Source organism: Labrus bergylta, chromosome 9, assembly GCF_963930695.1.
Source record: "Labrus bergylta chromosome 9, fLabBer1.1, whole genome shotgun sequence".
NCBI lineage: Eukaryota > Metazoa > Chordata > Actinopteri > Labriformes > Labridae > Labrus > Labrus bergylta.
In genome coordinates, this window is record NC_089203.1 from 15,356,210 (window position 1) to 15,470,114 (window position 113,905).

A 113,905-nucleotide genomic window follows, 5' to 3' on the forward strand; every position below is an offset into this window, starting at 1 on the left:
GCTTTGAAAAGTGTTTAACATCAGTCCTTTATGTGAATCAAAATGCTAATTTAACCGAAGCTGAGCTGCTATTTCAAATTCAAAATGAGGAGTGTGATAAAAAGTTCTACAAAGCAGATATCACTTTCAGTGGGTCATTCTTCAGATAACAATAAGCCTCACTTTTGGGTCAGACAACATAACCAATGAGTGTGTTCAATCTGTGGACACCAAACGTAGAGATGTTTCCAAGCAGTCCTGATAATAAAGCCTCTTTCAATGGATGTTGCAGCCGTGGAGTCATTAAAAAAGCCATGAGAGTATTTTTCTTTTATTAAAAATGAGCCATTTATTTATTGAAGCCTGAAAACATGACATTTCAAAACATAAGCCGTTAAGTTCAACTTTTAAATGCTCTGCACACGAGGAACAAAATTGTTTAGCATGTGCTCCTTTCTTCCTTTCCACATTCATTCATCAGATAACTCCTACACTTCTCAGTGCTAAGAAAAACTACAAAAACCCTCCCCATGGGTAAAATAATCAAACCCTTCAAGAATTTTGGGCAAAGCATTCCTCCGTTTCACAGATTTTTTCCACGGGAATTAACAAACATCAAATACTAAATGAAGCTTGAACAGTCAATAGCTGTATTTGAACTTATAAAAGACACGGAGAAGAAAACAAATACAACTCGTCTGTTGGTGGGTCTGCCAGTCCGTTTGTGTGAATCAACACAGATTGTATGAATGCTTGGTCCTTGGTGTTTGTGTGTACATGTGTAGCAGTGTGTGTTTAGTCTGACTCTTCCTCTGAGCTGGCAGGTGTGGATGCAGCCTCCTCCTCCTCATCATCAGATTCCTTCTAAAAAATGAAAAAACAAGAGGGTAAAAAGGGTGTTTGAATGTTAACAAAGACACAATTTTCTGTTTCACGAGGCTGTACTTAGATCCTCAGTGTTAAAACAACAACAGTTAAGATAAGATTGTCTATTGTCATTTCATTTGATATAAAGTCCTTTGGTCAACTCTGTTGTTTTTAAATGTGCTCTATAAATAAAGTTGGATTGCCTCTTCCACTAATACCTATTCTGCGCTTGCAGTCATCCTGCTTTCTGTCCAAACTCTCCGTGACATAAACCAGTATAATACGCAAAAACCTAACTTAAATACTACGGCCTCCACAAGGTTTGCACCTGTTGTCAGTCAAGCTAATTTTCTGCAAAACGCCCATCAACCAAACGTGCAATTATTTGGAGTGAACACGCAATTTATTACTCTTTAATAGGGATCTTTGTAAATCAGACCCTTAATGTACTAACATGTTTCTCTCTCTCTTTCTCTCTCTCTCTCGATGATCGACGATGTGCCAAAGCAGAGGTATCGTAGAACCGGGCTTATGTGTTTATTCTATCATGCTGCAGTTTCCCCCGCAGCGGAGAAAACGAAAACGAAACTCAAGTCCGCAAAAACAACTCCATCCAGGTTATATGCAACTGTTGTGATATTTTTCCAAACCGACACGGCATGAGCAACAGTTAACTTATCTGCATAGTTTGCACAGTTACTTTTACATCAATCTGGTGTAGAAACCAGCACAGATATGGGTGTAGAAATCATTGCAGTACAGGGTCCACGTGGGACCTATGAAATGTGCGTATTTGGCTGATCTCAGCGTACGCATGACTGGGTGTTGATGAGTGTGGCGGCTGGAAACGATGGTCATTTAAATACCTCACCCCTATTTATTCACGGCTCAGCTGTCCTCACCCCCAGAGTTTACGGCATGGAGACATGAGTGACACCATAAGAGATAAAAGTAAAGAGGAATAACACTGTGTTGTCTGGCAGCCTGAAATGTAGGATTAAAGTGCGTCAGAAGAAATATGCCTGCATGAAATCTCAACAGCGATGGTGTGGATAACCGAACCAATAATTAATTTAAACATCTGTGATATGTAACGTACATAATCTAGGCTATAATGTAATCAAATTTTTATAATTTCTTATAATTTTTTGACCAAACGCTGTGTAATGTTCACTTCTCATCCGATTAGCTTTCTTTCCAAACATAAAAATTTAACACAAGAAGGTCCTGACTCCGTCTTACAGCCCCGGGATTTCTTTATTTGTTATTATGTCACATGAAGTCTGTCCTATGTGTGCATGTGGCACGTCAGTGTATTTATTATTTAAAAATCTCCGGACATACCGATTAGTTGTGATCTAATGTTGATGTTCTGTATTCTTAAATATTTAATATTTCAGAGGTTAAAAGTTGTATTTAGTATCCTCTGGAAGTTATTCTGTCATTTTAAATTAACTGTTTTTAGTTTTTCTGTTTTAATTTGTCTCAGTATTTTCTGCAGCGATATTCCTGTGCGCTGAACGTTTAGCACGTAATTACCAAAAGCAGCCTCTCTAATCTTTAATCTGTAAAGTAAATTGATCGTTTGAGGTGGAGCGTAATATAAAATAAATTTTAGATGCCATGTCTTATCTAACAGTAAATCTGTGAACCTCTATCCTTCTTAACAAGCACTTTTATAGAATGATTTAATTATTCTCCAACACAGACAGATTCGCTGCAATGCAAGTGAGGGCCATTGTGTGCAGCAGGCAGGTGAGAGTGAGTAACCATGGTGACTGTCTGTCTGTCAATCAACCACAATCATTCTGTATTATGTTTGATTATATATAAACCAAACTGAAGTTAGTCCAATGATGTCATAAAAAAACAAAGCCTATGAACACTGGCTGCAGGTACATGAAGCTACAGCTGTAGGAATTCTGCAGAGCTAAAATAGAACAGAAACACAAGAACTTGAAGTCTTCATGTTTTTAAATGAATGCATGTCTGCGTAAAAACGTTCCTGATGAACACAAAAAGAGGATACTATCAACTTCAGCTCAGATAAAACTGTTTCACAAGTCCTCTCTTGGAGTGCCTTGGTAAGCAAAGAGCATGCAGCAGAGCCACAATGCTGCAAATTCCATTTAGGACGGCGACCTTTGTTGCACATCATATTCTCCTCTCTCCCCTCCATTTCCTGTCTGCCTCTTGACTGCTCAAATGTACAATTAAGGCAATTTAGACATCCAGATGCATTTAGATATAACACAGTTTGGTATAAAAACCCTGGACCATGAGCAGCTTTTAATCTGTTTGTTTTAAATCACACAAATACGTTTGGTTCTTTTTCTAGCAAAAATTGACAGTTGATTATTCTAGAGAGAATAAATTAGAACTGCCAACACAGCTGCATCACACTCTGTGTGTGTTTGGTCTAATTGTCCAGTACCAGAGGACTACTCCATGTTAACCATATCACTAAGAGTGGTTATACTTTAATGCATATATGATGCTATTAAATTGATACACATCTATCAAAGTGGCTGACTGAAGCGAGTGATGTCTGAATGTTGTGGTGCAACAAAGGACAAGTACATGAGGATCAATCTCATAATAGTTCTTTGTGCAGGAACCATTATCTGTCTGATATCATTACTGGCTTTACCTTCTTCCTCTTGGACTTGCTCTTGCGGTCAGAGTCTGATGAACTCTCGCTGGTCTCGATAAACTCTTTACTCTTGAAGCTGTCGTTGCCTCCTCCTCCTCCTCCGCCTCCTCCTCCTCCTCCTCCCCGCTCCTTGTCCTTGTCCTTATCTCCCCCAGAAGATTTCCTCTTCTTCTCCTCCTTCTTCTTGCCTCCAGACTTTCTACTCTCCCTAAAGGGTGAGAAGAAGAAAAAAAGGTTTTTGACTTGTTGTGACAAGAATCCAAACATCAGTTTCAGTTTTTGACATCTTACTTCTTTGAAGAGGGGGTTGCTCCACTGCCGCCGCCGCCGCTCTCTAAATACTCTTTCTTTGCTTTGTCGTACTGCCTCTTGGCCTCTCCAGCCTTGCCTTCCCACTCCTAAAGAGAGAACACGGATGATTAAACAAAGCATCATGGATAAAGACACATTCTTCACACTACTTTAGATGAAGCTTAAGCTCATTTCTTGTTCATGTTCATGGCTCATGTTTAACATCTTTCAAAAGAGATGGGGGTTGGAGAAAAAAACTCAATCAAAAAACAAATGCATTTTCCAGTCTTTTTTCTGACTTTAAAAGTTTAAATTCCAGGTACTCAATGTTTCCAACAATGACCAAAATACTCCAGATATATTCTTAAAATGTGAACACAGGAAAAAAGAACAAGCGCACAGGTCTGACAGTAACAGCTCGTTTATAGGATTCAATCTTTTAATGAATGCAGACACGTTCATTTTGGGAGCATGCCATAGAAAAATTATACGAATAAAGCTTTGCATACAACTTAAGATAACTGGACTTATTTAAGAAATATCATAATTAATCAAGGTGACCAAAACGGAAAGCTCTTAAAATTTTCTGAAGTAGAGTTTGAATTTGAAATGTTAACTTCAGTCTTAATGCATCTTCAATAGATTTACATTTTCACATTATGATTATGTGAACAGCACTGACTCTTGCTGCTTTTAAATCATTAGTCATTAAACACAAAGTTCCCAATATGTCAGAGTCTCAGTCTCATAGAAAACCTAAATGTAAAATGCAAACTTTCAAAGTGAAATATCTAGTGTTGTGAGAGCAAAGGTCAATAACTAAAGTAAATTCATTAATAAAGACATATTTAATATCTCACCTCCTTATCTTCTTTGCCAATTTGTCTCCACATTTCTCCGGCCTTCTTGGAAATCTCAGTGATGGAGATTCCCGGGTTCTCAGACTTGATTCTCTCACGACTGGAGTTGAGCCACAGCATGTAGGCACTCATCGGTCTTTTAGGGCCACCGGTTTCTTTCTTCTTCTTCTACGCTCAGTGAACAGAGGACGGAAATAGTCAGATACATTTGATCAATGTCTCAAATATTTCTCTCATGTTTCCCCCATCCCCAACTGTTCTCTACCTCTCTGCGTGGTTTCCTCTCTTTTTTCTCCTTCACAACCTTGACTTTTTTGACCTTCTTCTTTGCGCCATCTTCCTCACTGTCGTCCCCTTCATCACTGCTGTCACTTGCGGAAGCGTTGCTGTCGTACCTGATGGAGACACAGATAAGGAAACAAGACGAGTTTTGTAAGCTTAAAGAAAGAGGCAAAGATGAAAGGAAGAAAAGCTGATGAAACTAACATTCTGTTCTTGGAGTAATTAATATTGAAATTAAAGGGAAAAGTCACTCACTCTTCTGCAATGTCATCATCTTCTTCTCCGGGGTTAAACGACTCATCTATAGAGAAAAAAGGGACAGAGAAGCACCAGATCAAATCATTATATATCTTAAACTCAACATGTTTGATCTACCTCTGTGTAACGGGGACTCTTACTCACCGCTTTCACCCTCTGAATCATTGCTGTCATTGCCCTCCTCTCTGATCTTGCCCTCAGCCTTCATCCTCTCCAGGTAGGCGTCATGCTGGTCTTCGTCTGAGTCACTGTACTCGTCAATTTTACCCTTCATGCCCTGAAAGTAAATTGCTCTGTCAAAATACAGCACTGACATATGGATCTATTCCATCACCTGCAATCAACCATTACTTTAATAATGATTAATCATTAGACATCACAATGTAAGAAAAAGTTATTTTAAAAAATGCTCTTCAGGATCAAAACGTTGCTCTGTCTAAGTAAAATTGCCATTGGGAGCTGAACAGTGTTCAGACCTGTCTTTTTTCTGCAGCAATTAAATTAAATAAACACAATGCTTTGTATTTTAAGTACTGCTCTTGAAGCCAGTTTTAGATCAACCTTTCACTTATTGTCCAAAAGTTTAACTAGAACTATGATTTGTAAATAGCTACGTGATGAAAGGGGTCTGATGTTCCCATGAAGGTGTCGTTATGTGAGCTTTGATAAATAGAATAATGCAGCAACAAAAAGATTACTTAAAGCTACCAGCTCCCCAAAGTAAAAAATAAAAGTGTCACTTCAGAACAAGTTGGTTGTCACAAGTCGTTCTTGGATGAGGCTTGAGGTCTTTGTCTTCACTTGTTTCCCGTTCAGCGCAACATCCTGGACCTGTTTAGGCTGGTTGTATTGTATTGTAGTGTGAAATCAAGTCTTTTCTTATTAAATCCCACCTCTATTTCCAATCTCCATGCATCAGTACCTGTGTATGCCACAGGATATACAGTACGACCAATCATTAAAGCTTTCCAACACAAACAGAAAATGGAGAGCAGGCCCATTCATTTTGATTGACCTACTCTGCTGAACATATCACCATGGCAACAGATGGCCAATTTACCAGTAAAGACTGATTTGGTTGCTCAGACATTGTTGTCACACAGACCAGGAAGTTGTACGTGTCAACAGACAGCATAGAGAGTAATCAGCACTGACTGAGTTCAGGCAGTGGTCATGATGACAGCTGTGTCAAGTGTTAAAGCACACCAAAAGCCCCAAGGCCACACATTAGCCAGCACGATGCAAACAAACCCCACACACGCCTAAACACTCAGTTATTACAGTCCCACACTCTTTCAACACCATGATTAGGCATAAATCACCCAGATTTGATCAGATTCAAAACCATCTGTATCGGTAACATCCAACATCCAGTCCTGAGTTACACACACACACACCCACACACGCACGCAGCAGCATACCATGCAAGCAGAGATCACTTCACACAAATAAAAGAGCCTTGTCCACACATGACGCCCGTTACCATACCCACCTTCTTCTACAGGGTACACGGACAGACACACAGAAGAAGGGCAACAAGCATCAATATCTCTGATGGAAGTTTTACAGAACTCGTATCATGAATCTTCTTCTACTCACTGGAGGGGGTTTTAATGACAAAACACTTACCTCTTTGAATCCTCTGTTCTTGATGTTGAGCTTCTTGGCGTTAACAAAGTCAAACAGTTTGCCGTACTCTTCCCTAAGAGGAAAGCAGAATGCCAGGGTTATAAAGTAAAGGATAGATAGTACAGAGAGATGAGAAAGATGAGCCATCTCATTTATGTTTCACTATGAACATTTCAATTCATATCTTTGCCTACACTTAAAACTGTTAGAAGTTTAATAACAGATCAATCTGCAGGTACCTGCACGGGGCTTTGGCCTGACAACGATGGTTATTGTTCTTATTCTCAGTTACATTGGGTGACACATTTACTGTTTGTCTGCTTTCAAGTTTGGCTCAGCTGTGCCGAGTAAAGTCTGCAAAATGAATGCAGCTATGCATATAAGAATAACACAATTCTTTGGATTTTTGTTATAGTTAAAACCAAATGTTGAAATCCAAACGTGGGGGCGGGACTCATTCTTACTTTTGACACTGCTGTTTGTTTTATGTTCCGTTTGTGCCTTTCTCCCCTCTCTGTTGTGTCTTCCCAGGATCTACAGATTTACAGATTTGTCAATCAGGAGCTCTGTGCTAACTTCTGAAAGGAGAGGCTTTGGGAGGGGGACTGTTGTGGTATGTTGGGTCAGTTTGTGGGGTAGTTGTTCGCCCCATGGTTCCGCCTTAGGATAGGTCGCAATGACATACACTTCAAGTCAAAATGTTTTAGCCAGCGAAATTATTCACACTAAGGATTTTAATGCCTTAAAAAGTTTTGGCCATTTGGACCCAAAAAAAACTATTTGAGTGTACAGACATTTCTGGTATATTAAAGAAGGATACTGAGTCTGATTAATGTCTGCCATGTGGTCAGGTTCTATTTAGTTTTCCACAGGTCACATTTTTTTAAATTTTCAAATTAAAATAATGTTTAAAAAGGATTAATAGATTAATGTGAATGAGAGTATGAATAAACGTGTTTCTATTTAATAAATACCGATATATTTAATCACCTTGATAGAATACGGGATGTCCGTGTGCTTAAAACAGAGTTTGTCTCCTCACCTCTCAATGCTGCTGAAAGTGTACTGATTTCCTTGCTTTGTCTCGATCTCAAAGTCAAAGGATCGCGTTGTTGTGGTGCCTCGAGCAAAGTTGACGCAGGAGATCTCCTCGAAGCGCAGGTGGACCGGGGGCTTGTGGACATAGATGAAGCCCCTCTCCAGGGGGTAGAGGAGGCCTGAGGACGCCTTGTAGGAGCAGGTGATGCACTGAGCCCCAGAATGACTGAAGAAATGTGGCATTTTTAGCAAGATATGATATAGATATATAAATAACATACAGAGAAAATGTGTTTTCAATGCTTCTACTGGATGATTACCCCTGGAAGTTTCCGGGCACAGTGATCTTTCGGTTGACGAGAGCCTTCATCACTCTGCTAACCATTTCATACAGAGATCCAGACATGTTTTTACTCAGTTTGCCCTCATAGCGGCGCTCCACGTCCTCTCTGATGGACACACATAGGACAGGACAGGTTCATTATCTTAAAGAGTCACACCTTGAGCGCTTTCTGGGGTTTATAAGAAGCAATAGAAAGTAGAGAAGAGGCTCCACTCTCAAACGATAACACAGAGACATAACACCTTCAGGCCTCTGGCTCTCTCTAGTGGACTCACGCTTCACAACACCAGAAAGAGCATCTTCAATACATAAAGTTTTTCCTAACATAAAGATGGTTTACCAGATGGTTTACCACAACTATAGCTCTACTTGCAGCCCATAAAATCCTGCTGTCTTTCACTCTCAAAAACTCACTCGCTCATGTTGAGGGTGAGGCTGAGGTCCTCTTCCTTGGAGAAGAGCAGGATGAGAAAGTGATAACGCGTTTGACCCTGCTTGATCGGAGGATCCAGGCTGATCTATAAAAACATTACAAAAAGAAAAGAACAGTATAAAAGGGTGTGAGAAGGATCAGGAGAAACAGTAGGGAACATGCTTATCCAGGGTACAAAAAAAAAGTCCACTTACAACAAAGAACATCTGCCTCTGATCCTTGTGTGGTAGCAAGAATAGACGGAGGACGGTGGTGTAGGGAATCTTGTAGTCGAAAGTCTTACCATGGAGGTGAAGGAAAGTCGGATATATACGGATATCATATCTGTGTGAAGAAACAAAGATAGATAAGAGAGTAGCCAAGACAAGTGGCCAATGTGGCTTCTATTGAAACATGCTACAAACATTTCAGGGTTAGTGGAAGCTTGAAAGAATAATATTTAAATGAAAAAATCTGGGAATGACTTTGCTTTGTGTGGATCTTTTACCTTCCTCTGGGTGTGAGACACTGCAGCTCTTTGAAGATACACACAGCATCTCCTGTGGCCTGGATGACATCAGCCTTAGACAACACACTCTGGGCAAATGCCTGCAGCAAACACATACACAAATATCTTCTTTCAAATGACTTAGTAGGCTGTGAAACTGAATTCCCCTTCTGGGATTGATAAAGTTGTCTGAATCTGAATCAAAGGAGATTTAAAAACTGAGAGAAACACTTCTAGAAAAGGATGAAGGCCGTCCTTCTTTACCTCAACAGGGTCTTGCCTTTCATCAGACTGGCTGGGTGGGACGTAGAATCGGACCTCCATAAGGGAGACCTCCGTGTCGTCATTCTGGTGAAACTCCAGAGTGACTTCGTTCTTCCCCGTGGCGCACTGGGATACGTTGGCCAGCGGGATCTCAAATGCTGAATTGTCATTCACGTCAAATGATAACAGCGGCCCTGCAGAGGAAGAAAGAGAGAGAAAAACTGGTGTCAGTGGTAAATCATCCTTTGTTGTTCCTAAAAGAGAATGAAGTCCTGGTGGATAAAAATACATGTTGAATCTTGGAGAAATAACTGATATGACAATGCAGGAGCTTATTTTCACACCGCTCTAAAAATCTTTATGTGAAAGAATAATTATTGATCAAATTGTTGCGTATGCTTTGTTTGTTTTTACCTGAGAACTTTGCTGTTCCCCAGTTCCATCCTTTTACACACATGTCTTTCTCCGTCAGCTCCACCTTGTAGTTAGTCTTGAAAAACTCGGAAATCTTCTCAAAGTCCTGATGGAAAAAAGGTAGCAGCGAGAACCGAGAGTTAGAGGTGTCTGGGGGCACAGGGTAAAGCAGAAAATTAAGTTGACAGGAGAGGAACGGATGAAAAGAAGAAAGAAAAATGAAAAATTTAAAAGAGGAAAGGTTTTAAGTAACTAAGGCAGTATTACACTGTCACTACATGGGTCAAAACCAAGACAAACAGCCTCAAAAAAGGAGTGAGGGGATGGAGGGCTAATTAATCACAAAGCAATTATAGCCGCGCCCGCCGCTGAGGCCACTTGGGAACACTGGAGGTGAATGTAATCCATCCGTCCTGTCTATCCTCTTCCCCTCCACACCGCCACTGACAATCAGCCTGTTTATTTATCCTGCAGGCCTGCTTAAAACTGGAGAGGACACACACTCACACACAGCAACAAACACATGCTTAATCACACACACACACACACACACACACACACACACACACAGGCGGTGTCTTAGTAGAACACACACATACATACACATGTGGAAGTAATTGCAGTGTGTATGTGTGCAGACTAAAGAATGAGATTCTGTGGGAAAGAGTTTAGGCACCTGGATATCTGCCTGTCCATAAGGTTATTACAGCCAATTAGAGCGCAGAGCTAGTGTGTGCAAAAGTGTGCGAGCGTGTGTGTGTGTTTTCAATACAGTTCATTAGGATGTTTGTGAGCCTGGATTAAGATGTGATTTAGATAGGAAAGCATGTGTGACCAGATGTGAGAATTCATAAAAAATATGCTGAAGTGCCTGTTTGTGTTAATTTGTAACAAAACAAAACAGTGTGCGAAAGTCTGAGAGAGTGAATATGTGTGTGTGTGTGTTCATTCCCTGTGTCCTCATCAGGCCTGCTGGTGAGTGTTTCCCACCTCCTCATTACAGCTTTGGCAGATTTTCTGTTTAGCTCATTTAATCATAATAAACACAGGCCCCCCACCATCCCTCCACACACACACGCAGATATACGAGCAAACCAGCTCTCTCAACATCATTCAGTCTGCAGTTTAAAATATGATAATTAGTCACACTTGCTATGTGAGCTATTATAAGGAGTAAGCAGCATGTTACATGTTGTTGACGGGCAGTGGCTGCTGGTATATGGTAGAATTTCCATTTTGAGACGTAACTGTTATTACTCCTTCTATTCTGGCACCTAACAACATAACAAGATGACCTTTTACTCCTACGTCGCATGCTACCCTGTGGTGGCGATTCTCTCTAGTTAAGCTTTGTTTTGCCACAGTGCTTGAGGTGCTTCCACACCTCCAATATAAAAGACGGTGGTGTGTCCCCAATTTCAAAATGTTGCTCTGCCAACCGCCTCTGCTCTACAGCTGCTGACGCTCACGATATTATTGCAATTCTATTTTCAGAGTACCGATGTGAATCTTGACACCTTTGAATCAATCTATCACGATTTTACGGTTAATCTTTACATCCCTAATGAGTTACATTGAAAACCTCGGGCTTAAGGGTGTTAATAATGGCTGTTTGAGTCATTCTAGCATGTGAAAATGTAATGCAGACAATACATTAACAGAATAGATCGGCTGGTGACCAGAATAAGCAAGAAAGAAAATAAAATGTCAGTGACTGTAAAACTATGCATGAAAAGAAGTAACATGAATGCCTCTTCACCCCCTGCTCCTCCAGCTGACAGTTACAGGTCAGCAACAAATCCGACTCTCTGGCAAAGGGTCAACATCTTGCTCAAAGACACTTTATTGGGACAGATGCATCAAAGCTTCTGTACGGCTCGCCAGCAGCTAAACCTTCCGCCAACTTCCGATTACTGACGCTGGCTGTGGGACCATAAACAATGACATCACACCCTACGCTCTGAGAAAAGAGGATCCATCTCTCTCCCCCCCCCCCCTCCAAAAAAAATATGCTGATTAACCCCAGGAGACGCAGCCACTCAGACTCCAGGTTTTACCCGCTCCTCCACCCCAGTTTTTAACTTGTGTGCTGACAATCCCCGTACACTCAGAGTACAGTGAAATACAGTGATAAAAAACAAACACAACCGCAATTTTTTTTCCTTGTCTGTCCTCTGAGCCAAATTGTTTCAGTGGATTGACATAAACACTGACTCACATGAGCCGATGATTACACTGTTTATGGAACACACATGCTAGCGCTGGTTTCCCTCATTAATCCCATTAGGAGCTCTGGAGAGAAGAGCCGACTCATTCACATACTTTTGTTAGCAACACACACACACACACACACACACACACACACACACACACACACACCACACTCAAGTGGTGGCCTTTTCTCAAGATGATAGTGTTTAATTCTGTGTCAATGTTTGATATATGATGGAGGTTGGTCATCTGTGGTGGCCCTGTTTTGTTTCTTCACATTACTTGATATAAACACAGCAGTGTGTGACCGTCTGTAATATTCCACTGTTGCCTTGTTCTCCTCTGAGGAAGGTAACAATCATTTCCCAGAAACAGAAAAATACAACCAGGGGGAAAATTTGGAATCTATTGACATTTGACAACATGAAAATGAGAACAACATGAGTGAGAATTAGAGCCTGCTCAGTTATGAACCTTAAAAAAAACTGTAAAAACACTGCTTGATTGCAAAACGAACAAAAATTAACAAGCAGACACTGCAGGCACTGTATGTCAAAAACATAAAAGCTACACTTACTGTGTCCCTGAAGCCGTCATATTTGTAAACATGTCCCGTGCTGGTGCTCAGCTTGATGCCGTGACCTAAACACACTCGTCTCCACTGGGCATGGTTGAGCTCACCAGCTGGGATGCTGTCCACCTTCCCCGTCTTGCTGCTCTTATAAACCACATTTTGTTTGCTGAAACGCAGCCGTCCATCATTCTGGAAAGACAAAGCAGGTACAGGGCTTGTGTTAAAACAAAGGTTCTTGAATTGCCTTTAAAGATTGTTTAAAGGAAAGCTGAGAACAGGCACAGTAATCAATTATGACAACATTTTTACAACTCCTTTACAACATTTAACAACCGAGTCATTTTTGAGGTGAAACTGTCTCTTGTTCCAGTATTTTCCAAGTCAACATTTACTGGTTTTCTGAGTCATGACACTAAGCTAATGTTTGGGTTTCAGACATAACAAACAATTTAAAGCAGAGAACTTAGACCGGTGTAATTTTCCTCAACCTTACATTTCACAGACTAGAAGACTACATAACAGCACGTTAGGCAGATGAAAAGAAAATATTAATAATAACTGTAAGTTTATGTCCTGAATAATAGTTGAACTCTAAATCTGATAATCAAAAACCTCTGTCTGTATCAACCTTTCTGTAGAACTCAACCACTTCTGGGTAATTAATTCAATACTGCTATAAATGTGAACCTTCACCATCATATTGGACAGCCTCAGTTAATACCAATACGGTTAATCCCAGCAAATTCATGTCTAGTTTAAACAGAAATGTTCGGATTCATTTTTTTTCTTCCAGATGTTAATTCTGTTATGTAGTCTTGAGTATTGGCTGATACTGAGTACTTCTCTCTGATACCAGCAGGAAAAAAAGATTATAGGTGGAATAAAGTTAATACTAATATACAGTATTGCTGGCTTTAACAGACATGACACTTTCTGATAGCACTCAGTGTCCCTGCTCTGTTGTTTTTTACTTTTTCTTATCTAAAATCAGTATTTCCCCCCTCTTGGAAACCATTAGCTCCAAGTGGCATAATATATATATTTTCTGTGTATGCCCCTACTTTAGTGAAGAAGAAACAAATCCATTTTAGGGTGTGCTAATGAATTATGATATTGGGTTGCAGTAACTGCTGTCTCGCCAATCCCAAATTCTGCATTTTAGGAGTTAGAGTACACACTATTTCTAGAATTAGATCAACTCTCATACGTCATTTGTTTTTGCTTAAACTTCACAACATGACATTTCAATATTTTACAGCTAGAACTTTTACACCTTTATCTTAATACCAAGACTGTTATAAAACATTTATTCTCGTAATAATACCACAGTACTGAACTGGTATCATGGCTTTAAAGAGTTTACAATAAAGTGCAGCCTGTTTATAATACAGTGTTTCCCCTAGGTTTAAAGTGTTGGGGGGGGGGGGGGGGGGCACGGCAACACAAACACTTGGTGTTCATGCGTTACTGTTAATGACAGCTGTCCTTTTCTATCGGAAAGGTGTCCTTAAATGACTTCTTCCCCTGATTTCCGACTCTATCCACTATCCTATCCCTACAATAAAGGCACAAAAAGCCCAAAAATCAATCTTAAAATTCAAATAATAATAATAATAACCTGACCTTCAGGGGGGGCGGGGGCCGGGCCGCCCCCCTAATATAATGGTAGGGGAAACACTGTAGTATACCAACTTATTTCCAGCATTAATTATCTCTACCACGCTTACAAGGCAGTGGAGTTTGAATAATCCAGATTGTATTTTCCTCTACTCTCTTGCTTAACAGACATATTGACATTATTTGACATTTTAAATAAACAGTTGCCCTCGAACAAACTAGCAATTAAATACTATTAACATACAGTGTGATGCACAACTATAAAACACCAGAACATATACACCTAGGCTTCGGCTTAACTTTCCCCCATAAGAGGCATTAATTGGGGACACTGACCCAGGAGCCTTTGACTTCCTGATAAATCTCGTTGAACTCCAGTGTGTCTCCCATCTCAGCTTCTGAAGTCTCTGAAGAAACAGAAGAAAAGTGCATTTAAGTTACATAGACACATTCAGAGACCTTATGGCAAGCATGAAATGTATCCCTATCCCTAGAATGGGATTCTATTAATCTACAAAACTATCTTTTTCATTGATTTCGCAGCTTATTTCAGCAACTAGTCAGTTCTGTGGCGACCTTTGTAGAAAACACTCACACTGAGTCAGACTGATGAATGAAAGGGAGACATGGACCTTTTGTTCTGTCATGATGCGAGAAGCAAAAACCATCTGTGCTGGCGCAGATCAGAATAAAAGTGTTTTTTTGTTTTTTCCCCCAATTGAACCACTGTTATTTATGTTATTTATCACTGTAATTTAAAGCATTTCTGAGCAGAAATCTCCCCCCACTTGGAAGCACCGCGCAGGGCTCACAGCTAACAAAAGATAGCACACAGTTCATGTCGTCGACCGTTTAAAAGTCATTTTCTGCACTACATGTCGACTGTTATTCCTTCAGGTGTTCAGCTGTTGTTAAAGGTTAAGAAACATAGTTATATCTCACTATTATACAACATTAAAGTCATTTTGTTTCCGCGCTGCACCGTTCACAATAGCTAGGCTACACTGAGCGGCGCTTCTTTTACTGACCGACGACGCCCGGACTTCTATATCGAACACGCGCAACCGGCACCGCCCCGATAGAACGCACGGTGTACCTCAAATCGAGCGCTCCAGCAGAGGTAGGCCGGTGTAGAAGAAATTATGTGATGTTCAGAGTACATTTTGTACGCGTAATAGCAACACATACACGCACAGGTAGACTATAATCCCATGCAAGAAACCTTAGTGAGGAGAAAAATGTGCCGTAACAAGCTAAAGTATCGAATTAGAAAAACTTCGTGGCTTACTGTCAATGTGCAGCTTCGCCTGTTTCCCGCGTGTAGCATCGAGAGCTAGCACTACGTCACAGGAAGAAACTGAGATGTGTTTATTTACTTCCGGTTTTGGTGAAAGATTTATTTTAAGGACTGTGAACACGTAAAAACACAAACGCTCCTGGCTGTTTTTGGATATAGACGTATATGCGCAAGTACAGGAGCTCCCTAGACGTTCAACTTCTGTCAGAAAACAGAGACTTTTATTTATTTATTTATTTTAAACACACACTTGTTCATGAGTCCACGCGGACGGGCAAGGCTGCAGTGGCAACTTGTCACCACTGGGTGGCGCACAACACATCTGATAAAATAAAACCAGGTGTTTTTTCTGTTCTAGTCTTTTTCACTGATACGTTTTCTAACTTTCTTGTCTTGTCTTTTTTTTTATCCTTGTTTTTTTAATCTCCCCTTTCATGGCCAACACTGTGTGTCCAGTAGCCCACCATCTACAGAACTGGGAGCTGACCAGTGGTGGCTCACATCATAATGTAGTCTAAGAAACGGATTAATTAAAACAGTTATTTAGTTTTGTTATTTGATAAAGAGAAGACTCGACGTGACTGTGGGAAGAGAAATCTACCCGGAGACTCATGAACAAAGTATCTTGCCTTGGGGCCTTGTTGCACAATTATTAGGTTTTACCCATAGACTGTAAATATTACCACCTGAAACCCCTTGATAGCCCTTGCCCTAGTTTTTACAAATATAAAGTCCGACAGTGTAGCAAAGTTAAATCATAAAATTAAAATGATGAACTAGTTTATCCTAAGACAGGACATCAATTTATTTAATCATTTTCTCATCGGGTAATGTTGCGATATAGCCTATTGGTTAAATACTCTCTACAATATCCTAATTAATTCTGACAAAACCAGTTGGCACACAGTTTAGCCTTGAGGGGCCCCTGCCATCGTCGTTCCTTATAGTTTGGCCCCTTTATTCAATCTGGACGCGATGCAAACAGATCAAGGTTTCTTTGTGAGAGTAGCAAAAGGCCCATACTCCGAAGTCTGCGTAAGATTATTTTTTTAATTTTTTTTAAATTAATTTAGGCCAATGTCCGTAGGCACTACCAGCAGAGATTCTTAAGTGGATCCATTCTGATGCGCATAAACATGCATGGTCGTTATCGTGCACTGCTGTTAGAATAGTCCATTGAGTGACAGCCTGAGGTGAGGAAGATCACCGTAATCCATCTGCCAGTAAAAACTAAATCTGTAGCACTGAGGCCAGAGGAAAACACAGAGAAGCAGACGCACACTTGTCTTCACCCTAAAATGGAAAGAAAAACAGACAGAATATTCCCAAAACAGGGACTACAGGTTTAGGCCAATGTGGTCCATTGATAAAATGTGTTGCAACTTTGAAACAGTTTACGAGAGGCCTCTAATTTATAGACCCTGGTGTCCTTATATTACTGTCGAAAAATATAAACGTCACAGACTGCTCAATAAAATCTCACTTTTACGAAGGTCCTTTGATAGAGCCTGCTTTTCGGCTTTTTTTTTGTCAAATTTTAAAAGTTTTGCATTACATTTCTATTTATAAGATCGCCCCGTGTGTCCGTATAGGCCCGCTGATAATGAGGGGGAAATAATTAGCAATGATACAAATAATTTTCAACTGACTTATTTTATTCAAAGAAGACACTGCATGATAAAATCTCAGTGAAAAAATAAATGCAGATATGTGGCTTTTATAAAACTTTGCTGGAAAGTTGCACAGGCTGAAAGAGAGAGAGAGAGAGAGAGAGAGAGAGAGAGAGAGAGAACTTGTGTAATTCCATGTTTCCTGGAGCATTTGTGGGTCTCAGGGTTGCCGGGTTCCTCGTGGCCTGCAGTGGTCTGATCCAGCCGGACTCGCACCTTATTAAAGGCAAACAGATTAAAGATCAGACGGCTGCAGTCAGATTGCGTTCAGGAGGATGACAAGCGGAGAAAGACAGATATGAGTTGTGACAAGTCCCGTGGTCCTGCGGCTCCGTCAGAGCGGAGCTGCGATGCGTCAATTTCGGTGAATCACCAGCAACTGAGGAGGAGGATGGCGAAAGAAGGAGAGCCCGGGATGGAAAGGAGGGGAGGAAAAGGAGAAACGGGTCGAAAGAGAGGAGGAGGAGGAGGTACAAAAAGGCTCCGCCGTCATTCAGTCTGTCACACGGACCACACGCACCAAGTCAGCGGACCGTCAATATTTAAGCTCCATCCTCTCCAAAATAATATATTTACCGTCAACCAAAAAAAAAATCATCCATTAGTAGGAGTGAAAAGCGTCACCACCTGCGTTGTCTTTCATTATCTCCAGAGTTGTGCTGGGGAAGCAGAGTAGATTTAATTGGACCGCCACAATGGAAAGTTTTCGATTTTTTTAGAGGAGAGAGAGAGAGGGAGAGAGAGAGAGAGAGAGAGAGAGAGGAGACATTACCGGTTTATTTCAGCTGATAAATCGACCGGTGGATAAATTGAGGGAGCGCACTGAACAGAATTAAAGAATTTGGAGAAAATGAAAAGTTGCGGAGGTAAGTGTAGCCTTTTTTGCAGTGAAGTTATATACCCCCCCACCCTCCCCCCCCCATGATGCTCTGATAATGAGGATATTATTATTATTATCAAAATTAATATGCTGTGTTGGGAAGTCTTCAAAGTTGGTCCAAGTATGTTAATGTGAATGCTGTCTGATTTTAAGTAAATATTGTTTTTTTTAAATGTTACTGCTAAATCAAAAAACATTTAGCTAATGAAACACAAAAGCTCATTTCATTCAGTTTGTTTTGTAACATTGTAAAGAATGTATTGGATTTATTTCTGTTTTAAAAAAAATTCAAATTAGTGTAAAAGAATGGTGTTGATAATTTATTATCATCAAATGATGTATGATGGAGCAACACTTGTTGTGGCACATCAGCAGACCTAAGCGTTTTCAAAAGGATCACACATAGGTGACATGTTTTTTTAGAGTTTCTATGAAAATTGCAAGAAGGGCAGCAATTTACACGCCACGAGAAGATAGCGACAAAAAAAGTGAGTGTGTGTGTCTGTGTGTGAAAGAAAGAAAGAAAGAGGGGCGTGTGGGGGGGCTCTTATTCACATAAAAAATGACAGGGGTTTGAGGGGGTCAGAGGCAGCTAAAGCCCCTGTCTAGTTAGCTGTCACTGATATGAGAAAGTACATGATTCACGTTAGTCAGGGTGTGAGTAGACGCACTTACACTCAAGTAGACACACACTACACACACTTTTCCCCCTGGGAAATCCTGTTGCGGCTGCTGCTCTGTGTCCAGGAAAGGAAGGAAAAGGAGGTGAAAGAAATACGGGGGAAAAAAGTCAAACATAGGAGGTCCGTGTGAAGAAATGATATGCCGGGCAAAAGATCACCAAGTTCCTCTCCTCCTGTCAGCCTCCCCACTAGGCTTATTTCATGGTCACTCACATGATGTAGCATGGCTGACCATCAGCAAACTGCTAAAAAAACTTTATGAGGACAATAAAAATATCTGATTGCAGGACAAACTCTCTGATACTCAAATAATTCACTGCTATAAAATATTGACTGTTAAATAGTGTTTGAACATAAACACACAAAGTCATGTTTCCATTATTTTCTTGATGACTTTCCCTTACCTTAACTGTGGAGTTAACCTTATATACCCACATTTTGACATTACTATACCACCATTATGGTCGGTGCCTACACTGTCTGACTGTGAAATTGAGGTCCTCAGGTAGACACAAAATCACGAGCACTCACACACATGCAATCATGCAAACATGTTTCTTCCTACTTTTGCACTTCTCTCTGTGTATCTCTCTGTCTCTCAGTCAGCAAATACACATGCACACAAGGTGGCACAATACACGCACATACCTACACACTTACACGCACACAGACACACACACACACACACACACACACACAGACAAGGCATGTTATTGCTGGGAGGGTTGAATTAGTGTCGGTGTGTTTCAGATAAAAGCGTTAGTGTGTGTTGGACCAGTGAGCTAAAACACACAGGCCAATAGGAAGAAACAAAGGAAGAGTAAAGGACAGAGAGAGGGGGAGTGAGAGAGCAGGGGAAGTGTAAAAGAGAGTAAAAATTGAACCTTTCACATCTTTTGATTTGCTCAGCGCCATCCTCAATTCTTCATGGTACATATATATACGGATGTCAGGAGGATGTGTAGAGGCGGGGGTTGTGTGTGTTGGGGTGAGTGAGCGAGTAAAGAGAGGTAGAGGTAGATAAAAGTAAACAGAGAGCGAGAGAGAAACTGGTGGTAGAGGGGTTAATGCAGTGCAGATTCACGATTGACAGAAGTTAGCAGCACCCAGAGGGAAAGAGAGAGACACAGAGAAAGAGGGAAGGGGGAATGATATAAAATGAGTCGGTCACGCTTTGAACAGTTACACATGCTGTTTACATTTTTCCCAAATTAACATGGCCCCTCGCTTTAGAAAACTCTCCCCTGCTCTCTCCCCTCCACCAACTCCTTTTCCTCTCCCTTCTTCTTTTCAAATCCCCTCTTCCTCCTCCACCTCCTCTATGTCTTGATCCTTCACGACCCTGAAATATCGCTCCTCAATCTCAGATCCAGATTAAGATTCATCACAGTAGTAATACCACATTGCAAAAATGTTTTAACCGTAAAAAGTTCTGCATTCAAAATGTCATTTAAGAAAAAGTATTTTGTACTTATTATGCAGGAATAACTTGCTCTTGTTGCTATTAGATTACATTCATCAGATCCTTTGAAGAAGTACTACCATAACATTCACACACACAGAGAAACACAGAAAAAATCTAATTAAAATTAGAACCTACATTGTGGCAGCAAATAACAATCCATTGATTAGTGAGACTTTGGTCTAGAGAGTCAGAACATGAATAAATATTAGATTTTTTCCAATAAGATTTTTTTAAAACTCAAACTTATGTCTTCATATCACTTATTTGTTCAACTTAATGTCTTTGAAAAAATATTTTAACTATCAAACAAAACCAAAGAGGTTCAGAGAATCCATTTTTTTAGAGAAAAAATGGAACTAGAGTATATATATTTTGTTGGCCTCAACAATTAATCCTTTAAAAAAAGTATTCTCAGAAGGAGGAAAACTCAAAGGTGTCAGAGCTTTACTTCACTACATCCCTACTTTTTCTCTCTTAAAGCAGATCAATTCAGCAGCACGTTATTGCCTCAGTTCAGTTCCTTTTTCTTTCTTCTTCTTTTCTTCATTTGTTTGTTTTGTGTTATTTTTTTCTCTGTTTGTGTTTCTATTTGTTTTCTCTTTTTTCTGTCTCTCCTATTCCTGCCCCCCTTTTTACTACTGTAAAGCATCCTTGGTTTCTTGAAAGGCTCTCTATATATCTAAGCTATTATTATTATTATTATTATTATTATGGTGTTTTTTAAGAGAGAAAATAATGACATTGAAATGGAGGGTGGTGTTGAGAAGAAAATTAAAAGCTTAGGGTCTGAAAAAAATGGGGGCAGGGAATGAAAGATGTTGCGGGGAACCAGTGGAGCCAATTAGTGAAAGGAAGAGAGGGGAGCGGTAATTAGGGAGAAAAAGGAAGGAAACTTTAAAATGGAAGTTTGACATTTCAGGAAGATTTAGGGAGAGAGGGGGGACAGATTAAGAGACAAAGAAATTGAAACCAAACATGGCGATAAAGTCTGGAGCGACTGGAATCCACTGATTTAAAAAAAGACAGGGATGGATTGGCTTTATAAGGTGAAGAGGGGAGACAGACATGAGTGTATGAAGGGGAACTAAACAAAGGATATAGAGTTTACGACTAGCAAGAAATAGCTACACACAAAGTTTCTTTGCATAAACACAGTTTTTATTGGATTTTTTTTGTGTGTGTTTTCTTTTGCCTTTGTTTTTGGGTCATTGATGTTGTTTGGCAACCCGGGTGTGTGTCCAGTGCCAAGAGGATCAATTCTGTACAAACTCCAGAAGAAGGGAATCTCATGGGAGGAGTGATGGGAAAAGTGTGTGTGTGTTTGTGCCTTTGGTTTGTTTATGAGTATTTATTCAGTATAAGGTTTGTGCATACATGGGTCTACGCTCGACTGCACAATCTGGATGTGTGTGCACATGTATGTGTGTTGAGTTAGTGAAGGAATGCACATTTGATTGAGTGCAGATTGCACATAAATCTGGCCTTTAACTGTACACAGACACACAACACTGACCCTGACCCCTTGACTGTCAAACCCCTCACCCTTTCCTCAACCTCACTCACCTCACTGACTGTCCAGCGTGTGTCTCTGTCCACTTCCACTGTTGTAGTAACCATAACATCTGTCTGATGATGTGTGCATGTTTGTGTCCCTGGCATTATGCACAGGTGTGTTTATGTTTAGTGTAGGCGTTATGACAGATGGAAAAACTGTCACCAGATACAGTTCAGGGACAGAACAACAACAACAACAAAAATGTGAACGAAAAAAAAAAAAAAACTCCTCTGAGGTTAACTCTGATAGGTCCTTTTCTGTCATCAAGTCTACCTCAATGAGCCTGAACATCTCCAACACATAAGTGCAATGACAGTAACAGTAACAAGGAAGACAAGTCGGAGGACGGCAGCAAGTCTGAGAGAGTAATGTGACAAGAAGAAAATAATCTGTTAACAAAGTTTACAGTTAATGATAATAAAAATGGTCCCATTGAGTTCCATTCTTGATCTCGGCAACCTACTGTACATATATGTTCCATTTTTTTAACCCCTGGTTTACTTCTGACCTTTTTTGTGAAGCTTTAAAATATACCCAAATATCTTCTTCATCCAACAGAGATATCTGAGGTGACATCAAATGTAACACAAGAAGTGCGGGGGACAAATGTTCAGCAATGTGGCAGAAAAACACAACCTGAATGATGTGACTTGAACCTTGAACTAGATACTTGAATTACTTTTTCTCTTTTTTTATGCATATTAAGCAGATTTGAAATGCACTCATGTTTTGAACTGAGTTATTGCCAAAGTTGCCGCCCCAATCGAAAACTGTGCTTCCAGATTGTATCAGACATCTTTCAAGAAGTCGAGATAAGGAATAAAACACTTCAAAACAAATCATGTAAATTTTAATTAAATTAGATTTATACGTTTTTGCATGCTATTCAAAAGGAATTCCAAAGATGTGTCTATAAAGTCTCATCCAAAGCATGACATTGTTATTTTCTGTTGTCAGTGATAGTCCTCTGGTGTTACAGGGGAGTTCTTCAGAATGTGAGCTCTGGTTCCCGAAAAAGCTCACCACAAATAAACATTTTCCCCTAAAACCAAGCTTAATTAATGCAAAATTATATCAAAGTTTAACAATGAATACAACCAAAAGTATGCAACAAATATACACTTTGGTCATTAAATCAAAGTTGCGCTGGGAAATTACAAACATCTCATTTGGACTGGATTTATAACATCTTCTACATACTGACGTTTCCTTTCTGTTTAAGGTCTTTCAAGTGGTTTGAGCAATGGAGGGCAACCTCTTTTGGCAATGGAGCTAGTTTTTCCTGGACCAGACTGTAGAGAATAACTTGCACATGGATTTCCCACAATACCAAATTCTGTTTTAGTGCTTGTTTAAAACCTCAAATGGTGGTATATGGTGGGAAAGATGAAATATTAGTCCTCTAGGATTGGAAGCGGTACATCGCCCACAGACACTGGGTCACTGGTTTACCAAAACACAGTCAGCAGTGTAAAATGTGAAGCATGAAACAGAACCTAACACCGTTAAATTCAACCCTGAACCCTGACCCTGAGATGGTGTTTTATTCTAAGTTTTGCTCTAAGTGTATCTCAGAGGCTCTGGCGCCTGATCTTTAAGCTCAGTTCTACATTTGCAGATGGCAGCCAGACTCACAGTGCCCCATCTGACTTTACATGAGCGAATAAAGCGTAGATAAAAATATGATCTGCTGTGAATAATGTAGCCCCCCCCCCCCCTCCCCCCCGTGTGTGTGCATGTGTAACCCTAATAGGTATGAGAGCCAAAATGTAAAGAGTTCCACACACATAAGTGCACAGAGGCAGGTCATGGTCGGCCAATGTAGGGAACCCCTGTGTTGCTGTAATGCAATCCTCCCACTGAGAATGTTCTGGTTTCAACCCTGCCCTGAGGAGTGTGCTTCCACTGCCAGGTACACAGACACAGCCACAAGCCTGCAGGGCTCCCCTTGAAGTTTGTCTATATGCCGACTTTAGCATGGTTACTCAATGTATTATTATATAACAACAACTCAGCTCTGGGTATAAGTTATCTCAGTTTACTCGTACTAAAGAGCAGTTGTTTTAAAGCCACAACGCAGGATGCTTTCAGACATGTCAGCGCTCAATCAAAACAACAGGAGACTTTCACGTCTGGCAATCATCTCCGAGCATGTGGCTGCAGACAAAAGGAAACACTCTGAAACAGTTTGGGTTGATTTTTGCCAAAGACGAACTTTCTTTCTCTGACTTTTTTGGGTACCTATTTATTCCTCTTAATGGGATTCTTTTTTTTTGCACACTATTATATGTACACTACACACTTTCCCCTCAAGGCTGTTTACTCTCAGAGTCAACAATGTTGCGTTGATTGCAGGCTGTTTTGATGCTAATGGAGGATGTTTGATGGGAAGGGCCCGTGGCTTGATGAGCTCCAAATGTTCAGGCATCGCTGAAAGATGCTTATTGCTTCTGACAAGTGATGAGGCTTTTGCGGTGGAGGAGATCGGAGTAGGCTTTGCTGACAGGGCTGTCCTAGTTGACTGATTTCAAGGTGTGTGTGGGAGCGTGTGGGAGTTACCGAGCCAAACCACTGTGTTTTAGATAATAGTCTGTGAGGATGCTTTGATTTAGCCGACAACTTAGGTGGAGGAGTTAAAGGTTCTAAAGGAGGTGAATCTGGGGAGCTTTTGTTCGATCTTTGTCCACGTCACTCTTTTTCACATCATCCCTGACGAGCATACTTTAATTTGAAACTGGTAGTTTCCAGATCTGTCATTCAATCTGTCATTAAAAGTAGAGCACAGGTTGTTTTAAGGAAGCTTGAGCTCATTAGGCTGTATTGTAACATTTATTCGTCCTGTCATCGTTCAGATTCAAAATAAAAAAGGGAAACATAACATTGGGATGTATTTTGATGATTTGTTTGATCTTCACATTTCTGGTGAGGGCAAAGTTGAAGAAAAAAAGAAACCGTCACATTTTTCCGCATTTCTCATCTGAAACCATGTTTTCCTCACCTTTTGTAAACACAAAATGTCCTGCTCACCGCAACTATAGCACATTCTTATTTTAAGTTGCAAAGCAGACCTTTCTCTTGTATCTAGTTGTATTTAGTATTTAATGTCATTATGTTGCTACCAAACCCTGTGTGGAATTGTATACAATACGTCAAATGTAAGCAGTTGACTCAAAAAAAGGTGTTGACTGTTTTAAGTCAGAACTTGTTTTCTTTGCACCACTGAAAACATGCAGAAGATAAATATTTAGCAAGTGTTGAAGCGGTTTGCTCAAATTACTTCTCCTGTGGGGCCCGTCGCTGTCAATAGATGAAAGAAAAAGAAAAAAAGGCAATAGAGGCAAAGTAGGAGAGCTAATCGGGGTTAATTGGCTGCTGTTATTTTGACCCGAGGCAGAAAAGAGATAAGAGAGTCGAGCCGAGGGAGGGAGGGAAGAGGAAAGTTTGGTGTGGTGCGACCTGTTAAAGGGGATTTAAATTGTTGAAGCAATTGGAATGCCGGAGGTGAGTCAGGAAAAGACAGAGAAAGAGAGAAAGCTGTCACGGGGATACACATTGTGCAATACATATTCCCCACCTGTTGAACAGCAGTATGTTTTGCCCATATTTACAAGCGTGAATCATTGTTGCCAACTGTGGGTGTCAGAAGGATGATGAAGAGGATCAAAAAAGGATGACGGAGGGCAGATAAGTAAAAAGAAATGTCTAGAGAAGGGTGGAGGAAGTGCTGGGAGAGATTAAAAGCAAAGGAAGAGAGTGTGAAATAGACTGAAAGCATGGGCTGAAGAGAAAAGCATGTACATGACGTTCCTTAATACTGAAAACCATCTTTCAGCTCCAATTTTCTCAGTTTGAAACCAGAAACACAGGCACTAAAAGGGTTGTTAGAACTGCATCCTCTCTCTCTGTCCTTCTCTCACATATACTCCCAAATACACAGTCCCAAAGTCATTGTACACACCACAGGGAAGTGAAATTAATTTACATCTACAAGAACTGTAACAAACATTCTCACAAACACTCACACCGTAACACAAAACACCCACACAAACACTGTGAAACCTAAACAACCAGTCCACATATGACTGATTCAAACGCATTAATGTTTGTGATTGTGCAGAGACACACATGTCTTTGTTTTTAGGGATATCAGTCAGGAATGAACGTGTGTGTGTGTGTGTGTGTGTGTGTGTGTGTGCGCGTGTGTGTGTAAGCAGCTGTTTGCCTGACAAGCCGGTGCATTATTGAACATAGGAGCCATTAGTCTGAGTGTCTGAGGTTATTAAGAAAGGTTTTATTTGATTCCATAGTAAATATATGACAGCAAGAAAACTGCTAAAATTAGATTGGAATTGGGAAAACTTTATCGACAATGTTTGACGGCTGTTGGTTGACAATAAGTAATCAGATATGACCATAACCGTAGAGACAAAGAAATAAACCAGAGTGCTATAAAAATTCCTGTTAACGGTGAACAGTATGTGAATGAGAAAGGAGCAAAGCTTTGAAACTTATGCAGGAGGGTTTTTTTAAGTTCTCAAAATGTCAAATTCTTTCAAAACCAAGCACTTTGTTTAAATAATGACAAAATGTCTGAGAAAATGAGGGCTGAGATAAATTTCACCTCGCTGTTATGATTGTAAATATCTCTGCAGAGAGCTTTCATTATCACCTGGACACCCATGAAGGGCATGTTTTTAGAGTAACATCACACACTGTCTGTCTTACTTTTAACCTTTGTTAATGATTATTTTGTCACCAGTCCATCAACACCAGCTCGTCTTGCTGTTGGCAGCTGCCATGGCAACGGCTCTGGATCCTTCTCACAACCTGGCCAGTGAGAGGAGCTCGATAGAAAGCACGTATGAGCTCACCAAATACCTGGAGTATCAGCTGAAGGAAATCAAGGACATTTATGTGAGTAACTTCGGTTCGTTCAGAAGGATATCTTGTATTTGTCTATTTATTTGCATAAAGTTTAATTAGTACATTTGTCATTCACATAATAAACAAGAACATTTGGTGGAGAAGAGCTCTCTTCTAAAGTAATTTAATCCAAAAACATCCCATCAATTTCCATTAAAGCTGCTGTAACTATTGTCAAAGGCAACTTATCATGACCTGAATTTGCAGCTTCCCTTCTTGGAGTTTTAGGATATCTCTCATCTCCTTTCAGCTGACAGGCACACAACTTTATTGTTTAGGCTTTTATCATTTTCAGCTCTAGCAGTCACCGGGCAGGCTTTGTCAGTGACGAGATCTGACAAATACTATTGTCACGCTGTAACATAACGGCAAATGTACGATAATGTTGCTCTTCAACTGCTGTAGTGGGAACGTAATCAAAAGACTGGAAATAAGCTATATCGCTAGCTTGCCTTTGTGCCCAGAACATCAAAAGTTAAATTTATTCTGATAGGAAATGTCAATATTGTTGTGCTCAACCATCTAGAGGGTTAAGTCTAACCTGTTGATTATTTTAGTATTTAGTTTTGCCATTTTCTAATTTTTACTGATAACATTGTACTCACCATGTTGAGTTCCTGGAGAGTGGTGATATCGAAAAAGGCAAGAAAGATTACAGAACACAATTCAGGAGAGAAAACAAACTAAGTCAAACTACGAAGTCATTGTTTACATGGTCATAGTTCAACTTTGCTTTATTTTAGCCTACTAGATGACACAGAGTTTTCCCATGTATTGTTGGATTCCCTCAGACATGACTGCTGGCTTTCAGTTCAAACACCCAATTAAGTGGTGAAATACTTTACAAAAAATTGATAGTTTACAACCTGTTTGATCGACTGATTCTTGGTTGACAACCTTCATTTAGCTGTGTAAAATGTTACTCAGGGATTGGCTAAATGATGACTGTTCATAATAAACTAGAATTAATCTTTTCATTCTCATTTAACTCCTCCAGCTGACCTACCTCGGCCCGCCATTCAACGAGAAAGACTTCTCTCCTCCACGTCCCAACAGCACAGCTCTGTCCCTGCCAAGTGCAGCGACCCGCCTTGAGCTGTGGCACGGACTTGAAAACCAGGCCCGGCTCGCACAGAACCAGAAGGCCTACTCTGTTCTGCTGGCTGCTGTCAGAGAACTGGCCCGTTCTACCCTCTGCCCCTCCCTCAAGACCTCCCTGCTGCACTTCTGCACAGGCCTGGATGGGCTGCTGGGCTCAATATCTGCACTGATGACCACCCTTGGTTACTCGCTCCCCCCATCATCAGTGAACATCAGAAGTAACGTTGGACAGCTGCAGTACAGTCACAGGGGGATAGGGGGTGTCCCACCAGCTCCACTTATGAGCCAGAGCCTTTACAGTTCCAGAGCAGGGACGAGGACTGAGTCCGGTCAGCGAAACAACAAAAGAAGAAGTGGGAAAAGGGTGGTCAGGGGTGAGAGGGAGGATGGAGTAGACCTGATGGAAAAAAGGAGAGGGAAGGAGGGGAGGAGAGCAACAGCAGGAGGAAGGAATGGCGGATTGAGGGAGAAGGGAAAAGGAGAAAAAGGGAGCAGAGTGAGGAGGGAGGCGCCTGAGAAAGGGAAATGGCCTGAAGAGAGAGTCGGTGAGGAAGAAGAGGAAGACCTGGAGCACGAGGGAGAGGTGGAGAGATCTGGTATGAGAAGAAGGTTGTTGAGTATCAGTGAGGATGACCAGGAGAAGGAAAGGCTGACTGAACAAGGGGAAGAGGTCTTTATTAAAGGTAAAGAGGGCCCCACTTTCCTTCGACAGCCACCCATCCAAACAAACAACAACAATAACAATCAGTACAGCTATAAGTTGAACTCACTCCATCTTGACACAATCAGAGAGGAAGACGGATTTATTGTGGAAAAAAGCAGAGAATTAACAATGGACGAAGAACGGCAAACAGTAATGGAAGCTATCTCCTCCTTGTCATCATTCCATCATCAGCGTCGGCCTCCCCGTTCCCTCCTCTCCCCCACCCTTCATCCTCCACTATCCACCCTATCTCTCCTCTACCAGTTCGGAGCGAGTGAGGAGCACACACTCCTCTCCCAACCCGTCCCTCTATCTCTACAAAGGGGCACCTCCCTCCTTTCGCCTCCTCTGACTCCACTCCTATCTTCCTCCTCCACCTCCTCCTCCTCGTCTTCACTGCTGTCGGTGCGGCCAACAATGAACGACTTTGCTAGAAAGGTGGAAGGATTTTGGATTTTGCGAGAGCTGCAGAGTTGGCTGTGGCGGTCGGCGAAAGACTTTAACCGCCTCAAGAAGAGACTTCGAGGCTGACAGACAACAAACAGACATGTTAAGACAAAATATTGAAAATGTATCAGAAACGCACAATTTACCTTATTCTGAGAGAAACCATCGACTCTGATGCAATGCTCGGGGTCAGGAGCTCAAATATTGTAAAATTGTTAAACTTTTGTGTTTCAGTGTGTAAGTCACATTATGTTAATTGTAATTGACAAATCTTTATTATTAAACAGCTTTTCTATCGAACAGCAAGCAAATCTATGCCAAAGTTTCAGAGCAAAATCTGGTCATATTTAAAGTGAATACAGCAAAACCCATTAGCTATAGTCGGACAACTTTTAAGTTAGCACATAGCCTCTGGGTGCTACTCCATTGTTAGTGTAACTCCATGCAAAGTCAAATACATTTCTAGCTTACCATATGTTGCCTGGAAATGTATTTTCGAGCTTATGTTATATTAGCTAGAAATGTATTTCCTAGCTAACATAATGCTGTAAAGGGATAAGGAATTTATTTCTTAGCTAGCATGTTGCTAGAGTTATAATTCAGACACTTGTTAGTTGGCTATGAAGTGTCTGAATGCTAACTTTAGTTTTTGTCAAACAGTATTTTGTTTTCAATTTTGTGTTTGTTTTGCCTAAAAGTGTTAACTGGTTTCTTTTTTTTTTTTTTTTTTTTTTTTAAAGATTAGTTTTTGGGCTTTTCACGCCTTTATTGTAGAAATAGGACCATGGGTAGAGTTGGAAATCAAGGACAGAAAGAGGTGGGAATGACAAGCAGGAAAGGAGCCAGAGGGGTTCGTAAACTAACCACTTAGTTACCAGTGCCCCCTTTATTTTTGATTTTTCACAATCAATCTTCATTTGCTGATTTAGCGAGAAGTAGTGATGCGATAAGGATTGTCATATAGGCCTATCCTACGTTTCTGGACAACCTGATTTACTGCATTATTACCCTATAACAGCATTTTAACTTCCCACCCTGAGTGTGATGTCACAGGAACAAGGCCGCTGTGAGGGTGCGGTAAAATGAAATAATTGTAGTGTTTTGACTGACAAAAGCACTTGGATGGTTAACACATTCATTCATACTCTACTGGAATACATGAATGAAGGGCTATTTGGCAGGTCACCAGAAGTGTTAATGGAATATAACACACACAATGGGCCACATAGCAGCTCATTCAGCAAGATATTCAGACTGGGCCGAGTTACCGGACTTCACTGCTCATAGATCAACAGAAACACCCCTGTAGATGGTTAGACACACACACACACACACACACACACACACACACAATAGACACACACGTGGTCAGAGAGAATGACAGGCACAGCGACAGACAGTGTAGCTATTGAGTGAAAGCTGATTCCGTGACCCCAGATGTGTGAATCAGCAAACATTCATTTTCTCTAAAGGAAGGACAGACTTTTCTGAATGGTCAAAAGACAAAAGACGTTGAGGAAATAGCTGGAGGGATGAGGTCGAGGAGAGGAGAGGAAAAGGCAGAAAAGGAGCGGAAGATGAGGAGCAGGCGTGAGTCAGGGGATGAGTGCAGGGAATAGCGGGCAGAGGGGTACTGCTGAGTAATCAGAAGTCAACCAGTCAGTTACAGTAACTCAGTAACAACAGGGCTACACATACTGACAGACACACGCCCACACCGTTATTGTGATATTTTGGCGCCTTAACAAACCGTTTACTTCACTGCTCATATTTTCCACTTTTGAACGATTTCATGATTAAATAAGTTCAACATGAGTTCATTTTCTTCTCTCTGACAGCGATAATGCTATTGTACACTAAATGTAAAGATGGAGCCATCAGCAGTGAGATTAGCTTTGCATTAAGTTTGGTAACTCATCAGATATCACAGCCAAAATAATAGTGTTAGCAGTTTCTGTTGAGTCATCTTTTTCATCGAGCTGTCAGAGGGAAAGAAAAGCAGATATCTCACAATTTAAACTTCAGTTCACTTTTTCATACTGTTCATAACATGAAATCAAAGCCTTTTCCCCCTTTTGCAATTCATAGACGGCTTAATTTCTTTTTCAGAAACAAACTATTGTTTTTCTCTGTGTATTGGGCCTTGAATGATAGGGCTAAGGGGGTTTGATCATATTTCTATAATATTTATTGAACAAGATGTTTATTTATTTTTCTCCAGTGTGAAAATACTGTATAGTGACTCATGAGAGAATAAATACTTGCTTTTGTACAGAGCTTGGTGTAACTGGTCATTTGGGAGCCCATTGGGAGGAGAGACAAAAAAGAGATGCATATGGGATTTTTGTCTGTAATGGTTTGAGTTTTATAGGGATGGTTTCGGGTGATTGGCACAAGGGGAGAGGAGTTTGGGGTCGGGGCGTTTTCTGGAAAACAAAGGCCAGCTCACATTCATGACAAAAAATAGAGCGGGACAGAGGCGGGGTATGAGAGAGTTTTTATTTGTCTGTCCGGGTGAAAATTTACGATCTCTTTCTTTCCTTTCATCTTTCTCTCGTCCCTCCTCCCACTTTCTTTTCTTTCTCTTCTCATCACATTATCTCACGAAGCTCCTCTTCCCCCTAAAACATCCCTCTGACCTGTGACAGTGAGGGATTTACATGAGCACAAACAGGCACAGGTACAAACACACCCCTCATAATCCCACCAACCTCCTGGTTTTCTCTTGTTGTGTCTGTGTTTCAATGAAGGCTGCTCTTCCTGTCTCTGTCACCGCCTCGGCCTCGTATGGTTTTTGTGCCACATCCCTTGTCTTCTACAGTTGCTCTTTTATCCCTTCCTCACCTGTATTTTTTCATCCTTTCTTTTCATGTTTGGCTGTAGTGCTCTCTAATGCCCTTTTCCCCACATGTAAGCAGCTCTCTCTCCTCGCCTCAGGCCAGATATTAAAGGATCAGTGAGAATCTCCCTTCCATCACCTCCGAGGTACACACCTGCTAACAACAGCACACACCTGCCTTGAAACACACATGTACACACACACACACACACACACACACACACACACACACACAAACACACACAGTCACACCAAAGTGGACGACATGAGTGCACACTTGAAGCTTAAAAGCAGCATTAGCTGAGCAGGAAGTGACTTATAGGGAGGGTCGATTGTGTCATCGCTTACACATCATCACATACCCGCACACCTTGCTGAGAGGGGAAAGGGTTATCTCTGACAAAGGCCTGACACATATGTATTCTGTACAAGCACACATAAATATATACACACACACACACGCACACACACTCAAGAAGCTGTGAGTTTTGTACATTCACTAGCAGCAACTGAGTGGCTGCCAGGAGTCAACAAAGGCATCCTTGTGCGGCCCATGTCTGTGTGTGTGTGTGTGTGTGTGTGTGTGTGTGTGTGTGTGTGTGTGTGTGTGTGTGTGTGTGTGTGTGTGTGTGTGTTTGTGCGCGCTTATCTGTGTGTGTGTGCATATTGTTTGCCGTGTGTGGGCTTGCGAGTGCAGCACGTGTGTGAATCATTATCTGTATATGTGTCAGAGCTTTGTTGGAATGAGGCTTGTCATGCAAAGCTATCTAACAGCCATCACTCACTGTTTTCGTTCTCGCTCTGTCAGCCAAGCAGAGACAAATTGCTGTAACTAATACGTTACAGAATAACTGAGCCTTGCGCCGTATGACTCAGCTGCCGAGTCCTTCAATGCAAACAGATACTGTGAGTGACAAGACATCGACATTATAGGCTTGTCTGTCTGATTGGAGGGACACGATCTAAGACTTATGACCTACAGAGGAGTTGATGTGCAGGTCAGCTTGTTTTATACATTATGTTAAATAGTATGACATGATGTTATTATGGGCTTCTATATCGTTTTACATCATAGGTTTCACACTTGTCCTTTACAGCAACATCTACATCAATGGTCAATCAATGGTTATTTACCTTTGAACTCTAAATATGTTTTTGTGTTACAACTGCAAATTCAAAATGATTTTATTGGGCTTGTTTAAAAGGAGAAACATTAATTAGTCCATCATTCTGAAGTGGAAAGGGGAAATGCCAAATAGTGGTTGAAATTATTGGTAATATCCTGAGGCAGTGTATGATACAGACAAGCCATCATCTGCAGGACCATAAAAAGACTTACATATCTGGAACATAAAAACACTTTAAGTTGAAGCAAGTTTTAAGATAATTTTTTTAAATTGGATATTAAAAGTCTTACTCTTTCCAATCTGTTCCCAATGCTTTTTTTAAATTTCCCTTTTTTTGTTTAGTTATAAATCAGATTAATAAACAAATTATTAATTAAATAATGAATGGGTTATTTTCTGAAGATATTTCATTCTCAAATGAATATAAAGAATGAATCATACAGAGATTAGCCCTGTGCGTTGAACTTCATGAGTGGATAGACTCTATTGATAAAGATGAGAGCAGTTGTGTGAATAAAGTCCAATTCCAAAGTTAAGTTAGATACATCTATTCATGAGCTGTTTCATTAGTATGCAAAAATGAAAATCTCATGTTGAGCACTCCATTGAATTGATATCAGATACATTTTTTACTTTATTTTGTTACAGCTCTGCAACATTCTTCTGGATGTTCAACCATATTTAAAGGGCTCATCGATACCAAACTGACTCCAATTCTCAGAATGAAATTGGAAATTATTAAATGTTATTATAGATCTTTATTTGTATGGTGAGTATAGAGCATCAAAATGGTTATTTCAGCACATAAAAATGTTTCACATCAAGGAGACAAGCTGAACTTGCTTTCAAATAACTATCTTCAGTCCATTTTTCTGTAATTTAATTTCCAGCTGGTTGTTCACTGTTTTGTTTGATCTTACATTTTATGTTTTGTTACATGTTTTTATTTTCACAACATTTCATTACATATGTTTTAAACGTTACCATTGTCTTTAACTTCTCAGTGTGTAACCTACTCAGAATACAATTTGTTCTACCAATACTTCAAAGTAAATAAACTTACAAGGAAATTATATATTTTTTAAAAAGGACATTTTTAATAAAATTCCAAAAATGCTACATTGTGTATTAAAGGTGGTCTATAACCAGAAAGAAAATGACATGGTTTTCAAAACTGTAACCTTGTGTTTGATATTATTACGACTGACCAATTAGACAATTCCACATTCACACACCTCCTCTCCCTCTCTGTATTTGTCTTTTTCATGTACGCTATTGCTGTCTATTCTTTTGGTCACACTTTTCTGCCTTTTTTTCTGCCTTCCTTCATAATATCTATCTTAACGCCAACCTTTGTGACTGAACGAGTAGCCATTTTGTGTAATTTTGTGTAATTTCTTGCTTTATTTTCACTCCATGTGTCCCCTTTTCCCTGCTACAATCAAACCCTTTTACACTTTCCTAAAATTCCCTTGGCCACCCCCGCGTTTGTTCTCTCCCTCTTTTTTTCCATCTGTCTATCTCCTTTGCTCTTCTTCTCCCTGCCTACTCTTCTCCCTCTCCCTCCCTCTGTTCTGCTCACCTGCAGCACATAAAAATTCCTCTTTTCTTCCTCCAGAGAATTGTTCAGTCGCTTAAGGATTTACTGCATTCCTCTATGTTTTCTCTCCCTCTTTCTCTCCATATCTGTCTCCCCCTTGTTTCTCTCACTTTTGGCAGGACTACACAGTGTTTGCCTCAGCCTATCTCCTCCTTTGTCTTTTTAACGCGTTTATATCCCCTCTGTGTTTTCTTTCTCCATCCCTCCCTGTCGTTATAAAAACACACTAATCCTTTACCTGTCGTTTCCATGACCTAACCCTTTTTTTCTTTCTTTTTTTTAAAACTCCATAGCACCCACTATACCTGCCTCACCTGGCCTCTCCCTCTTGCTGGGTTTCTGCCATGAGTTGGATCCTGCCTCCTCTTTCTTAGCTGGAGGGCGCAGGGTTGGGCCGCAGCTACTATCCGCTGTTGTTGGGTTAATGGGGGGGTGGGGTGGGGGGGGGGGCAGGGCCTGGGGCCTGGGATGAGGTTGATTTATGAGTTAATCAATCGGTCGTCCGTGTGAGTGAGCAGAACCGCAGAGGTGTGTGAGCTCTTTCATGTCACTGTCTGTGCTTGTTGACTTAGTCCCTGAGGAAAACACTGCGAGCTGTCGACCTCTGTGTTGCTCAGCTGCTCGACATGTTTTCAAAAGCAATTAGGGAGAATATGGGTGTTCATTCATCTGATGGTTAAATGTCTTGTATTATATGTCTAGATGTTCAAGTGTAATTGTGTGGGTGTTAAGGTTTTACAGAAAAATAAACTGACCATGAAAATTAAAGACATTTTGGCCTTTATAACGTCCAACAGGAACAAGCCTTCATTTCTGCCAACTTATAATATTTTTTTGTGATGGCTTTCTGGGCGACTAGGGCAATTCTCTCTGCTCTCCAAACCTGGTCATGACCTGATTTTGTTACAAATTTTGGAACTTATCCGGCAATGTATTCTAAGCAGAAGTGATACATTCACACAAACTTCTTGAACGAGTATCACTGCATGGGCTCAGGAACACATCCAAAATCCATTTTCTGTGAACACAGGTAATTGCTGCATTCACAAATCCTAGCTGAAACTCTACCATGCAAAGAGGACAATGTACACAAACAAGAATAAAAAAAATGGACTGTGGTGAAGTGGAAAACTGTACTGACCAGCCAAAATTGGACTTTATGTGTAAAAATACTTGGATGCCCTGTTCTCTGGGCTAAAGGCCTATTGTCTTGATATCAGTAGCCGACATATTTCACAAGCGGTGATGAAAATGGAATGGGTGACCTGAACATTTCTGAAGGCACCATTAATGCTGAACCACAGGTTTGGAGCTCAAATGGTCCTAAATAGAAGACTTCTTTTTTCAGAGAAGGCCTCTTATTTTAGCAAGACAATGTCAAACCACATTTTGGATGTATGACAACAACATGACTCTAGGTGATAAACTGGCCTTTCTGCAGTCCAGACATTTGAGCAATCTTGCCGACTGAGTCTTGTTGTTGTTGTTGTTGTTGAGTCATTGTTAAAAATGTTTCCATACACCAAAAAGAATACAACTGATGTAATCTTTGTGTTGTTTGTGTTGTTTGGAGGAATCCACAGACTTTCATTTTTAAGTAGATATATATGTGTCAATAAAAAAAAACTTTTCTTGTGAAAGTTTGTCATCTTCATGCCCTTGGTAAATTTGATCAGAATATCAAAACCCTTGAAGTGACAGGATGTGCAAAGCTTTTTTTTTTTTTTTTCTCAAGACTGTCTACTCACATATCATTGATAGCCTATATGAAACATGTATACTAATCATGTACTTCAGCACCTATTGTTTCCGGTGGGCTTAAAATAATGATTTGATAGTTATGATGTTTGTAGAAGAGTTGACACGTCATAAAATCCAGTTAAACTGAAGAACTGAGAAGTATCATGTGTTTTTATTCAGGCTTGTCCACTGTGCTGCTACTTTTATTCTCTCTGCTTGTCTCTTTTGTTCTACATGCTTTTTTTGACAGTGTTTGCTTGTAATGTATATTTGCCTGCGTATGTGTTGAGAGAGTGATGAAAGGTGAAAACAAGCAGGAGCTACTTAAAGGAGTGAGAAACACTCCAGTAAATAGACAGAGAGGCAACAGTGGAGAGCAGCTAATAAGTCTGATAACTGACACGCACTCGGGCAAAAGTACAGAAGCATAAATCTAAAACAGAGGGAGACGCAGCAGTTTTGGGGATAGCAAAAAAGGTAAACACTCGCATGCAAACACAGGGTTTATTTATGCACCTTTGTTCTTGGAGCCAAGCTATCCTGAGGTGATTTCAGCAGTAATAGGTGGGGACTTCCCTCTGTGCATTTGTTTTGCTCATTTTATGACAATCATATTTCTACTTATCGCTCGTAACGTTTCATATAAGATTAATGGTTGCATTTCTTTATGAGCAATTTTTTTTTTTTTTCTCTTTTCTTTTCCCTGAGGTATAATGTTAGAGTCAATGAGGCGTTTTATGTGCTGCCGTGTCGCGGTCTACCTTAAATGTTTGACGTGTCACGGTTTGTTAAAGACTAAAGCGCCTGTTTTGGCCCAGCTGTCCACCCACACTAGGAGAACTAACTCCGTCTCTCACTTTTTTTTTTTTCTCTTTATCTGTCTTCCTCTTTAACACAAACACACGGACACACGCACACACATCCATCCCGCTCTGCAACCTGAAGATGGGAGAATGGTGCGAAAGGTAAATACAAAGCTTTTAAACTGTCTGCATGAGACACAAAGGCAGGAGATTATAGAAGAACTACAGATCCCCTTGCACAAACTGACACACACACACACACACACACACACACACACACACACACACACTGCACAGTTGTTATTCTCAGCATTCACTTAAATTCATTCAACTGAGACCTTTCAATGTTAACCCTAACAACTCAATATCATAATCTGAGCTCAACTTAAAAATAAGTCTAGTTTACATGAGCAACATTAGCAAACATTTAACCTCATAACAAGCATTGTGTGGTTAGTCAGCCTTATTTAACTTATTCTTTAAATGCTTAGATCTCTCTTTTTAATGATTGTAAAAACACATCATGTTGCCTTAATTGCATTTTCAAACACAAGGAAAACAACATGGTGAACAGAAAACACAATGAAGCAGTTTCAGAACGTGTATGGAGATCCCATCAGTCGCGTGCATGAAGTCTATGGTCATGTGCAGTCAAAGGATATAAACATGAACGCCCCCTGCCGCTTGCTCGCGCTGAATTTTCCAGAACATTTCCTGATGCATTCTGATATCCGCTCATCCCAACTTTGCACAGAAAATTTACAATGGCAGGCAGGGAATATTCTGGGTAAAGTAGGTGTGAAAAAATCCAGTTGTTTTGCAGTCACACATGCAGCTCACCCTGAACATTTCAGTTTTTTTTTTTGTTTTTTTTAGGAAGTTAGTGTGCTACTAGCATTGACTCTATATAAAGATGGATGGGACATTTCTGGCTCCTCCTGTTGTAAAAAAGAAAAGAGAAAAAAAAGGAAATCCAAAATAAGCCTATGACGAGCGCTCACATACTGCGTTTCTGAAGCCGGGGTCTGTGCAGTAGGGTTTGGCTGAAGGAGCTGTGGTATCAACTCCCCACCCCTTCGGCTAACCAAAACATATTATTTTACTTACTGAAAAAACAGCATAGATCCTTCAGGTTGGAATAAGTCCACAATTGTTAACAGTTATGGAACAATGCAAGGACTCCTGAGAAACTGTTTGTCATGTTTCTTCTTGCTGTTCCTGTTCTGCGAATCTCGTGCACACAGAACTCCAGGAAATGGAGTAAATAGAGCTGTCAATCTTTGCCCTGAACACTTGTTTTTAAGTAAACATAATTAATTGAAATTAAATGTATCTGCTCAGGCAAGTATTTATTATTTTTTAGTTGGACCCATGTTCCATCAGTTAACATGGAGGAGGCAACGCTTATGACTTATAAAGCAGCTAGTCAATATGGGCAACTTCACACAAATATTTAGGCTTCACTTCTGGATAGTCGTCATGTTGTCCATTTTTTTATTGAGTCCATGGCTTTTATGCATTGCAAATAGATGTATGGAAACAACAAAATCTGATAACACATATTCCTCAACCTGGCAGAAGGTTTTTATGCCTGTTTTAGGTTCTTTATGCCTTTGGGGGAAATGGTTGAGGCCCCTAATAAGATAAAGAAATGTCTTTGCATTTTCATAAATTCTGAAAATAAATTAATTTAACTTAGATTACATCAGCTGTCTCCAATTGGGTTCATGCGATCATGTTTTTTGTCTCAGGTCAGCATGAAAACATTACAATACGAGCTCAAACAAACAGACAAACCTCTATCCAATCTACTGTAGATGGCAAAAGGGACTTGTTCCGTTCACGGTCCAAAACCAACATAATTTCAATAAAACTATGCTATGGTCTTAGTTTAGATAATTTACTCCAAACCAGTTGATGGAAATGGTCATAGGCCTAATTCTCACTTCTTTTAGTCACATTTCAAACGTTAGCTAAAAACTTGTTAATATCTGTGTTTTTTCCTCCCAACATAACTCAGACATTTATAGCCTCTTCATTCTCACACCCCAACAGTAGTTTCTTTTACACACCTGCATCCAACAAAAGATTCCTGAGACACACAATGATTTGGAACTGGACCATTTTCTTTTCCTCTCCAACAATGCATTATTTCAAAAGTGTAGGAAAAGCAGAACCAAACAATTTCCCATTCCAGGCCTGGAAAATACACAATGCGTATCTTTTTACTGTCCTCTTAAAAAACCCCACAGTAATGTGATGCTATTCCTTCATTCCGTCACGCTGTCTGCGTTTCTTTTTTTTAAACTCCTTCTTGGGCTTTCATTATTTGAGCACAAATAGACAGGACTGGAGCTAAACAAACTTGATCGAGGCATGCCTGTGTCTGCCTGGAAGTACAAACAGGGATGAGAAAGTGAGTACAGGTTAGAGGTAAAGAGAGAGTCTGGATTTTACTGATTTTGTTTTACAAGACAGATGACTGAATCTGAGTCTTTTTGATTTGCATCCTTTTTGTGATAGCAGTTTGATGTTTGACATCGCCACATGTAGATAGTCAGAGTAAAGATTCCCACACTGTTAAAAATAGCTGAGTCTGTCTATTAGCTGGCAGTTTGCATCCAGAAAGCTTTTACATCTTGAAATTTAAAAGAAAAAAAAAAAAAGAATAATCTCACAGCTGCCATCCAAGTATTTACTGCTCGGAGCAAGAACATTCAAAGTGATCCAGGACAAGTTGTTTTGAATAAGTTTGTGCTTTCATGTTGGCTTTTGCTTGGTACATGGAACAAAGATCAGATGGGCTGGTCAATTTTGCCCTTGGTCCCTTTCGTTCTCTATAACAGAGTTAATCTTTCACCGAAGAGCTCAGTGGGAGCTAAAATAACGAGTGACTAGAATAAGATTTTGGACAACATGCCCTGGCTTGATTGACACATTCTACAATCAAATCAAAGTGCTGACAGCTGGGACTGATTTCCCCCAACTGTTGTGGTTTAGCGACAGAGAAGCAAAAGAATGGCAAAGCAAAATACAGAGGAACAGAGTAAAACAGAGACAGAGCTTGAGGTGGGGACAGAAGAGGATTTCATTTTTTTTCATTGACGTCACTTAATAATTGTGTTTGGATCTTGGGTGCTATTTGTTTTTTATTAGACAGCCTGTTGTCATTTTTGACTCTGAAGTGTGGTTGAAAAGAAGGAAATTGAATGTACCACAGAGATGCTCAGATACTACGTGTAAGTGTCTGCAGTCAGCTGAGCTGACAAGAGGCTCATTTTGCAAACATTCTCCCTAATTTTAGGAAATTGGGAAACTTCTCTTGTTCAGATAATGTCTTTCGGAGGCAGCTGAAAACATACTGACTTATTATCACCTTCTAAATTGTGTCTGGAGACATGTCAGTGAAAGTTTTCTGCCCATCTCCTGCAAACAGAGTTGTTCTGGTCCTGACTCATTCAAGTCAGTATTCGCTGTCCCTTTGTCTTTGTTTTGGTCTCCATCAACTCCTTAAAAAGTTTATGATGATGTCAAAGCTTGACAATGTGCAGCAGCTACTTTCTAATGCTGTGTCTGCTTTTTTTTCCTGGACGGTAGAACACTGAGTTTTTAAAGGTTTTTTTCTAATAATAAGCTTCACTGCTGTAGCCGAAAAGGCCATCACAAGAAGGAAATCATCACGAGAGCGAAGAGAGTGAGTACAAATACATCTAATGAGAAAAGTCATGATGATGTTGATGATGTTGATACCACAGGGCTGGAGTGACCAGTGTGATCTCCATGCACATTAAGAAGTTACTCCATACTCTCTTCTGCTCACCATTATAGTCTTTCCTACTAGTTTTCGTTGATACTGCGAAAATGTCCAATTACAAGTCGCAAAAAGGCAAAAAAAACTTAGTCACTTTAGTGTTGGACTGAGCCATGTTGGATTTCTGCAGCATCTTTTTTTAATGTCATGTTTTGTCGAGGTAAACATGCAGTGACTGACACAAAAGCTGAAAGGAAGATTTTGCTTTTTTTCCTGTGGAATGATTTTAGAGGTGGAGTAATTGGTATCTGTCTGCTGATAAGTGATGTCGTGTGCTGTCAGTATTCCTTTCAGGTGACTTTGTAAGTCCTGATGTTAAAAAATGGGATTTAACTTAACTTTAAGCATTAAGAACAAGAAAATAAAACCTGACAAGCATTTGTTTGGAGCATACTGAAGTCCTCAATTTGACACATATGATTCCAATAAGGGTCAAATGTTAAAGTTGACTCAATCAATGTTGATTTGAACTCAGTGATGAGGTCAAAGTTTCCCTGACTTTCAAAGCTTTTTTGATGTCACAAGCAAAAAAAAAGTTCTAAGTCCTGACATATGACGGTAAAAGAAGTGAATCTAGTAGCTGTTCACGTCAATAATATAGTAAAAGAAAACATGGAGAAAAGGAGATTCATGCCTAAACACAATCATGAAAAAAACATCTCAAATGAACATGTATTTTGCTAACCTGCATGGGACCTATCCTTGCGCCTCTCCTCTAAAGCTCTTTGTGGAGTTTTATTAAAGTATGCTTTTAAGTTAATGCAAGATCTTATCACGCATCTCCACTCAGCTCAGCTCCTCTCTCGCTTCATTTGTTATCACTTGTAATCTTCTTCTTCCTTCCACCGTTTCCCACAGCAGTGCTCAGTCCACTCTCTCTCTCTCTCACACACACACACACACACACACACACACACAGATACACACACACCTTCTTTCTCTCCCTCCGTTGTTCTCCGTCTGATTTACTCCTGCCTGCTTGAAGGCACTCATTATCTACTTGAAGTTATGGAGTTCCTTAAAAGGCAGAAATAGAAGAAGGGCGAGAGGAGAGGGGTAATACTTGAGGCCTGAGATACTCAGACCTTTGCTATTCTCTCCTCCTCCTACAGTCCATCTTTTGTTTTGCTTTTCAGCCCCATCCCTCCGACCACAGTTTGTGTTACACCAGCAGCCTTGTCTACTTCTCCACTCGCCTTGTTCATGTTTTCTTTCCCCAGCTCATCCATCATGTGCTGTCGCCGGCGGTTGTGACGCTGTCATGTAATTATCTCATATTTATGTGAATATGCTTGTCCTGTAAGAGCTGCCTTGGTTTAATGCGCACTCAGGGTTCCTTTGACTCCATACTCCTGGATTAAAAAGCTTCATGTCATAACTCAAGCCAGGGAGATGTTTGATTGGCCAACAGGCTCGACAGCACAGCGGGATCTTTTTGATTTTAACACTGCTCAAAGCATAGGCCTGCGTTTTCAGGCAGCAGGAGTCTCAGAGGAGAAAGAGCAATGATGAATGTGATCATTAGGTTTAGACACCTCCTCGCCTCAAAGGGTACAAATGCAGCATAAGCAATCTGGAGGGATACATTTTATTATTTATCTTTCAGTGCTGTGCAAACACACAGTTTCAATTTAAAGAGCCACTGCGGGAGTCAAACCCTGAACCACAGCACGGCTGGTGCCATGCTCTGCCCATTGAGCTTCAGAGCAGGAGCGTGCAGAGAAGCAGCAGGGAGGATAATCACAGCTACACTCAAAGCCCTGAAGGTCCAAATACCCCCCCAATAGTCTAACTCAGGCCATGTTGGACTCAGTTTTCACATCTTTATTCAATTCTGACCAAAGTCTTATTTGGTTAAGATAAATCTCAGTATATCTTTCTTGCCAACATGCCTGGCTCCTCGTTATAAAAAAAACAGATCTCAAAGCTCCCCGGTCCTGCTCGACCTATGGATCATTCAAAAGGTACTGAGTTTGACTAAACATCATTTTTTTAAACTTATTGTTAAATAATTTTGTAATTTTCCAGTAACCAATCGTTACGTTTTGCTTTAAACGTGTTGGGATGTGTATTCTTTCACAACACTCAACATTTGTTTTGACCAAGTTAGTTTTCATTTAGAAAACCAAAGGTCGCCCGCTAAGCTTACTAGCTTCCACTTTGCTAGTTCCTAACCATCTTCTCAGTTTGTCTGATTCCAACTAAACATGACTATTTGAACACATATTAAGTGTTTGACCATTACAATGTCGAAGGAGGAAGTCTAACGTGTCTCTCTTTGAAATGGTGATGGGCAAATTTAGCGCTCCAGGTAGCCTTACAATCATAGCACCCAGGATCCTATGTTAACCTGGGATCACCCTATGACGTTGTTTCAGTTCTTCAGAAGGTGTACAGGCCCTTTTACAGTAAATCACCTGAATTTGCCATATTAGGATAGTTATTTCATAATACTGAGGTGTGCCTAAGCTTTGCCTTGCAGGTCAAAACTAAATGTGGATGATACAAAGCCTCTGCCTGTTTGGCTGCTATTGAAATGAAATAACATGCTAAATTAAATTGCTTATGTACACAGAATGTGCCAGTGAAAATATAAGGAGCAACATAGCATGAGTCGCATGCTGATTAGGGGGTTACAATAACTCCTGGAAAAATAGGTAAACTTTAAATGTCCCCATCTTCATCTTCACAATACAAAATTAACAGCAAGGATTACTCATTGCTTAGCAGTAGAAACACAATCCTAATATCACTTTTGTTTCATTTTGAATACATCTCTGCCTCAGCCAGTTGTTTTTTTATTTTATTTGGTCATTATTGACTCAATAACTGAAACAAGATGCAGGTGTGCTTTTCAGCGTGTTGAAAACACAGAGTGTAGCTTTTTGGATTGATGCTTTTGCCGGTCTGTTCATCTTATCCTTTTGATGGACGCGCCCACATAAGGAAGATGTTTGCAGCTCTGCAGTGAAGCAACTGACGAGACATTGGGCAGAATCTGTGTAATGAAGAATAATGGCAAAATACATTCCAAGTTGGACAGACAAAGAGTTATATGACTGAATAGCTGAGAAATAGTAGAAAAGCCTCCAAGTTACTTGAGGGAATGAGAAGCTGGAGCCAAGTAGATGTGTCAAAAAGATGTATTCATGCTTTGTTTTTTTTGTTTTACGAGAGCACTGGATTACATTAGGGAGAAAGCTGCTGCTCCAAACGTTGCCAGGGGGTAAATAAGCTCATTGGAAACTGTTTTGTTTCAGTCCACAGTACTGTTTCCTAACCAATTGGACAGTAGTTAATGAGGTTAAATAGACTTCTCTTGTAAAAAGGAGCGCCATGCTGTTTTTATAGGCCTCTGTTGCCCTCCTGTGGCGAGCTGGGATCGTTACCATTAGCAGTTCATGACTTCTCAGGAGCTGTGAGCGTGTTTCACCACCTGTGTGTAGTTTTGAGCTGAGGAGAATGATGTGTCATGCTCTTCTGCTAACAGAATCATGGGATTAGATATGTTTAATGTTTCAGGTACCGTGAGACTTAGCGTCTCCTCTGCCAACCCACCAACAGTCCCCACATTAATGAAAATTAAGACCACATTGACTTTGAGTGTGTGAGTGTGTGTGTGCCTTCACTGTTGCTGTCTGGACCTTTTTAAGTAGAAACAGATTGAAGAATGATAATTAGCTCGCATAAGATGGAATTTCCCTAACTATGTCAAACAGCAGCCGCATCACTGCTGCTTTTAAAGGGGCTTCAGGTCAATTAGAACCACACACACTCATACATACATGCATGGAAGGTAATGTGAGACCCCTGATTACCCCCCCTGCTGTTACTGCTGTTATAAAGGTTATTTTAAATTAACATATCTTATTGGACAAATGACAAATGTTATGCATGCTACATGCAAATTAAGGCAATGGCCTAATATTTTAGAAAAGCTCCTTACTTGATCTAAATCCGAGAGGGTCCAGGAAGGTGTTGCTCTGTCATAAAATGATCACATAACTTTTTTTATTGTATTCTGTTTTTTATGTTTTATTTTGAAAATATTATGAAATATTACAGATATAAAATAGGTTTATTCTTGAGCTGCAGAGATCTTCAGACAAAGTTATGCAACTTGTCCTTTTTGCTATATGCTAAGCTATAAGCTAAACGTAACAGGTATGACAGGGCCATCAATCTTCTCACCTAACTCTCAGCAACTAACAGTAAATGTTATTTACAACATGGCAAACCATTTCTTTTCATGTTTACCTCTGTGTTTTTCATCACATAAGGATTACTCTAATCAGTTAGTTAAATGATGTATTATTTCGTGCATCAATTTATTTTGCAAAGTCTTGTCTCTCTATAAATGGCAGCCATACAGCCTGATTTGGACACTTGACAGTAACACATGTGAGACATTTTGGAGAAAAACTATCAGCAGACAAGTTTCAGAACCATGTCAAGTCACGATCAAATGCAATCCCTCAACATCTCCAGAGGGGCGATGCTGACGCCTGTCAGTCTGGAAATCCTTCCAAAGTCATTCCAAAAGCTCCGGGGCTCCGCTGAATCCCGGCCAACTGCATGCCGTACAAGTGGAGAAACCCTGGGACACAACTGAATCTTCCAAGAAGTCTTCACGCTGCCAAATTCACTCCAAGAGCAAAGTATTAATATCCAACAGGAAGTCAAAAAGAACCAAGTTTCAACATCCAGGGATCTGCAGGCGTCTTTTGTCTTTGGCTTCAGTCAGAATTCATGAGCCCATCATCAGAAAGTAGCTGGAGAAGATTCATTGCAGAGTGCCAAGACAGAAACCAATGCTGAGTAGGAAGAAATTCAATGATTGCTTGGAGTTGGCAAAAAAAGAAAAAGCACCTAAATGGTCTCTGAAGTTGAATCTTTTGGCAAACAGCTGGTTGTGCTAGAAAAACAAATGTTGCATGTCTAAAGATAGAGTCAAACATGAAAGTTAAAGTTCCACATTTTAGTTGCTGCCTTGAAATTTCATCTGGATTCATTATGTTTTTTTGTTAATTACCTTATGAAAGCAATATCTGTTGGAATTGATCTGGTTACTTTTTTAATCAGAATCACGATTATTGCAAAGTATGTCTTTGTGTTTGCGGTGCAAAAAAAAACAGTGGACATCAAAGTAAAATATAACAGATGATCAGGGGACTTCAGTTAAATCTAATAGAATAAACTGGGGGGGGGGGGGGGGGGGGGGTTCAAAGAGTCTCCAGGGTAAGAGGAGTTGGCCACAATCTTGCGTGCCCCAGGGTCCTGGAGGTGTACAGATTGTGAAGGATGGCAGATCTGCAGAGCCACTGATAAGCTGCAGCCTCCTTTAGTTGCATGAAAAGCAAACGTTTCTGCAGTCTGTTTGAAGAAAACCAGCTCATCTCCGAAAGTAATGAGCATATTCCACAGCAGGACATTATGACAGGTGTTACACATAAATGACACCCTGCACCATAAACATTTGAACAGTCTGAAATAGTATGAATTTACAGTTTCATGTCATAGTGGAGTTTTATAATTGAACCCCCCCCCCCCATAAAACTAACACCATTCACTCCCCAAATCATATCTGTATCATATCTTGATTACATATAAAGCAAGTCATTCAGATGGGGATCTTGCTTTTGCTTTGTAGAAGTGTAAGCAACCACCAAGATGCACTGTCATCACTTAAACACCTTGTCATGTGTAAACGATAATACACCTACATCAACAATGTGTTCCTGCTACCCACTTGTGATGGATAAAAAATGCTATTAAAACAAGGTGTAAGCAGGGACATTGTCATGACCGACAAAGGTGCTTGTTGGAGCAGGGTCAGGGTGAACAAAATGTGTTTCACCTGTGCTTCTCCTGCTTTGTGTCAAAATATCCGCCGTGGAAAATGACCTACTATATTTATTGAAATGTCAAACACTGATACAAGCACTTCATGCTTAGAAAGCACAAACATCTCTTGACTTTAAGATAAGGGTTTAATTTGTTGTTAGAAATCTCTTCTAAAGTGTTGTTTAATTCAAAAGGCAGCTTACATAGCTTCTCATATGTAATGCAGAGAACTTAAATACTTTGCGGGTTATCTTACAAGTACTCCTGTATCTCCAGAAGGTGGAGCCCTCTATTAGAGTCAATCATTTTGACGTTTTTGCATGGGGTGCTGGGATTTTTTTGTAGGAATAAAAAAAGTGTATGTGAAGATGTGTGCTCAGTTGTTTTCCCTCTCAGTTGTGACAAACTGTCCTGTGGGGGCTATGTTTTATTTAAAGGGCTATGTATGCTGTCAATGAAACAATAATATCTGAAACATATGGGTAACAATTTAGAATATACCCATTTTCTGGAAGTTAAGAAATTGCTGGGCTCAAATGATAGCAAGGAAAACAGATGTGTGAGGATAACAGGAGAGTTGATTAGAAATAACCTAAACATATAAACACAACAAACACACATCCACCAAATGGAGAAGGAATTAGTTTTAGCACTAAGGCCAAAACAACAATATCATACGGTATAATTTTATTGAAAATATCGTATCTCCTAACGAGGTCTTAAAAACACAGCTGAATTGAAAAACATGGACTGCTTAAGTTTTTTAAAGGTTACTCTCAAGCCTGGATTTGGAGGGTTTTCTGTTTACGGTTATCTTTTTAGTTAGAGGAGTCTGGAGAACCAAATTAGGATAAAAGCTGTTGAGTGTGTCAGGCAGAGAGTCCTGTCTGTTCAGCACACAGGCTAGCTCTTTAGAAATCCTTCATCGACACAAAGACAAGAAGAATGTGCCTGAGAGATTTTCATGCAGAGGGTACCCAAGTCAATGTTTAGATGTTTTTGATTGATCCCTGTGGACCTATGTAGGATGGTGATAAATTAACCCCCCCACCCCCAATCTTGCAATGAATCAAACATGTTCTCTTTTTTAAATACATTGTCCAAACTTCTTTCTAAATCGGAGCCACTGTTTCAGAAAGAGTTCAGACAAAAACAGGGCATTCAGAGGTTCACAAAGGTATTCATTAATCAAGGTCTATTTTGTCAGTGGACTCATTTTTCTGCATCATTCGCTCTGTGTCTAATCACTCAGCTACATACTTCTAACAGCCAGTGAGTTTAGTGTACCATGACATGAGTACAAATGTGCCTGACTTTTTTTTTCTCTGTTCTCATGGACTTTGTGGCGTACAGGTAGGATCAAAGGTCACATTTCCAGGTGTTCACAGCTGGATGGAGCTCACTGAAATTCCAACAGGATTATTTTATTAAGAAATTTGTGCCTTGAGTTCCTAGGTTTGCCCCTGCGGCTGGAACAAATGTTTCATGGCTTACTGTAAAGCTGTGATGGTCAGAAACCAATGTTGAAAAACTTTATCTTCGAAATGGAAAACTGTTCACTTCCCTGTGGAGGCCAGCAGGGAGCAGATTTTCCTTTGATCCAGTGAATTAGCAAATCTATTGCTTTTGTATGGAGAGAAGAATTAATGAAGAATTGCTGGAGCTCTGCTGTCAATCTGAGAAGTAATAAAGATTTCAAAATGAACAGGAGGTCAAGGGCATGTTCACTAATAATACATGATTTGTTCCCAAACTATGTTTGCTCTGCTTGTTGATTACATACGAAGAGTAAGATTTGTTTGAGCTTTATTACCAATGGTGACAATCATGTGTGCCTTTTATCACCTGGATCCAGTGTGTTTGAAATAGGAAAGCTTGGAGGCAAGAGACTCAGAGTCCCTTTAAAGTTCTGTTCTGCAGACTAATTCATTAAACTTACGTGCTTTCCACACTGAAGAGTCATACGTTTTTCTAGATCTTTATTTACACAAGTAGATATGTTGTCCTTAGTTGTTCATGTGTAAATAAATGTCTATTAACATACTGACTCATACTATCGCATTAATAGTTATGCAAATAACAGATTGTAGATCTGTAATTTGAACAGACACATACTACAAGAGTCGTTTTTGCTGTGAAATTGTTTTATATTGTGAAATATTTCAGTTAAAAACTTCTTTTTGACAGTAAGCCTAACTCTGTTTTTTTTCCCTGGAGGTAATTCGTCAGAGAGCCCACAGCTGCAGGCAAACATGCTGTGTCCGTGGAGTACATTTGCATTGAGTGAGTGGAGTACAGACATCTGTCCTGCTGAGTGGCGGATAAGGGCAGCAGGGTGGCGACTCAGAAAAGTCACAGAAAGAGGGAGGGAATTAGAAGTCAAATTAGGAGGAAAAGAGGGGGAGTCTCTAATGAAACCGGAGAGAGGCAAGAAGTGTGGAGTCTCTCCATGAAATCTCCATAGTAAAGAAGCAGGGAAAGGAAAAGGTTTAATTCAGGGGCTCAGCAAGTATTTTAAGAAGAACAACAACCAGCTTTAATCCTACATTTCTGCTCAGCAAGCAGCAAAGGAAACATTTCAAGTATTTTTACTTCCCTGAGAAGGCATACAACTCAAGTAAGTAGCCTAGTCTTAATATGGTTGACTCTTAAATACTTACAATGTTTCCACTGTTAATAGATGTGTAGTTATCCTATAGCGTGCGTTAAGTGGCGGCATGAGGCGGCAGAAAAGCTGGACGAACCGGCTACACGTGGCAGAAAACTTCACAACCCATCGCTTACCTTACATTAGTACAAAAGACACACTGACGCTATGTGTAAATAATAATGTGATAAAAGCTCAAAGTTTTGCACAGATTGAAAACGTGAGAGTAGAAACCACAAAGTGAGGATGAGGGGACGAGCTGATGTTTCGGAAGTGACTGTTCTTTCCACAGCCGTATAGTTCCAGTCTTAATTTAAAGGGGGTTTCTTGTTGCCTAAATGATGTGGGCTAAAGCCTAATTAATGTGGCGGTGCATAAGGATGCAAACACGCTACTACTAGGCTACGGCTTAATCTCCCTCTAAATTATATGTTGTCACCGGTTCAACCAGAAGTGGTCCTCCCAGACTCGTTTTGGTAAAATAGCAGACCTTTGTATTCAACAGAGGCATTTTTAATGACTATTTTTTATATGAATGCTAATGTTTCTATGGCCTATATTTTTTTGAAGTTTAATATGAAATAGATGACAAAGAATCCATGAAAAAAACATCTGGGTTTATTTTGTCCTGTTAGCCTGCATGCAATCATGTGCTGTAGCCTAATCCACCCCAAAGACCACATTCAGGATGCCTAAGTTTTTTTATCTTTTGTTTTAAGAAAATGGTTAATTAGGCTACTTAGGGCCAGATGCTGTTTTTTTTTTTTTTATACTACATCTTGTTAGAGAATAGTGAAAACTTCAATCACCTTATCACAACGCCCACACATTTTCATCTGATATCTACAATTTTTTTTCAAACTATCATTAGAAACACAAATAGGACCTTATTAAATGTAGCCTAAATAGGCGAACAATTTTCTTAATTGGCTGATCAATTAGCCTAATCTTACCAGCATAGCTTTAAATCCACCAGTGTCACTGATATCATGCCTCTCTGTCCTTGCATCACTGTGTTAAAGGAAACGGTCACTTTTTTTTTTTTGATGGGTCGTTTGTGACTTTTTGTGGTGAAATTCCGACATTTCCGACAGCACGTGAACGGAGCACCCTGCTCCGGTCCGGGTCTTTTCAGCAGTCGCTGTTCAGAGCGGGTAACAAGACCCCGCAGTGAGGTCATGCTCGTGGAGAGACAGCTGCTTGCCGGCCGGGCAGCCTCTAGGGTTGCGTTCTGGAGTCCTAGGGCGGGTGGTTTATTTTCTTGGAAACTTGTGAGGATAAAGAGTTTGGCCTGCGGTCCTTTATGTCCGACAGAGGTTGATAAACACGGCTGGTCAAGGTCAGAAACATCCCCGCGGGGAAAAAAGAGCAGGGCTGGATGGGAGCACTTGGGAACACTTGAAAGAAAGTAGGACACGTGATGAATAAAATCATGGACAAGTCCTACAATTTGTATACAGAAGCAGAAAAAAAATATTGAATTAATCCTTAAAAAATCCGAGATACCTCTCCTTCTATAAATAGGCTACTACAACTGACATTGCCATAAAAGAATGGTTTATTGCATCATTCAGCTGGTGCTCAGGTATTTCAGGAAGCAGCTTCCTTATATGGTGCATCTATACTTCACCTGCTTTCCCGTCACAAACAAACACACACGCATGCATCACTTTTGGGAACACTACATCTAGATCTTCCTTGTCGAACTCTTATACAGTATAAACCATGAACTGCTTAATCCCAACAGTAGCTTCATTTTTTCCCCCATTCACCATTTCATTACGATGCAACTCTCAGGGTGTGTTTTTATATCTTGTGCTGCTGAGTTGTGTTTTGTAAATTGTAAAGTCACAAATTGAGAAACGTCACAAATCATTACATTTTCACCAAGATGGCTTTATTTCAAGTTGAAACATCAAGTTTGTTCCCTCAAAAGCTGGCGTTTAAAATCATTAGTTGAATGGTTATGTTATCTGTTTTCTCATCTCCACCTTATCTGGGTGCCTAACATTCCAACATTCAATGCTCCTCTACGGAGGTCACAGTAGGCCAAAATACAGAACAGCTTGTAAATATGTAGTTAACTTGATATGCGTTCTGATGCCCCTTCAGATTTTCACTATAGGCTACATCAGGGCTATGCAATTACGAATTCAAAAGGGCCAGATTTTAAAACCAGGAATTTGAAGAGGGCCGGACTTTTCGCATCATCTATCGCTTCATCCAAAAAGGCCAGTGTGCATCCTCTCACTGCTCTAATTCTGTGAGTGACACACCGCGGGGAAGCTGCTGTGTCTCTCTGTTGGTCTGTGCAGGTCCGCACCAGGGTTACGTCTCCGATCATAAGCTGGAGACAAACTGTACTTTAAGGTCCCTCTCCTGGGATCCCTCAAGAAAGTTAGTCCGGATAAGTCAGGTGTTTTTCATCGTGTTGCATCTGAATGTTATATTATTTAATTACTGCAACGCACTCGTTATTTTTTTCATTAATTGGATTCATGCTGACTGGGTTGGGGCCACTCTGAGATTGCCTGCAGGCCGCATTTGGCCCCCGGGCCGCCAATCGAATAGCCCTGGGCTACATTGTCTTTTCAGTTGCGGATCAGTAGCCTAAACCTATAATACAGCAGTACAATTTGACATCCCTGAGCAGGACATCAGAGATAAATGGCTGCTGTGTAAATACAGTGGATTAGACAAGCCATCCCCATTCACACTGTTGTGACAAGAATTTTCAAGTGCCCGCAAACACATATCCTAAAAAACATCTTCTAGTAAACTCTTAACACACTTCTGTTTTAACGAGTTTGAAAGTCCTTGTTGTGTCAGAAGGCCTTGTAGAAGTAACTGCTTCGGCATAACAACAACATGCCAGTTTCAAAGTAACCACTTATGTAACGATCACAGAACAGGCGGGAAAGTGAAGGCGAGAAGGTTTGATAAGAGGAAGAGGAAGTGTAGGCAGAAGGCCACAGGGGTTTCTTGAACTTGTATAGCAGCTTGTAACATGTGGACAAATAACGTGAGCTCAAATACACACAGAGGACAGGAGCCATGCCCTTTTTAAAAAAAACTCACTGAGTTCATGAGATAAAAGCTGCTGCAGTTGCAGGATTGTCTCCAGAGAAATTCATTGTGTGGATTGTGAATGCAATGTGTGTTCATTTTGTGTTGCAGCCACAGCAGTGTAAATCCAATCCATGTGACAGTGGCCTATACTTAGGCTTATAATGGACGTGTCTGTTCATGTTGGAAGGCCCCTGACTCTTCTAGATTATACAGATGGCCAGTGAGACCGCACCCTCACTGGCCGTGCCCGAGCACGCTTCAACGCTAAAGTCCAGTTTGTTTGGCCAGTGTGACCGCTCCGTATTGTGCTCAGGCACGGCACACTTCCTTGGCTTTGGCACACTTCGGAGAGGTGTGCGGTACACTTCATGCATGAGCACACACGCAGGTACACAACGCTGACAGCCTTCATTATGGAGAAATCCAGAGTTTCATGGCTGTATCTGACTAAAATGACTCAATATAAGCCACAAAGTAGCTGTCATGTTCTCTGTGTTGTTCTCCGATGTGCGGGCGCCCGCGGACTCGGCCGCGTGTCTATTTTATTTTTAAATGTATTTATGGCTGTGTCTGATTAAAATGGCTGCAAATAAGCTGCAAAGTCAGTAAAGTAGCTGTCATGCTCTCTGTGTTTTTCTCTGATGTGCAGACGCGGACTCGACTGCGCGTCTCTTTTTCTCTTTTTTCCCAGACACCTCACCCTAACACACCAATAAAAAAACAAAAAACATTATGCTAAACTATTGAGCTTTTAGTTCTGGTTCCTACAATGTTGGCAGTTATCAGACTAGTTCTACGGCTAACTTTTATCTTAAATATTCAACAGAGACACAGAACTACATCTTAAACATTGGTGATTAAAAAGGGAAACTTGCATGAAAAGTCACTGGAATGCAGTTGTATTGGTTTAAACGCATCGTTATGACCCTCTGCCTTCAACCACGGTGTAACTGTGCCAAACAAAGACGGGCAGCAAAGTCAGAGATTTTTTGAAAGGACTTAGCTGACCGGATTTTACAGATAGGATAAAACATGTTAAATTAGGATGTCGGAATCACTGTTCTGCACATGTGTATAGCCCCGTTTCCACCAAGCGGTCCGATTCAGTTCGGTTCGGTACAGTATCCATGTATTGGTGTTTCCACCGTCAAAAGTTGGGAATGGTACCAACATAAAGGATCTGTATCGTTCTACTTTTTTGGTACCCTGTCGGGGTGCCAAGGGTACCGATCCAACCCTAAAGGGTCCCTTTTTTTTTTTTTTTTTTACTGTGTCCCATTCTCCGTTCTCGTCTCCATCTGGCTTACACTCTGTTTACCAAATAAGGATACGGTTGGCTGTGGAAACACAAGCAAGATCAGAGTTTACCGTAGCGAACAGAACCAAACTGGACCGCTTGGTGGAAACGGGGCTTTCTGTATGTCAGCATTCTTTGCTCATTTCTAGCCAGTAGCTCGTAAATGACAACCGTTTATGTAATTTCTGTTAAATATGAACACTAGGATCTGTAAACATAAAATGGTAAAGTATCTCAAGACTACAATATGCCTCTATGTGTGCTTTTAGTCCACAATGGAAGTGGAAAAACGTGTCAGTGTAACATCAACAGGAAGCCTACAAAAAGTGGTTTCATTGATATGACAGAAAATCATCAGCGGTGAAGAACCTCAACTATCAGAATCACACCACTAGTGAGTTCAATTTTTCATTAGAGATTTGTTAAGTCATCTTTTAACTGATTGACGTGTTAATCTGCCAATGTTTAGATCATCATACCAATTCATAATCTAGCAAAATCAAATGTAAGAATCTACTGCTTTTCTTTGTCTTACAGGATAGTAAGTTAAATATTTTGGACTAGAGATGTTTGTTGAGTAAAACTGGCATTTGGTGAGGTCATATTAAGCTCCTCTATTACATAATGAGCATTTTTATGTGTTTTTTTTATGTTTCATAGGCCAAACAATTACTTGAGGAAATAGGATTAATCGAAACAATGGCTGGTTGCAGGCCTAATGATATTCTCATTGGATACAGTTTCGACAGATTACAGACAACCACAGCCAAGTAGTTAAAGTCTATGTGCGCCTGTGAGTTAATTAACACGTTTATTTGTGGGTAAAAAACGCGCCCGGTCTCGCTCTGACACCTCCTTGTTGTGTGTATGATGAGTGTGTGTGTGTGTGTGTGTGTGTGTGTGTGTGTGTGTGTGTGTGTGTGTGTGTGTGTTGTGTGTGTACGTATTGAAGGGTATTCAGCCTGGAGTGTCAGTTACACAGAAATCCTCCCCTTTCAAACTCTTTTCAGCATAAAGCCAGTTCACTGGGCCATGGATAATCGCATTACACACACGCGCCTCATGTGCACACACGCACAGACGACTCAGCCCCATTAGGTCCTCTGTCCACCAGCTCCCATACTACACACACAGAGAGAAGCATGCTGAAGAGATGCCCTCATTAGGCACTACTGAAAGTGCTTCCTTTGAGGCCTTTACCCCCCCCCCCCCCGCCCCCACCTCAAAGTGGACTAGACTTTCCTCCTGTTTTTCTTTCCACTACTTCTTTTTCAAGCTGGTACAATTGATTATATCAGGGCCTTGGTTTCCTACTAGAGGTTTTCAGAATGTGCGTGTTTGTCTGTATGTTTGCCCCTGTTTTAATTGTCAGAGGCTAATGTGACAAATTTGTGACCTTGTGTGTACTTTCCAGGCGGTCATGACTAACCCGACTCGTCTGTTTGGTCAGTCACGTCATTAGTGTCTATTAAGTTTGTTTACATAAAAGCTGCATCCCCGCTCACTTTTGACCCATTTTGTGCCTGTGAACAAAAAGCCGGCCTGTGCTCTCCTGCTGTTCAAAGGCAACAAGAATCTGACTTAGCGATGCTTTCAGATTTAAATGTCATGCTTTTAAAGTGCTGTCAGTATTTCCAAAACAAAAGTGGGCTCGACATTGTTTCCTCTGTTCAAAATCAAGGTTAAAATAGCCGCCTAGCAGACAACACAGTGGGAGGTTTCCTGAGGACATGACAGTGTGAGGTGTCAGGCACCCAACTGGCATTTACAAAACAGAGACTGGTCACATTGGCACTCATTAGACGAGTTGACAGAGAAAATATCTAAACTACAGGGACTCCACCTGAGCGAGGTTTTGTGTTGTTTTGGGGCAGAGAGCAGTGTGTATACAAGCAACACCTTCTCCAATCACCATGTCCCTCGATCCAGTGCTCAATTTTAGCACTGAATGCTCTATTCTTGTTGTACTTAAACAATGTGAAAAAATATGTCCAAGGGTTATCGTACAGTGATTGTTCTGACACTTTTTTGACTATTAAGCGTTCATCAGAGTCACAGTCTCGGGGGAAGAAGCTATTTTGGTTGTATTGTTGTACGGGGCTCTGTAAATCCTCCTGGAGTTTAAACAGTCTGTGTCCAGGGTGTGAGGGGTCTTCAGTGATTTCACCTGCCCGTTTCCTAACCCTGAACCGGAATAGGTCCTGGATAGAGGGCAGTTTGGCCCGCATGAGTTTTTCAGCAGACCTGATCTGATCCATCGTAGTCTATTTTTGTCTTGACTGGTGTCCATGTGATAGGTACACCTCAGATGCGGGGAGATTGTGGTTCCCAGAAACCTAAAATCACAACAGACTTTAAATATAAATTTTGATATTGACTTTTTTCTTTCTATCCACCTCTTTCCTCTCGTTGTCTCTCCTTCCTCAAACAGCAGAGATGACGCCATCTCTCATCCAGGCCTACAGGAGGCGCTGGTGGATGGCAGTGACGGCAGTGATTGAAAACTTGCTGTGTTCAGCGGTGCTCCTGGGCTGGGGCTCCCTACTCATTATGCTGAAAAGGGAAGGCTTCTACTCCCACCTGTGCTCAGGTAAAATAAGCAGTATAACCCTGATGCTTAATGTTTGTATCTCTTTGATATCGCTCTTATCCATAAAGTTTCTATTCGCAAAAACATCAGCAGTTTCCAATTATTTCTCGATGTACTGTGTCCGGGTTTTTTGATTGGGCTCAATGCACAAATCCTACCATTTGGGTTTTTATTTTCATTCCTTCCCACAGTGAACGAGTCTGTGGCCGTGTCTTTGGGTAACTCAACCAGCGGGGAGGTGGAGGAGTGGCTCAGTTGTGTGGACCAGGAGGAGATGTTGAATCTGGGCTTCACCATTGGTTCCTTCTTGCTAAGTGCCACCACCCTTCCACTTGGTATCCTGATGGACAAGTTTGGGCCACGTCCAATCCGCCTGATGGGCAGGTAATGTTTGGAAAAACAATAGATGCATCACACTTGAAGGGGCTGGAGTGTTAAAGAGCCCATATTATGCCCTTTTTGGGGTTCGTATATTTAATCTGTTCCTACTAAAGTATGTTCACAATCGCTAAAGTTCGAAAATAGTGTCTGTTTTCATGAACTGCTGCTCCATGCACCGGCTCGCTTCTGACTCTTTCTAAGGCTCTGAAGTGCCCACGTTCAGAGTCCCCACGTGTGCCAAGTCTGATCTGATTGGTCGGCCTGTCGGCTCTGCCGTAATTGGTCAGTCGCTCAACAAATGTCCCGCCCCTTTTACCATGTTGGGAATGCAGCCACTTTGGCTCCCTCCGAGGAGAGCATAAACATTTGCACCGCAGGCTACGGCATATCGTGGGCGTGCTACAGAAGTTAACAGGCGTGCAACATGTGCTGCTGGGCTTGCCACAACGAGCCAATGGGCTTAGATCAGTGATCTCACACTGACAAGACGTCACACTGACAATTTTGTTTCGAGGGGGGCTAGAACCGAGCGTTACATGCAGCTAATGCTGCAGCTAACAGGAGGACGTAGGAGAAGCCGCGTTTCCGCGGACTTTGAATTTTTGCACATAGATGTGGCTAAACATGCACAGGGTTCATGGAAAACACACTAAAGAGCATATAAAACCAGAAAAAGCATAATATGGGCCCTTTAAAACACAGCAAAAGACATTTTTAAGATACCTACTCATTTTTCTTTTTTGTTTCATAAATACTCTGAACAGGGACATTCTGAAGTGAAAGAGCAGTTAGTTGTAGTTTGAGTTTATAGTAAAAAGCAGACGGATCACATTCCCACAGTGGGAGGACTGTGATTGTGCCTTTTGTTCATTGTTTGTGTGTCAATGAATGTAGGTGGGGCAGAAGACCAGTGAGTCTGGGTGTAAGAATGGTTTTGGTAGTAAGTAGTAAAAGTCTTTGTGAGGGGGTGTGTATGTAAACACAACTTGTACTTTCTCATACTACACACAGCACTGTTCTGTCCAGAGGAACTACCAGCTTTAACGTCAGTGTTGTGAAAATACACAGTGTGGAATTAAAAAAGGCCCACAGACTAACAAAAGGGGGAAGCCATGAAATTAGATACAAAGAGAAGAAGAAGACATTTATCTTCATTTAATGTTCAGACTGTTAAACCGCTGACAGGTTCAGTGTTGGTCAGACGATCAATGACTTAACTGCTGTCTTGTTGCTTTGAATAAGAAGACACATTTGAAATCCCTTAAGTATCTGCTGGCTATGACTAACACTGTCTAAACTTTCACTTGTTTGATGTGGCATGAGGTACTCAGGCATTTACAAACACAGAGGCTGTTGAGTCAGCGAGGGTTTCTTTATCATGACCCTCCGAGAGCGTCTGTTGACTTATCTTTACAAACTCTAACTGACTGAAGTGACTCTTGGCATCCAAGTTCATGATCTGGTGTCGAAGTCGTTAAAATGATCCCATGTTTTGTTACAGCTCTTGTTTCGCCCTGTCTTGTGCTATGATGGCCGTGTCTGCACATGACCCACATGGTAAGTAATAACACAGAAACACATGCACACAGTAATATAGCACACCAAGTTTGAATCAGTCGACTCCAAACTGTTGCACAAGTGATTTTTGCTTATAATGTTCAGCTGCTCATATTGATTGACAGCTGAAAGCAAATCTCTGCAGGTCATGGTTTACTGTAAGATCCCAGGGTTCATCTGGAGCGGCATTCTGCAGGTTGACATAGTATGCGTAGAATTCATTTATTATGTAACATGGAGGGGGGGGGGGGATAATCCATGGTGCAGTTATTTTCCCAAATATCAGTAATGAAATGTATTAGTGTTAGAATGATTCACAGAAACTTTTTTGGAGGATTATTGCTCTACTTTCTTCTGTTTACATAGTGGCTATTGAATATTGAACACACACCAGGATGCAGTATGTCTCTCTAAAGTCTGTAAAGTTAGAAAATACACATTGCATTCTTGGTAAGACTGCAGATTTCAACATTAACCCTTCATCTGTGTCTTTTTCTCTGTAGTTCTGTCAGCGCTCATTTTCTTGGCTCTGTCCCTGAATGGCTTTGGTGGAATCTGCCTGACCTTCACCTCTCTTACGGTGAGACACAAACCAACAGAAAACATGAATAGACACACATTGTAACTGACAAGTGGAGGGGAATATGAAGCATGAAAGTGGTGCTTACAAAGGAAGACAATTCATGTCTGTGGTGTAATAACTGGTCCTTTTGTTCCTTCATTGATAGCTACAGTAATCGACCCTCTCTAAAAAAACAGATCCACTGTGGATTTTTTTAAACATTGTGGGAAAAAAACAGCTTCTGATTATGTAAGATGAATTGTGATCATTGTGTCTTTGTTTACTTTTGAAAACCATCTGACTTCGGTTAAAATGCCTCAATGAGTGAGTCAGTAAGTTTCTGCTGCAAGTTTCCTGTGTTTTTTTTGTGGCTCTGGTTCTGTCCACATTCAAAGCTACACCTGTACTTAAATGCCGACTGTGTTTGTTATCAATCTTTGTAAACTACAGGAAGAAAAGAGTGAATGAAAGGGATAAAATCAAAGATAAATCACCTCTGTAATGCAATGTTTGGTATTTGTTTTTGTGTTGTTTGCAAGCCTGAAATTGGATAAGATGGTCATAATGTCTTTGGCAGCACTACATGCTGAGTCCCTGACCAACTCCAAAAGTTACTGTGAGTGTGTGTGAGTGTGTGTGTTATTTATAGGCTTTTATTTATAGAAAGCTGTTTTAATCTTCTGATAACTGAAACAAATGAGAGTTTCACTGTAATATTGGAAGGAACAGTTTGCGATTTAAACCTGTTGTAAGTGATACAAGTCTGTTTCTCAGCCAAAGGAAACAAATAGTTTATTTTTTATTCCTTGTTCTGTCTCAGTGTTAAAGATGCAAACGATTGAATGAGAGGAATTGAACAAGACTTCATAGCATCCACCTTCTCCCTTATCTCTTTACACAGTGTTAAACACGCATGTTGTCGGCACAATTAACACGATCATTGTTGGGCATTTGAGTCATAATTGTGCACCAAATTTGCCTGGTCATGCAAGAAAAAAAGGCCTCTTCTGTGGTTATACAAGTGGGATTCTGAGATGTAGGGTTGTGTTCCTGGAACCAATGAGCAGAAAAGTCTTGGTAGCTGAGAGTCCCACTGTGCCGGGGCCTCTTTTTATCTCAGCTGAGGAAACAGTGTGGGTTGTGACTGGGAGCTGTGTTTGTTTGCATTCACGCCAGGCCTGTGTGTTTCTGTGTGATGTGTCAGCTGGTACCAACATTATCAAGTGTGTTTTATTGTTGCTGCTGCCTCCTCACTTTGTCCTGCCAAGTATTTAGGTTGGTGTTGTGTGTCAGTACAGCGCGTGTTTCACTTCACAAAAGTTTCCGTCAGAGCTGCATGTGACTTCTCCCAGATTCAAACCGTCCCTTTTGTGTTTCCACCAATAACGGCCTCCAGTTGTCCACACACCCTCCCCAAAAGCTCAGCCCACTCACCTCTGCTCAAAACTCCTCAAGGCCACACTTTCTCCGGCCGCCTCTGTTCTTTACACTCTCACATCCTCGGTTCCCCCTTTGTTCTTGTCGTTTTTTCTTCAAGCTCATTTTTCTCTGCTCTCAGCAGAACAGAGAAAAAAAAAGTCAGTGACTGTGCACACATGTCAATGTGCAAATGCATGTACATGGTTATGTACACACAGGGGGTCCAACATGAAACAGATGTTTAGATAATAAAAGTCCAAGCTGAGTTTGGTCAGATGACCCTCTCTTGTGATCTTCCCCCTGACTGAAGCTCGCCTCTGTTAAAACAAAAAAAAAAATCACCAAGTCTCTCGTCTGTCTGTGAATCTCTGCTCAAATGAAATATTCTGCACCTTTACAGTCACCTGTGCCACTGCAGATAATCTCACTGTTACCTGCTGGAAATGTGAAAAAAACATACGACATGGCGATTTTACAAACAAAACATTAAGTTAGTTTCTAATTTCTCATTTATTCTAGGTTATATTTATGCTCACAGTAAAAGGACTAATTGCATGCTGGAATCCCTCGGCAGGTCACGTCTTGTTAGTGGTCAGTTATACATCTTTTTTAAAGCCACTGAAAAAGAAATTACTGCTTGTCCCGTTTTGGGTCATGTGGGCTGGAGCTGATCCCAGCTGTGATTTAGCTAAATGTGGGATACACCCTGGACAGGTTTGTTTAAAAAAAATAAAGCTCTCAAAAAAATCAGACCAATACTTTGCATATAAATTATGTACAAGACATCAGAAACATATCCTACAATTCCACAATTCATTTAGCAGACCCTTTCATCCAAATCGACGTACATCGTAAAGTAAGTGCAACACAAGATTTTAAGTTCCTGGACTGAGTATTTTGCTTAAGCAGTAGAAGACCTGACCATGATCTCGAGGAAACTGTAAGGGCGGGCTAAGTAACTGGGCAATTATTAAGAGTCACAATCTTGAAAATCTCTGTTCGCCTCACACTAAGAGCAACTCCCAAACATTTCCCGGTGGTAAAAACACATCACTGTGCTTCACATGAGATTTTTTTCAGAGAAAAGCCAGACCTGGGCTTTCATAAAACGGGAATAGACATAGGAACTTCAATTCAGCCATAAAAAATGGTCATTTGGGTTCACATCTTATATACTGCTTTTACAGCTTTAAATCAAGAGCTATGGTGATAGACAATATGATCCAGAGGGAATCAATGATTTCAATAAAGCTTACACTGAAATAACAGACAACTAGTTTGTTAAGTTCATCGAGAGAATCAGAGGTTTTACACTCTGGATCATATCAGTCAAAATGAGGAATGTATCTATCAAGCTGCATAAAGCATGTTTCAACCTGCTCTATTTGCATTCTTACACAAACACCACAAACACACACCCACAGTCAAGGCAGAAAGGCACTGTGCTATTTGTATTCTAATAATCACACACTTAAGTAACTTATATCACCCGCTCCTCTTCTTGTCCCTGTGTCACCCCTGTGTCTTTCTGCCTGTCTGTGATTGCACGGCTGAGTCTACCAACATTAACTGACCTCCACACTGTTGTTGTTTTGAAGAGTTAGTGACGGCAGAGCACAAAGACTGAAGGACAAACACACACATGCCGTCATGATTCAAACCGTATGGTTGATAATAATAACTCTAAATAGATTACAAAACAAGAAACAGTCTCTGTGGACCGTTCACGTTGATGAGGGAAATGTCCCCTGATGTCTTTTGTGTATGTGATGCAATTACAAATAGTATGTCATCATAAGTGGAATATAATAAGCTTAAGTTTAAAACACCAAAAACCGTGTGCTTAAATTACAAACACAGTTGTCATTTATGTAATTTAGATAAAGGTTAAAGTTCCTGTATCTGTAACATGGCTGCATTGTCTTTACTCAGATTTCATTTCAAAAAGTGATCTGTAAAAATGAAGCCGTGAAGAGATCTTGCACTGCACCAGTTTTTCCTAATAACTGGTTTAAACAGATCGGTGGTGTCAGTAACGTGTGCGAAGAAGACACCCTTGTGGTTTTGAAGGTCCTAAAAGGGCATTGAGTGAATGCCTTCTCCCTTCCCCTTTGCATGAAACACATAACCTTCAGGACATCCTTCTTCTCAAAAACTTTACGACCATCAGTGTTGTATGGTAACTATGTACAGCACGTCAGAAAGCTTCAGTGTCGCATGCTGCTAAAATTTAAAGGGAAATATGAGTCAGATACAATTGGCTGCATGCAGAGGCTTGTCTGATCACATGCGAGCAAAGAAAGCCGCAATTATAAGAGCTGTTTGTTTTCTACGCGTCACCTTTGGTTTCAGAGGCTGAGCGTCTTCAGGGGATGACTTTGATGCTCGTTATGAAATGCAAAGAAATCTAAAAGGGTGTTGTATAAGTTCTGTGTAGCTATGACAGCAGTGCACTCTACCCACACTGTGAAGGATAAGAAATCTTTTTTTTTTGTGAGAGAGGGCAGCAGAAAGGTTAGGTGAACAGAATCAGCCGGTACTAATCAGCCGTGGTTTAGTGTTTCTTGCTGGGATCTCCACAGAGAGAGAAGCTGCAGCTGTGGCTTGGGGAGATCAGTCAAATCTCAAAAATGTTACCCCCACAACCCTTTTTTTTTTTTTTTTAAATCGTCTAATCTTGATTATTTTTATACACCTCCCTCTGTGTGGCTTCTTTCATATTCACTTTTGTCCCACTTTCTCCTCCTATTTTCCACCTGTCGTCCACATGTTCAGAACCGCATCAAACGTCACTGCTCATTATGCTACAGTTTGGCCATTTCTCGGTGCAGTTAAGATCTTAATTAAACTCGGTGCCAAAGCCTTACAACACCCAAGTGAGTGAGCACAGCAGGAGCAGAGCCTGGACTGATTAGTCGTGACAAGTGAAAGGCCAAAGCCCCGTTTGTGTGTGACTTTTTGACACCAGGTGACCCTCGTGTTTCTCTCTCTGCAGTCACATGTTCCTATCAATACCCCCCCCCCCCCCACCCCCTCAGTTGGCAGTGTTAGAATGCAGGACATGTGCTGCTAGGCCCTTTTGTGAAATATGTATTTTATGAGAACTGTCAGAACACGGGTGGGAAACATGCCTGATGCTGGCATATGCAGACACACATGTCATGCATTTTCTCTCTTTCTGCCTCATGCACAAATCATTCAAACACATCATGGTTACTGCTTCCATGGGTTTGAAAACAAACATGTGTTAGCCAACATCTCACATGACTGGAATATCTTTGCTTTAACATTTTGTCAGAGATGCAAACTCTGCTGTGTGTTAAGAGGGCCCTCTCGCCTACATACTACAAATACAAGTCAGAGAGTACAGCACTGTACATCTCCTGGCCACAGACCAGCCGTGAAGTATTTCAATTCTCAGAAGCTCTGAATGAGGACGGCTGTTCTCCGGGATGTTTTTCTCCTCCCGCTCAACGGCGGCTTCTGTGCAACATCCTCGGGAACGCTTTTTCACCCGTGTTTACCTTCTAAAGTTGTCGTTTTGTCAGCCCTCTGATTTGACCTAATGTGTCCATGCACAAACACTACATGCCTAGTCTCCAGATAACAAAACTTCTGACAAAAAGAACATGTAAATGCACCCTGGTTATTCCACTTGTTAGTTCTATCTGATGTACTGGACTTAAAAGCCATGAATAGCTTAAGGAATTTCCAGACAGGCAAAAAAGGTTCCTGGAAAGACTTTATGGGAGGTTCTGACCCACCAAGGAATACCTAGCCTTTAAAAACAATTATGCAGTGCCATGGTTACTAGAAACAGACAACAAAGATGTGAAATTTGTCACTTGTTGACCACAAGAACTCTCCCCGACTGTGTGCTCCGTTAAGCACCTAAAGGCAAAGTCAGCAGCTATCTGCCTGTAGGTTTAGCAGCTACCTATCCAGATATTGTCCTCAGGAGAAGTAAAGACCAATCAGGTGGCTCCATGTCTTCAAATGATGCGAACAGCTTTTCTATATCCACTTTATAACGTGGTTAGTAGGCCTGCACGATTTGAGAAAGATATGTGATTTGTGATAACACTGTTGAATGTTGCGATTACTAAACTGAGTGTGAATAATAAACAAATACTAAAAAGTGCGTATGAGCTGTAGCTTACAGTTGGTGTCTTTGCAGTTCTTTTACAAAGTCCTTGTGAGTATAACAGCGAGTCTCTTCTTAATCCAAAATAAATCCTAAAAGCTGTTTTCCTCATCACTAAATTGGCACCAATCAATCTGAGTGGTAGCTGATACTTAGCTTTAGCTTCATCTGACTGCATTTGAATTGTGTAAATGTATGGCTATTACATCCTGGCCTCTGCCCAGTAGGTACAATGTACACATGCTGGGTGAGAAAGGATCTCTTTTTTTACATAAAATGCTTTTTGTTTTTTAGGATTGTGAACATTTGAAACTTTCTACATGTGTTTATTGCACATGCTCATCTCAAGATAACAATAAAATGGTCAACTCCGGGGTCCTTCTGCCGCTTTACATCCACCTCTCTGCCCTCCAATTTTAACTCAAATTCAAGAGGCCCTTAATATTTTGTATTGGACAGTCTAAAAAAGCTCTGAATATTTTCATGTTCTGGCTTCTTTATTTCGTTTCTCTAACTTGACATCATTTGTTCCAGCCTCAGTAAGATGAGTGAAAAGTGAACACAACTGAGGGAGATGGAGAAAGGCACTCGCGCTGACGTTCAGGGTGAACTCTGACCCAGCAGTGATATTAGGGAACACTAGCTCTGTGGTCTGCGTTTGGGGAGAATAGCGAGCTTGCAATGCAGCACTCCTGAAATCCCAAACATGTGATCTTATAATCGTTATTGACCCATTTAAAACTCTAATCAAAGGACAACGAGTGTGCTGGCAACACAATAGATCATTGTTATGTTGGCCAAGCTTCTTACTACTGTAAATAGGTCAACCTAATATATGATGTTTTAGTGCCTGGTGCCCGCCACCTTTCCCCTATTCGGCGTGTCAGACATGCTCCACGCTGGGTCAACCGAGTGCCCCATAGTTCACCGGGAGTTTTCTATAGATCAGCTTCCAAGTTTTTAATCCTTACTCAAAGAATATGTTGAAACAGCAAGTATGAACGATGAAAATTAGCCTGAATATAGCTTATCCTGTGTTTGCACTATAGTGTCAGAGCCCAACTAGGTCGTAACTTAGTTTTCAGTTTCCTCAGGACATGGAAACTAATATTTTATTAATGAGTCTGCTCTGCTGGGAGAGAGAGAAGTGTTACTGTGTGAAAACTCCTGTCTGGATCAGTTCATAGATAGGGTAACCAATATATTTTAAATGCATCTTTTTTTTTTTATGCCTATTAATGTTCCCTCAACATCCCAATAGCGTTCAGTTAATGAAATGCACTGTGGTCACTGCTGGACTGTAATCACTCTGTTAATCATAATTCAGTCATTTATGGATGTTAACATGTTTCAGGGAGTTGGCTGTGACATTTCAAAATAACTTTCAGCTACTTTTGCTGCGGATTTCTCAAAGTTTCCTTCTTCAGCTTTAAGGGGAACTTTGTTATACTGCATAAACAAGGCAGCATTCTGCCCCCTGCTGGTCAGAATCACAAACTACATCTGGATTATTGATACATTTTCGGGCTTGGCTCAGACCATTGTCACATTGCCCGTGTCTGGATGAAAAACGTTTGTTAAGTGTGGAAACTGTCATTTATTTTGTCTTAATGAAAATATTGTTTTCCCCTCTATTGTCCCCCTCAGCTCCCAAACATGTTTGGTTCTCTGAGCTCCACTGTCATGTCTCTGATGATCGGCTCCTATGCCTCCTCTGCTGTAACTTTCCCTGGAGTCAAGGTAAACAAATATCGGCTTCTTTTGCAGAAATAAACGTTTTATTTAGCGCTTTGACAACTAATGAATAAATGCAACTTTAAAAGTGTCCGCAAATTGTTTATCAAATTTAACAAATCATTCTCCCCCTCTCTCACCTCCCCAGCTGATCTATGATGCAGGCGTCTCCTTCCAGGTGATCATGTGGATGTGGGCCGGTCTTGCTGGGTTTGTTTTTTGTAATTGCTTCCTCAACTGGCCTGCTGAAGGATTCCCAACACCTGACGAGGTCGACTACAGGTGAGTTTGGCTGCCTGTCGGTTACTATATCATTTTACAGAGGCACAAAAAATGTAGCAGAACATCACTCTAACTACAATGTGTGTGTGTGTGTGTGTGTGTGTGTGTGTGTGTGTTATATATAACAGTAAGATCCTCACAGTGCAAGAGCTGCCATCTCCAGACCAGAACGGTGTTGCAGAGAGACTGAGCGAGAAAAATGGAGACGTCCGACACTCCTTAGAGAAACTTCCTAATGGAACTGACGCTGCACACAGTGAGTAAAAAAAAAAAAAAAAACATACTCAATGTGACTTCATATGACACATCTTAAGGTCAGACTTCTTTCATACACAGGATGTATATTAAAGCAAATGAGTTCACTACGAATAAAACAGCGTCTTCCCTCCCTCAGATGCTGTTCCCTTTCGGCGGTCTGTTTTCTCTCCCATCTTCCTGTGGAGTCTGGTTACCATGGGGATGTCCCAGCTAAGGATCATCTTCTTCATGGGAGCCATGAACAAGATGCTCGAGTTCATGGTCACACATGGTGAAGTGCATCGTGAGTGTCCAGCCTGCAGCAACATTCACACAAAACAATTACAGTCTTTTTGTGTTATTTAGTTAACCTTTTCAAAGAGAGATACTGAAAGAGTTGGTTTTTTTTATATTTCAGCTACTGAACAGCTGGTGATTGAGGCAGAGGAGAAAGGTGAGTTAAAGGAATAGAAATTGTATAGCTTCTTTAACTTTTTGTGGAATTTTTTTTCTTATTATTTTGATTTATTAATTCCTTTTTTCCAGTGAGTTTCTACTCATCCATCTTCGGCACGCTGCAGCTGCTGTGTTTGGCTACGTGTCCTCTGATTGGTTACATCATGGACTGGAGAATGAAGGAATGTGCAGATGAGAAGACTGTTGGCTCAATCACAGAGAAGGGGTAAATACATGGGAGGTTGGGGTCAAATCTACAAACAGAATAAATTAAGATGAAGATTATAACGTTATAAACTCCTGTGTGTGTGTGTGTGTGTGTGTGTTGTGTGTGTGTGTGTGCTTCATCAGACAGACCAGTGAACCCATGAGAGACCGCAAGATCCAGAAATTGACCAACGCCATGAGAGCCTTCATCCTCACCAATCTGCTGCTGCTTGCTTTTGGAAGCTGCTGTCTCGTAGACAATCTGCCCCTACAGGTAGCGCGCGCACACACACACACACACACACACACACACACACACACACACACACACACACACACACACACACACACACACACACACACACACACACACACACACACACACACACACACACACACACACACACACACACACACACACACACACACACACACACACACACACACACACCACAGCAGAAAAAGAACCATCAAACAGTTAAATAGTCACATTGATTGTGTTGCTTTGTTTCCTTCAGGTCTTGACCTTCGTCCTGCACACTATGGTCCGAGGTTTCATCCACTCCTGCTGCGGAGGCCTTTACGCCGCTGTGTGAGTGCTGCATCCCCTGAGAGTGTTACATCTCTGTGACGAGCTGATTAGTGCCCTCTTGTACCCCAACAACATAAAAAAAAAAACCTCCTAACAATCATAAGTTTTTGCTCACCGATATGTTGGTTTTTGATTTTCTGCAAGCTGAACGTTCTACCAAAAAACATCGACTTCTTTTGTGCTCCTATAACTGTTTTCCTTAATAAATGTAATAATAATAATAATAATAATACATTTCATTTAAAGGTGCCTTTCAAAACTCTCAAGGTCACCTTACAGAGCAGAGATAAAAACAACAAAGTAACAACACAACGATAAAATTAACATTAAAAACACAAATGTACAGGATGTAAGGGAGTTATGAGACCGGGTGGAGAATGATCAGACTGAATATGAAAGTTTAAAAAGATGTGTTTTGAGATGAGATTTGAAAATAGAGAGAGAGTCGATATTACGGATTTGTGGTGGGAGGGAGTTCCAGAGGTGGGGGGCAGAGCAGGTGAAGGCCCTGGACCCCATGGTGGACAGGCGGACGGGTGGTGCAGTGAGTTGAATGGAAGAAGGAGACCTGAGAGTGCGGGTAGGTGTGTTGATGTGCAGGAGTTCAGAGAGGTAAAGCGGAGCGAGGTTGTGGATGGCCTTGAAGGTGAGGAGCAGAATTTTGAAGGTGATGCGATGTTTAACCGGGAGCCAATGAAACTGCTGTAGGACAGGGGTGATGTGATTCACAGAGGGCGTTCTGGTGATGATGCGAGCGGCAGAGTTCGTGGATGGACTTGAGAGGGAGACCAAAGAGAAGGGAGTTGCAGTAGTCAATGCGGGATGTAACCAGGGTGTTGACGAGGAAGGCAGTACTGCTGGGAGTGAGGGACGGGCGGAGGAGATTAATGTTACGTAGATGGAAATAAGCAGGCCGGGTGACATTATTGATGTGAGCTTGGAATGATAGTGTGCTGTCTACGATGACACCCAGACTCTTAACCTGAGGGGAGGGCGAAACTGAGGAGTGGTCAATAGCCAGAGAAAAACCGTTGAGTTTAGAGATTGTTGATTTGGTGCTGATGAGGAGAAGCTCGGTTTTGTCACTGTTTAATTTGAGGAAGTTGCAGGAGAACCAGGATTTGATTTCTTGCAGGCAATCAGTCAGGGAAGTGGGCAGGAGGGAGGAGGTAGGTTTGGTGGTTCTTAAGTATAGGGGTTATTGAAGCTGACTTGAAAGAAATGGGAACAAGACCAGAGGTGAGGGAGGAATATGTGATGACCATTATTAGGGAAGACAGAGGGGGTAGGCAAGCTTTTACCAGGACAGTAGGAAGAGGGTCTAATGGACAGGTAGATGGTTTTGATTTCTGAATGAGGCCAGATATTTCAGCAACAGCAGGAAGTTTGAAACTTCAAAGTGAGCGAGAGAGAGGGGGTAAGAAGACTGGGAGAGATGAGATGTTAGGAGTCAGTTGCTGGTGAATCTTGTCTACTTTGGCAGTGAAAAATGACATTAAAGAGTTACAATAGGCGGTGGAAAACAGATGAGAGGCGAGAGAGTCCGGTGGTCCTAGTATGTTGTTGACGATGGAGAACAGTGTCCTTGTATTCCCTTCACCTGAGCTGATGATACCGGCGTAGTGAGTTGATTTAGCTGTAGAGAGACTGTCCTTGTAGTGGAGAATGTGGTAAATGTACATTTCTCTGTGAATAAGAAGTCCAGTTTTCTTGTAGAGACGTTCCAGGCGACGGCCTTTTGTTTTTAGTTGGCGAAGTTCAGGCGTAAACCATGGAGCAGAGCGGGTGAAGGAAACAGTCCGGGTTTTTAAAGGAGCCAGGGTATTTAAGAGGCTATGAAGACCATCATTGTAATGAGAAACCAGTTCATCGGGGGTGGATAAACAGTTTATGCTGGGGAGGTTGTCAATGCCACTGGAGAGAGCAGCTAAGTTAATGTCCTTGATGTCGCGATATGAAATGACACGTGGCAGATTTGTTTTGGATAGTGTAAGTTTGACATTGAAAGACATTAACATGTGATCAGAAATGGGAAGGTCATCTGCAGTGCAGTCAAGAGGCGTGACGCCAGAGCAGCAAATTAAGTCCTCATTTTATCCATATGTATATTAAAATCTCCCAGCAATATTATGTTAGGGGAGAGTGAGCACAGATGAGTTAAAAAGGAAAGGCCACTACCGGTTCTAAATGTAGAACTTACATTAGTAATTATACTTTGTTTATCTCCCACAGCTACCCATCCAACCACTTCGGCACCCTGACAGGCCTCCAGTCCATGATCAGCGCTGTGATTGCTCTGCTCCAGCAGCCACTCTTCATTGCCATGGTCGGACCCCTGCAGGGAGACCCCTACTGGGTGAGGACGCATGTTTATCCCACATTTAAGGCCATCAGGTTTAATTTGTGAAACAATTCCGCTGTCCTTTAATCTTGATGCAGCAGAATAGACTGGCCATTGACCAAATGTGGTCTAAAATTAATGGCGCAGTTTTTTCCTTCTATTTACAAATAATGACTGAAATTGTCTGTATTGTAAAGAGGAAATGACATTGATGGGTTTGATTCACGGTATGCCTCAAGCACATCTACGAATGATTAAGTAATCGAATACAGCCCATTAGCCGCCTGTACCTTTCTTTGCATTTGGATTGTGTCCATTTAAACCAGTCCATTGTGTGTCCATTTTAAGTCCAGGCTGTTTGTTTCAGAAAATGCAATATGAAAGTGGTTTGAACCTGTTTACTTAATAGTAAAACGTATCTCACTTAGCTGTATTTTGGCTTGTTTCTGCATTTTTTTAAAACATATTTCAAATAATTTTCCAAAGAAAAAAGTTGATCGGTGTTTTGCTTGCATTTTTGCATGAACATATCTGTATATGGCTGTAGCTGTAACTTTCCTCCTTTGTCAATCCTTCCTTCCTTCAGATCAACCTCGGCCTGCTGATCTTCTCATTGGCTGGCTTCCTGTTGCCAGGTTACCTGTTCTACCATCGTGGGCACCTGATAAGGGAAAAGGAGGCCAGAGACAAGCGAGCTGCTGAACAGGAGATGCAGGCGCTCAGACACACCGAGACCAACGGCTACAAATCACACAGCAATGGCCTCTCCGCTGTGGAGGCTTAAAGCGACACAGCAGAGTCTTGAATTTGTAGAGCTGAAGGAGCAATCTTTATGTGCCTTCAAAATGAGCACCAACAGTCTCCTCAGTCACGAATATTTAGTTTTAATATTTCTGCTTTGGTCATTGCTGGTCCACATTTTGCTCTCCCAACAATCCAAATAACAGTATATAGGAATCCCTGTGTTTGTATTGAGTCAGATGTAGACTTCAAGTTCCTCTAAAAATGGAAAAACAGTGTCATCATCATTGTTGCTGTATATTTATTTTGGCCTAGATCAAAAAGCCAAATTAGTGTGATTTTAAGCCATAGATTTCATTCACACGCACATGAAAGGCATATGCACACATCCTGGTTTGGCTTGTGTGTCAGACCTGGGGTTTTAGTACTTGAAAAACTGTTTAATAGTTTTTTAAAGACTTCTGATAATCATGACAATCCTCGCTAACACCAAAGAACAGCTGAAATATATCAGGAAAGTTACACTTTCTACTCAAGTAAGCAAACTTGGAGTATATTGTGCTGTTTCTACTGTAAGCTACGGAAGCCAAGAACAGCCACTAATGCTATTTTTTTTAATGTTGTGGCAAAATCATCAGATATTGAGTTGTTGGTAGATTTGAGAAAAATACCTCTTGTTTTATCAAGCCAGAATATCTGTTATCACAAGTGAACTAAAAGCTATTTTTGCAAACTAAACAGTCTTTTTCTAGTTTTCCAAAAATATCCTCTGATCTTGAGGAAGAAAAAGGAATTTTCTGGAGATAATATGTGTATCGAAGATGTTCTGTTTTGAAATTACTCAAATTCATTTTGGTCTGAAGATGGCAAGCTCTTGGCTTCCGTAGTTATCCATTTTGCTTAAGATATCTATAAAACACTGTTTAAAGAATAGAAGCTATCAGACAATGCATATACATATCGAAATACCAAACTTCTGGTACGATTAAAGAAGCTTTTGGGACACTTTCAGAATATGAATAATCAAAGACACTCGTGTACACGCACAGTTAGGCTGGTTGTAGAGACACCACATCTACCTCCACTGTTTCCTTTTTTGTACCTTCTCTCTACAACCGACTCTCAATTCTGTCCATCATCTTTAATTTTAGTAAATAATACCCCCCCCCCAGCCCCACCAAAAAAACATTATATCACTTCAGAATTTATCCCTTTGCATTCATGTTCCTCGGCCCTTGCATTTCTAATTGTTTTTCATGGAAATTAAACAAGGAAATATAGGACTGATTTTGAAAGTTCTAACACACAGTGTGTGTGTGTGTGTGTGTCGATGAAATGAAACACTTTTTACTGCTTTATGCACAGAAATGAACTAGTGTGTGTATAAAAAATGTATTTAAGTGTATTTTTATACTCTAGCTGCAGTAGTATTAAAAAGGGAAGCATTTGTTTCTGTTATTTTGTAGTGTGCTTATTATATATGAAGCTATGATGATTTTTCTGTTTATTCTACTTTTTCTTATCATGTTCTGATGGAGCAAAGAGACCTCCATTGTTTTTTTGTAAATAGAACCGAGGTGTGTCTTTATTTTATTACATATTCAGCTTGCTTGACTATATATGGGTGTGTACGGTATATTAAAATATATATACTGATAGATGTGGTTAAACTTGCTGTTGCTGTGGTTTTTCTGCTTAAACATCCAAATCACAAAGAAACATTTCAGACAGCTGTAGACCCAAACCGAAAAATGTACTTTCATCCAAAGTTACAACAAAATCTTTTTTTACACATTTGTTCTGCACACAACAGTATCCTGTAGATGTATGAAATCAGTTGTAATGTATAATCTTTTACTTTTTTGACTAAGTATTTGTCATCGAGACTGTCTTTTCTGTCTTTCTGGAAGTATTTCTTTGCTGCGTTGTAGTTCATCATATATAAAATGTCTTCAACTTCTTAATTCTTCGCTCACTCATTTTGAAGGAGACCATTTGAGTTGAAGTCTGTGCCTTTGCTGCCATCTTGGCTTCATTGCAATAGATATTAATGTGAAATTAATGCTTCTGCCAAACGTCTTTCTCTGTATACCAAAGCCATGTGTAGAGACTGGGAGCGAGTCGATACTGCGGCACTTTTCCTCAGGAAAACAAACAGAAGAAAAATAACAGAAATGCCTTCTTTCACAGTGCAGTTTGGTTTTTGTTGATTGTCAAAGGTGTCGATTCAGTTTGGTGGTGACTTTTTTTTGTCTGTTCTTTGTGTTGTTTAGTATGCGTACTATAAAGTGCAATTCAATATGTGTTGGTGAAGTTTTTGTCTTACCTTCCCGCATGCCACAGAGTTATTTGTAACATTTTAAATCACTGATCTGGTGATCCAGCAACAACTCTACAACCTCTTTGTAGCTCTGTGAGTTGCCTTTTAAGAATTGTAGGTAAACCTCTGTGGTAGCTGACAAGCTAGTTTTTGGCTGAAATATTAAGAGTTCATAGTGAAATTAAAGCCTCTGACAGACTCCAAAAAGAGAAATTATTATCCTCTTCTTTTGCTTTATCTTATTTTTCACGCCTGTATCGTAACATGTTCTGTCTTTAAGGTTACCCTTTGGGAAAAATGTTAGTATGTTATGCTAAATTCACATCTCTTTTTCCTGCATTAAGTCAATATATCCCGCTTGTCAATTTGATAAATCAATGTTTGAATGCATACATACTGTCTCAATGCAGCACCAGGTGATTCATTGGTAGTGAAAAACTCCTATAAGTGAAGGAGACACAAGTAAAGATGATAACCAAAGTTTATTTGATTTTGGCATTCTGGTCAAAAGATATCACAACAGAGTCGAAGAGGGACATACAGTCTCTGCTCAGTCATTCATAACACCACTCAGCTCAACAGCAGCAGCTCTCTGCCTCTTACACTATTCTGTAACATTTGACATCATCACACACACATAATGAGCAACAACTCATCATTGTGTTGTGGCTCCTGTCTCTCTCCGACACGTCACACATCCATTAGCATTATGTCTATCAAGCCCTCTCATAAACATTCTGCCAATAATACAATTATCTGGAAAAAAACACTCATCATTTTACAAAATACACAGCCACACACACATTCAATCTCAGGCACGCACACAATGGGCTCTCGTCTATCTGAGGCTGTTGCTGTTGGGTTGTGATCCAGCGAGGCCAGGGTGGTCGGGACTGTGGCGGTTCTAGAGGGGGATAGATGAATTCAATGGGATCAGACTTAACATATTCATCTGTGACCCGGAATTTTCAACAGACTTGTTCTTGTGAGTAGGAATGCAGAAATGACCTAAAACCTCAAAATACTCAGGAACTTAGTGCACAGATGCTCTGACTGTGGCTAGCTGACATGAAGCAGGAAGATATCAGTGAGCCTACATATCGACATTCTGATATCAGATCATCGATAGATCATTGATAGAAATTTCCATGTTCAATATACTGTATTTGATCCGCTGTGGGGACTATAGACCTGGTTGGGAAATTTTAGTTTGAAGCAGAAACCTTACATACATTTCTCAGAAAGGACAGAATGGTGCAAAAGTATGGCACAGAGTTTTGCAATTAACAGATCAACCTTTGTGGGTTATTACATAAGTCCACGTTTTCCAAACATTGTATTAAGCGGCCACACCTGATGTGAAGCGGGTGTTCATACATTATGAAAAACATAATTTACAAGATGTGAAACACTTTTACCAGTCCCCAAACAAATATATACACAACAGAATCTAGATGGAAAGGGAACGTACCAAATGCCAGAAGTGACCTGGGAGGGATTGAGTAAGGGCTCATTTAGTTTGTTTTTGTAGAAAGACTTGGCAGATAATTTAATTTTAATTAATTAATTTTGATGTTATTCATATATGTATACACATAAAATTATATTAATTTATATGTCTCAGTTCTGGATGGAGTTATTTGCAGACCTCAGAGATGCTGGATACTTCAAAAGTTTGAGAGTCCATGAGAAGCAAAACTGACTAATCTGGCTCAAATGAGTTCCACAAAACATCTCTCTGTCACCACAAACTCCATATCACTGCGTGTCACAGTCAGCCAAGTCTTTCTGCCAAAACAAACTAAATGACCCCTTACTCAATCACTTCCGGGTCACTTCCTGCATTTGGTACACTCCCTTTCAGTGAAGACTCTGTCGTTTGTAAATTTGTTTGGGGACTGATTAAAGTGTTCTGCCATTTGTAAATTTGTTTTATAAAATGTCAAAATGTTTGTCAAAATGTAAATTTGTCTCACATTTTATTTTGATTTGCACTTCCCAGCCACCGCAAAAAAGTGATAAAACTACAAATTTAACAGCTCTGCAGCTCTATGCAGAACTGTGCTCTCTATCAGACTGTTTTGATGAGGGCTCACACTGAGTTATTCAATCTCAGTTGTTCTCCTACATTCTGTTACCAGCAGCAGTTTTATTCGGTAAAAAGATAAACCCACTGTACGCTACCTCAAGCAACGACAAAGCGGACTGACAGAGTTAAGATCTAGCTGGAACAAGGCAAAACTCTCAGATAGTTTTCTCAGGGGCAGAAGACTGAACTAGAACTTAAAAGTTGGTAAATATTTACTAAAATGTGCCAGGTACTGAGAACCATGAGGGGATGAAAGTGTTACCACGGATCTCAACAATATTAAGTCACGTCTGTTATCTTTAGGATAGTTTTGCTCCTTCACACTCCAGCAGCAAAAAAGAAATCCAAGAGGATTAAAGCTCCCTCAAACTTAAATTTGTGTTGGGGGCAACTTAAACACATTTTTATGATCATTTATAGATATATAGACATATATTATATTTAGACTTCAGACTTTTATGCATGAAGGACAAAATACGGATTTCTAATGGTCATTATCTCTCCCAATAATGGCATTAGGGTCAATAATCCAATAATTTCAAGCCTGACGCAGTCTTGGCTGTGAAGGCTGTTTCGTCATGAGCCGGGGATCCGGCCGAAGATTTCTGCCTTTTAATAAAGCAGTTTTTTCTTACCACTGTAACTTTTGCTGCTTTGCTAAAGTGCCCATGATGGATGAAGCCGGGTCTTTGTAATATAGCAATAAGTAAGGTCTTTTACCTGCTTTTTGTCAAGTGTCTCGAGATAACACTTGTTATGAGTTGACGCTATACAAATAAAAATTGATTGATTTGATTTAGTAGATTCTTTTACCTTCTTCTTCTTCTTGTCTTTCTTCTTTTTCTTGCGGTCTGGATCATCGTCTCTCTTTTTCTTCTTCTTCTTGGGATCAGAGTCTGATGGAGTTTCTGTGGGATAACAAAAAAGGGTCAACTGCCTGAAAACATCTCACAAACCTTTGCGGTTTTGTACCTAGTGCAACACAGTACATCATAGTTAATGTCATACCTTGTGGTAACGGATCCTGTGGTCGGTGGTGTTTGTGCTTGTGTTTGCTCTTTTTCTTTGGAGGCTGTATGTGCATCAGTCTGTACTGTTCTGGGAGCTGTAAAAAAAAAAAAAACATAAATAACATGAATGCATGTTTGTATTTTATACAACAATAAAAAAGAAATAAAGAACACAAATTACAAACACATCAGAATATCCCAACAAAATGGGTTAGGATAGTCCATGGTAGTGTTAATGCATTTATTGATCTGAATCAACATGTTGTGTGTTCAGTTTGTACCGGTCCTGTGTGTAGTCTGAAGCCTGTGAGCAGTGCGCCGGTCAGAGGACTGAAGGAGTTCCCACAAACTGGAGGCTTATCGATGAGTGAGCGCAACGAGCTGCCGTCTTGAGTACCCGGACAGTCGATCATACCTACGGCAACAGAACATACAGAACATGTAGGAGTGAGTGGGGAAATGGAAATCAAAAGACCAGCGATGACAGGCGTAAGGCTGAGCAACACATGATAAAAGGTGTAAAAAATATTTGCATTTTAGGGTTTCATTAAGCACTCATTTCTTTGCTTTTGTTGGGAGGAAAGAGTCAGCGGGTCATGCATTATGGCGGGGGGCACTGGATGGTTTGTTTTGATAAATCCTTAAGCAAGCCAGAAGTAGCAACCAGTGGACAGCGTTAACAGTTTTGACTCTAGGACAAAAAGCAGAAACATGGTCAATGCAGTGACATGATGAGACACCAACCTGGTAACTCTGGCAGGAAGTTGCTGAGTTTCTCCTTCACCTTCTTCCCACAGAATTTGTTGTATGCGTGTTCCAGGTTGTAATGCGTGATCAGGTTGGTGTTTCCCGTTAACTCGTTTCCCACTAAAACACAGTCACAACATGAAAGATAACACCTGCCATGTGGGACTTATTGCACACATTTCATCCAGCGAGATAAATATTCCTGCAGAAACATTGCCTGGTGACCATTATAAGCAGAGCTACAGATCAGGCCAGAGATGCTCATATGATTAATAGTAAGCTACATTTCTAGTTCTTCTACGAATAACACAGTTTGTTTATCATATAACATAATAAAAAAAAACATGCTACTTTGTCCACATATTACCGTAAACTCATCTCGTTGGCTAACTTCAGCTAGCGTTGTAAACAGACTGCTTAACAACCCGTGATAGCAGATCATTTCTTTATTTAAACTAACACAGAAAAATGGTGTTAAAAAAACAAAAACAAAGCAGGGTTGCCCCCCACAGTACCAGGAAGCTCCCGCAATAAGTAGAAGGGTTCATTCATGGCTCCGGGCTTCCGCAGAGCAGGCCCTTCATCCCCGAGCTGCGGTGGCAGCTGCCCCGCCATGGCGGCTTGATTCTGCGGCAGAGGCGGCGGAGGTTTCCCCGGTCCGAAACCAAGAGACGACGAGCCGGGCGGTCCCTGAGCTTCACTTTGCCCGTACAGAGTTGAAAACATTTCCGTCATAACTACCCCGGATAAAGCATGTATGTACAATTAAAATACCGGGTTTCTGAAGCGTGTGAAATGTTTCCTGTTTTGATAGTTCTCACCGCACGTATCCATCCAGTGTCAACTACTCCACTCCTCACTTCTTTGTGGCATTATTTCCACTGCCCGTCTACCGTAATACAGTCGAGAAACACGCATGTTACCGTAATGAATGGTGTATGGTGGCAAAAAAAAACATTTTTTATTTATTCCAACTTTTTCATTTTTAGGGTCAGAAAAACAGACAGTATACAAAATGAATATTTACATTAAAAGGTAGTTATTAAGTTAATCAAAGACATCAGCAGGGCAGAGAGAAGATGCCATCCTTTCAAATTCTGTGACCGATGCCTAAAGCAGAAAGAGAAAAAATAAATAAATAATCAAGTCAAACTAACATTAAACTTGGCAATGCACACCTCGTATAAATAGAAATGTTTAATCTTATTTTATTGTCATCAATAATTTTCGCTCACCTTCCACTCTTCAACAGCAGTCGAGATGTGATGTTCAGTCTGAGTAATGCTCTCTCTACCTGTCTGGACCCTCTGCGCAAGAGCTGCGTTCTCTGCCTGAATCTTTTTCAGCTCCAGTCGCAGGTAGGCTTCCTGTTTTTGATAGTACGGCATCAAAAAGCTGCAGAAGTCCTGCTCAGGAATGCCACTTGGCCGCCTAATGGAACAAAAGTACATGTTGAAGGATTCAATTTATTATTTAATTCAAGCTGCAAAATGCAGAAACATTGGCAATATAAGGAACAAACATATAATCAAAATTAGGAAGAGTAATTAGTAAGTCATCACAATTAGATTGGACGAACCAGATGCATTGCTTGAGTGTTTTAGCACACCTGCTCATTCTCAACACTTGTCCACAAAGATTATAAGAGATCATAATGCAGTTTACTCACCATACAGGATTTGGATTGTTTTTTGTAGCCTTCTCCAGTTTGTCCAGTTCATTCAGTTTGAATTCTAACTGGCCTTCTTCAATCAACCTGTTGATGTCATCCTTCACAAACACAGACATTCATACAAACAGATGAAAAAACAGGTAGACCAGTGCAGACTGCTTACACACATAGAATACACTCTTAAGGGGATATTTATTTTTCACACATAGTCTTAAAATAATATGCTACACACCTTTATAGCCCCTTGCAACTCCTCTATGAACTGTTTGTGGATGCTCTCCATCCTCTGAGGGTTCTTCTTGTACAGCGGACGAAATGTGCTGGCGAATCTGTTAAAACTGTAAGAGACCAGTGTATCAGCAAAGTGGGGAATTTTTCTGTGTTATACCTTTTTTGTTCTGAGCCCTTAGTTGTACAAAACAAATTAAACATTTTATCTAAAGAGACCCAGGAACACAAGGCAGAATAGGCAGGTCTTGTAAGATATTTTATCAATGAAACATGTTAATGTTTGTTTGTTTGAATCACATTGAACAACCTAATTTAAAACAGACAAGATACACTGCCTGGCCAAAACAAAAGTCGCCACCAAAAAAAAAAAAGATCACACTTTAATATTTCGTTGGACCGCCTTTAGCTTTGATTACGCCACGCATTCGCTGTGGCAATGTTTCGATAAGCTTCTGCAATGTCACAAGATTTATTTCCGTCCAGTGTTGCATTCATTTTTCACCAATAAATTGTATTGATGATGGGAGAGTCGGACCACTGTGCAAAGTCTTCTCCAGCACATTCAGTATATTCAGGTAGTCAGCAGGCACATAATGTTGCTGAACCTAGACCTGTCCAACTGCAGCAACCCCAGATCATAGCACTGCCCCCCACAGGCTTGTACAGTAGGCACTATGCATGATGGGTGCATCACTTCATCTGCCTCTCTTCTTACCCTGATCACTCTGGAACAGGGTAAATCTTCCTTCTAGTTTTTAATAATGTGTTGGACAGTTTTTAACCAAATTTTTGTAGTTTCTGCAATGTCCTTAGATGTTTTCTCTGCTTGATGCATGTCAATGATTTGACCCTTCTCAAACAGACTAACATCTTTTCCACGATCACAGGATGGGTCAACATAGTTGTTTAAGAAATGAGAAGCTAATCATTGCATTAGTTGGGGTTAAATAAGTTGTTGCCAGCTGAAGGATAATCACCCATGCACTTATTATGCCGACTTTTTTTTTTGGACAGGCAGTGTCTCTTCAACGAGGCCCTGTGCACTTTCTGTCAGATGAGTCAGTGAATCCAGCAGTCATGATACCAGCTGTGACATAAACAATTTTTGTGTCTCACCTTTATCATGTTAGCCTTTTGCTGTATTTACCTTCATCTTTTATATTTCTGCAATATCTTACATTTCATACTGTGCAATATTTATTTTATATTTCTGCAAATTTTTACATTTCATACTGTGCAAAATTTATTTTATATTTCTGCAAATTTTTACATTTCATACTGTGCAAAATTTATTTTATATTTCTGCAAATTTTTACATTTCATACTGTGCAATATTTATTTTATATTTCTGCAATATTTTACATCTCATACTGTGCAATATTTATTTTATATTTCTGCAATATTTTACATCTCATACTGTGCAATATTTATTTTATATTTCTGCAATATCTATTTATATTCTGTTATGCTACTACCTGTAAATAACTCCTACCATACATTGCCCATCTTACCTGAATGAGAGTTCCTTTTTTTTTCTTCTTCTTAGTTGTTTTTAGCTGTGGATGCTTGTATGTGTGTGCACTTTAAGGTGAAGCCAAATTATTTCGTTGTACAATTGTATAAAGACAATAAAGACATTCTATTCATACCCTCATGTTATTTTATTATTATCATACTGCAATTACAAAAAGTGATCAATACAAGAGGGCTTCGACCCGGGACTACAGCATACACGTTTTTCTTTCCTTCTTTGTAGTTCCAGTATAAAGAAAAGTGTCACTTTACCTGGCATGTTGGATGAACCTCTCAAGGCTCTTCTGCATCACTTTGTCGAACAACTTCAACCGCATATACTTCGCTTCCGTCTCCTCGGACGTCTTACAAACTGATCCTGACTTTGAGGAAACTTCTCCTGTAGCATCATTGGTCAACGTTTCAGAGGAGTCTTTAACATCCTTGCTATCTACGGTCTCGGTTTTTGCAGCTGCTTCACTTTCCTCCATTTCTCAGACTGCTCTGTTTACGTTTTAACAATGCCCGCCAAATGTACGGCGAGTCGCTGAGCCCAGGAACTGCGGAATCGCTTTATGTGGCGCAGGCGCAGATCGACACAAGAGGCTTGTCATGTCTGTAACATCAGCTGTCACTCCTCCTCAAACCTTCTCTTGGGTGACTGTCGTGCCTTGCAAGCATGGGTCTTATCACAGGACTGTGCTCTTTCTTGTACCACCTACCCCAGATTTACAAATGGCTTCTGAAACCGTATTATATCATGTCGTTTTTCATGACAGTCGCTTTTATGGTTGTCCGAAAGGCTCCCGGTCTGTGTGAACACCTGGCGACCCAGCGCGAGGACGGCAACTCCTGCGACTTTGACTGGGTGAGGAGCATGTTGTTGGGGGGGGGCTGCCAGCTTTTAAATATGGAGGGTCCTGTGACATGAGGTAGCTGTTTTTTTCCACAATCTTCACAAAGTTGTTTTTTTTAAATGTTTTTGTCTCTGGTTTTGTTTTTACAGAGAGAATTAGAGATTCTCATGTTTCTCACTGCAATAGTGATGATGAAGAACAGAAGAGCGAGTGAGTACCCCCCCCTTTCTCTCTCTCACACACACACACACACACACACACACACACACACACACACACACACACACACACACACACACACACACACACACACACACACACACAGTTTTATTATTGTGTAAACCAACTAATTTGATATCATGGCAAATGTATGTTTACACTTTAAACAGTCACATCATCAAAAGTTCTCCTAATTTAAGCTCTTTTTTTTTTTTACCTCTAGACATTTATGTAACTGGGTTAACATCATACCCAACCAAAAGTCATACTAACTGTTTATGTTCAGCAAAAAAAAAAAAGGGAATTTGCGACACATGGTGTTCCTTCAAGACCCTCTGAGAGACCCTGCCTGAAGCAACATCCAAAGTGCTTCACTAACAACTCTGCTTTGATGTGTAAACACACAGTTGCGATTACAGTTGTGACCTTGTGTCAACAGTATGAAGGTTTTTCTCCGATGCTGCATTCACTGTTTTTCCTCTCTCTCTCTCTCTCAGTCACACTGGAGCAGCACATAGGCAACTTGTTCCTATTCAGCAAAGTGGCCAACGTCATCCTTTTCTTCAGGCTGGACATCCGGCTTGGCATCCTCTACTTCGCTTTGTGTGTCGGTCAGTGGCCTTATAACTCCTATAACTCCGGGCCTTCTGCTCCTCTGCTCCCAGTCTGTGAAACCCCCCCCCCCCCCCCCCCCCCGAGCAGCTGAGGGCTCCACAGTCTGCTGATGCTTTTAAAAGGGCCCTAAAAACCCACCTCTTTAACAAAGCCTTCTGCTTGTGCTTTTAGTTTCGTTAGTTGCTTAGTTGATTAAATTTGTTTTTATTTCTATTTTTTCTTCCTGTAGCACTTTGAGATTTTTTTTGAAAAATGTGAAGTGCGTTACAAATTAAATGTATTATTATTATTTATGATATTTATTTTTAAAAAGCAGCAGGATATCAGCCTATCATCTAAATCAAACTGATGCAGTTAAAATATGTCCCCTTATGTCGGGCTACACATTTACACTTGGTCTTGTAGTGTATAAAACGTTTATAAAACTGTAAACGGTGGTCACTGTAACAGATGTGGTTTTTATTCCCATAATTGACAAATAAGACAAAATTGAGGCTAAATTAATTGATAAATAAAAATACAAATGAAAGGCATCTGCAATTGTGGTCTCCCTGAGGCTCCCAGTGTGTTGGCATCCCTCTTTCAAATTAAGTAATTAGATTCTTGTATGAAGGCCTATTTCAAAGAGGTACGGTGAATGCACGCGCAACTTCCCTTGCCGAATCGAATAACAAGCCTTAACTTCCAATATATTCTAAGGTTGTTGTGTTACCTCAAGTGCTTCTTAACGAATGTTTAACTTGCATTAATAATTTTTTGTGTGGAAATATCTGTCACTTGTACTTTAAAAAAAATGTTCTGTTCATATTTTTTTGTCTCCAGCCTTCGTCATGACCTGTAAGCCGCCTCTCTACATGGGCCCTGAGTACATCAAGTACTTCAGTGACAAGACCATAGATGTGAGTGTTACTCTTCAGATAATGCTGAATTTGATGAGAGATTCTTCAACTGTGTTTCCTTTTTGTTCTTATAGACAGCACAATTCATAGTGTATTTATTTGAATATTAGCCCTACTGATTTCCTAGTCCAATAGGTGGTTAGGTGTGAATTAAAGAGTTTGTTGTTGTGTATTCTTTTCTCATGTGGTTTTGTTCTATTGAATCATAAAGGAGGAGCTGCAGAGAGACAGTCGTGTCACCTGGATTGTTGAATTTTTTGCCAACTGGTCTTCTGACTGCCAGTCCTTTGCTCCAGTCTTCGCTGAACTTTCTCTCAAGTAAGAAATAAGTAAATGAAGACAAAACATGACACTGAGGATGACACTGTATCAGCTATCTTGCCATTATTGGTGAAACAAATATTTTAGTGATTGGCTGTGCTGTGGTCATGATCAGACAAAGAGTAGACTAACACATAACCAGTCACCAGTCACACCTTTACAGCCACGCTGTCTTGTATCTTGAAGGAGATAATCATTATTCAAACCAAAATTTCAGCAAACTGAAATAGTATTTTGTACAAGTTTGTGAACGTTCTGCATCTCCTGTTTAATCATGGTCTTTCATGTCTTGGTATTTAAAGGTCCAATATGTAAGATAACAGTGAATTAAATCATAAAATGACCTTACTGCCGGTATATCATTAGACATCTCTGTTGAAGCGCTGGCTTCTCTGACAACAACACAGCAGCCAGTATGAAACACATAAAGACTAATGTAGCGCTCTTCAATGTTTTCAATTTGGACTGCAGTATCCATTTGAAACACTAGATGTCAGAGTAACAGATTAGAGCTTCAGGTTTCCTGAAGTGCTGCTACACAAAAGCATGTCATCAGTAAAATATCAGCTTATTAAGGTAAATTTTATTTACCATATTTTGTTTTGTATATACAATACAATTTTAAAGTTTTGAAAAAACAACTCAGTTAAAAAACATCCAGAACATGTTTTAAGTTTGAACAAGGATAAATGTTTTGTGCATCTTTCAGGTATAATTGTGCTGGACTCAGGTTTGGGAAGGTGGACATCGGACGCTATGGAGAGGTTTCAGAAAAGTCAGTCATTTCGTCCACTCTACCTTTTTTTGTGTCGTGTTGTTTGTCCACAAAATGACCATAGATTGTTTCTGAACAGGTACAGGGTCAGCACTTCTCCTCTGGCCAAGCAGCTTCCCTCACTGATTCTTTTCCAAGGAGGGCGGGAAATTATTAGACGTCCAATGGTGGACAACAAAGCGAGAGCTGTATCCTGGCTCTTCAGTGAGGTAAATCATATTTTCAGATCGAATGTGAAGGGCTATATACTGATTATTCATATTCACACATATATCTAATATAAGGACTATTTCTTTCCTCAAAAGGAGAACATTATCCGAGAGTTTAACCTCAATGAACTCTTCCAAAAGTCCAAGAAGCTGAACAAAAGTCGTGGTTTGAAGGAAGAGGATCAGAACGGAATTCCGCCAGAGGAAGGCAGTGATGAGCTCCAAACTGAATCTGACAACCCACAACAGCCCACAGAGAGCAAGAAAGACCAGTGAGATGTGAGGACAGGCCAGAGGGGCTAAATGGGGTCTCCTTTGCATCAAGTGTTCTCTTCATTGCAGAAGTTCAAATACGGATTGATAAAATAAGGTTAATCTACTTCAACATGTTCTCTCCGGCTTAGTCTTCATGGTGTTAAATAAATATCCATAACAGCTGGGCCACCTTTGCCTGCTCTGACTGGCTATGGTGCTGTTTCTTGAATGCAGCCATACCAATGATTATTTTAATACAAACCTTAAGTTATTTAAAACCAAATGCCTTTTTGTAATGATTGTATTTTCAGCAATATCTCTTCACTTCATGTAAACTGTTGATGACGGTATTGTTTGTTACTGATGCCTCGTATCGTAAAGGTGAATCTGAAATAAAACAAAGAAGTGCACAGCGAAAACTCATGACAGTACTTTTTTTTTTTTATCAGTTTGACCTTTTTATTCTGAGAAGACATCTTTTAAAAATTCTTTATAAGGCCATTTTGGAAATGTCTTTCATGTACTCATTACAGATATTTGTGAAACTCGTTCCATTCATCACAGCCCACAATAGTGATATTTTATCTCACACAGAAGTATACCTACTATACTCAAAGGATCAGATTGTTCAGTGGCCAACATCATCGGCCGGAGCAGGAAAAAGTAACACAGGTTCTCTTTATCTCCTTACAACGACTGCTTGTGCCATTCATGATGATTCTTTTCTTTTAGCCACCCACACATAAACTGGGTAGACATTTGACAAAACTGCATGCACACCTAAGACAAAGCCTGGGAAGGTTGAAAACTCATAACACAGTCATTTGGGTTGAAACAATGATACTTGTGTGCTTCAAGTGTATTCTTCCACCCAAAGATGTGCCACATTTAGCCAGATTTAACATTCTACTGCAAACACTGCTTTTATAGTTAATAAAATAAATAAACCTCAACTGTAATGCCCGATCCTGAAAGACACAAACTTGCATACACCCCTCCCTTCCTCTAATTATTACTTTCTCAAAGTGGCTGTTTTTGTACCTTTTACGGGAGTATCTATAAATGAGCAAGATAATCAATACAACTTTATCTGCCTATAAATTTGTCCTCAGAAAAAAAAATAATTAAAAGAAAAATGGCTCGAGGCAGACAAAAAAATATCCCTTGCAAACCAGTCTCTGTTTGACAAGATAGTTAGTGGCTTATCACATTTACAATTTATTTTTACAGCATTTAATTTTTTTTGAATATGTCCCTATTTAGTCATAAAAAACTAAATAAAAACTGGTAGACTGGTTTGACGTTGTGTTGATAACTACAAAGTTGTCTGGTTTTGTGAAATAAATAAGCCCTTCCCTCGCTGCCTCTATTTGGCTGGCTATCTGTTTGAATGTAGGAGGTTCTGCTAGCATCTTGACTGACTGACAAACATTACAGAATAAAAGGAAAAAATAAAAGACACCAACAAGACAAATAATGATCTTAAAGCTACAAATAGATTTTGCATAATGTCTCTAGTTTAAACATTACAAGTGTACATTCCACAAAAATGTTTGTGCTGAAATCTCCATTCAGAAATTTCTTTGTGGCTTTCAAAAGTTAACCTCAATTATTTGCCACTTAAGTTGTCCACTGAAGGATCATCTTTCTCTTTGGACGATGTCAACTCCAACAAGGGCTCACAAGTGGCTGATGCAGCCATTTAATATAAACAGGCAACTGATTTGAAATCGCTTTCATGAATAATTACACACAGTAAAACTGCCAACCTCATCAATAGTCATTTTCAATACCTGACAATTTCCCCCGATAATAATCTGTAAGATTTCATACATTTATATAAAACAATATTTAAAAAAAGATTTATAAAACTAAAATGATACTGTGTTTATAGGTCGGACTCTGCTTTCCATGATTCATATCGATTAACAGGTCATGTGGTCCGTTCAGACAGTGAAGAAGAAGACGTTTCTATTGGTCAACAGTCCTGAATCCACCCTCTAAATCTCTACATCCACTGGATAAAGGCCATCTTTTCCTTAAGTGTGTCAAACACAGCAGTCAGCACTCTGTGTGCTAAGTACCAAAGTAAAACAGAAAATCATTAGATAGCTATGCATGTTCTATTGACATATCTGTACCCAGTAATGATACAGTCACATCAGTCTATGGCTCACAAAGTGGCTAGATGGAGAAAAATGTATCTTAGTCCCCTTTTACTCTTTGTTCAGATCTGAAAAGCTAACAGAGAAGACCGGCCAGTAGCCTTAAAGAGATGCAGTGAGTACCACACGCGCCTGCTCCTGTCATACAATGCCGTTGAAAAAAAGAGTAATTCCTCAGGGTCCTGCAGTCGTGAATAATATCCAGCTCAGGGTAGTGGAAGTAGTCCAGAGACCTTTTCTCCTCCTCCTGGTGATGGTCCATGAAGGATGTCTGTCACTCAAACTGATATCTCGTAAGTGGTCCCTCCGACACCGGTCACCTTCTTCACCCCACCCCCTGGTTTGGCTGTGGTGTGGTTGGCCAAGACTGGGCGAGAGATGGATCTGATTGGACAGTCATTGGGGAGGGTAAAGGAAGAGGGGGGTGGAGGGATTAGGGATGAGGACAGGGGATAAATGGAAGTGGAGGTGAGTGGTTCTAAATCAAAGACGGTAAACAAGCACATAATGCAAAAGTATTTCACTACCATTGATCTTGTAAGGCATTTGGTTTCTATACTGGGTCATTTGAGAGGTGAAACGAAAGGAGTAAAGAGACATGCTTTCATCAAGTTAATCATGTACCAGCATGCTGGACACTAGTGCACTCATTACACCAATACAACCTCCTTACACACGTACAGCTGCAACACGCTTAGCAAGCAAGACTCTAAACTGTAAAGGAGGAAAAGGAAGACTCACACAGATCAGGGTGGAGGGCTGACACAAACCAGGAAGGAAGAAGAAGAGGATTATGAGGGAAAGGAGGAGGAAGAGTTGCAGGCTGATGGATCTGCCGGCGGTTCACTACTCACTGTGGAGCCTGTTGCCCTCCCCCGACTCCTCCCCCGCCCAGCACAGTGCCTCCTCTTGTGGGCTGAGGCTTGTACTGAGGCCCCGCCTCACCAGTGTAAGAATAGGATTTGCCAAGGGAGAGCCCGCGGGGTGGTGGGGAAACAGGAGGCTCTAGTGAGCGAGCCCCAGGGGAAGAGGATGAGGAGGAAGGGTTTCGAGGGGCTCGGGAAGAAGGGTCGTGGTTATGATGGAGCAGGTGCTGACTCTCAGGAGGCCCTGAGGAGGAGGGAGGGGGCGGGCTCACAGCACGCAGGTAGGCCCTGTGAGGGGAGGAGAAAGTGGCAGAGCCCTGGAGAAGCTGCCCCTCCCTCTGCTGGGCAATCTGAGCTGAGAGGAAGGGCGACGTGTAGCCCTGCAGCGGGCTACTGGGTGACATCACCTCAGGCTGGCTCATTATAGTCTTTGAGGAAAACAGAGCTCGAGGCTTCTGTGGTGACAGTTCATGAGCGGCCGACTCAAACTCTGGACTCTCGGAAGGTGTCAGCAGGCTGTCATAGGACAAGCTGCCGTTCCGAGGCGTCTGATTAGCTAGACTTTTATAGCTGGTGTCTGTGGTGCCCTCTGATTGGAGCGTGGCCAGAGGGTTATGTGCTGTGTGCGCTGAGCGCAGACTGGAGGAGTGGGAGCCGCCAGTGGACAGAACTAAAGAGGATGGGTAGGAGGTGTAGGAGCGTCCAGTCAGAGAGTGACCAGACATGCCCCCTGACATCCCTCCAGCAGTTCCGCCAGGGCCCCCGGGGCCCTCACCTCTCTCCCCTCCCCCTCTGCGGACCCCTACACCTCCCCCCACTACTGTGGCCCCATCCAGGCTGCTTGGCTCCGAGCGGTAGCTTGGCTGACGGCTGGACTGGAGAATGGAGGTTGATGGAGAGTCGAGACTTTCCCCACGGATCATCTGAGGAGAAGGGAGAGGAGACACAGACCAAAGGAAAAGAGTGGGAGGAACAATGTGATGAAGATGGAAACACCCTTTTACTTCAGGATGGATAACAAAAAAAAAAAAAAAAAAAACTGTTTGTGTACAGATTGAAACAGAAATAAAAAGTGGTAGGGGGAAATTGGATGCTTGACCGGTGCTCTACTCCATCATCACACTACTGGATTGGAAACATTGACTGGCTTTACAAGCACTGACACCGCATGTCAAAGACGGTGTGTCAACACAGACATGGAATACAAATACAATACAGTACAGTACAGGAACTACACAATCCAGTCAATTCAGTCTGAGGGGAAAGGATAGATCCACTCAAACCCACAGAGACAGTCAAAGGGATACACACACACACAGATGACACTAGCTGAGACTTACTGATCAACCGATGGCCACTGAATGATCAATTCAAAGTAAAAACAAAAAAGAGGGGCATGGCGTTAACCACAAAGGAAATTAGTAATCTGTGGGATACTGTTTGTTCTGATTGCTTCAATCCTTTAAGAGTAACACGGCTAACATCCCTTAATCTTCTTACAAATTATAAAATAAGAATGCAGTGTAATGTTCAACATGGCTGAGTGCATTTACAACACAATATATACAGATTCAATTTACATGTGTCTGTGTTTCCATCCAATCAAGCAAAGCCATGCAGTTAACTTCACTCAATGCTGATTGTTTATTACTTACAGTATCTAATCATTTTTATGAATATAGTTTCCAATATTTTGCAGTACATTCAAATGTAAATTGACATGTACCTTGTTCGGGTGTGTAATGGCAGAGTGGTTCCTTCCTGGGCTGTTGTAAGGTGGTCGGTATTTGAACATTGACGGCGTAAGCGGAGCTTCAGTCAGCAAGCTGCTCTCTGACAAAACAAACAGGACATTTGAAAGAGGTGAGTTCTCCAGGATGGATTTACTTTACCTATGTATCAACTGTACTTGTGTGTGTCTCACCCTCTGTGTCAGCACGGGGCAGGCCAGGGTACCGTAGCTCCGGCTTTGGAGGAGGTGGAGGCTCTGCATCAGCTGACTGACTCTCCATCTGATCTAGGCTGATCTTGGACTGAAAAAGAAACAACATCAAAGGGAATCAAAACGTTTTCACAGGAGAGAGAAAATACCTGAATTAAAAATCAATTCCCTGATATGCATAATGCATGGCACAGAGAATGAAAAACAATGCAACATCATAAGAAAATGAAATGTTGGCTTCTGGTAACTATCACACTGATGTCCTCTAACTATTTTGAGTGTGAATACCTGCTTGTTTGCGGCTTCAAAAACATGTGGTAGGGGATTCTGCTGCTTATTATCAGTTCTCTTTAGAAAATACAAGTCAACAGTTGTTCATACAGAAAAGCTAACTTAAGAGGTTTAAATAGATTTGCAAAATAGTAAACATTTTTATTTCTTGTCTTGCATGCTTTGGACACCAGTAACACACGTATAAAACTCAGAAACAAGACATACTTTTACTTGTAGTTATCTCTACATTCATTCTGGTGTTATGTTAACACTCAAACAAGCCTGACCAGTATGCTTATTAGGGCTCATGACATTCCCAGACTATATCTATAATCGCATTGGAATTTGAATGCTTTTTCATGAATATTTGAATACATTTGATTTTTTTTAATGCTAACATTTTGTACCGTTTATCCTATACATAACTAAAAGGCAATTTTTTTTTGCACAGAATAATGTTCACTTGGATGTATGCATTGCCCATAGTATTTTTAAAATGGTCCAAACAGAGCGACGCAGCACGAAGCACGCAGCAATACAAAAGCTTGAGATGTCATACTGTTTGCAAGGGGAAACTGAACTTCACATAACAAGGAATTAAATATTTAACGGATGCAGTGTGGACAGCCAGCGTGTGCCATGCGACACAACATATAGCACTCGCGAGGGGTTGGTGGCCTAATTCAAGATAGGGCAGTTTTGTTTTTAATAAAATACACCTAGGCTGACTACTTTTGTAAAACTGTTTCCGGAACATTAACATCCTCACATGAATTGATATACTTGTTATCCAAAAGATACATAATAAAATTACATAATCGAATGGCATCTAAGCGTTCAAATATTGTTGGTAAATTTAATATTAAAATATAATTTGATTTCCCAATTTCGTTCCTGCAGCCCTAATGCTTATCAAGCTCGCTTTTAGCTGGCTTTGAAAGCTAAACTTGTAGAGATGTACAACAAGTAGCATTATAATGTAAGAATGATAAATTAATAAAAGCACTGTTTGAACCAGCTGAAGAACATTTTTTTCCTCTACAAACCTGTTCAGTTGGTCACAAAGTAAACTCGTAACAATGAAATGTTCATTATGTGCCAAATATTTCTGAACCACATGAAAATGCATATAAGAGTCCGTGGGGTAGGCATGTTTTTGTTGTGTGTTTGTTGGGGTCACCCACCCTGGTACTGTGTCTGTCATTCTGGATGCCGTTGTCCAGGACCTTGGCCTCAAGCTGCGCCTCAGTGAGAGGCGGTCTAACAAATGGGGGCTGTACCTCCACTGACTGGGGGCTCTGCAAACGACCCATGTATCTATGACAGGAACATGCACATACATTCAAATTCAATACAATAATCAGGAACAAATAAGAACCCTTCATACTGTGGCATGGAACTCCGGTATTCCATTAACAAAACAGACAAGTGAGAAAAATAAAAAAGAGTAAGGTGGGAGGGGAAATAGAGTAATAGAAATAAATAGAGGGCCTAAACATTATATTCATGTAGCATAGTGTTAAAAGAGGGGAGTAAAAGCATGTGAGAGGAGAAGGAGAAATGCTTACCTGGGGGCCTGGGAGCTGCATAGCACATGGGAAATGTTTCTCATGCAGCCATTGGTGAAAGGGTTCACGCCTCCCCGAAACTTCCCTGTCACCTTCAATGAAAGGGAGGACAGAAAAATGCTTAAGCTCACATGAACATTGAAAATATTGATGAAAGTTAAAGAACAGTGAAATATGATGCAAGATGTGATTCACACAACCAGCTCTTGTACAAACCTGTTCATTTGTGGTCCTACCGCGTGCCACCAACACCATGTGGAACCCAGTCAGGCCAGCGACTGGGACAAAAAACAGACCAGCCACACACATAACAGCCATACTAAGAGAGGGTCAAGGAGGTTGCAACAAATCCAGAAATATTAAGTAAAAAAAAAAAAAAGAAACAGGCTAAAAATCACAAGTTGCTTAGTAAAATAGGAAAATAACATCCCATGTCTTTATAGCTGCAAAGAGCTAAATTAAGGATACGTTACAGCTGCGTGTGGTGTGTCCAACTGCTGGCGGTGGTGCAGGACATAAACAAGACCAAAGCCAAATATGTTTATGATATGGGTGGTGAGAGAAATCAGGAAGAGGAAGAAATAACGATAATTCCTCCGGCCAATGCAGTTGTTCACCCATGGGCAGTGATGGTCAAAATCCTGAGAGGGCACAGGGTCAAAAGCTGAGACGATGCAAAATTATGATGAAAAATTTGCTCCTCTAATAACTAATAATTGACTTTGCCATTTTCAGACTAAGCACTGTTAGGCCTGTGAGACAGTCACTTAAAAACCTAGGTTTTAATAACAACAAAGCAGAGGATGTTTAGTAGATGTTGCAAAGACATTCAATTCAAAATTATGTAACGGTATGTACAGAATGCACATCAAATTGTATGTGTCTGTTTATGTGTGTGTTAATGTGTATGTGTTTACCTCTACACAGTTGTCACAGACAGAGCAGTGTGAGCAGCGCGGTGGGCGGTAGAAGCGGCAGGTCGAGCACCACTTCATGCGCACCTGGATGCCTTTGATCTCCACCGTCTTATAAAGAGGAGCGCGGAAATCATCCTCTTTATCCTCATCCTCCTCCGCTAAAGATAACAGACACAGGCACTGAGATTACACAGACATCATACACCCTGATCAAATGTTGTTCCTCTATTAGATTACAACTCAATAAATTATTGAGAATATCTTTTAATTGGTACATAACTCTCTGGAGAAAAGACTAGCCCACACACACTGCCCATGTGTGTTTACCTCTGGGGAAGACTCCAGGGTCCATGAAGGTGGCCATGCAGAAATTGGCAAGGGTTAAGAGAAAGATCACAGCAATGTATATGGGAATGACAGAGGAGAAATACTCTGACAACCATGGGCACCTAGAGGAATGCAAAATAGGAAACATGGTAAAAGGCTGACACGTAATTTCCATAACTGCATAGTGTCAAGACAATTTTCCACTAACAGGCTTCAATCAAGGACTTGTTGACATATCACAGATAGATTTATTTTTTAAATGCACAAATAGAAAAAAATAATTTACCCTCAAACAACTCAAATAAAGCTGTTCATCTTAAAGTGTAACAAATTATAAACGCAAGTGTTGCTGTAAGAGTGCAAGTTTGATCAGTGAAGTTTGCCTTGAATAAATAAAGGTAAAGAAAGAAAATAATGCCTTTAGATGAAACATAATAAACACAGGCATATTTACACGTGTGGGTAGGAAACACAAGTTTAAAGCACTTTTGATTGTGCAATGACACAAGTGTGTGTATGCAAATAAAAAAAGGGGGAAATACATGTATGCACATACATAGGCCGTTTACACAATGTTTGTGTTCTGTGCATTAAAATGCTACTTACGTGAAGCAGAAAAAAAGGGTGGTTGATCCAACAAGGAACGTGGTGGCTGCAGACACAGGGACATATCGGCTAGGTCGAAATGCGCGGGGAGGAGCAGAAGCAGGGCCACCCACTCCTCCCCCAACCCCCCCACCACTGAAGCCCGGCATCGGACACAGAGAGAGAGGGAAAGACGACACAGAGATAGGTAGATATCTACTGTCTACCTATTATTATGGGTGCTCTACAGGTTAAAATGGCGAGTAGGTTGTTTTCTACGAGGGGCCATGACTGCAGACTGGAGAAGAAAACCAACACTATGCAAAGCAGAAACTCAGCAGAAACATGAGTAATTAACTAGGTCCAGTCACTAAATGTATCACAGCACTAGTACAATCACTCAAAACAGAGGATTATTTACTGATTTAGCAATGAACAGCTCTTCTTGCATGTGTACAATTTGTTTTAAATACTCACTTTATATGCATATTCTTATTAGAGGTTTATAAAAGCAAAACTATTCTTAAGCTATGTGATACAAAAATATGTGTTGGTAATTCATAAATATTTTTGTATGGCTTATTGTAACTGTTTTTGGTGCAAGAATATAAATAAATCTAAACTTAAGTTGCTTCCTGGCACCAGTTCAACCTTTACACAGCTGTGCATGCACATTAAAGCATAGACACAAGTACACACAGCTAGAACTGGAGCAGTTTAGGTTAGTCTCCACTTCTCAAACTCAAGTGTTTACACTAATGCTTGTCGCTGTGCTTGACTTCTGACTTTATCCCTCAGAGAAATGTAATATTTTAAAAAAAGACAAGAAAATTAAAGAGGTAGTGGGTGGAAAGCCAGTAGGCCCAGAGCAGAAGCACATAGAGGAGAACAGGCAGAGGATTGAGCACAGCAGCTGCTGATGACTTCTGTAATTGTCCCGAGAGGGCTTATTTAGGCACTGGGTGGGTGGAAGAAACTGAGGATGGTGGCAGGAGGGACAGTTTCAGCGTTTCAAACCAAGTCAGCAGTTAAAAAGAACTTAACCAACAAATGTCACTTCTGAATCAGTTGCATGAAGCTGCTTAGCATCAAACAATAGAGTCCAGCTGGAGTTTAAAAAAAAAAAATCTGCTAAAAGAATGTTTTAAAATGATGTTTAGCCTTGCTTTTACAAGTTGCTCAAATAGCAAAACACAGTCCTCTGGGCTTTTAAAACCCCTGCCCTCAGTCTTTATGAGGAAAGAATCAACTCATTCCAAACAGAGGCCCCGTGCATGTTGCCGAGCTGTCGCCACAGAAGGCCAGGTCTTGGTGAAGCGACCTCTCCCACCTCCAAATTCTCTGCAGATAGACCTCATTTTCCATTTTGCATCTCTTTAACAAAGCCATGTGCAGCAGTGTTGTTATGAAGTCTGATGCATTTTAATCCTTTGTTCAATTGGTCCTCTGTCAACCTCTGGTTCTCTGGGTAACCGAGGATGCCCCTATAAAAAAATAAATATATAATTAGTAATAATAATAATTTGAATAATGATATAATAATTGTTTAAAACAATGGTAATGTGTAAAAAATGCCTCACGACTGACAGAAACAGGAACTGTAAGTGCTATTAAAGTAGCTAATGTGTGCACATCAATATTTGGTATCTAATTGCACATTTCAATTTTGCAACATTAAACCATGTTTACATTGCAGGTATATTTCATAATGCCCAGACCGAATAACAAGAGGAGAACACAACTACCTAAAATAAAACACATTGAATGAAAATGTCTCCTTTATGTTTGCTGGTTAGACCTCAATATAAAAACGTTTTTTTTAGGGATGCACTAATGCATCGGATGCAAATAGTATTGGCCTATATTGGCCCTATTGACAGACAACAGCTTGACAAGTAATGTGGTATGAACTGATATCAGTAGCTGATATCTATCAGTTGTGTCACATCAATTTAAAGCTGGAAAGCTAATATACCTAACTGCTGATTCAGGAGAAGAAATCACCTGTTGAATAAACTCTAATTTGATTTCATGGTCACAAGTGAAAAAAAAAAAATGTTGGAATATGGGAAACAGCGATATGCAGATTGTTCGAGACGTTCCAGTGACATTTCAGGTGAAGGGATTACCAGCAAAAATCATATCTAAAAACTAGTTTGAAACATAGACATCACGAAGAAATAATGGGTTATGGTGAAAAATATTACAGTTTTCTCTCAGATTTCACAAGGATCAAAATGACTAACTATCTTGTTAACCTCCTAAAAAAAAGCCTCCACTGTGTACTTTTGAGTTTTCAGCATGACTCATTTGAGAAAAGTTGCTCAACAAGCCTGCTGTTAAACAGACAGTTGCCACCTCTATGCCCTCAGGTGGTCAAATAAATAAACACCACCCACTGCTGGAAATTCATAACACCATTTGCAGACAACGATCAGGGTGGACGCCTTTGACACACACACACAACACACACACACAACACACACACACACACAACACACACACACACACACACAACACACACACACACACAACACACACACACACACACACACACACACACACACACACACACAACACCTCCAGATGAAAAACTTGTCCGTGCGGTGTGAACATATTGAATCCAGAGTGACAGAGAGATGTAACCTGATAGTTTGGACACACCCCTCATCAAAACAGTCATCTTTACCAAATACAAAGCTGTCTGTGAAGTATTGTCAATGTTGTAAATGATTTTATCTGACCCACAACAACCCCCCCCCCCCCTCTATAATGTCTGTTAATCCTAAAATCTCCGGGTCGAGCCTTCACTGTCATGTCACCGCAACAATCTTCATTTACCTGACATCTTCAAATTTAATCAAATGTACAAACAGTGACGACACACTGAGAGTTGTTGGGGGTGATTTCTCGTACGACAGCATATCACTGAATCTCCTCTCACCATCACTGTTAAATAATAGTGAAAAGGCGAGGCGTGACACCACAGGCCAGGACAAGACAAGTTACGTTACCACTTTCTGCTCTCACATCAAAACCCTTCATTAACATTAACATCTCTAATTACGAGCAAGTTAAAGACGCTGTGGTGTTTTCATTTGACGTGTACACAAACTATAATAAAAACATGTTAAACCCTATGCCACACTTTGTAATTGGTTAGCTCTTATTTAGCCTCGAAAGTTTTTTTGCGACAGTGTTCAGTCCTTTACCACAGCTAGAAAAAGTTAGCATACGTTACCTGGTTAGCATTAACGCTTTATTTTAACGGAGTGGCCTTTTATTGAGATAATTACACCTCTGTTCCGTTAAGGAGTCACCATGACGAGCAGGTAAAACAAGCAGGACAAACCTTATATCGAACATACGAGCTGTCTTGTCTTTAGGGGTGTGGGTCGTTACGGTCCTCCTTGAATTAGCCGCTAGCAAACCACTTAGCTCGCTCGCTAGGCCGACATCGGAATCCCGGAACTAGTCCGTCGTCCCTCAGGTGGGGCGAACAGCCAATCAGACCCCGAGATGAGGAGTGGGGGGGCGTGGTCTCCTGCAAGAGCACCAAACGCCTCTTTGCAGACTGGTTTATTATCAGGAAAATAGTTGTGACCTTCATTTTTTGGGATTTTTCTTTATGAATTTAGTTAAAAGACTACATTTATTATTCTCTGCAAATACTGTCTCAATTCTCATATCCCCCTTTTAACTTCATCATTCATTTTGTACTTGTATATACCTCCTGTTTTTATTTTTATTTATCATATCTATTCTGTTTAATGTGTATTTTGAGCTTTCTTGTCTGTGCTGCTATAACGCTCTGGGGATTAATTAAGTATTATCCTATCCTATTTAAAAAAATACACAAACATAATCCCAGCAACTTGTTAATATATCTCATCAAACTGCTCATTTTGCAACAAGGATGACACTAATATTTTTCTTGTTTCTACAGACCACTTCCAGAGAGCTACTTATATATTTACTTTAAGTCTGTTTTTGTTTAATTTATTTTGTGAACCACGTCTACTTTTGATGAAATGCCCTTCATCAGAATTAAATACAAACTTCACAAGTCAGGTGTTTTGGTTTTGAGTTGCAATGCTAAAACTTCAATAAGTGCTTGAAACTGATGAGTTTCACATGGAAGACTTTTTGTTTTTACCAAGCTTCAGAAGCATGTAGTGTCACAACAATGGCCAAACCAAATCCCCCATAAATGCTATAACTACAATGAAGTTGTATCCTTCCCTTTTAGAGCAATCATGCAGAAAATCAAGACAAAGGAACATGCTACAACTTAAAATCAGGACACAAATATATTGTGATTTATGTGTCAGGTACCACAGTATATGTTTGATTACATTTGAGATATTTATACTTATTATACATGAATCCATCTTGAATTGTTCAGTGTTGTCTTTGCATCTAAAGCGCATGTGAGGAACTTTTAGTTTGAGTTGATTATGGCAAACCCTGTGAACAAAGTATCTTATCTATTTTCTAATGTTTTCCTGTACATGTGTAAGAAGGGAGTTTGATGAAAAATCTCATCCTGCTGTCTGTAAGGAGTCAAATACAAAACTCACTGAGAATCCCTGCTGTGGAGCTTTTTTTTTAAAGGCTGTTTCTGCAGCATGCAATCACTTTGTCCAAAACCTCATTAAAAATAACATTAAAGAAATAATAATTGTTCCGATGGTCTTGTTTGCCTTTATAACTCATAAAGAGACATGTGAATTAATGCATACAGACATGCAGATTTTCTGGAATGGGCTGGCAGGTGTTTTAGCAACAGCAAACGAGTTCACATTGTATTACCCTAAACAGTTACTGCAATGGTGGTACTGACAGTCAGGAAATGGCCTACAGTTTACCATCCTTTACCCCACTTACTCTGTACAGTTATGAACACTACATGATAAATAAAACAAATGAAGTAGAACATGTATTCCAATCCACAGGGAGACTGATTATAACTTGGATTCATTATAATGTTGGAGAGGTTTATTAAAAAGTTTAATAGCTCAGATAGAACCTTGGGATTTATCAAACGTTCTTTGCTTTGTTAACAGAGACGCAAAGCTTTTATAACCATTCTATGAAATACATTTTTACAGTGTATGTAAGTAGGATAGGAAAATATTTACAATTAACAAAAACAAGAAACTTGTTATTTTTAAAAATTTATTATAAGAGAACAAATTGTTTATAAAACAGATTATCAAGAATATAATCTGAAACAAATAAAACATTACTTTTCACAAATTGCCCAATTTCCTGTACAATGTCTTATCATGAACAGCAGGTTCTTATTATTTTTTTCTGTCATTAAAACCCACAAACAAGCCAGAAGGAAACTAAATCCAGCTGTACTTAAAAAAAAAAAAAAAAAAAGAAAGGAAAAAAAAGATCAGAAACCCTCCCTAACGTTGTCTTATGTGTGTATTCCCCTCTCCCCTGAAGGTTAACCTCATTTCATGTCCATGAAGCGGATGTCCATTATCAGCAGAGTGTGTCTGGGCAGTGGTCTTGGTGCTGGAGACAACACTTTCATCACCTGTAGTTGTGTGTCCACAAAAGTCACCACAATAAAGCCACATACAGGACTCTCCACGATACCCTTTTTTGAACCCTCCTCTCCGTCCTCTGCACTGCTCACACTCAGCACATGATACGTGAGGTCTCTTCCTGGTGTAACAGGCACCAGCTTTAGCTGTGTGTCATCCTGAGACATTCCTAGAGGCAGACACGAGTCTGGGATGGATGGTGCGCCGATCTTGTAGATGCGGACATCTGAGAAACGAACTTCAAAAGAAAAAGGGAAGAAAGACACTCCACGGAAGCCATAGAAGTACTCACGGATCTTCTCATCCCGGGTATCCCGCCTGCACTCCTTAGAGCGCTCCACCACACCCCCGGACTTGGGTAGGAGCACAACCCTCACAAAGTGAGGGAGGTCTCGTTTGAGTTCATTGTAGAGCCTCTCATGGTCCAACACCAGCACCACATCCACCTCAAAAGCAGAGGCACAGTGGACCAGAGCCTGGTATCCAGAGCCTTTCACCCAGCCGCAGGTGTTGATGATACAGCCTCCCACACTGGCCTTTCGGTTCACTTCACAGCGCTGTGAAAATACCTCGGCAAGGCGTGATGTCAGCTGCATGTGGGAAGAAAAGGATAGATGAATGTGGGGAGAGACAAATGCAAAAAGATAACATTATTCTGAACCTGTAGATAGAAAGTGGGCTGTTGGCTCCATACTGTTTTGTTGTGAAGCATTCAGAATCTCTCCTTTCTTACCTTATTGTAAAGTTTGATGTTTGTCCCTGGGGTCGTGGAGCCAAAGTGGTAGACCAAAGGCGCCTGGACTGAGAAGCCCTCCTCCACATCTGCTGGACGCTCAATGCACAGTGCAGACACCGTACCGGGTACAGAAACCTGAGGAGTAGAATTTATTTTCCACTATATATCAACAGGGGATGAGATTTTAATTGTGGTCTGATTTTGCTCACTCATTGTTAACTTTACTGTCAATGGGTTATCTTATATTTTGTGATCACAAATTTGCACAAAAATCCTGTGCTTTAAATTATTCAGCTCCTTATATTTACTACTGTTGAAACTGTGTTCACTATTCAACTCATATTGTCTGCTATCAAAAAATGTTGTGCATTTGTTGAAAGAGCAAGCTTCATAAGCATGTGTTGCTTTTAATCTGAAACAATTATCTTAAGCAGAAAGAGTGGCATAAATATATATATCATATCTATAAAACAGATTCAGTACTCAGTTTTTTTTTTGTTGTTGCATGAATTAAAGATGATGTGTTTCTATGAACGCTGCATCCATGATTATTATTTGAACTAGAATTTATCTTACCCCGCTCTGTCCGACATCCAATTCCACAAGCGTTGGCCTCCGACCAACCCTCACAGCATAGCTCAACAGCAGCCGGCACACTGTTGACTTTCCCACATCTGTAGGTCCCACCACCATGACCTGGGGGATTTTTTTAATCATATCAATAGAAATAATAATAATAATAATAATATAAGACCTGACTAACTTGTAAATGAAGACTCTTTAATGGATTCTAATTAAACCTACCCGTGGCCCCCTCTCATTGTCCCGCTCTGCTTGTTTCCTCATCTGTTCCAAGGCAGCATGTGTATTCAGGTAGAGCAACATAGGAGTATCCTTGGACACATAAGCCACCTGTGGCATTTGAGAAATGCTTTTTATTTTAGCTTCTCATCCATCAAAACAAACCCACACAGAGTTAAATGTGATATGTCTGATTAAAGAAATATTTCAGTAAGCTAATATAGGGAAGGGGGAGGTGGGGGAGAGGGGGGGGGGGGGTGTTTACATTCACACTCTCTTCAACTGGTGCTCACCTCTGGCTTCCCATAAAGATTAACACTGCAACCTTGCCAAGTGAAAACTGCGATCTTCGAGCCTGGTCCGAAGGTGTACTTCTTGTTGCGGTTCAGTTCTGAGCCAAACACCTCAGCCATTCCTGTGAGGAGCTCCAGGTCCACCTGCTCTGCTGCCTCCCCCGCCTCCACCTCGAACCGAAGTTCAGTCTCCTTCTCCAGGTCAAACCGGGTGCTCACCTTCCCAGCTGCCGGAGCATCTTCACTCGTCTTCTCCACACCTTCTGTCGCCATGGCTGGCAAGACAAAGAACAAGTTACATTAACCTGGAAAATACACACAGGAGTTAAATAATTACATTTTAGCACCGTCTTTATAAATGTACTAACAGTGAGTCAAAAAGATCTAGAATATGAACTTAATCAGGAATTCTTAACATAATTATCTCTATCGACAAACACTAACAAATCGTGATCACTGATCACGAACACATCAACTTTATCAATGAGTTAACTCAGCCTTACTAGTTTGGCATAAAGGCAGAAAAAAAAGGGCTACAATCGCTTCAAATGTCAAAAAACTATACACGTTGTCATAATACAGTCTACGAGTGCAGCAACTTACAGACTTTATTGTCCGCTGATGGATGAATCGTCCCAACACTCAACAGAGTAAACCGTACTGCCAGGGCGCAGGATGATTACGTCAAACTCGTTGCAGCCAATCGAGAGAGAGAGAGAGAGAGAGAGAGAGAGAGAGAGAGAGAGAGAGAGAGAGAGAGAGAGAGAGAGAGAGAGAGAGAGAGAGAGAGAGAGAGAGAGAGAGAGAGCGAGCGAGCTGAGCAAGTATACAGTATGACCTATGACTCATTAAATAAATAACCCTCTCAAGTGAAAATGCAAGTCTCTCTATCTTTACATTTCTTCTATATGGTCACTATTATCTCAGAGCTTTGAACGTAATTAAGACACAGAAAAGCAAATGGACTACTCACAAATGCAACTCTGGATGTAGCCAGCGCCTTAATAGTTTTAAATGAGCATTTCAAGGTCAGTTATCTGAATACTTTGTTTCATTCATCCAACTTAATGCAGAGAAAGCTCTCTATGGAGTTTCGTGTCATTCCTTTAAACGGGGGAAGATATTGTTTCTGAAATAAATATATTATTCTTACCAACAAATCTCCAGAAACATAAATATATATATTTAAATAAAAAACAATGATTTAGAAATTACAAACTCTTTATTGAACAAAAACAGACACAAAGAAACTATAAACGTTTGACAAATGGAGGGGGGGGGGCGGACACTTGAAGAAACAACAGCAGGACTGCGCTTGTGAGAAATGTGTTGGGAGAAAGACACTCCACTAGGTGTCACCATTTGACCAGAGAATGTGAGCTGCTGGAGCCTCAGTCATCAGAGAGGGGACAGAGAAAATCTCGTTGGTCCCTCCTCATCATTTTGCTTCCACTGGCCACATCCCCGAAACATTTGGCTGCATGAAAGAAAAAAAAAAGAAGCTTTTGTTAAAGTCTGCAGCGTCTCTTACAGATCCCCTATAGTAACCCATGCCTTCCAAAGTTCCTACAGCCCTAAATATACACAACACTTTTTCAAAGGATGAGTGTTAAGTTGAATACAAGTAGGTGATTAAAATCAATTATCACCCTTGCTACTTTAACCGTACTTGGCCTGCCATTAAAATGTTACATAAAAAGCTGTTAGCTTTAATGTATCGGGTGCATGATGAATGTGCGTCAGAGCTCAGACTAACAAGCAGTGTCCTCTCCCATCAGCTGGTGACTCATTCAAATGTGAAGACATGAGCCAAGTGCAGGTTATGACACTGGCTTTGAGGATAATATATATACTGTATATATGTGATGGAATCCAGACAAATATTGAACACCAATCTCTAATTTCATGAAAAAAAAGGCAATTGCAGGACTTTAATTATGCCACTGAAAGGAGAATAAGTTGAAAATAAAAGTCAACCTTTAAGGCCTTACATGTATAATGGGTGTGAGTGTTTTTAGTGTTCTTCGAGCCTCAAACCAAAGTTAATTCTTTCACCATGTGATAGACGATAACGTTTTTCTTTTTTTCTTTTTTTTTTTAATCTTGAATCTTAAATCATGACAAACCTTCACAGAGTGCCTACTTGGCCTCCAAAGCTTCTTGTAGAGCATCAACTACAACATCAGGTTGTGGAAACTTCAGTTTACGAGGCGGACCTTTCTTTATCCCAGTCCACAGTGATGTTTCTTTAGAAATAAGACAGAGGAAACCTTTTTAAAGCACAAATGCAAAGTCCAAAGTTGATTAAAATGTTCTTTGTACTGAACAATGCGTTGCTGAATACAATTACATAATAAAATAGTTGGCGTTTAAAAGTTTGCACCATCAGGTAAGGGGGTTTGAAAGCCTCCATCAGAAGAATTTATTTTCTCTTGTACATCACTGCAGCATACATGGAAATAGATGTCATTGTCCTGATTATACTGTTACAAAACACAGAATTTTCAAGGTCCAGATCTTAATGAGATTACTGCCTCTTTCTGTTTCTGTCTGCTTCTAGGCTGTGTGGGCTCCTCTGAAAATCATCAGCAGTACTTTTTATTATGTCACCCAAAATGATCACTTAAGGTCAGCTTCGTGCAGGGAGCAGGGTTAACGTTAGCCAGTGTTTACTGGCTTTTGCCGATATCACATGCAGTTGTAGCTATCAAGGGCCAAAAAAAATGCATAATGGCATATTAAATATTGTGTTTCCCACACGTGGAAAATATTTTCTGACCATTTTAGCATGTTCTCTGTCGAAACAGGAAAAACAAGTCAAGAGAAATCAAACTGCTGATATTTAGAGAGAAGAGGTACATGTATGTGTGTGTGTATGGAAAAGTGAAGGGAAAAGGTGGTCAGATGAAAGTAGTTTGTGAACAAGAACTAAAATAAGTTGGAGAACAAAGCATAATTATAATATAAAGCTACTTTAAGTGTAACCTAACCTAATATGAAGTTTAATGGAAGTTTACTGGGTGGTTGGACATGGTACACTGATTCTAACCTGATGAATCCTGAAGCAATGTTTCCCCTAGCATTATATTAGGGGGGCGATTTATTTTTGGGCTTTTTGTGCATTTATGGTAGCGATAGGATAGTGGATAGAGTCAGAAATCAGGGAAAGAAGTCATTTAAGGATACCTTTCCGATAGAAAAGGACAGCTGTCATTAAAAGTAACGCATGAACACCAAGATTCCTTCAAGTGTTTGTGTCGTCGTGTTGCCGTGTCGGCATGTCGGCATGCCCCCCCCACCCCCCCACCAACACTTTAAACCTAGAGAAAACACAGCTGATGCATGACAAATGTCAGTGTATGCAATCCTAATATGAATATACACCCTAACCTAATATACATAGGGTACAACCCCTGCCACCTCCGCCAACCAGGTACAGCGTCTTTCTGTGGAAGACACCAGACTGTTGACCTTTTCTTGGGGGACTTATTTGGGGTTTCTCGTTTTGTTTTGACCCTCCTCACCTTTGTCTCCATCGAGCAGAGAGATTTCGAAGCTGTTCCTACGAGGTTTAACTGGGTTGAAAACCACTGTAAGTCCAGGGTGGGCAGCTAGAAGGGCAGATTTCACCTCCTCAGCATTACGCCCATACACTCGTCAGCTCTTACTGCAAGAAATAACAGACCCACCAGGTTCATCCAGCCATCTTTTTAGGTCTTTAATTCTACGCACTGTTTTCAAAATGACACTGAAGGTATGCTGATATATAAATCAGGATAATCAATTATCCAACATTCAGTTAAAGGGAAACAGACAACAACTTCTACTTTTACATTTTAATAAAAAATGAGACATTTGGTTTGCATGAGTCTTACAAATGATCTGGAGCTCTATAGTCAGCATCTGAGTTCTTAATGAATGTAATGTGATAGCAATTGACTTACCAGTGTTCAATGACCACCCTTTGGCCTTCCTGGACAATCTCCTCATCTCCTCTGTCTTTCTTCTCCTCTACAGATGGTTTCTCCTCCTCTGCTTGGACCTCCGCTTTGCGCTTTGTCCCCCGACAACCTGAAACCACGTGATAAATGTGCGTTTCATTTCATACAGGCCTAACTGACTGGTTTGAACACCGATTCGTTTAATAGTTGTGTCCGAGAGTTTCAGTAAAATGTCAGATGAAATTCGTTTATCTGATATGTTTACGTTTTTAGTAAGTATACAGACCCACCTGCAGAAGACGCCATTGCTGTTACCAAAGTTTCGCGCGTATCAGGACAGGACTGTGATTATTATTATTTGGGCTTTATCTTCTTCTTCGGTAGGATAGAAGCATCAAATGCGCAATGCTACCCTCTGTCGTTCGTTTTTCTTTATTTTTTAAGTCTTTGTCAGATTCTTGTGGACCAATATTTACAGTCTATGCCAGACACAGGAGCCTACTTGTCCTATATAGTATAGACAAGCAGGCTCCTGTGCAGATATTTTCAAAAGTTGTTGTCCAGTTGTCCAGGTTATGTAAGGTGCTGATCCCAGGTCTCTGCTTTGGACAAGTAAATCTGGGAACTGGATGAGAAATCATTTGCTTTCTCATTACTCAGCACATCTCCATCACCTGCACACATTTGTTGTGTAAATGAGTAAAGTGTAGAAATTAAGCCTGGGCGTCTATCTCTATCATTATATCACCTCGTAATCAGTCATAGTGCCGACATTTAAAAGCTGTTGGTCATCAACAAACTTCTGACATATAATGTAAGGTGAGGGAGACTACTGACAGATGTGAGCACACTGACATTATTTGAAGAAATAACATAAAAACAACATGTGCTTTCTTTGTTTTTCCATCATTAGGCTTGCTGGATCCGTCTGCTCAAATCTGAACATAGTGGCCATAGTTCTATAGTGTTCACATACGCCTATACATGAACTGTTTTCCTGATTGAATGTACTTTCGCCAATATGGAAAAACAAATTGTTGGTTGTGGCAGTAGCCATGGAGGAACAGCTGTTATCAAAACCAATTGACTGATGAGCCAATTATTCTTTCCCAATTCCTCATTTATATTTGAAATTACACTACACATTTATTTGATTTAGCAGCTTTCCCATCATGTCTATAGCCGGTTTTTTGGTTGTAGTTCCTTTAGGGCAGATTTGCCCAGTAGTTAGCCATGAAATGTTTTCTCCTTAGCTGAACAGAATTTCACCCACTTCCTCCTGAAAAAGGTTTAGATTTAGCTGCTGCCCACAGCAGAACGTCAATGCTTGGGCCTGTACTTTGTCTAGTCCTTCAGACATGACTACCATAACTCAAAACCGATCTTATCATTGCAATATAAAAGTTCTTTAAAGCCTGTTCATCAGCTCCCCAAACAGTGCCTGTCAAGCATCTCATACTATTCAAGACTTTTTGCATTTATGCTCAATTTTGCCAATCACTGCAGAGCAACAGACAGATTTGTTTGGACACCAATACAAAGATCAAATATGGTGTTACCGGAAAAAAGCAACACAAATTCCTGTGTCTTGAACGACAAACAACATGGCGGTCACATTTTTGGGCAACCAACCAAATTGTCTAAAGGACGTCACAAGCTGCGTCTGTGCCAACAAAGAGGGCTATACAACCTCTCAGAGCGAGGCGGTGCGACTGACTCATACGAGCTCATCAAATCATAGTTCTTTTGTTCTCTTGTTAACGACCATCCCACACTTCATCTTTGATCTGCCATCCCTCTAACTCTTGAGATCTTAGCATATGAATATGTCTTTCAATCAGTGTGTCCGACTATGTGACACGGAGCAGACACAAAGGCTCAACAAACTGCTCTTTGTATCACCATCTGCTTTTGCAGTGTATTTTTAGCCACGTACGTAAACCTTCAGAGGACTGGACAGACTGTCGGAGATGGACAGATGCGCCCTGTCTTCACCTCTTTCTCCTGTTGAATCCTCCAAATGACTCAAGACTGGATGAGTCTTGTTCAAACTCTGCGTCTTCATTCTACAGCTTGGTACCATTTGCATAAAAAAGTAAAAAACAACAACTTTTTATCCCTTAACTCCCCTTTGGGTATTCTGTAAAGCACTTTTGTAGGTTTCCTACTTATTCTGTTAATACCACTTTATCCAGTGACACAGATGAACACAAACAGGGGCTCATTCAGTGGCTTCGATAAGTGGAAGTCATTGTTTCCTTAAAGTCTTTTATTCAGGTAGTCAGATGATCTTGTGATCTCTGTGTTTGGTCTCGCTCATTTTTTGTCCTTATCAGTTTCCTGAGTTATATGCAGTTCAGAGGTTCACAACCTTTTAGTCTCATATTTCCATGTGACGGACAAAGAGAGCTGGTCTGTGCAACAGGGCAGCAAATGAAGGTCATCATTTATGGATGAATTGTTGGGTGCAGCCCTGCATTGTCATACTCTATATTATTTTCTTCTAAAGTTTCAAGAAAAGACACTTTGTTCATTTTACTTTCTTCTTTCAGGATAAACAATTAGCTTCTTCATTTTCTTCATGAAGCCTTCGACGTTAAAGTCTGAGTCCCAGTTCTATAAATAAGCAATGTGTGATGGTGGACGTCAGCAAACACACCAGCAACACACAAGTGAACACGCCAACTCATTTGATCAAACATACAAGCTTGGCCAAGACAAGCATGACCATGTGTGGAGAATGTGTGCCAAGAAGACAGAGAGAGAGAGAGAGAGAGAGAGAGAGAGAGAGAGATAGAAGTGATAGGGGTTCAAATAAAGACCGTGACAGCTTGAATGGAACACAAGCACAAAAGGATGGAAGAAGGCAGAGGCATAAAAATAGGATATAGAATTAGCTGAGAAACAGTGCGTGATAAGCGCACAGCATCAAAGTCTGACGACTTCTGAGAAATTGTTTGTGCTAATGGCCCGCTTATGTTACTGCAGTGGAAAAACGTGTCCCATGACCACCCAGGCAGCTGCTTTCAGGCACAGAGGGCAAACGCCTACACTTCTGCCTTGAAAAGGCAATTCGGAAGTACGAGAGGGGAATCACATTTGTCACGATCAAAGTTTCTGATGTGCATTATCAAAGTAGTGCAGGTAAATATTCAAAGCTTCAAAGCTGCATTCCTCTGTTTTTTAAATCACCTTGACTGTATCAGTCATAATGTGAAATATTCTCCTAATATCAGTCACCATCCTAATGTAACTCTGCATCAAAAGCTTGAACAGCAAAGCTCAATTTTGCCAAACATTCAGGAGACAGCCGTGATATTTCAGTTATATCACACTTAATATTTCAGATGTTTGATGGTGTTTGATAATGCTTGATGTCTGCATCACAACCTGCCTTCATCAGTTTGATCAATTCATAACTATTCCATTAGAACATTGATCTACAAGTCAAACAAAAGTGATGCACAGTGGTAATACTTTTCCCTCTATGGATTAAGTCAGTGTGTTGTTTCAGGGTAATGCGTCCTCAGATTTAATAAGAGCACCTAAAAGGTAAGAATGTGGAAAAGATTCAACAAGTGAGAAGTACTAAAGTAATGAGGCTGTTCAAGACAATAATGCATGTGTGTTGAAATGATTAATCTGTTGTAAACTATGACTGAGGGAGCTTTCGTCAGAGAGGAGAAAATAAAGGAGAGAAAAGAGGAGGAAGGAAATGTGAGAGCAAGTAAGGTGTGGAAGTGATGAATACTTTGTGAGCTGGAAGACAAAAAAGAAGGGTACTCAACCAAACTTCTCTGACCTTTATGTAATGTGCGTGTAAGTGTGTGTTTGCACATCTTATGTGCATGTGACCTTACACTTGCAAACACATGCAAGGGTGCATCATCAACTCCATCATCGTTCGTCAGGTGAGAGTTAATCTGTTGAGGGGGTGTGCTGATTCCGGGACACATTGCCACATTATCAAACTGGCGTTTTCCCCATTCTACCCCTTATCTGAATCATACCTTAGCATCTATGCTTAGCATAATCCCCCACCCAAGACCCCCAGAACGCACAGATCATTTCCTCATGTCTATGTAACACTCACAAGGTTTCATTGCACTTTACAATCAGACACAGAAAAATACCACAATAGTTTTCTAAGGGCTTTGGCACATGGAGATGACCTGATAATCCTTTACTACTGCTTTCTTTCTCAAAGATGATAATTGCTATCAGATGACACTGGCCACATTCAAAATAGTGTTACTATCATTCTAAAGGATTCTATTTTTAAAGTGTTACATATAACGTGTTAAAGAGCTGTTCATTTATTCAAGACCACATGAACGATTGTTGTTATACTGGACTAACATCAACTCAATGCTTTTATATCAAATGTATGACTAATTCAAGCTTGCTTCAAAATTGTCCATATGTGTTGTGTTTTGGATTGTGTGCTCTCTTTTTAATGTTTCTTGTCCCCTCTCTCTTGTCTTTTTGACGTCTTGTGTGAAGCACTTTGAATTGCCTTGTTGCTGACATGTGCTATATAAATACATGGCCTTGTCCATCTTAGTGGCTTTGTTTTAATCATTTTGTTGTGTTCCTTTGGGGTATCCATAGCAACTAAAGATGGGATGAGAGGGTCACAAAAATACCCACACACTTCTGTTTTGATTGTTTCTTTTTATTTCTATGAAATCATAGCACTTTCAAAACATGTTTTTCTAGAGAAAAATACAGACTGTAGCAGAATCGTTCATTTTCTTTGCAGAAACTAGGTTCTAGGTTACATGTCAAGTTGATTTATACAGACTCTTTGATGTACGGGTATGACAAGGACCATGGCAACCATTAATAATTCATATTACTAGAAGGTGATTGGCATCAAATGAAAAGACTGAAGTCCCATCCGATTTTTTTCCTAAAGCACACTTTGGATTCGGGAAGGCTCTCTTTTAAAGTAGTGCTTTTACCTACGGACTACAGCATATCATTGCCATCAATTGAAAACAATAATTCTACCAAATCTGCTCTGACATTTTTTGAAAAAATTGATTCAGTAAAAAAGAGTAAGGTCCGCACACTGTTCAGCTCCCAATGAGCAACTTCATTAATTAAAAAAAAATGGATTCACAAAATTTGCTGAAACCAAATATAAATCTGTTCTTGGTCATTCATAAGTTAATCCTTGCAAAAAGTTCAGATTTAACTTTTAATTCTTAAAAGATTAAATTAATACAAAGATCTTTATGCACACTGATAAATGTAAAGGAAAGACAAGCTCATTCATACAGACACCTCGTTAGAAACCTAGTTACACTGGTTTTTATGAGGACTTAGATCTACAACAGACAAATACCACTCACAACAAAAACTGAATCACAACCAGTCAACAGCACAAATCTTCCATGTTTGGTAGTAAGCATCTTTTTCTGTGATGATAAAAAAATTATTGATTTTGTGTCTAATCTCAGTGAAATGCTTTAGATTTTTCTTTCAGTCCGATTAACACAGAAGTTTTGAGGCTGTCAGAGAGGAACCAACATGACAGGAACATTAGGGGTTCAAGGAGTTGACATTTGTTTACCTTCTGATTACAATCTACATATCTCTTCTATTACAACAAGCTTTCTTTAACCAAATGGTACTAGAATGAAAGGTACAAATGAAGCTAGTCTTGAAAAAGAGATCATTTTGTGATGAGTGTATGTACAGTGATGTTGACGGTATGTACGAGTGTGGGTGGTGTTCTGTTGGCATTTGAGTTGCAGTTGGGAGCAAGAGGAGAGTTCGTCTTACGATCCTCTCGTTCTTTTGTGCCTCTGCCTAAGCTCACCCTGCTCACGTTGTATTGATTTCCTTTTTACGTCTCTCTAATTCTTCATTTCATTTTCTCTCCTGCCAAACCTTTTCTTTTATGTATTGATCTATGTCCTGCTTCTGCTTGTCCACAATAGCCCATCATCAATCACCACTTTTCTCATGAAAACAGAAACTAGTGAGTGATAATGTTAGCGATGATTAGTACTTTTTGATGTAGAAAATAGCTGTAGATGAGTCACAACGCCTGCGTTGATTACAGCCGTGTTATCAAAAAACATCTGGAGACGCCACGTGCTGACTTCTCTCCCTGACTTCTATTTTTTTTTGATAACAAGTTATACGTATAACTTTTGCATTCCTGCTTGTTATAACCTGAACTAACAAGCAGCACCTACTTCAACTTTGAAGTCCTGTCCTGCTCTTCGGCAACTCAGCTTATGTCTGCTTTTTAAAAACAGCTCCCTGCTTCCTCACATGTCTCCAGCATCAGTGTAGCACCTCCTGGAGGTCAACGAGCTGACTGAAAGGAATCAAGATCCAGGTTTTTGTAAGAGTTGGAAAGAGTAGGGTTAGAAAATAGGGGAGATAAAAAGGATGCAGAAGAAAAAGAGTTCAGCCAAATAGCAAATGGAGGCAGAATGTTACTATGGAGAGGGAGAGGAGGTGGAGGAGGGATGTGGTGCTGGGTGAGGAGGTGGAGGAGAACAGTTGTTTGTCATAGCCTGGAGGGCACTCAAGCTCAAGGCAGCGGATGGAGGAGTCTTCATTGCCGTAGTTGGCCCAGTATTCTTCTTGGTCCAGCTTTGGGAGTGCCGCCTCATCGTCAGACAGTTCGTACTTGGAGGGGAAGGTTTCTACAGGAGTTTTAGGGAGGTACTGAGGCTTAACATCAGAGAATGAGAAGGCCTTAACTGTATCTTTGCTCTTCTGGTACAAGGCCTTGGATGAGGATGCGGGCTTGTGCTTGGAGAACCACCAGCGGGTTTTTTTGCTGAAGGTGGTCGTTGTGGTTCCTGCCAGAGAGCCGGGGTCAGGCAGAGGGCAGAGGGCAAAATCGAGCTCTCGCAGGAATCTGAGGTCCTGGCCACGACGCTGGGATGGAGAGGAGCACATGAGCTCTGAGGAGGAGAGGCGGGCCTCCCGAAACCACTCCCAGAGGGGGCGGGCCTCGCAGCCGCAGGACCAGGGGTTATCGTTGAGGCGGAGGAACTGAATGCCTTGGGTGTCTTTCATGGCCTGGCCTGGCAGCTCAGCCAGGGAGTTGTTGAATAGGTAGAGGATCGTCAGGCGGCCCAGGTCACGAAAAGCACGACGGTTGACTTGTCTGATACGGTTGTCATGGAGAAGGAGGCGGTCCAGGTTGACTAGGCCCCTGAAAGCGTTCTCTGAAAGGGCCCGTATGCGGTTTCCGTGCAGGAAGAGATGGGTGAGGTTGACCAGATCAGAGAAAAGGTCATCCTGCAGAAAGTGGAGCTGATTGTCCTGGAGCAAAGTCGAAATAAGAAGAAGATTAAGTGCTTTGGAAAAGCAGGTGAGGAAATTAAGGTCGTACAATGAATGCTAATACTTTACCAAAGAACATAAATCTCATCTATCAAGTGAATGAGGCCTTAATGTTTCATTCACGAATCATTGACATCATGGTGGCTACATAAGCTTCTTAAACAGAGTATAATATGATGTATAATAAACAATCAGCTAATTTTTCTAGTCTTCGAAAATGAATAACTACTTGAACAGAGGAAGTACAGAGAAATATTACTGTTCATCTTTGCTGGAATAAGAGACCTTGCTTGGAGCGTCTTTAAACATGTACATTATAAAAGAGTGTGTGGGTGTGCTGCCTGCTTGTTGGCAACTTAGTGAGTGACTGAGCTGTCCATAAACAGAGGACAAGAGATAAATCCTGCAGAAAATAATGTGTACTGTGTAATGTGTACGTAATCATGCATGTTAACTCGATGTATTTTGAGTATGTATGTGTTTTCAAATGTATGGTATGCCAGTGTGTGTGCTTAGTGGCCTTACCTGCAAATAGAGGAACTGCAGGCTGTACAGTTTGTGGAAGAGGTCATGGGGGAGAGCAGCCAGCTTGCAGCGATGCATGTGCAGGCTCTGCAGCTTCTCCAAACCCCTGAATGCTCCACCTTCCAGGCGCTGCAGTGGGTTATCGCCCAGATCCAGCTCCTCCAGCACCCTGAGATTACTGAAGGCCCCGGCTTCAATCCATGTGATGTTGTTGCCATACAACCAAAGCACCTGCAAAAGGAGAATATATAGGATGACAAATGAGAAATAAAAGACTATAAAGAATGACCATAAAAGAATGCTTGAAAATTAAACAGGCTCAAAAACACACACTGTTTTTATTTTTTATTTTTTACCTGTGTCTCAAAGCCAAAAGAGTCTGCACGAAGCTCTGTAATACGGTTGTTCTGCAGGAAAACACGTTGTGAGTCATACGGCACACCAGCCGGCACTATGGTGATGTTCTGGGACTGGCAGCTGACCGTCATGGGCGTGGGGTAACACACACACAACTTGGGACATGCTGACACCCCGCCCGGCTTCACCACCACCAGCCAAAGTACCAACCACAGAGTCAGTCCACCTGGATGAAGACAAAGACACAGAAGAAGTTAGATCTAATTAAAAGAAAATGCATTATTGTGCAAGCCCTTGTGAGTTTGCTTTGTGTGTGAAAAAAGGAAATACAGAAAGAGCGAAAGAGCGAATTTTTTTCAGCTAGTCTTCTTTTGCTGTCTGTCTGTCAATCTGTTGCTGTTATCAATGATTGTTCTTTGCACCGCTGTGCTCTCAACCATGACTTGTTGAAGGCTCCCAGAACAGAAGGGTTCATATAGCAGCTTACAATAGAAATCATTCAACCATTCATATCCACCTGATCACGTTACATAGGCGTCATAAGATGTTGTGACAAGGTTACATAATTTTGGATTTCAGCACTTACGGATTAAGAAAATGAAATTTACTCCGAGGATCTAACAGAAAAAAAAAAACCTACAAGAGATAAAAAACCGTGAATCCCACGTGCATTCTATTAACCTGGTTTCCCGATTCTCAGGTAAACGATCGGACGTTTCCATGTAAGGTTTACAACGTAGATTGCACGCGTAAGACTGGCAACCAGACCCGGATCAGTTACGGTTCTTATCTATATTGATACACCTAGCCTACTTGGCACATCTCGGATAACGGCGCACAAAGGTGGCCATCGCAGGAAAATTACATGCATGAAAAAATAATGGACTTCCCATTCATGCTGTCCGCAAGATTTTCCAGGGGCTGACCTCTTGACCTTTTAACAGGTTGGGCTATTAGCTGCACAGGACTGGAGATTTCCAGTGGGCTATGATACTGTTCTGGAGTCTTTTTTTTAAGTTTATTCACCGCGAAGTCGACGTGAGATTAAAGTTAGGA

General features: G+C 40.6%; 10 protein-coding genes across 14 annotated transcripts in view; 3 read left to right on the forward strand and 7 right to left on the reverse strand.

The window, feature by feature from the left end:
• Positions 1-297: 297 nt before the first annotated feature.
• Positions 298-15,631, reverse strand: ssrp1a (structure specific recognition protein 1a). 2 transcript variants are annotated; one of them, XM_020645841.3, is made up of 18 exons: positions 15,489-15,631; positions 14,537-14,607; positions 12,587-12,772; positions 9,799-9,904; positions 9,385-9,578; positions 9,121-9,221; positions 8,828-8,957; positions 8,615-8,718; positions 8,178-8,306; positions 7,862-8,083; positions 6,820-6,892; positions 5,335-5,467; positions 5,188-5,233; positions 4,916-5,045; positions 4,651-4,818; positions 3,791-3,897; positions 3,497-3,707; positions 298-843 (listed from the first exon to the last, which is right to left on the reverse strand). In XM_020645841.3, the coding sequence occupies exons 2-18, from the start codon at positions 14,588-14,590 to the stop codon at positions 775-777; spliced, it is 2,163 nt and encodes a 720-aa protein (XP_020501497.2). In that variant the 5' UTR covers positions 14,591-14,607; positions 15,489-15,631; the 3' UTR covers positions 298-774. The 2 variants fall into 2 exon arrangements, with proteins under 2 accessions (XP_020501497.2, XP_065814924.1); XM_065958852.1 differs by having other exon boundaries at positions 15,423-15,511.
• Positions 15,632-17,655: 2,024 nt separating this feature from the next.
• On the forward strand, positions 17,656-31,201 carry clcf1 (cardiotrophin-like cytokine factor 1). Its single transcript, XM_020645844.3, has 3 exons — positions 17,656-18,033; positions 26,510-26,664; positions 27,671-31,201. The coding sequence occupies exons 1-3, from the start codon at positions 18,018-18,020 to the stop codon at positions 29,006-29,008; spliced, it is 1,509 nt and encodes a 502-aa protein (XP_020501500.2). The 5' UTR covers positions 17,656-18,017; the 3' UTR covers positions 29,009-31,201.
• Positions 31,202-49,094: 17,893 nt separating this feature from the next.
• Positions 49,095-73,247, forward strand: slc43a1a (solute carrier family 43 member 1a). 2 transcript variants are annotated; one of them, XM_020645835.3, is made up of 15 exons: positions 49,095-49,305; positions 56,133-56,291; positions 56,483-56,675; positions 58,174-58,229; positions 58,733-58,809; positions 66,002-66,094; positions 66,237-66,370; positions 66,499-66,626; positions 66,765-66,911; positions 67,026-67,061; positions 67,154-67,289; positions 67,415-67,544; positions 67,789-67,862; positions 70,095-70,218; positions 70,790-73,247. In XM_020645835.3, exons 2-15 carry the CDS (start codon positions 56,138-56,140, stop codon positions 70,985-70,987), a joined length of 1,680 nt encoding a protein of 559 aa, XP_020501491.1. In that variant the 5' UTR covers positions 49,095-49,305; positions 56,133-56,137; the 3' UTR covers positions 70,988-73,247. The 2 variants fall into 2 exon arrangements, with proteins under 2 accessions (XP_020501491.1, XP_065815051.1); XM_065958979.1 differs by having other exon boundaries at positions 56,136-56,291.
• A 480-nt stretch (positions 73,248-73,727) lies between these two features.
• On the reverse strand, positions 73,728-77,981 carry med19a (mediator complex subunit 19a). Its single transcript, XM_020645861.3, has 6 exons — positions 77,626-77,981; positions 77,108-77,230; positions 76,645-76,778; positions 76,362-76,458; positions 76,167-76,261; positions 73,728-74,168 (listed from the first exon to the last, which is right to left on the reverse strand). The coding sequence occupies exons 1-6, from the start codon at positions 77,843-77,845 to the stop codon at positions 74,103-74,105; spliced, it is 735 nt and encodes a 244-aa protein (XP_020501517.1). The 5' UTR covers positions 77,846-77,981; the 3' UTR covers positions 73,728-74,102.
• A 71-nt stretch (positions 77,982-78,052) lies between these two features.
• Positions 78,053-81,034, reverse strand: si:dkey-6i22.5 (polyamine-modulated factor 1). Its single transcript, XM_020645862.3, has 5 exons — positions 80,799-81,034; positions 79,015-79,120; positions 78,780-78,880; positions 78,346-78,541; positions 78,053-78,220 (listed from the first exon to the last, which is right to left on the reverse strand). The coding sequence occupies exons 1-5, from the start codon at positions 81,014-81,016 to the stop codon at positions 78,158-78,160; spliced, it is 684 nt and encodes a 227-aa protein (XP_020501518.2). The 5' UTR covers positions 81,017-81,034; the 3' UTR covers positions 78,053-78,157.
• A 74-nt stretch (positions 81,035-81,108) lies between these two features.
• tmx2a (thioredoxin-related transmembrane protein 2a) lies at positions 81,109-85,098 on the forward strand. Its single transcript, XM_020645860.3, has 8 exons — positions 81,109-81,393; positions 81,532-81,592; positions 82,099-82,212; positions 83,039-83,115; positions 83,327-83,433; positions 84,146-84,211; positions 84,291-84,420; positions 84,517-85,098. Exons 1-8 carry the CDS (start codon positions 81,205-81,207, stop codon positions 84,694-84,696), a joined length of 924 nt encoding a protein of 307 aa, XP_020501516.1. The 5' UTR covers positions 81,109-81,204; the 3' UTR covers positions 84,697-85,098.
• Positions 85,099-85,107: 9 nt separating this feature from the next.
• zdhhc5b (zinc finger DHHC-type palmitoyltransferase 5b) lies at positions 85,108-96,818 on the reverse strand. 3 transcript variants are annotated; one of them, XM_065958978.1, is made up of 13 exons: positions 96,671-96,818; positions 93,340-94,802; positions 92,734-92,855; positions 92,407-92,564; positions 91,958-92,130; positions 91,706-91,808; positions 91,490-91,581; positions 91,106-91,238; positions 89,631-89,739; positions 89,433-89,539; positions 87,695-88,629; positions 87,582-87,599; positions 85,108-87,224 (listed from the first exon to the last, which is right to left on the reverse strand). In XM_065958978.1, the coding sequence occupies exons 2-12, from the start codon at positions 93,486-93,488 to the stop codon at positions 87,587-87,589; spliced, it is 2,094 nt and encodes a 697-aa protein (XP_065815050.1). In that variant the 5' UTR covers positions 93,489-94,802; positions 96,671-96,818; the 3' UTR covers positions 85,108-87,224; positions 87,582-87,586. The 3 variants fall into 3 exon arrangements, with proteins under 3 accessions (XP_065815050.1, XP_020501471.2, XP_065815049.1); XM_020645815.3 differs by lacking the exon at positions 87,582-87,599; XM_065958977.1 differs by lacking the exons at positions 87,582-87,599; positions 96,671-96,818 and adding an exon at positions 96,560-96,663.
• A 1,661-nt stretch (positions 96,819-98,479) lies between these two features.
• On the reverse strand, positions 98,480-101,471 carry clp1 (cleavage factor polyribonucleotide kinase subunit 1). Its single transcript, XM_020645839.3, has 6 exons — positions 101,313-101,471; positions 100,710-100,984; positions 100,420-100,527; positions 100,192-100,311; positions 99,613-99,750; positions 98,480-99,469 (listed from the first exon to the last, which is right to left on the reverse strand). The coding sequence occupies exons 2-6, from the start codon at positions 100,980-100,982 to the stop codon at positions 98,783-98,785; spliced, it is 1,326 nt and encodes a 441-aa protein (XP_020501495.1). The 5' UTR covers positions 100,983-100,984; positions 101,313-101,471; the 3' UTR covers positions 98,480-98,782.
• Positions 101,472-101,912: 441 nt separating this feature from the next.
• Positions 101,913-105,089, reverse strand: selenoh (selenoprotein H). The gene is made up of 5 exons (XM_020645863.3): positions 104,941-105,089; positions 104,654-104,780; positions 104,234-104,376; positions 102,836-102,955; positions 101,913-102,186 (listed from the first exon to the last, which is right to left on the reverse strand). Exons 1-4 carry the CDS (start codon positions 104,954-104,956, stop codon positions 102,849-102,851), a joined length of 393 nt encoding a protein of 130 aa, XP_020501519.1. The 5' UTR covers positions 104,957-105,089; the 3' UTR covers positions 101,913-102,186; positions 102,836-102,848.
• Positions 105,090-109,304: 4,215 nt separating this feature from the next.
• The window catches only part of rtn4rl2b (reticulon 4 receptor-like 2b), a 5,369-nt gene continuing 768 nt past the window's right edge, over positions 109,305-113,905 (reverse strand). Inside the window, exons 2-4 of the mRNA XM_020645805.3 lie at positions 112,849-113,075; positions 112,493-112,723; positions 109,305-111,946 (exon numbers count right to left, since the gene is read on the reverse strand). Of these exons, the coding sequence (XP_020501461.1) occupies positions 111,077-111,946; positions 112,493-112,723; positions 112,849-113,075 (1,328 nt within the window). The 3' untranslated portion in view covers positions 109,305-111,076. The remainder of the gene's footprint in view (positions 111,947-112,492; positions 112,724-112,848; positions 113,076-113,905) is intronic.

What these genes read in the sequence shown, in the direction of transcription:
- ssrp1a (XM_020645841.3), bottom strand. Translation starts at nt 14,590, where the DNA reads ATGGGAGACACACTGGAGTTCAACGAGATTTATCAGGAAGTCAAAGGC. An exon ending in AGGAAGTCAAAGGCTCCTGG is followed by an intron (nt 12,773 to 14,536) that starts GTCAGTGTCCCC and finishes TTGTCTTTCCAG; the next exon opens with AATGATGGACGGCTGCGTTT. An exon ending in GCAAGTCCAAGAGGAAGAAG is followed by an intron (nt 844 to 3,496) that starts GTAAAGCCAGTA and finishes TTCATTTTTTAG; the next exon opens with AAGGAATCTGATGATGAGGA.
- clcf1 (XM_020645844.3), top strand. An exon ending in AGGAAATCAAGGACATTTAT is followed by an intron (nt 26,665 to 27,670) that starts GTGAGTAACTTC and finishes TAACTCCTCCAG; the next exon opens with CTGACCTACCTCGGCCCGCC.
- slc43a1a (XM_020645835.3), top strand. Translation starts at nt 56,138, where the DNA reads ATGACGCCATCTCTCATCCAGGCCTACAGGAGGCGCTGGTGGATGGCA. An exon ending in CCAATCCGCCTGATGGGCAG is followed by an intron (nt 56,676 to 58,173) that starts GTAATGTTTGGA and finishes GTTTTGTTACAG; the next exon opens with CTCTTGTTTCGCCCTGTCTT. An exon ending in TAACTTTCCCTGGAGTCAAG is followed by an intron (nt 66,095 to 66,236) that starts GTAAACAAATAT and finishes TCACCTCCCCAG; the next exon opens with CTGATCTATGATGCAGGCGT.
- med19a (XM_020645861.3), bottom strand. Translation starts at nt 77,845, where the DNA reads ATGACGGAAATGTTTTCAACTCTGTACGGGCAAAGTGAAGCTCAGGGA. An exon ending in CTTATTGCGGGAGCTTCCTG is followed by an intron (nt 77,231 to 77,625) that starts GTACTGTGGGGG and finishes ACTGTGTTTTAG; the next exon opens with TGGGAAACGAGTTAACGGGA. An exon ending in ACAGGATCCGTTACCACAAG is followed by an intron (nt 76,262 to 76,361) that starts GTATGACATTAA and finishes GTTATCCCACAG; the next exon opens with AAACTCCATCAGACTCTGAT.
- si:dkey-6i22.5 (XM_020645862.3), bottom strand. Translation starts at nt 81,016, where the DNA reads ATGGAGGAAAGTGAAGCAGCTGCAAAAACCGAGACCGTAGATAGCAAG. An exon ending in AGTTGCAAGGGGCTATAAAG is followed by an intron (nt 78,881 to 79,014) that starts GTGTGTAGCATA and finishes GTGTTTGTGAAG; the next exon opens with GATGACATCAACAGGTTGAT. An exon ending in CTGCTGTTGAAGAGTGGAAG is followed by an intron (nt 78,221 to 78,345) that starts GTGAGCGAAAAT and finishes TTTCTGCTTTAG; the next exon opens with GCATCGGTCACAGAATTTGA.
- tmx2a (XM_020645860.3), top strand. Translation starts at nt 81,205, where the DNA reads ATGGGTCTTATCACAGGACTGTGCTCTTTCTTGTACCACCTACCCCAG. An exon ending in TCAGTGACAAGACCATAGAT is followed by an intron (nt 83,116 to 83,326) that starts GTGAGTGTTACT and finishes TGAATCATAAAG; the next exon opens with GAGGAGCTGCAGAGAGACAG. An exon ending in TTCGCTGAACTTTCTCTCAA is followed by an intron (nt 83,434 to 84,145) that starts GTAAGAAATAAG and finishes TGCATCTTTCAG; the next exon opens with GTATAATTGTGCTGGACTCA.
- zdhhc5b (XM_020645815.3), bottom strand. Translation starts at nt 93,488, where the DNA reads ATGCCGGGCTTCAGTGGTGGGGGGGTTGGGGGAGGAGTGGGTGGCCCT. An exon ending in ACCCTTTTTTTCTGCTTCAC is followed by an intron (nt 92,856 to 93,339) that starts GTAAGTAGCATT and finishes GCATTCCTCTAG; the next exon opens with GTGCCCATGGTTGTCAGAGT. An exon ending in GCCCCGTGCTGACACAGAGG is followed by an intron (nt 89,540 to 89,630) that starts GTGAGACACACA and finishes TTGTTTTGTCAG; the next exon opens with AGAGCAGCTTGCTGACTGAA.
- clp1 (XM_020645839.3), bottom strand. Translation starts at nt 100,982, where the DNA reads ATGGCGACAGAAGGTGTGGAGAAGACGAGTGAAGATGCTCCGGCAGCT. An exon ending in ATCTTTATGGGAAGCCAGAG is followed by an intron (nt 100,528 to 100,709) that starts GTGAGCACCAGT and finishes CAAATGCCACAG; the next exon opens with GTGGCTTATGTGTCCAAGGA. An exon ending in TGGATGTCGGACAGAGCGGG is followed by an intron (nt 99,751 to 100,191) that starts GTAAGATAAATT and finishes TCTACTCCTCAG; the next exon opens with GTTTCTGTACCCGGTACGGT.